General features: G+C 42.1%; 2 protein-coding genes and 2 long non-coding RNA genes across 10 annotated transcripts; 2 read left to right on the forward strand and 2 right to left on the reverse strand.

Annotated features, from left to right (window-relative positions):
- Nucleotides 1–5,564: 5,564 nt before the first annotated feature.
- On the forward strand, nucleotides 5,565–78,057 carry AFTPH (aftiphilin). 7 transcript variants are annotated; one of them, XM_055540462.1, is made up of 11 exons: nucleotides 5,573–5,628; nucleotides 5,733–5,824; nucleotides 37,448–39,401; nucleotides 52,103–52,254; nucleotides 54,104–54,230; nucleotides 54,645–54,701; nucleotides 58,353–58,475; nucleotides 63,755–63,815; nucleotides 65,339–65,422; nucleotides 69,397–69,520; nucleotides 76,913–78,057. In XM_055540462.1, exons 3-11 carry the CDS (start codon nucleotides 37,479–37,481, stop codon nucleotides 77,058–77,060), a joined length of 2,799 nt encoding a protein of 932 aa, XP_055396437.1. In that variant the 5' UTR covers nucleotides 5,573–5,628; nucleotides 5,733–5,824; nucleotides 37,448–37,478; the 3' UTR covers nucleotides 77,061–78,057. The 7 variants fall into 7 exon arrangements, 6 of the variants coding, with proteins under 6 accessions (XP_055396441.1, XP_055396436.1, XP_055396440.1 ...); XM_055540461.1 differs by having other exon boundaries at nucleotides 5,568–5,824; XM_055540463.1 differs by lacking the exons at nucleotides 5,573–5,628; nucleotides 5,733–5,824 and adding an exon at nucleotides 6,330–6,490.
- Nucleotides 78,058–78,528: 471 nt separating this feature from the next.
- Nucleotides 78,529–84,866, reverse strand: LOC129622468 (uncharacterized). The gene is made up of 3 exons (XR_008699996.1): nucleotides 84,818–84,866; nucleotides 84,195–84,323; nucleotides 78,529–79,565 (listed from the first exon to the last, which is right to left on the reverse strand). It is a non-coding gene; the product is annotated as an uncharacterized LOC129622468 (long non-coding RNA).
- Nucleotides 84,867–96,180: 11,314 nt separating this feature from the next.
- On the forward strand, nucleotides 96,181–101,798 carry LOC129622469 (uncharacterized). The gene is made up of 2 exons (XR_008699997.1): nucleotides 96,181–96,274; nucleotides 101,055–101,798. It is a non-coding gene; the product is annotated as an uncharacterized LOC129622469 (long non-coding RNA).
- Nucleotides 101,799–115,204: 13,406 nt separating this feature from the next.
- SERTAD2 (SERTA domain containing 2) lies at nucleotides 115,205–138,795 on the reverse strand. Its single transcript, XM_055540467.1, has 2 exons — nucleotides 138,492–138,795; nucleotides 115,205–120,445 (listed from the first exon to the last, which is right to left on the reverse strand). The coding sequence occupies exon 2, from the start codon at nucleotides 120,439–120,441 to the stop codon at nucleotides 119,494–119,496; it is 948 nt and encodes a 315-aa protein (XP_055396442.1). The 5' UTR covers nucleotides 120,442–120,445; nucleotides 138,492–138,795; the 3' UTR covers nucleotides 115,205–119,493.
- Nucleotides 138,796–144,179: the final 5,384 nt, after the last annotated feature.

Genomic DNA, 144,179 nt, shown 5'->3' on the forward strand with positions numbered 1-144,179 from the left:
AAAAGAGAAGATAATAACAAACAAGAAATAATGTGGAGAATAAATGGAGGTTACTGGATTAGGAATCTGGCTTTTAGTTTCTAATACCTAGTTCTTTACAAATCAGTGGGATGACTGAGGACATTGCTGTCATTTATCTCTTAGGACATTATTGATCTAACCTATAAAACTGGAAGGGTAGGTAGGAATGAGACTACTTTTGAACTAGATGATCTCTCAAATTCCTGAAACTTTTTCAGGAAAGTTTTCAATGGCCCAAATTCTATAAACACAATATTTTAGATTATAATGAAGTCATGTTCCGTTTACTAACCAACACTTTTTGTGCGAAGAAAAACTCCATTTGAAAGCAATTCAAACATGAGGAAAATGGGGACAAGGCTTCAAATGATGAAAATGTCTTTACTATGAGGAAACTGAGGAAGTAGTCTTGTATAAAGTGAAAAAGCCAGAGAGTTTCAGGGGAAAGAATTGTGAATCAGGAAATCACGATTCTAGTCTGAAATCCAGCCCTAACTTTTTTAATTTTGTAAAATCCTTAAATCTGTGATCACATGTTCTATAAAATGAGATTAATTGGCTCTAAGGGTGTCTATGTGAGAGTCAGAAGAGCTAATATATTTAAAAGCACTTTGAAAAGTTGCACAAAGTTAAGATATTAGCATTAGCATAGTACCTTAGGAATTATCTCTAGGATACTGTTCACAATTCATGGTTTTAAACTAACTGGTTCTGGAAGAGTTATTTTTAACCATAAAAAAATGAATGTAGAATATGTCAGAGAATTATGTAACAAACACTCATGTAATCCCTACCTGGAATTTAATGTAAATAGTTTGATTAAAACATCAGGTTGCACACCTTAAATCCATATAATTTTTTGTAATTATATCTCAATAAAACTGGAAACAAAAACGTACATGGTTTTTCACATTTGCTTCAAAATTTTTTGATATAAAACTTTGAAATAACATATAAAATCCCCTTTAGTGCTTTCTGACCTGCTCTATGTGAAAAAAAGGGAAAGTGTTAGTCGTTCAGTTGTGTCTGACTCTTTGGGACCCCCATGGACTGTAGCCCGCCAGGCTTTTCTGTCCATGGGATTCTCCAGGCAAGAATACTGGAGTGAGTTGCCATTCCCTTCTCCAGGGGATCTTCCCGACCCAGGTATCAAAGCCGGGTCCCTGTATTACAGGCAGTTTCTTTACCATCTGAGCAATTCCATCCTAGCCCCTAATGAATGTTGTGTATATCATCCCAGTCCATATTTTTATACTTTATTATGAAAATGTATATTGGGTCATTTGTAGAGATGGACCTGGAGTCTGTCATACAGAGTAAGTCAGAAAGAAAAGTAAAGTAAGTCAGAAAGAGAAAATAAATATTGTGCCATATAATAACATATATATGTGAAATCCAGAAAAATGGTACACGTGAACCTATTTGCAGGGCAGAAATAGAGATGCAGACGTAGAGAACGGATGTGATTCTTTACCACTAGTGCCACTAGTGCCACCTGGGAAGCCCGTAATGCAACTACATTCCAATTTAAAATATGTAAAATAGAAAAACAGTACATCTGTAAATAATAAGGTATTGGTTTAAGTCACATGTATTGTAAAATTCATATATTGTACTCAGTTTGAACTTCATTCACTTTTGTTTTCATAATCTAATCATACTCATAGTTCTAGTTTGAGTGCTGGTAATGGTAATCCACTTATGAATGTATCACAATTTGTTTATCTACTAAAAATATTTTTTAGACAGCATTCACTGGATTATAAAATAAAATCATAGGAACTGTTTAGGTATGGAAAGGACCTTGGAGATCATCTTGTACAGGGTTTCTTAAACTGAGTTCATAGAATCTCTTCTATGATTGAGATTTACAAGATCTAAGAAATTTGAGCAGTAGTGGAATGAGCATTTTCTGCAGAAAGAACCAAACCTTTGACCATATTCTCAAAGGGATAAATGAGCTAAATAGTTATGTCTTGCTGCTGCTAAGTCGCTTCAGTTGTGTCCGACTCTGTGCGACCCCATAGACAGTAGCCCACCAGGCTCCCCCGTCCCTGGGATTCTCCAGGCAAGAACACTGGAGTGGGTTGCCATTTCCTTCTCCAATGCATGAAAGTGAAAAGTGAAAGTGAAGTCGCTCAGTCGTGTCCGACTCCTAGAGACCCCATGGACTGCAGCCTACCAGGCTCCTCCGTCCATGGGATTTTCCAGGCAAGAATGCTGGAGTGGGGTGCCATTGCCTTCTCCGTAGTTATGTCTTAGTTATGTCCTAAGAGAGATGAGAACACGTGGTCTAGTTCCATTCTCTTATTTGACATATGCTACTGCTGCTGCTGCTAAGTCGCTTTAGTCGTGTCCGACTCTGTGCGACCCCATAGACGGCAGCCCACCAGGCTCCCCCGTCCCTGGGATTCTCCAGGCAAGAACACTGGAGTGGGTTGTCATTTCCCTCTCCAATGCATGAAAGTAAAAAGTCAAAGTGAAGTCGCTCAGTCGTGTCCGACTCTTCGCGACCCCATGGACTGCAGCCTACCAGGCTCCTCCGTCCATGGGATTTTCCAGGCAAGAATGCTGGAGTGGGGTGCCATTGCCTTCTCCGTATTTAACATATAAGAAGACACAAAATCACACAAAATCAAAGTGACAAAAGAGCCTGTTGGTATACTCAGGTCTACCTATTGCTTTTGCAATACATCACATTGGTGGGGTTTTGTGCTTGCTTGTTTCTTGATTTCTCACACAATATAATATGAATTAAATTTCTTTCAATTGTTAGTCTACAAAGTAAAATTCAATCTTTTTTCTCTTTTAATTATTATTATTATTCACTGCTGGTAAGAAGGTAGTAAAATTGGTATACTCCTGTATTACTGGTGGTGTTGTAAATCAACGTAGTCTTTTGGTAAATAATATGAAATGATGAAGTGCCAATAAAACATTTAGCCTTTTGGCTTGTTTTCATATTGAGAAAAAAATTCCTAAAACTGGACAAAGCCACAAGCACAAGAGCAACACAGTATCATTTGTAATAGTGGAAAATATCCACAAACAGGATAATGGATAACTCATGGTATGTCCACTCCATTTAATACTATGTAGGCAATTAAAATCAAAGTTTTATAAAATGTTAAGTAACAGGATGAAATACTTACAACATAATATTGAGAAAAGGGATACAAAATTGGTTTACACGATGATGACAATTTTGTAAAGAGCACAAGAGAAAAAATTAGAAGTAACTACAACAAATGGTAATTAGTCATTCAATGTTTCTTGATGCAAAATCTTAAGTAATTATGGCCATAACTTTTAAAAAGTAAATAAAAACGATCACTGGATCCAAATGCAATGGTTTTTAATAATTCTTCCTTCTCCATTCATCTTAAAAATATTCAGAGATATTTTCTTTTTGCAATACAATTTCATAAGCATTGGAATGCTGCCTCCAAAATTATGTGTAACATTACCAATTACAAGTTGGTTGATTGCTCTCAAGTCAGCTGGCCAAACAGGGACTCAACAGCTCTACACAATGTTGGACACTGATTTCTCTATTGTTGTCCTTAAGTGAATAGAACTGGCTTCTGCAGTTACCTCACAAAAATCATTCTGTAATACTTTATGTATGAAATTAGGAAGATTTTTCTGAAAGCAGAGTTTTCTTTTTAAAGTTTTGATGTTTGAATTTATTATTTCGTTTTAAACATTTTCTTGATGATGGGTCTGCTTTTTGTCATATGTTCTTCTTCTGCTATTTCTGTTTAGTTGAGCTATCAAACTGCAACAGCTATGAATACATCTAAAATCAATTCATTTCCAGTCTCTGAACACATACATACAAATGCAAATAGTTTTGTTTCTTTCCTTCCCAGTCAATAAACATTTATAGTGATATACATATACATATACGTATACATATACATATACATACAAGGTTTCCCTGGCGGCTCAGTGGTAAAGAACCCGCCTGCCAGTGCAAGAGACACTGGTTCAATCCCTGGATAGGGAAGATCCCCTGGAGAAGCAAATGTTAACCTGCTCCAGTATTCTTGCCTGGGAAATCCCATGGACAGAGGAGTCGGGTGGGCTATATAGTACATGGGGTTGCAAAGAGTCGGACTCTGCTGAGAGATTGAGCACGAACAACAAGCTCCCATACCAGCAGGGGGCGAAATACAATACGGATAAATTTGACACGCTGTATAGAAAAATCTATACAGCTTTAGTGACTGAGCAATAACAAAAATCCAGCACCACCACCGCAAAACAATTGATACTCCAATTTAAAGTGATGCAGTCTCCGTATATCTTACAGTCATTGAGTTGTAAAGAGACAAATGAGGGTCTATTTTAGCGCTCCAAGTTAAGTCGTCTAGAACATTGCAGAGGCGGGATAAACCGTGATGAACTGCTTTTGTCCTTATCTTCCCCCTGATTTGTGTAATTCCTCCACTCAAAAGGGTGGACACTTCTCTGTGGCTGAGGAAGGTGTTTTCCATCCTTGTTTCTTTGCGTAGCTGCTGAGCTTTGCTGTTTTGGAACTATTTTAAATTATTCAAATTGCCTGTTCAGGTTTGGCGAAAGTAAGAAGGAGCAGCCGGTAGCGCTCACGATTGCCGGATAGGATCCCAGGCTCATCATCCCAGACGATAACAATAATCCCCGCAGTCCTGCAGTCTGGTTTTTACAGTGGCTGGTGTTCTAACAGATATTCATTACAAAGGAAGGGGAAAGGTTATAAAAACGCAAACGATCAAGACTGACGATAGAAAAATGTTATGACCGCTGTTATAGAAACGCGGAAGTTAATTTTCTTTTACTTTAATCGAATAGTCTTATGCAGCATATATGAATAAACGACCACCGTCTCAATCTGTTAGCAGAATCCCCAAAATTTTTGTTGTTGTTGGTCTCAAAGACGGTTTTCAGTTCGGCGGGTGTTTTCCCTCTTGCTTCCCATTTTAAATTTGATTTAACTCTTCTTATATATCAACTTCCTCTTCTGTCAGTGTAAATTAAAAAACAGGAAGGGACTTAGACTGTGAACGAAAAAGTCGTTTTTCGTGGCGAAAAGGGCAAGCTAATAAGTGCTCTCCAGTAGGTTTCTGGTGAAGATACAGTTCCGTACCTCAAAACCTTTGCAAATTTTACTTGGAGAGCAAGAGAGTTAAGACGGTCCCGAGCTGAACGTTAATCTTACTGGGCTGAGGAGCACCTGCCCCTTGCTCGGAGCGCTGCCTCAGGAACGGCGGAATGCAGGAGGACCTCTTTCCCCCCACCCCACAGCTCGGTGACTCGCTAGGAAGTCAGGAAAGGGCAGCTTGCCCGCACCCAAAATGGCTGCCGGCGCTCTGCACGATGGCGCCTGCGCAGGGGTAAGCATTCTGTGACACTGATTCCCCCTGTGTGTCCTCCCACCCCCCACCCCTTCTGCACCCACCAAGCGCCGGGCCCCGACCTAGCCACCTGCGCCCGGAAGTGACGTTTCAGCGGCAGCGGTTCCCCCGCTGCATGATGGGAGAGTGTGTGGAGTGGGCGGGGGGTCTCCGCGGAGGAGGAGGTGGAGGCGGTGGCGGCGACGGCGGCGGCGGCGGAAGAGGGCGGAGGGTAATGGGATGGGGGTCTCGCGGCAGCACTGAAACTCCGGGTGGGCGTCCATGGCGCTGCTTCGCTGACAGGGCTGTGAACAGCCTGCCTTCCTCTCTCACCAGCGCCGCGTCCGAATAGCCGGTCCTTCCCCGGGGAGCCAGTTCCTCCCCGGGCCCCTGAGCCATGTCCATCGCGGCCGCCCCGGACGAACCAGGTAAGCTTCACCAGCTTTCCCAGCCGCGCGGGGGAAAGAGGTTAGGGGACTTGGCCCGGCCCACCGGCCGGATCCTCGCCTGGGCCGGGGACACCTGCCCGCTGCGGAGCCGGGGGCTGCGGGGACATTGCCGGCTCTGCGGGCCTGCGGGCTCCCGGCTCTGTCCTCTTCTACAGCGGGTGCGGGGACGCCGGCGGCCGCGGCGCCTGAGGCGCACGGCCCCTCCTCGCCCTCCCGGGCACCGGCCGGCGAAGTGAGAGCTTTTCCCACGTCCCTGGCCGCCGCTGGCTCCCCCTGCCCCTCCGCTTCCACCTGCCCTCGGCTCCGCACCGGCCGCTCCCTCCCGGGAGCTTGTTGAGAAGTTTGGGGCTTTGCTCCGGCTTCCTCTTTCTCCCTCCCCCTCCCTCGTGACAGGTGTAAACACTGCCTGCTTCGCCCAGGCCCCAGGCCAGTGGCGACCAGAGTGTGCTGCTTCCTAGGGTCTCTGAAGCAAACAGCTTTCGAATCCTCCAGCAGGCAGAGGAGACGGCACCAAAGCTCATTCATCCCTTCATGAGAGGACCTTTTCTACTCCCTTCTTGCACTGCCTAAGAAATCGCCTGAGTCCCCTTCCCAGACTGCGTTCGAAAAGTTGGACCATTATTCTTGAAGCGCCCAGTTTAGCAGGTGCTACATCTTGCTTGGGCAGGGGACATAGTATAAGGTAAATGGTGATAGGATCCTTTCCCCAGTGGGAAAGTACTGAGAATGTTTAGGTTTTACTTTTCTGGTTAGTTCACGTTGATTTCCCACTGAATCTTCCGTTGGGGCCAAGGGAAGGACTAACCCAGACATGGAAATATTTTACTGGGGGGCAAATGAAACAAAATCGGTAGTTCCGTTTCAAAGTTCTCGCTTTAGGAGAAGTAAAACTCTTGAACTTTAATCTTCCCTTTCACCAGCTACGTTTTAGTCTTTTTGGTAGAATGGGAGGCGGAGATAGTTTAATCATTGAGGTTGCATTTAACTATTGCTTTCCGCTAACCTTTTAGACGTGAGTATATGCCAAAACTCTAAGGGAAACAGCTGTTTGAACGCTATTGTGTTGATAGAATCTACACAGTTACTCTACATTTTATGTGCTTTGCCGACTTCGTCATTATTGGCCTTTGTAGTAGTCATTTTTAATTCTTTGCAGAAATATTTAAAGAATTTATAGTAGTCTTCAAAATTTTGTTCATGAAGGTATCTCACATGGATTAAAAAACAGATCCTGTGTAAAACATCTAGACCAGTAAATGTTAACCTTTATTAAGTGCTCATTAGATCGAATTCTTCCATTTATGTATCTTTAGATATATTAATCTTCAAGGCATAGCTATCTTTTTATAGATATCTATTAAAAACATAGATAAATCTTTTTAAAGTGCTTGAAAGAAATTCACTAGAATTCACATAGTATGTAGGACATTTAGGCTTTGATATTTTCTGATCTTTTGCCCTAGAGACTATCATAAAAGTAATCTTGTACTCAAAGAAAATACATCCACAATTGCATGATAAATTTTACAGAATCCAGTTGCCTATGAAAATCTTGTAATCTAGGTGAATCCTATTTTAAAATAGATCATTTTAAAATTTAATTTCTTCCTACTTAGAGAAAAACTGGTTCAGAGAAATAGTGAAATTTATCAAATAATGTTTTATTTTGTGTGAAATTCTAAAGTGACTCCCTTAACAGTCTAATAAATCTTTGATTAGAGTCTCATTGAGGGATTACCCCTTCTCTCCCTACCTACCCCCAAAAACTCATAAAAGGAGGACATTAAATTTTTAGGTATTTTTAAACGATCACATTATTTAAATCAAATGTTTATATTCTTGTTTAATTTTATCTAGAATTTGTGAGTTAAAAAATACCCTTTTCTCTCTGTGCTTAGTACTTTCAATTCCTCTTTAAGTAGGCTGGCCTGAAATTGTTAAGTATTCCCAGCCTGAAATTCATAAGTATTTCTAGTTTTTACACCATTTTGAAAATATATGGTGTTATATGGATTATATTGGAGAAGGCAATGGCACCCCACTCCAGTACTCTTGCCTGGAGAATCCCATGAACGGAGGAGCCTGGTAGGCTGCAGTCCATGGGGTCGCTAAGAGTCAGACAGGACTGAGCGACTTCACTTTCACTTTTCACTTTGATGCATTGGAGAAGGAAATGGCAACCCACTCCAGTGTTCTTGCCTGGAGAATCCCAGGGACGGGGGAGCCTGGTGGGCTGCCGTCTATGGGGTCGCACAGAGTCGGACACGACTTAAGTGACTTAGCAGCAGCAGCAGCAGCATGGATTATATATACATATCACTTTGATAATTAATCTTTTCTCAATCAGTGTATATGCACACATATACATGACATGCACAGTCACAGATTCCTTTGCAACTTTATATGATGTTACTAAACAAATACACACTACTTCCTATGAGCAAGATATTTATTTTTAGCCCTTGTAGCTTGCTGGATCTTAGTTCCCCCACCAAGGATTGAACCCATGCCCTTGGCAGTGAAAGTGGGGAGTCTTAATTACTGGTTTTTCAAGGAACTCCCAGCAAGATTCTTTTCTTAGTGATTTATATACATTCATTTAACTCACTTAATACAACAGCCCTGTAAACTAGGAGATGGTATTATCCCCACTTTTCAGAAAGGAAACTTAGGCACAAAAATGTTAAGTAACTTGCCTGAGGTCAAGCAACTGATGACAGAGCCAGGATTTAATAGGTCTATTCATCATATTTATATAGTTTTTAAAGCATGCCAATACAGTATATTGTATAGGAATCATACAGCATCACCAACTCAATGGACATGAATTTGAGGAAACTCCGGGAGATGGTGAAGGACAGGGGAGCCTGACATGCTGCAGTCTACGGGGTTGCAAAAAGTCAAACACGACTTTTAATGACTGAATGACAACAACAAATAATATGTGACAGAAGTATGAAAACTTGCATTGCAATGATAAACTCCAAATCAAAGTAAAAGTTACCTCTGGAGAACTGGAGAGGAATAAAGGATCTAGGAAGAGCCCATGGCTTTTCAACTGTAACTTTTAAATCTGAGGCAGATTTGGTAAAGATTAAGATTTAACACAGCCAGGTGGTGTGTACTTGATCTTTCATCCTATGTATTTTTCTAAACTTGGTTGTACCCTTGAAATCATAGTAAAATACAAAGTTCAGGTTTTTCCTTTAAAAACAAAGTATTACTCTGTCTTTCAACAGTGTATATTTAAAAAGAGGATAGAAAGGAGTTAGTGTTATTTTGTGTTGATTTCCTTTTAAAATATAAAAAGTTTTAGTTTAAAAATACTTGAATGAAGAATTGTTGGCCTCTTGAGCTTCCTCTGCAGTTACTTCCCTTGCTTAGGCTCTCCTTTACCAGCTGCCAGCCATCTCAACAGCCCTGTATCACACTTCCAGTTTCTATTTCTGGCCTCAGCCTAGGGTAGGGCTTAGGGGTCTGGATTAGACCTATTCCCTGGGAAAGGGAAAGGTCTGAAACTATATGGAGGAGAAGAGGGAAGCAGGGAAGTAAGGAGTTTGGGAAAAGTGAAAAAAGAGGAAAAATAGGAAATTTAAGGCTCCATCCTGTTGTTTTTCAGTCACCACCACTCCTGTTCCAAATAACTAACTTAGATAAACCTTGTGAAGATAAATTGCTAATAAATTAAAGGTTGTCTCTATGCTTAGAACTTAATTTACAAGCACTATTTTGGTGAGTAGTTCCCAGAGGAAAATTAAGTTGTAAATTAGAATAAATTCACTGCGTGTTCTATTTATATAAATATTTATAGCATGCCACAAACCTTTCCAACTAAATATCTACTGACATCATGGTATTCTGTTCCTTCCATTCATATAGCAAATACCTATTGAGCATTCACTATATGTCAGGCCTTGTTCTAGGTGCTGAAAACACTGAAATTATCAAATTTAAACAAAAATAGTAGCCATCATAGAGCTTCAGTGTCTTGGCATTTTTGTATATGTGTGTGCGCACATGAACGTTTGTGTTTGTGTATGGGACTCAGTGATTTAGAGGGTGAGAGGACAGTGCTCTATCTAGGGCTTTGTGGAAATTCTCATGACTTTGGTTTTCTGCTGTGTGAGATGGGAAGCTATTGCAGGGTTTTGAGTAGCGATGTGACAATCTATCTTTTAAAAGGATCTGTCGGGCTGCTGTAGAGAAAGTAGATTATAGGAGTACCAGAGTGGCAGCCAGAAGATTTCATTAGACATTGTTGACTGATACAGCTAAACATCATCATTATGATCATTTCATAAGGAATACATTTGTCGGCTCTATATGTAGTACACCTGTATACTATTGCAGAAATTAAAAATGAATAGATGATAGTAGTGGCTTGAACCAAGATGGTAGCAAGATGGAACCAAGATGACGAGAAGTGGTAGGACAGTTTCTTGATTGGAACCTCAACAAATTTGCCCATTGCCAAACTCAAAAAACTTAGAGGTACTTGATCCCTTCTGAGAAGTCAAGGCCCTCACAGCCTGCTTTCCCAGTACACTTCCTGCTCCCTTCATATATCCTGCATTTCAGCCAAACTCTATAATGTGACTTCCTGCTCTGACAGTTGCTCCATGCTTTATCTTTTGTGCCTGCCATTTCCTCTGTCAGTTAAAATCCTTATTTCAAATTGTCTTTCATGAAGTTTTTCCTTATTTTCATTCACTACTCTTCCCAATCAAGTGAGGTCTTTTTCTTAGACTCATAAGCACATTTTACTTTATTTGATGTTTATATTCTGCCTTGCATTAATTACTTGTACTGTTTTCTTATATGCTCCTCCTAATTAAAGTTTCTTTAAACTTGTGACTCCATTTACTCAATTCTACCCCTTATAGAACCTAGCAGTATTGTATGTAGTAGATGCTCAATAAGGTGTATATATAGTTTAATTTTCTAAAGTCTTATTATAGAAGCATATAAAAGCATTGTAGAAAATAATAAAACAATTTATATTCACATTACCCAGAAATCCCACTGTTAACAGTTTAGTGCCTATTATTCCATACATATATATGTATACTTCTTACCAGAATGAAATCTTATCATACAGACTGTTTTGTAGGTTGTTTAGTTTTATTCAGTTAGACTCCTATACCACTTCAAAAAATTTAATATTCAAAGCCGTATTCAATTTCTCCCCCCTTTGACCCAAAAATGTTCCTTTATAGCTGACTTGCCCAAAACAGCATCCACCTGGGACAGAGTAGCACTCATTATATATATTTAAACGAATTATAGTAAAAATAATTACTAGTCATCACACCACAAAAAAAGAACTGTAAGCATTTCAGTGTTTTACACTTGGTTTTATTTTTTTCCCTATGAACATATGAGTGTCATACACACTATGTGTATGTATGAGTCATATTGTATCTCAGTGAACAGTTTTTAGGTAAATCTTTGTCTCTGGTTATTCCCATATGACTAAGTCTTAGAAGTGGAGTTATTAAATCAAAGGGAAAGCCAATGGCTTTCCAAGAGGTTGTGATAAAGTCACTCCTACCAGCAGTGGTTGAGAGCACTGCTCTTCCTGCAGTCTGCTCAAATGGTCAATAAATATGCAGTTTTAAAACTGTTTACCTGAATTTTTATTTTGAATTTAGGCTTTTCAGCAGCATAGGATGTTTGCATAATTTAAAATTTTTTGAAGGATTTAAATGTGAGACATATCCTTGTTGATAGAGGTTAACTGTTTAATGTCATGCTCTTTTAAAAATAACTCTGATTCTGTTAGCATGCTATTTGGGCTTCCCTGATAGCTCAGTTGGTAAAGAATCCACCTGCAATGCGGAAGACCCTGGTTTGATTCCTGGGTCAGGAATATCACCTGGAGAAGGGATAGGCTACCCACTCCAGTATTTTTGCCTGGAGAAGGCCATGAATAGAGGAGCCTGGCAGGCTACAGTCTATGGGGTGGCAAGAGTCGGACACGACTAAGCGACTAAGCACACAGCACCCACTCCAGTATTCTTGGGCTTCCCTTGTGGCTCAGCTGGTAAAGAATCCACCTGCAAAGCGGGAGACCTGAGTTCGATCCCTGGGTTGGGAAGATCCCCTGGAGAAAGGAAAAGCTACCCACTCCAGTATTCTGGCCTGGAGAATTCCATGGACTTTATAGCCCATGGGGTCGCAAAGAGTCAGATACCACTGAGCAACTTTCGCTTTCACTTTAATTATAAGAAATAGAATATTATCTTCTAGGACTATGTTGAGAAGAGGAGAAGCCAATAGCCACATGTGGCACTTGAAATAAAGCTAGTCCAAAGTAAAGATGTGTTTTACCAAGTGTAAAGTGCACACCAGATTTCAAAAACTAATGTAAAATATAGATTTACATTCAGTTCAGTTCAGTCACTCAGCCGTGTCCGAATCCTTGTGACCCCATGAATCACAGCATGCCAGGCCTCCCTGTCCATCAACAACTCCCAGAGTTCACTCAAATTCATATCCATCGAGTCGGTGATGCCATCCAGCCATCTCATCCTCTGTCATCCCCTTCTCCTCCTGCCCCCAACCCCTCCCAGCATCAGGGTCTTTTCCAATGAGTCAGCTCTTCACATGAGGTGGCCAAAGTACTGGAGTTTCAGCTTCAGCATCAGTCCTTCCAATGAACACCCAGGACTGATCTCCTTTAGGATGGACTGGTTGGATCTCCTTGCAGTCCAAGGGACTCAAGAGTCTTCTCCAACACCACAGTTCAAAAGCATCAGTTCTTCTGCGCTCAGCTTTCTTCACAGTCCAACTCTCACATCCATACATTATTATGTATTAAAATAATATTTGGATACTTGGGTTAAGTAAAATATATTAAATTTCACCTGTTTCTTTTTTAATCAACTGCGGAATATTTTAAATTTTATATGTGGCTTTATTGTATTTCTGTTGGATAGTGCTGCTCTAGAGCATGACATTTTTATCTGTGGAAGGGAAATACAAGGTAACTTTATTGTTTTAGAAAGTATTTAATAGGTTTCTTAAAATTACCTTCTACACTTAAGCCTATCTGTGTGTTTTCCCTAGTATACTCAGTTTGCACAGTGATTTTTGAAATTATGTTTCTTTTTACAAACTATAACTTATTGCACTTCTTATGTTCTGAAAGAAATATGTGTAGTAGGAGTTGGGGGAGGGTGTCAGGACACTTACTTGAGAAATTGGTTACTCTTTTAAGAATTTAAGCATTTGTGGGCATGTTTTGTGCAATAGACAGCAGATGCAAAAGCCCTTGGCACAAAAGAATGTTATTGTTTGACTTTCAAAAATTGAAAGCAGGCCTTGTTGTCGTTGTTCAGTCACTGAGTTGTATCCAACTCTTAGTGACCCCGTGGACTGCAGCATGCCAGGCTTCCCTGTTCTTCACTATCTCCAGGAGTTTGCTCAAACTCATGTCCATTGAGCCAGTCGGTGATGCCATCCAACCAGCTCATCCTCTGTTACCCCTTTCTTCTCTGCCCTCAATCTTTTCCAGCATCAGGATCTTTTCCAGTGAGTAAGCCAAAGTATTGAAGCTTCAGCATCAGACCTTCCAACGAATATTCAGGACTGATTTCCTTTCGGATGGACTGGTTGGATCTCCTTGTTGTTCAAAGAACACTCAAGGCTTTCCAGCACCACTGTTCGAAAGCATAGTTTATAACATTGAAAATCTCGGGGGAAGGGAGAGGGAATCTGTGACTGGAGAGCTCTCAGCCTGGAATAGCTTCAGTTCAGTTCAGTTCAGTTCAGTCGCTCAGTCGTGTCCAACTCTCACATCCATACATCACCACTGGAAAAACCATAGTCTTGACTAGATGGACCTTTGTCCGCAAAGTAATGTCTCTGCTTTTGAATATGCTATCTAGGTTGGTCATAACTTTCCTTCCAAGGAGTAAGCGTCTTTTAATTTCATGGCTGCAATCACCATCTGCAGTGATTTTGGAGCCCAAAAAAATAAAGTCTGACACTTTTTTCACTGTTTCCCCATCTATTTCCCATGAAGTGATGGGACCAGATGCCATGATCTTTGTTTTCTGAATGTGGAGCTTTAAGTCAACTTTTTCACTCTCCTCTTTCACTTTCATCAAGAGGCTCTTTAGTTCCTCTTCACTTTCTGCCGTAAGGGTGGTGTCATCTGCATATCTGAAGTTACTGATATTTCTCCTGGCAATCTTGATTCCAGCTTGTGCTTCTTCCAGCCCAGCATTTCTCATGATGTACTCTGCATGGAAGTGAAATAAGCAGGGTGACAATATACGGCCTTGACGTACTCCTTTTCCTATTTGGAACCAGTCTGTTATTCCATGTCCAGTTCTAACTGTTGCTTCCTGACCTGCATATAGGTTTCTCAAGAGGGAGGTCAGGTGGTCTGGTATTCCCATCTCTTTCAGAATTCTCCACAGTTTTTTGTAATCCACACAGTCAAAGGCTTTGGCATAGTCAATAATGCAGAAATAGATGTTTTTCTGGAACTCTCTTGCTTTTTTGATGATCCAGCAGATGTTGGATCTTCAAATTTGATCTGTGGTTCCTCTGCCTTTCCTAAAACTAGCTTGAGCATCTGGAAGTTCACGGTTCACATATTGCTGAAGCCTGGCTTGGAGAATTTTGAGCATTACTTTCCTAGCCTGTGAGATGAGTGCAGTTGTGCGGTAGTTTGAGCATTCTTTGGCATTGCCTTTCTTTGGGATTGGAATGAAAACTGACCTTTTCCAGTCCTGTGGCCACTGCTGAGTTTTCCAAATTTGCTGGTATATTGAGTGCAGCACTTTCACAGCATTATCTTTTAGGATTTGAACTTGCTCAACTGGAATTCCATCACCTCCACTAGCTTTGTTCGTAGTGATGCTTTCTAAGGCCCGCTTGACTTCACATTCCAGGATGTCTGGGTGAGTGATCACACCATCGTGATTATCTGGGTCCTGAAGATCTTTTTTGTACAGTTCTTCTGTGTATTCTTGCCACCTCTTCTTAATATCTTCTGCTTCTGTTAGGAATGGCTTAAACTGTATTAACTGCTGCTAAGTCGCTTCAGTCGTGTCTGACTCTGTGTGACCCCATGGATGGCAGCCCACCAGGCTCCGCTGTCCCTGGGATTCTCCAGGCAAGAACACTGGAGTGGGTTGCCATTTTCTTCTCCAGTGCATGAAAGTGAAAAGTGAAAGTGAAGTCGCTCAGTCGTGTCCGACTCTTAGCGACCCCATGGACTGCAGCCTACCAGGCTCCTCCGTTCATGGGATTCTCCAGGCAAGAGTACTGGAGTGGGGTGCCATCGCCTTCTCCGTAAACTGTATTAAAGACCTTTTAAAAGTCTTTATAAGAAGCAGGGGATTGATGTGATCAGGTTAACTTTTTAAAAGGTTACCTGGGGGACCTTCGTGGAAGTCCAGTTAAGACTCCAGGCTTCCACTGCAGGGGACCTGGGTTTGATTCCTGATCAGTTCAGTCAGTTCATTCGCTCAGTCATGTCTGACTCTTTGCAGCCCCATGGATTGCAGCACACCAGGCTTCCCTGTCCTTCACCAACTCCCGGAGCTTGCTCAGACTCATGTCCATGGAATCGGTGATGCCATCAAACCATCTCATCCTCTGTGGTCCCCTTCTCCTCCTGCCCTCAATCTTTCCCAGCATCAGAGTCTTTTCCAATGAGTCAGTTCTTAGCATCTCTAATCAGGGATACCATCCCTAATCCTGCATACCACAGCCTGGGGTGGGGGTGGGAATCAAAGAAATAAATAAGTAAAAGATTACTTGGGTTGGGCATGATTAAGTACTAATGGGGGAAATTAGATAATGACAGCTTACATCAGAATGGAGTCAGGGGAATTGGAAAGAGGTATAACCCACTCTAATATTCTTGCCTGGAAAATCCCATGGATGGTGGAACCTGGTAGGCTACAGTCTATGGGGTCGCAAAGAGTCAGACACGACTGAGCAACTTCACTCACAGGTATATGAGGGATTCATGAGATAAAAACTATTCCTTAGAGATAGCAAAGGGAGGGGAGCTTTGTCAAGAAAGGCTCTGGATTTTCTGACTTAGAACTGGGTGGGTGGTGGGGCCATCTGCTTGGGGTGAAAGAGCTGTGAATGAGGACCGAGTTTGAGAAAGAAAAACTTGGGTTCTGTTCTTATTGAGTTCTAGTCTTTGAGGAGCTCAAATGGAGAGGACTGAGAAGTGATTTGTCTGGACTAGAGTTCAGGTTTGAGAGCTGGGCTGCAGGGGAAACTCAGGAGTCCTGGAATGTACTAATTAAGGCTTAGGTGGATGAGATTGATTGAGGGAGAGTTGAGTAAGAATAGACTGTGGATGAAACCTGGAGGAACTTCTGCTACTAATTTGAGTATGTTCAGTACTTACAAGAAAATATTAGTTTGTTTTGAAGCCTACTCATAAATGTGAAAGTAAGGAGTAAGTTGGATCAAATAAGTTCAGTTCAGTCGCTCAGTCGTGTCCAACTCTTTGCGACCCCATGAACTGTAGCACTCCAGGCCTCTGTCCATCACCAACTCCCGGAGTTTACTCACTCTCATGTCCATTGAGTCGGTGATGCCATCCAACCGTCTCATCCTCTGTTGTCCCCTTCTCTGCCTTCAAACTTTCCCAGCATCAGGGTCTTTTCAAATGAGTCAGCTCTTCGCATGAGGTGGCCAAACTATTGGAGTTTCAGCTTCAGCATCAGTCCTTCCAATGAATATGCAGGACTAATTTCCTTTAGGATGGACTGGTTGGATCTCCTTGCTGTCCAAGGGACTCTCAAGAGTCTTCTCCAACACCACAGTTCAAAAGCATCAATTCTTCGGCACACAACTTTCTTTATAGTCTAACTTTCACAACCATAGCCTTGACTAGGTGGACCTTTGTTGGCAAAGTGATGTCTCTGCTTTTTAATATGCTATCTAGGTTGGTCATAACTTTTTTTCCAAGGAGCAAGCATCTTTTAATTTCATGGCTGCAGTCACCATCTGCAGTGATTTCGGAGCTCCCAAAAATAAAGTCTGTCACTGTTTCTACTGTTAGAATGTTGAGCTTTAAGCCAGCTTTTTCACTCTCCTCTTTCACTTTCATCAAGAGGCTTTTTAGTTCCTCTTCACTTTCTGCCATAAGGGTGTTGTCATCTGCATATCTGAGGTTATTGATACTTCTGACAATCTTGATTCCAGCTTGTGCTTCATCCAGCCCAGCTTTTCTCATGATGTACTCTGCATATAAGTTAAATAAGCACGGTGACAATATACAGCCTTGATGGACTCCTTTCCCTATTTGAAACCAGTCTGTTGTTCCATGTCCAGTTCTAACTCTTGCTTCTTGACCTACATACAGTTTTCTCAAGAGGCAGGTGAGGTGGTCTGGTATTCCCATCTCTTTCAGAGTTTTCCACAGTTTGTTGTGATTCACAGTCAAAGGCTTTGCAGTCAAAGCCTTCACAGTCAAAGGCTTTGGCATAGTCAATAAAGCAGAAGTAGATGTTTTTCTGGAACTCTCTTGCTTTTTTCCATGATCCAGCGGATGTTGGCAATTTGATCTCTGGTTCCTCTGCCTTTCCTAAACCCAGCTTGAACATCTGGAAGTTCACGGTTCACATATTGCTGAAGCCTGGCTTGGAGAATTTTGAGCATTACTTTGCTAGCCTGTGAGATGAGTGCAATTGTGTGGTAGTTTGAGCATTCTTTGGCATTGCCTTTCTTTGGGATTGGAATGAAAACTGACCTTTTCCAGTCCTGTGGTCACTGCTGAGTTTTCCAGATGTGCTGGCATATTTTCTGCAGCACTTTCACAGCATCATCTTTTAGGATTTGAAATAGTTCAAGTGGAATTCTGTCACTTCCGCTAGCTTTGTTCGTAGTAATGCTTTCTAAGGCCCACTTGACTTCATGCTCCAGGATGTCTGGCTCTAGGTGAGTGGTCATAGCATCGTGATTATCTGGGTCGTGAAGATCTTTTCTGTATAGTTCTGTGTATTCTTGTCACCTCTTCTTAATATCTTCTGTTTCTGTTGGGTCCATACCATATCAAATAAGTTAAATATTTCTTTTTGACTTATGTTTATTTGAGTAGATAATCTAACACCTTTCTTATTTGATTATTTGGAAACATACCTTTTTCCTGCAATAGAAAACAAACTGGGCTTCCCTAATAGCAAACAGGCTGAGAATATTTATGAGTATGTATTGGTGTTTTTGCTACGTTAGTAGATCTGAGGAAAAATTGTGTAGTTATCTCCATAAGTACTGAAAAGACATTTTTAAAAAGCCATTTTATGATTTTTTAAAACAAAACAACTTTAAGAATTATTAGAAAATTCTGTAATATGATCAAGCATATTTACTTCAGACCAAAAACCAGTGTCTTAATTAAGGGGAAATACTAGATGCCGACTCTCACCACTATTATTAGATCTCATATTGGAGGCAGTAGCCATGACAATCAATGAGGAAAAACAAGAGAGGTGAGAATTGGAAAGGAAAAGGCAAACTACCCCTATTTGTTTATGATGTGATGGTACACGATTTGGTTTTATAAACAGTACTCAGCAGTTAGAAAAAAAGATAGATGTGTTGTTGTTGCTTCTGGTAGGAAGCTGCCAGAGCTTCCCTGGGAGCTCAGACGGTAAAGCGTCTGCCTGCAATGCGGGAGACCCGGGTTCGATCCCTGGGTTGGTAAGATCCCCTGGAGAAGGAAATGGCAACCCACTCCAGTACTCTTGCCTGGAGAATCCCATGGATGGAGGAGCCTGGTAGGCTACGGTCCACGGTATTTATTATCTAAACACAGTCCACGGTGTTTAGATAATAGAAGTAGATAATTCTGAGTCATATGTTCTTATTCTTTAAATGCTTCCTTTAAACGATACTTTTCAAAACAAAACTTCTAGGAGTAGGATCTTTAATCCTACATTAAGGTCTTACATCTTAGTGTGACCACAGTTTTTTGAATGGATGCAGTGAATAACATTTCTGCCTCACCCAACCTCCCAAGTGGGCATTTTGTTGTTGTTGTCTTCTTGATCATTGCTTGTGTTTTGTAGTATTTTTTGTTTTGCTGCAGTTTATCATGTTACATGTTGTTGTTTAGTTGCTAAGTTGTGTCCATTTCTCTGCAGCCCCAGAGACTGTAGCATGCCAGGCTTCCCTGTCCTTCACTGTTTCCGAGTTTGCTCGAACTCATGTCCATTGAGTCAGTGATTTTATCTAACCATCTCATCCTCTGCCGCCCCTTTCTCCTCTTGCCCTCCATCTTTCCCGGCATCAGGGTCTTTTCCAAAGAGCCAGCTTTTGGCATCATGTGGCCAAAGTATTGGAGCTTCAGCATCAGTAATTGTTTATTGTATGCATGCAGAAACGTTAACATGGAGTATTTGCAGATAAACACTTCTGCTACAGGGGCACTCAAAATCTGAAGCAATGATTAATTTTCTTAAGGCTTTTGTTTTTAGTAGCTATTTTTAAACAATAATGAGCCTATTATTAGGAAATAATTTAACTCTTTCTCTCTTTTTTTTTCGCTGTGCTGCACAGCTTGCAGAATCTCAGTTCCCTGACTAGGGTGGAACCTGGGCAGTGGAAGTGAATGCATGAAATCCTAACCACTAGGCCACCAGGGAGCTCCCTAACTTTTTACACTGGATACTTTTAGTAGCACCTTTGTTCCTTAAAAAAAAACTATATAAGATACATATATATATACATACACACACACACACATATATATATATATGTGTGTGTATATATATATATATGTATGTGTATATATATATATATATGTATATGTATATATATATATATATGTATATATATATATATGGTACCAAATTCAAATTTTCTCTTAGCTGAAGCCAAAACAGAATGTTTGATTATTCATTACTTTTTACTTGTACTTAAATCACCATGTCTTCTTACTTCTTTCCGTATTTAGGACTTAGTCCTCTGTATCATAATGAGCCAGTAGATGACAGCTTTCTGTCCCATTAGGTTTCAGAAGTTTACTTGAAGCACAGTGCAAGTGTTACACCTGAATAAAAAATACAGATTTTAATCAGATTACCAGTGACCTTGGTTTCTGGAAGTGAAGAAAAGTTTCTGTCACTGCTATTCACATATTTATTTCTTAGTGTTCAACTGCAAGTGAAATTGTGATTAATTTTAAAAAATGTGGGGTTTTTTCCAAGAATTCTATAAGATTTGAATTATATACATAATTATAACTGTTTCAAGGATTAGTATAGTAATTTAAGTTTGATCGTTAAAGGAAAATTTTTGATTTTAATTCTTAAGAAAAGTATTGAAGATTTATCCTAAACTTCTTGTTTTTGAAATCTTAAGAGAGTTAAATTTAATAGTGATTTTCTTATTATGTATACTGACAGAACTTTAAGAAATATTTGTATAATCAAATCATTTGTAAGTAAGGGAAAATGTTTTTTAAGAAAAAGTACTATTTCATTGATTTACCTATATTACTGAGTTCAACAGTAGAGTTTAGAGATGTTTATGGTATCCCCAAGAGTAATAAACTCCAGTAATATTTATATTCTCTGGAAACTTAACACAGTGGTTCTTAACCTTCACTTGCCATCAGAATTACTTTTGAAACTTTTTTTTTAATGCAGATATTCAGGCCATATTCTGTTAAAAGATACTTTATTAAAAGTTAAGCTTGAGAAGCATTGGTTTATTGCCTACTAGAGAAAAAAACATGGAAATAAATTTGATTCAGTTTGTTAAATGAAATAGATATAAAGAATTATTTCAGACAAGCAACCTGACATAATGAAAAGAACACTGATTTTTTTTAACGTTAGAGCCCTGTTTTCCAAACATAACTCTTTATAGGACCTTGAGCAGATTTTCTTGACCTCTCTGAGCCTATTCCTTCTTTTAAAAATGGATGGTTGAGATTAAGTTGGATAATGTATGAATAAGTACCTTGCCCAGTTCCTATCACATAATAACTTGATAAATATTGGTGATACCGCTTCACAGAAAAACACTGTGCCTGAATAGGCTTTTGGAAGCTTAGCAAATGAGTTCTGTGTAACTATAAGAATAGTAAATTGGTAGAAGTGGCATATAGGACAATTTAGACGTAATGTTGGGAGAAGGCAATGGCACCCCACTCCAGTACTCTTGCCTGGAACATCCCATGGACGGAGGAGCCTGGTGGGCTGCAGTCCATGGGGTCGCTAGGAGTCGGACACGACTGAGCAACTTCCCTTTCACTTTTCACTTTCACGCATTGGAGAAGGAAATGGCAACCCACTCCAGTGTTCTTGCCTGGAGAATCCCAGGGACGGGGGAGCCTGGTGGGCTGCCGTCTATGGGGCACGACTGAGTCGGACACGACTGAAGTGACTTAGCAGTAGTAGCAGACGTAATATGGAGCCAGTAGAGGAACCAGAAGGTAGTTTTGTCTGCCTGGAGGAAAGAAGGAGTATCTTAGCCATACTGGGTAAGGTAAGGAATTTCAAGTGACTACAGGAATCTTGGCTGAAAATAATGAGGCCCTGAAATCCGATACTGGTTGTGTGATGTTAAATACAGTAAGAAATGTTAAGGAGTTAGTTTGTGTTTGATTTAATTTGAGGGAGGAAGATGGAAGAAGATGGCAGAGGGAACAGACAGAAGTAACTCAGATTTCTGGATTTAGAATTTAGAATATTGTATAAGAACAAGTGGTTTCTGTTCTTTGAGTAGAGGTTGACTTTAGTTTTGAAATTGGAGATTATGCAATCTATGTGGGAAATCCATGTAGAGAGATTCAGAAAGGTAGATGGGTATACAGAGGTTGGGCAGCCACAGATAGAGGTTTGGGCATTGTGGGCATATACTGTCAAACAAAATGGGGAAGAGATCTCTCAGGGATAAGAATATAAGGAAGCCAAAGCCTGGGGAACATGGACGTTTATGAGGCAAGCAGAAGAAGCAGATCCACTAGAGGAGGAGAAAGAAAGGATATGATAGATAGAATCAAGAGAGGATGCCTCTTCAGTAAGGCTTTTTCACTTAAAAATGTGTTTTAAACACCTTTGCCTTTGAGCAATATGGCTTTGTCTTTAAAAAAAAAAAAAGGCTACAGTTTCTATTTACCCTTTAAGTTTTCAGTTGCTTCTATAAAAATAAACAATGCAGGAATTAACATTTTGTGGAAATATCTTTGCATACTTATATGACTGCATCTGTGGAATACACTCTTGCAGATAAAATTAATTAATCAGAAGAATATGCCTTATAAAATTTCTGATATATTACTGATTTGCCTGGAATATGTGAACCGAAATATACCCCCACTGATGGTATCTTTAATTTTATCTTTAAAGTGGCTTGCTTCCTAGACTGAGGGTAGTATGAACTTGAAAAATGAATAATATTTTTTATTTATTACTTTTATGCAAAATTCTATAAAGAGAAAGGGAACACTTTATCAGATTACTTGTTTCATTCAAATAATATTATTTAAGAATGCATTTTGTCCTTGTAAGTACCAGATCAAGGAGTTCTTTGTTTTAAAAGAAGCTCTTTTTCCTCTTCTTATAGGTTGGAGGCAATAATTGGATTTAGAGGAAGTGGGTCAGAAGGAAGGAGATGATAATATTATTGTGAGGTGAATTAAACTTGAACAGAATTAATGGATGCAGTTGGAGACATAATGACATAAACAACACAAATTCTGTGCTAAGATTGTGTACAGAGATATTTTTATTTTATTTTTTTTTTCACTTCTTATATAAACTTTCAGCCATGGCCCAAGACTGTAAAATGAGTTATTCTTAGAAAGCTGATCATAGGAGAGAGTCAGTGCTTTTTGGGTTATGACTTGTTTCTGCTTTGTAAAATCAGTTATAGGGGATCATGACCAGATTTTAAGAAAAAATGTTTAAAAATTAAAAATATCAAAAGTACACAGAGAATAAGACTAAATACCATTTGGTGAAATTTGTATACATTTCTTCTGTAAATTACAGAGGGGAAATTTTTGAAAAATTTGGCTTTATCCAATAGGCTAATTCTCAAGTCATTTCTAATCAAAAGTATAATAGTACATTGCAAATAATAAATGTTGTCTGGGTTTGTTTGTTTTTCCTTTTTACCCTTTTTAGTCTTTCTACCTCTCAGAAGAAAGTAAAACTTTAAACCATAACAACATTAAAAGGTCGGCTAGCTAGAAATTTGTTTGTCATGGGAATTCCTTCTGTAGTTTCCATGAAAGTTATCAGTGCAGGTAGATCCGCCTATGGTTATTACCTATATTACCTGTATACACACACGGTCATGAGCACTGTTTTGGAATGTGTTTACATTTGATTTTTTCAGATATACTAAACTTTTGTTCTGTGATAATCTACCCCAAGAGAGCCATTATGTGTTATTGTCTTTGGATAATTTATGGCTGTTTCTAAGCCTGGTTCATTGTCTGGTTTCCTTCTGTTACCTCACATGTCTCTAGGTCATCTTCTCAATTGATGGGTGGTCAGGGAACAAATTAAAACTAATAGTACTCGGGAAAGACATCATTTGTGAGGTAAATCTTCTGTTCCATAGGTCATATTTTAAGGCCAAATGTGTGAGTTTTAGATTATCTTGGACATTGCTTTCTTTCTCATTAGTTCAGATAATTGAATTTTAACTGCATTTGGTTGCAGTTTTATAACTTTTGCTAGATGTTTTTTCCTCCAAAAGATGAGTTGCTTTCATAGCAGGTATTCATGATATAGAGAGTAACAACACTGTTAGGGAAAGGACAGCTGCCAAGAGCTTTACAAGGTGTACATATTTTAGTTACAGACTAAAAGGGGGTCTTTCGTTTTGAAAGCCGACGAAGTACAGTTTTGGGATTTGTTTGTTTGTTTTTCCCATAATACCCTGGTCTCTGGAGGTTGAACTCTTGCTAGTCTTGACCAGAATGCTAATTTAAAACTTAACAGTGAGGAATTTCTTTCAACGCGTGTCAGTTATTCTTGTCAGCTGATGGCAAAATCTGGGGAAAATTTACATGAAGTACTAAAGAAAGTTGCTGGGAGCAGAGAACAGGAGCAAAGGAAATTAGCTGACTGCCCAGAGTAGTTTCAGTCAGCTAATTTCCCTTGCTCCTGCTCTCTGCTCCCAGCAGCTTTCTGCCCTGAGTGGTATCAGACTTCCCAGGTGGCTCAGCAGTAAAGAATCCGCCTGCCAAGTAGGAGACCTGGGTTCAGTCCCTGGGTTGGGAAGATCCCCTGGAGAAGGAAGTGGCAACCCACTCCAGTATTCTTGCCGGGAGAATTCCATGGACAGAGGAGCCTGACGGGTTATAGTCCATGGGGTCACAAAGAGCCAGACATGACTCAGCAACTAAACAGCAACAGCCAGAGTAGTATCACGCTCTGGTGATACTCCGGCTGACACCTCCCCTTATGCTGAGACACAAATCCCCAAACCATACTTTGTGGGTTTTCAAAACAAAAGAGAGGTCAGTGACCACGTGCCCCAGAAGGAAACCGAAGTAGTGGGAGCCAGGCCCTGAGGATGCAGTGGTCAGAAACATAGGCCTGTGCCTGCACTGTCTTGTTAGTCTTTTGCACTCAAATAAAGTGACTCTTGAAAGAGCAGTTTCAGTGGAGTGATAGGGTGGAAGCCAGATTGTGCTGGGTTGAGGAGTGAGTGGGAGGTTAGGAAGTAGAGATAGTGAATAGACAGGGCCCTTTCAAGCAGCTTGGTGGTGAGGAGGAGGAGGAGAGCTAAAAGGGCACAGAAGGGAGGGGTTTGTTTTGTTTCGCTCTGATTTGTTTGAGGATGGAAGATTCTGGAACATTTACTGGCTGAAAGCATCAGTATTCATGGAGAATTTAAAAAGAGCCCCCTGAGCAAGCAGCTGAGAAAGAAAACAGAAGGTCCAGGGTTTATCTGTACACAATACTGTGAATGTAAGCAAGATTTTAGTGAAGGGACATGAAATTGAAATAGTTTCTGTTTTTAGACTCTACTTTCAGTGTAACATCTCAGGGATATTAAGGTGGAAAATTAGAGTGCTTAATTTATTCTGCAACTACATAAGAGCAGAAGGTACTAGGGAAAAAGTGGCTTTCTGAGGGCTAATGCATCTGCCTGCACTGCTGCTTCTCTTCCATTGCCTTTGTTATCAGCAGTTATCCAGTGTCATTTATTCAATTTTAAGTTGAAGTACCTTCTGAGAAATTAAAAGACACTTGCTCCTTGGAAGAAAAGTTATGACCAACCTAGACAGCATATTAAAAAGCATAAGACGTTACTTTGCCAACAAATGTCCATCTAGTCAAAGCTATGGTTTTTCCAGTAGTCATGTATGAATGTGAAAGTTGGACTATAAAGAAAGCTGAGCACCAAAGAATTGATGCTTTTGAACTGTGGTTTTGGAAAAGACTCTTGAGAGTCCCTTGGACAGCAAGGAGATCCAACCAGTCCATTCTAAAGGAGATCAGTCCTGCATATTCATTGGAAGGACTGATGCTGAAGCTGAAACTCCAATACTTTGACCACCTGATGCGAAGAACTGACTCATTTGAAAAGACCCTGATGCTGGGAAAGAGTGAAGGCGGGAGGAGAAGGGGACGACAGAGGATGAGATGGTTGGATGGCATCACTGACTCAATGGACATGAGTTTGAGTAGGCTCTGGGAGTTGGTGATGGATAGGGAAGCCTGGCGTGTGCAGTCTATGGGGTCACAAAGAGTTGGACATGACTGAGCAACTGAACTGAACCTTCTGGGGAAAATGGCTAGTAAACTCTTAAATATGGTCTGTTGATATAACAAGTTAAAGAGAAAACAGTTTCTAATATTTTTATTTATCTTGTTTTAATTTTTGCTGTAAAACCATACAAATAGTACAGTACTTATGGATTTGCATAGAAGGTTAAAGTATACAATGAAAGAAAAGCTCTTAGGAATTTTTGAAAACTAGCTTCCATAATAACTCTTACTGCTGTTTAGCCACCTTCATTGAAGAGTAAATGTGTTTTGTTGCTCTGGGTGTCATTTATCTTACGTATAGGATATTTGTACTTTTGTGACTTGTCCTTATGTCAAAACCAGGAAGACAGATAATTCAGTTGTCGCTTTTGGCAGTCTTGTCTTTTGAAAAATCTGCCTGCCAGTGCTGGAGACATGGGGCACTTGGGTTTGATCCCTGGGTCAGGAAGATCCCCCAGAGTAGGAAATGGTAACCCACTCCAGTATTCTTGCCTGGAAAATTCTGTGGACAGAGAAGCCTGGCAGGCTAAGGTCCATGGTGTCACAAAGAGTCAGACGTAACTGAGCACACATGCACAACTTAGATATAAAGATATTTTGCTGCTTATTTTCATTATTTGCCACATTTTTGCCACTATGTACATTAATATTGAAATAAGAGATTCACTTCTTGGCATTTCTGTTGGTTATACTTTCTTCATCTTACCTTATAAGCACCTTTTTTTCTCCTTCCAAATTGTTGGTGGATGTTTCAGGAAACTTATCTGTAAAATGAATATAATCATTCATATCTCATACCATAGTGTGAGGACTGAATGAGATAATTCACAAGTGCTTCTCACATAAGTATTGATACATAGTGCCAAAGTAATATTAATATTGATGGAAGCAGGAAATGAAAGTATGTAGAATATACTCTGTATTTGACAGATATTTTAAATAATATTGTGTATTATTGATACAGTTGATGCCAGTAGTGTCTTGGATTTTTGTTTTTAAAATGGCAAGTTCAGAGAAATTCTGAGGTCTCTGAAAAATACTCAGCTTTGGAATTGTGGGAGTTTTAAAGTTTGCACCCTATGTTGAAGGGAGGATGATAATCCTAAAATGAAACAAACACCATCACCTTTCTCAGGTCTTTACTAAAAAGATTTTATTTTTAGGGGCTCTCTTTGGTTTGTTAGCCACCATTGAACACCATGTTTTGCTAGCCACCGTTGAGCACCATGACATCACTAACTCAATGGACATGAGTTTGAGCAATCTCTCAGAGATAGTGAAAGACAGGGAAGCCTGGCTGTCTATGGGATTGCAAAGAGTCAGACACCACTTAGTGACTCAACAATTTAATACGCTGAGAATAAACCACTCAAAAAGAGAAAAGAAAATTATCATTTTATAGATTTAAAATTTTAGAAGCATGAAAACTTTTGTGACATCATGGTCCAGGCATCTCTAGATGTATTGAAAACAAAGAGTTAACTAAATTTAAATCTTCATATGGCTCAGAAGAAAAGCTTTTTCTTTTGGTTTTTATGACAAGATGACTTCTAAGCAGGAATGTAGGCTGGGAGGATTCATTGACAGTGCATTTTAATAGTGATAGTATCTGAAAACTCCCATGAGGATATTACAGTAAAGATTTAAATAATTTGGACTACTGAAATAACAGGCAACATTTGTAATGCAAATCGATGTTAATTGTTCACATAGTATTTTCTTTCATTTTTCTGAAAAAAAAAAAAGATTTTTTTTTAAACAAGTGATTAATTATAAACCTCAAACATTTTGTGGTAAAAAGGTAGTGAGTGTGTGTGTGTGTGTTCCATTAAATAAGGCTTGCTAGTCCACTCCAGTACTCTTGCCTGGGAAATCCCATGGACGGAGGAGCCTGGTAGGCTACAGTCCATGGGGTCACGAAGAGTCGGACACAACTGAGTGGCTTCACTTTCACTTTTCACTTTCATGCACTGGAGAAGGAAATGGCAACCCACTCCAGTATTCTTGCCTGGAGAGTCCCAGGGACGGGAGCCTGCTGGGCTGCCGTCTATGGGGTCGCACAGAGTCTGACATGACTGACGTGACTTAGCAGTAGCAGTGTCGTTTATACTATTTAAGTCAGTAGCATAAGTTCAGATACAGTTGTCTTTTCCCTTTTCTTACCACTAACCTTTCTGCTTGTGTTCTTCACCACAACCATCCACTTCCAACTCAGTCCCTATAAAAATGTGTTTGGGGTGAAGGGTCCTTGGTAAAGCTGGATTACATCATCTGAAAGTGCTGTCTGGCTTTGAAAGTTGATGTATACATTGATTAAGCTGGGCTGGTGTCCTATAAAACAGGGATCCCCAATCCCCAGACCTTGGACCTTTCCCTAACCAATATCAGTCCTTGCCTGCTGGGAACTGGGCTACACAGCAGGAGGTGAGCAACAGGTGAGTGGAAGCTTCATCTGCCGCTCTCCATCTCTCTCACATTACCTCCTGCACTATCCCCTTCCCCCACTGTGGAAAAACTGTCTTCCATGAAACCGATCCCGCTGCCAGAAAGTTTGGGGACCACTGTTGTAAAAGATGGGGATTTCTCTTTGGTGAGTTTTTAGCTTGTCCAGAAGGAACTCTCAATGGATGATTCTGGGATTCCCTAGAGGGCCTCTTAGAGACCCCACCATTACCACCAAATGTGTGCTCAAGGTTCTTTGGGGTAGGGGATACTTTGTGTGGATGATGAAGGACAGAGGTTTGGTCAAGGATTCTCTCTCTCTCAGAGAAGTATGCAGAATCATTCTAAGCACCTGCTTAGAAGCTTTTCCTCTTGTGGTCTTTCTCTAACTTGGAAGTATCTACAGCCAGTATCCTTCAAGGTACTACTGGTGAGAACTTTTGGGTTACACTGTCCTGTTCTATTTCAAAGCCTCTATCTTTTAACAAACTACTACTGGTCCTTTGAATTAGTTCAGAGGTTATGGTCTCAGTCCTTTAACCTTGGGCATTGTTTCATATTTTCTTGGGATTGGTTATACCTTTAGGACTACCATGACTACTCCGTCATGAGAGCCTTGTGTAAACTGTTGACTTCAGTCTTTCCTAGATATCCCTGTTACTTGTTTACTGTCCTCTAACAGATCTTGGAATCAGCAGACAAGAAAAAGGCAAGTTGAGCATACCCCCCTTCCCTGCAAAACACATATGCACACACCCACAAGTGCTTGTTCAGATTGTAAAGAAATTGGATAATGGACTCCTTGTGTGTGAAGTAAGTAGTTCATTAAGGATGAAGAAATATTTATTGAGGTGGTTGTGTGCCAGGCATAGTATTAATGTCAGCTCATCTGTGCTTCTGTTCGGTAGAAAGAACTACTTAAAAATCCATATTTTCCTGTGGTTAAAAAAAAAAAGTAGATTTGTTTAAGTCAGACTTAATATTTAAATTCATTACACTTCAGCTAAAATGAACAAATATACTTCAGTTCACAAATTTTACTGAATTGGCCTGGGCACAGAAGAATTTTCTGGAAAATTTCAGGCCTCCTCCACACTGACTGGTTGGCATTCTTAGCTGAGACCCAGGAGCAGTGGCACTCTCAGGTTTCTGAAGGGTGAGGTGGACCAGAGCCAAGACCTGCTGACGTGAACGTGCAACCCGTGTTCTTCTCATCAATAGGTGACACGGTTTTGAGGAATGTGGAAACGTTTATAGTCCGGGGGTCTCATAAAGCCTGTCGCACCTAAGGAGGAGAGAGAGAATACCTTGCTAAAGTGGGACAAGAAGAAAAACTACTTTCTGTTGTTGGTTACAAAGTTCCTGATTCAGATCTTTGTATTTGCCTTAACATCCCAGTTTGAAGTAAGCCTGAAAACAATAAAATGTTTCATTTTTCAAACAACAGAAAAGGCAGTAGATTAACCATGAACAGATTCTACTTAAACATCACAGATGGTCCTTTACAAATAAAATGTTATAAGAATGTAAAATGGTACAGCACTCTGAAAAATAGTTTGGCAGTTTTTTACCAATAACATGCGCTAACATAAGATCCAGTGATCCTGTGCTTGCTCAGTTATCCCAGAGAAATAAGAACCTGTGTTCACACAGAAACCTATATGTAAATGTCTTTAGCATCTTTATTATAAATACTATTTAAATACACTAATAGTGTATGTATTATTAATGAGTTGGTGATGGACAGGGAAGCCTGGCATGCTGCAGTCCATGTGGTCGCAAAGAGTCGGACATGACTGAGCGACTGAACTGAACCCACTCCAGTATGCATCTGCTCAGGCAGTCCTTACCACAACCCCAAGGGACTCTCAAGAGTCTTCAACACCGCAGTTCAAGAGCATCAATTCTTTGGCGCTCAGCTTTCTTCACAGTCCAACTCTCACATCCATACATTACCACTGGAAAAACCAAAGCTTTGACTAGACGGACCTTTGTCGGCAAAGTAATGTCTCTGCTTTTTAATATGCTGACTAGCTTGGTCATAACTTTTCTTCCAAGGAGTAAGTGTCTTTTTAATTTCATGGCTGTCATCACCATCTGCAGTGATTTTTGGAGCCCAAGAAAATAAAGTCTGTCACTGTTTCCATTGCTTCCCCATCTATTTGCCATGAAGTGAAGGGACCGGATGCCATGATTTTAGTTTTCTGAATGTTGAGTTTTAAGCCAGCTTTTTCACTCTCCTCTTTCACTTTCATCAAGAGGCTGTTTAGCTCTTCTTCACTTTTCTGCCATAAGGGTGGTGTCATCCGCATATCTAAGGTTATTGATATTTCTCCCGGCAGTCTTGATTCCAGATTGTGTTTCATCCAGCCCCAGACCTTAAGTGCATTATACTGAATGAAAAAAGTCAACCACAAAAGGTTACATGCTGTATGATTATATTTACATAATACTTTTCATAAAATTAAAGGAGATGTAGAATAGCTTAGTGGTTGCCCAGGGACAGTGTATTAATAAGCAGAGACATCACTTTGCCATCAAAGGTCCATATATCAAAGCTATGGTTTTTCCAGTAGTCATGTATGAATGTGAGAGTTGGACCATAAAGAAGGCTGAGTGACAAAAAATTGATGCTTTTGAACTGTGGTGCTGGAGAAGACTCTTTAGACTCCCTTGGACAGCAAGGAGATCAAACCAGTCAATCCTAAAGGAAAGCAGCCCAGAATATTCATTGGAAGGACTGATGCTGAAGCTGAACTTCCAACACTATGGCCACCTGGTGCAAAGAGCCAACTCATTGGAAGAGATCCTGATGGTGAGAAAAATTGAGGACAGGAGGAAAAGGGGGATGAGATGGTTGGATGACATCACTGACTCAATGGACATGAGTTTGAACAAACTCCAGGATATAGTGAAGGACAGGGAAGCTTGGCATGCTGCAGTCCATGGGGTCGCAAAGAGCTGGACACAACTGAGCAACTGAACAACCTCAACAGGGACAGGAATGGGTTGGAAGAGTGGGGGCAGGTCTGTATCTTGATACTGGTGGTTACATAGATCTGTACATGGCATAAAATTGAACTGTCAGATCAGATCATTTACTCAGTTGTGTCCGACTCTTTGCGACCCCATGAATCGCAGCACGCCAGGCCTCCCTGTCCATCACCAACTCCCGGAGTTCACTGAGACTCACGTCCATCGAGTCAGTGATGCCATCCAGCCATCTCATCCTCTGTCGTCCCCTTCTCCTCTTGCCCCCAATCCCTCCCAGCATCAGAGTCTTTTCCAGTGAGTCAGCTTTTCACATGAGGTGGCCAAAGTACTGGAGTTTCAGCTTTAGCATCATTCCTTCCAAAGAAACCCCAGGCCTGATCTCCTCAGAATGGACTGGTTGGATCTCCTTGCAGTCCAAGGGACTCTCAAGAGTCTTCTCCAACACCACAGTTCAAAAGCATCAATTCTTCAGCGCTCAGCCTTCTTCACAGTCACAAACACAAAAGAATGCAAGTGTTTTTTTTTGGTTTTTTTTTTTAATGGTGAAAACAGAATAAAGGTCTGTAGTTCAGTTGATGGTAGTACCAGTGTTTCCAGTTTTGCTATTATGCTAGAACTATCTGAGATGTCACCATTAGAAGGAGCTGGGTGAAGGGTGCACAGGACTTTACCGTTTTTGCAACTTCGTTCATCTATTATTCTTTCAAAGTAAAACGTTTTAAAAAATAAGGTATGTTATACACTCACATTCATGGAAGCATGATTCACAGTAGCCAAAATGTGGAACCAACCCATCTGTTCATCAGCAGATGATAGTATCACATACAATAGGATCGTATTCAACCTTAAAAAGAATGCAATTCTGACACATGCTGCAATATGTATAAACCTTGAGGACATCATGGAAAGTGAAGTAAACCAGTTACAGAAGAACAAATACTGCATGATTCTTCTTACAGGAGGCACCTAGAGTAGTCAAAATTCCTAGAGACAGACAGTGGAATGGTGGCTGCAGGAGCTAGGGGGTGGGGATGGAGAATGGGGAGTTGTCATTTAGTAAGTACAAAGGCACTTTGATGTTTTGGAGGATAAAAAAGTTCCAGAGATTGATGCTGGTGATGGTTGTACAACAGTGTCAATACACTTAAAGCCACTGAACCGTACACTTAAAAGTGGTTTAAATTTGGTAAATTTTATGCATATCTGCTGTAATTTTTAATAAAGCATTATTATTGTGTAAGTAACACATTTTATTATAAAATAGGCATATTTAAATGCAAGCATAAATCTCCTGGGATGCTTTTAACTTTTTTTATTTTTCATCTTGCAGTAATCAGAAACTTACAAAAAGTTGCAGGTTTAGTACAAATAAGATTTTTTTTTTCCCAGAACAGTTTGAGACTGTTGCCCCATCTCTTCCAAATATTTCAGTGTGTATACTGAGGACTTCTCTTACATAACCACAACACTACCATCAAAATCAAGAAAGCATCAGTGCATTGCTGCTACTCCTTGGGCTCTATTCAAGTCTCACAGTCATCCAATAATGACCTGTATAGAAAGGGGAGCCAGTTTAGAATCAAGTGTAGTATTTACTTGCCACAGCTCTTTTAGTCAACTTCAGTCTGGAACAGTTTTCCAATTTTTCTGTTATTTTCATGGCATTGATACTTTTGAAGATTATTATAGACCAGTTGTTTTATAGATTATCTATTTATTTGAATTTTTCTGAAGTTTCCTCATGAATCGAGTCAGACTGTGTATTTTTGGCAGGGATTCCAGAAAGGAGTCTGTGTCCTCATTGCATCTTATCAGGTGATAGATGCATGATTTCTGTATTTCTGCTTCTAATGATACTGACTTTGATCACTTAATCTAAGTGTCAGTCTTCACCAGGGGAAAGTTACCCTTGTTCCCTTTGTAATTAAGTAGGTTGTGGGGAGGTATTTTGAAGCTGTGCAATATCTTGTTCCTAATCTAACTTTCAGTTTATTTATTTACATGTTTATATCCATGAGAGCTGATAGTTTATTATTTTATTCAGTGAATTATAATCCATCATCATCTTTATTTTGATCCTGAAGTTGTCACTGATTTAAACAGTAGTAACCCCTTCAAGCTGGTTTTTGTGTCCTTTTGACATGTCTGCATCATTATGATTGCTTTTAAATTTAAAAAAGGAATTATATTAAAAAGATTCAGAAGGATCCTATTGTAATGATATGGCATAATTTGCTTAAGTAATCCCTCTGGAGCGTTTTGTTTAACGAAAAAAAAAAAAAAAAAGAGTTCATATAGTATAGCCAAATTGCCTTCTGTATGTGTGTGCAAGTGTCCCTTTCTCCACACTTTGGTTAACAATTGAAGAATAATTTTAAACACTAGGAACTTCATAATTATAGGGAAACTGTTAGAGGCCAAATGACCTTGTACACCCAGCATTAGAAGGAGTTATTAGGAAGCTCAACAAGGGAAGAAAATAGAATTTATGTGTATCTTTTACTGTGTGTATGATTTTCTCTTTAAATCAGCAGGGAAAAAAAGTATCTTGGAACTAAAGCAGTTATTTCCTTCTTTATAATGCTGATTTTGTAAGGTAAACAATTTAAAGTAGATACATTACAATGGGATCTTTTTTCTTCTGACTTGCTTATTTCTTTCAGCACTGACCAGTCATTAACCTAAAGATCTTTTTGTATTCTGAAGCCATTTTCTGCTAACCAGCTATATAACTCAGTAAAGTTGCTCATCAGTGAGCCTCATTTTCCTCCTCTCTGAATTAAATTATGTGGTTTATAAGGCACCTTCTCTCTAAAACTGGAAGATCTTAAGAAATTTTATCCTGAGAGTTGAAAGAATTTATTGTTGTTATCTTGCAAAACTGGTTAAATTTTGTAGTAAACAATTTCCTCTTGTGTCTAACTTGACAACTGTGAGGATCAATTTATTGTTTATGGGCTGTTTTATTCTAGGACTTTGATATTAATCTTCCCTTTCCTTTTACTGATAAGTCTGTCTTGTGACACTTTTGACTGTTTAGTACAGAGGAAAATAATAACTCATACACAGATTCCATATAAGAATTGAATGTGTAAAAAAAAAAAAGGAAATATCATAAACTAACAGGCCTGGGAAGAATTATTCAAGAAATGTGACTGTGATAATTGCTAGTTACAAAAAAATTCACTTAGACCTTTGCTTTAGACTGTATGCCAAAATAAATTGTAAATTTATTAAATGTAAAAAAAAAACCCTGTAAAATAGAAGAAAATAAAAGTGAATATTTATTAAATTTAAAATTTAAGCCTTTATGACAGCAAAATAATGAAGAAAACTACTAATGGAAAATCAATTTGACCCCTTAAAAGTTAACTTGGGAAGACAGTTTGGCTTATAATATTAATTACACACTTACCATGTGACCCAGCCTTTGCACTCCTGAGTATTCATCTTAAAGAAATGAGAACTCATGTTCACATAACAGTCTGTTCACAAATGTTCATAGCAGCTTTACTTGTAGTTGTAAAAATACTGAAAATAACCTAGATGTCTTACATGGAGTAAATGGAAAAACAAACTGTGGTGACATCTCTATAGTGGAATCAGTTCATTTCAGTTGCTCAGTTGCGTCCAACTCTTTGTGACTCCATGAATTGCAGCACGCCAGGCCTCACTGTCCATCACCAACTCCCGGAGTTTACTCAAACTCAGGTCCATCGAGTTGGTGATGCCATCCAGCCATCTCATCCTCTGTCGTCCCCTTCTCCTCCTGCCCCCAATCCCTTGCAGCATCAGGGTATTTTCCAGTGAGTCAACTCTTCGCATGAGGTGGCCAAAGTATTGAAGTTTCAGCTTTAGCATCATTCCTTCCAATGAACACCCAGGGCTGACCTCCTTTAGAATGGACTGGTTGGATCTCCTTGCAGTCCAAGGGATTCTCAAGAGTCTTCTCCAACACCACAGTTCAAAAGCATCAATTCTTTGGCACTCAGCTTTCTTCACAGTCCAACTCTCACATCCATACATGACCACTGGAAAAACCATAGCCTTGACTAGACGGACCTTTGTTGACAAAGGAATGTCTCTGCTTTTGAATATGCTGTCTAGGTTGGTCATAACTTTCCTTCCAAGGAGTAAGTGTCTTTTAATTTCATGGCTGCAGTCACCGTCTGCAGTGATTTTGGAGCCCCAAAAAATTAAGTCAGACTGTTTCCACTGTTTCCCCATCTATTTGCCATGAAGTGATGGGACCAGATGCCATGATCTTAGTTTTCTGAATGTTGAGCTTTAAGCCAACTTTTTCACTCTCCTCTTTCACTTTCATCAAGAGGCTTTTTTTTAGTTCCTCTTCACTTTCTGCCATAAGGGTGGTGTCATCTGCATATCTGAGGTTATTGATATTTCTCCTGGCAATCTTGATTCCAGCTTGTGCTTCTTCCAGCCCAGCGTTTCTCATGGTGTACTCTGCATTTAAGTTAAATAGTGGAATACTGCTGCTGCTATGTCACTTCAGTCGTGTCCGACTCTGTGTGACCCCATGGACAGCAGCCCAACAGGCTCCCCCGTCCCTGGGGTTCTCCAGGCAAGAACACTGGAGTGGGTTGCCATTTCCTTCTCCAATACATGAAAGTGAAAAGTGAAAGTGAAGTCGCTCAGTTGTGTCCGACCGTCAGTGACCCCATGGACTGCAGCCTTCCAGGCTCCTCTGTCCATGGGATTTTCCAGGCAAGAGTACTGGAGTGGGGTGCCATTGCCTTCTCCGAGTGGAATACTACTTAGCAATAAAAAGGAATGAACTGTGGACACATACAACAACATGGATGGATCTTGAGGGCATTAAGGGGAGTGAAAAAGCCAACTTCACAGGGTTACATATTACATAATTCCATTTAGATAACACTCTTGACATAGCAAAATTAGAATGATGGAGAATAGATTATTAGTTTCCAACAGTTTGGGTTTATGGAAGGGCATGACTAGGGATTACACAAAGGACTTTATACTGATATTATTGAACTATTTTTGCAACAGTTCTAACCCCAGTTATAGTGACAGTGAAATCTAATCTGCACGTATAATCAGTTTCATAAAACTGTGCAGACACCCTAAGAAAGGAAAAGTGATGAAATCTAAACAAGGTCTGTAGCTGATTTAATAGGTTATACGGATGTCGGTTTCAGGGTTTGATCATGTACTGTTGTTGTTTACTGTATTCTTACTGAGGGAAACTGGGTGAGAGCATATGTGAGAACTCTGTACTATTTTTACAACTTCTTGTGAGTCCTAAGCAATTTCAAAATGGAAAGTTATAAAAAATTTAACTGTGGTATATTCAGGTAATGGAATATTATTCAATAGTTTAAGAAAATAAATTTTTCAAGCCATGAAAAGACATGGAGGAAGAACCTTCAATACATATTACTAGGTGAAAGAAGCCAATCATACAGTATATACAAGCTACATACTCTGTAAGTCTAATTAAATAACATTCTAGAAAAAGCAGAACTATGGAGACAATAAGAAAATCAGTGGTTGCCAGGGTAGAGGAGAGGGACAGATGAATAGAGGAGGTGGAACACAGGATTTGAGGGACAGTGAAACTATTCTGTGTAATACTGTACTGGTGGATGCATGTCTTTATGTATTTGTCCAAACTCAGAATGTATAGCACCAAGAATGAACCCTAATATGAACTATGGACTTTGGGTAATAATGATGTGTCAGTGTAGGTTCATCAGTTGTAACAAATTTACCACTTTGGTAGAAGATGTTCATAACAGAGGAAACTGTGCAAATTAATTGGGATAGGATCCATATGGGAAGTTTCTATATCTTCTGCTCAATTCTGTTGTGAACCTGAAGCTTCTCTGAAAAAATAAAGTCTTTAAAATCAGAAAAAATTAACTTGAGTCAGAAATAAACATTGAAAAGCAAATTGAGGAAAATATTTGCAGCCATTATTAGAGACAGAATTTTCATTTTATTTATAAAGAATTCCTACAAATCCACAAGGCAAGCCCTGAGTCCCCAGTGAACTAGAAGGAGAGTCTAAGAGAACAAGCAAGTGCCCCAAGAGAGACTCTTATAGATGTACTTTTGTAAGTGTTTATATGAAATTTTCTGGAATCCTCAGATTCAGTAATGTGCTACCAATGCCCTTGGAAACATACAGTGTAAAAGGTGTTTTGTTTTGTTTTGTTTTGCCATTATATTATACCTGTGTAATCTTACCTAAGATAAAAATAGTTGGTTTTTTTAGGTTTTTTTTAAATTTTATTTAATTTTTAATTGAAGGATAATTGCTTTACAGAAAAATAGTTTAAAAAATAAAAAGCAGAGCACTGTAAATTTACACTGTTTTGAAGTTTCTTTGAAAGAATTCTGAATGACTTTGTTGTATGTAATCTGTTCCCTAAAAGAAATCTTTTTTTTTTCCCCCCAGGTGTAAATTAAGTATTGAAAGCAATTGAACGATGGAGCCAGACATCATTCGAATGTACTCTTCATCCCCACCACCACTAGACAACGGAGCTGAGGATGATGATGACGATGAATTTGGGGAATTTGGTGGGTTTTCTGAAGTTAGCCCTTCTGGTGTAGGGTTTGTTGATTTTGATACACCAGATTACACTCGTCCCAAGGAAGAGTTTGTACCTTCAAACCATTTTATGCCAATTCATGATTTCTCAGAAAGTGTAGATGGCCTTACAAGCTTTAAGTCCATTAAAAATAGTAACGATAAAGACATCACTGCTGAACTTTCTTCTCCTGTGAAAGGACAGTCTGATGTTTTACTTTCTACCACCAGCAAAGAAATAATTTCATCTAAAACTTTAGATACTTCCATTGATGGCATAGAAAGTCCACGAGATAAAGAAGTGGAGCAGAGACAGAATGTTGGAACACCTGAAAGTTTCTCTCCAGGGGATTTTAGAACTGACCTGAATGTTGTTCATCAGAACAAACAGTTAGAGAGCTGCAATGGTGAAAAGCCGCCTTGTCTGGAGATTCTAACAAATGGGTTTGCAGTGTTGGAAACTGTAAATCCTCAGGGAACAGATGATCTGGATGCTGCAGCTGATTCAAAAGGACGAAAGCCTCTTAGCACTCATAGTACTGAGTATAATTTAGACTATGCACCTAGTCCTGCTGAGGAATTTGCAGATTTTGCCACATTTTCCAGAAAAGAAAGGATACAACTAGAAGAAATAGGATGTACAGTTTTAAATGATGAAGCACTAACCATTCAGGAAAACAAAATTAATAGAGTCAATGAACTGAATTCTATAAAAGAAGTGTCTATGGATAGAAGCTTTGATGATAAAGGAGACACTGCTAGAAAGGATCAGGTTTGTGTTTTAGAAATAAGCATAGCGAGTGACAGGGGTTTCAGCAGGGGAAAGCAAGGCCTTCCCACATTGCAACAAGATGAATTTTTCAATTCAAGTGTTCAGTCAGAGGCTTGGAGTTTGGCAGACCCAGCTGAAAATTCAGAAGCCAGTAGGAGAGAACAATGTAAAATTGAGGAAAATCTTGATTTTTTCACTTCTAAATGTGCTGATCCGTGCATGGTTTCTACTAAAACTTTGGATGCAGACGATGAAGTTGGTTCTTCCAAAGAAGAAATTAGAGGGTTTACTGACTCCCAGAGCCTCAGCTTTGATCCTACAGAAGAAAGTGTTTTAGATGATTCTGTGAGTGTAAAAAATGGTGATAGTAGTAATGACTTTGTGACTTGCAACGATACCATTGAGGATGATTTTGGTGACTTTGGCACAGCCAGTGGCACAACTCCACCTTTTGTTACTGCTGGTACACAAGATTCAATGAGTGATGTCACTTTTGAAGAGTCCTCAGAGCACTTTCAACATTTGAGTGAACCAGGTGATGACTTTGGAGAATTCGGGGAATCAAATAGTGTCTCTTGCCAAGAGGAAATGATATTTACTGAGTCAGACCTAAAACAGTCTTCTGATAGTTTATCAGAGGGATGCAGTTTGGCAAGAAAACCTACTGGGACAGGCACTGAACCTATTTCAAAACTGGAAATTGGGCAAGAAGGTGAGTTTGGAGACTTTGATTCTGTGCCAAATATTCAAGATGACTGCAGTGCTTTTCAAGACTCAGATGATTTTGCGGACTTCAGTTCAGCTGGTCCTAGCCAGGTTGTAGATTGGAATGCTTTTGAGGATGGACAGAAAGATAGCTGTTCCTGGGCTGCTTTTGGAGACCAGCAAGCCACTGAATCTCATCATCGAAAGGAAGCCTGGCAGTCACATAGGACAGATGAAAAGATTGATACTCCGGGAACCCCCAAAGTGCACAGTGTCTCCTTAGCAGCTTCCAAAGGAGCAGTTGCTGGTGGTCATTTACATGAAACAACCACTTCAGTTCAGGTATTTACTGATTTTTCTCTATTTTGTATAACAATGCTGTGGAGGTCTCTAATTCAGCTTTTCAAAGAGCATTTTGTAATTGGGTACCTGTTAAAGGAGTCTCTTTATGATACATAATGTTTGCCAGATTTGTAGATTAGTTACATGTTTCACAATCACTTGATTAAAGAGACATTCCTATAATAATGCTTGGTAAGGTTTTTCTTTATATGTTTCTTTAATATTTATAGAAATTCATCAACTTAGTTTTTTGGTAGATATAAATACCACTTATGTAAAAATTCATTAGTTAGCTAATGAACTATTCCACCAAATCCTTCGGTTTCTACCTTAAGAGTGATTTTACAATGTTAAACTAAGATTTAAGCCTCAGAAAATAATCTCTTAATTTTGTCTAGGACAAATTTTGATTGTAGACAAGAGCAAGCAGAATTTGAAACCTCAGTCTGTGCTGAAGGCTATAGGGACTTGAAGGTTAGAAAAAGGATTTGAAAAAAGCAGATTTGGGCCTCAGAGTTTAATAGCTAATAAAAGACCTGGGATGAGGCTGTGAGATAGATTAAGGGTTAGACCTAGAACAAGAGGGCTTCCCTGGTTGCTCAGATGGTAAAGAATCTATCTGCAATGCAGGAGACCGGTCTTGGATCCCTGGGTTGGGAAGATTCCCTGGAGAAGGGAATGGCAACCCACTCCAGTATTCTTGCCTGGGAAAATCCCATGGACAGAGGTGCCTAGTGGGCTATAGTCTATGGGGTTGCAAAGAGTAGGACACAACTGAGGGTTAGACCTAGGACAAGAAACAGCCATACCTTGACTTAATGTGACTATTTATTTGCTTATAATTTCTTGCAAATGTGTGTTAATGTTTACTTTTCTTAGGAATTAGCCTTGTCAGGGAGAATATTTGTACCCCTTAGCCCTTGTCCTTTATCTTTTTCTGGTCCAGAATTTCAGAGAAGATTCATTAAGGTTTATTTTGACCTAAAGTAGCCCCTAAAGTAGAGGTGCAGTATGTTATTCAGATTGTTCCGCAGTCCTGAGTTGTACCCTGTGCTACATTTAACCTTTCCTCAACCCTAGGAGTGTAGGAGAGAGCATTTCCTTGAAAATCACTGCTTTTTATTGATACATGTATTATTACCAAGTATTAACTTGGTCCACAGGCCTATTTTAAAGATACTGAGAATCAGAATCAACAAACTCTGATTCTTCAGTTATCTTTTGCTAAGCAAACCATTTTCAATTGAAAATATTTCTGAAGTCTGGTTAATTGAAATGGTTATACATCATTGCTTTGATATCTCTAATACGTTAAGATTTTATAGAAATTATGGTACCACCCATTGGAGTACACAACGGATCGCTTTTCATTTGACATTGAGTGTCTGAATAGCTTAATTTGCTAAATCTGTTATTACATGGTTTGGCTAATATGTATTATTCTTGTTGATTAATTCATTATTGAATTCATTATTGAGGCAGAAGCTTACAATTTTAAACAAAGAGTGAATTAATTATATAACGCAAAGCAAAGACTATTGGTTTTTGACCTAATCCTTTCCCTGTTTACTTTCATCTTACTAGAGTATAGGGTGACACTGGTATTGGATGGTCTTTAATTTATAACCTTAGAACTTTAAACATCATCATTATATAATGAATTTTTAAAGTATAACCACCTAAAAAAGGATTTTTTTTTTGCAACCTATGAACTGATTAGTTATTTATGTATAATTTGATAACTAGATATACTAGAAGGAAATAAAGTACATGGGCTTTATGGAATCTTACAGATCTGAGTTCGAATCTTGACTCAGTGTCGTATAGCATTATGATTTTGGACAAACTACGTCTGAACTCAGTTGTCTGTAAAAAGTAGATATTATCTATTGCAGCAGACTTTTGAAAAGATAAAAGGACAGTAAATCTTTTAATGAGTGAAAAAAATACACTGAAAAATAAGAATCTTGTAGTATGATTCTGTTTTGTAAAAATAAAACACAAATGGTATAGATATAGCAGGATGCATTGACTTCCTGAGATTTGTCTGGTTCCATCCTCAAGCTTTTTTTTTTGCTGAATGGGTTATGCAAAATGAGCAAAACTTGGAGATGGATGTTGGAAAGGAGAAACTGCTGGAAGTGGGGCTAGAAGAGGAATTTGGAAAGGAATTGAGTTGGGGAGATGGAAAGTGACTTTCATCCTTATCCTGCTATTGTGAAGGAGGCCTGTGACCTGTAATTTCTTCCTTTTTCAGAATCTGCTGAAATGCACATTAATCTAGTTCTCTTAGAGAGGAATAGATTTACTAATATTTATCCTAAAATCTTTATCCTAGCTGCTACCATGTAATGGGGGACAGCACAGAAATCCTCACATATTAATGTAAACATTGGGTGTTTTTTTTTTTATTGTAAGTTGTAAAACTTTGATTGTAGATTGAATCTTACCAAGATACAGCAATTCTGTCCTGAACAGATCAGATCAGATCAGATCAGTCGCTCAGTCCTGAACAGAGTGCCATCAAATTGTACTTTGACAGAATGTTGTGAGAGTCTTTTAGAATTCAGAGCTCAGTTAATGCAGTTAAGCAAACACAGGCAACAGTTCATTGTTTGTGAAGTCAGACAAATGGTATAGTTGTTATTTCAAATTTCTTTGACTTTTCACTATGTATGTGACATTGTCCAGGTCCCTATTTTTAGTACTTTCCTTTTTTCAGTCTACCAAAGGGATATCTTAACATTTTAATAAAACATATCTTTCCTAGATTGAGACAATTATTGCAACCTTATTGCAATAATTTGTTACTTAGGGAAGAGTCTAGAAAAAACGCTTTCAAATTTCTAAAATGTTCCTAGTCAACCCAGTTCTCAAATGTGATTCCAGCAAGCCTCAGAGGGTTCAGATCTTGATGTAAAAACCATAATGACCATTTATTGAGAAATATTCTTCCCCCTCAGTGAATATTGTTTTTTCTGAGAGCCTGGAGTTCAGTTTATTTCATTTTCCTGTTAACATTCTTATAAATTGTAGAGAAAAGCAAATTAGTGCTGTCTCTAGTGTACAAATTGGAAAAAGGTCAAAACTATTTTTCACTTTTGGGGCTAAGATTTGAACAAAATAAAATGACAATAATAAAAATCTCCTTACTTTGAAAGCAGTGTTTTTTCAAAAGACCATTATGTGTATTGTTCTAACAGTTTAATTTTTTTTAATCTGTTAATGTTCTAGAAAGGGACCTTGATTGAAATAGTCAAGATGCTTTTTCCTAGGTATATGGTAAAGGCAATAATGTCATGAACACTGCATTAAACTCTGAGCTTTTGTAAAAAATTTTAAAATGTTTCTCTGGGTGTTATTTGAGAATTTAGGTAATTGGGGTAAGTAATCTCTTTATATTAATTGACTATAGAAAAGGAAGCTATGAATCATTTTCTTTTATTAGCCATCTAATTGATAACACTACTGGGAAAATGTTATTAGAAGAAGATTTATCTTGAGAGCTTTAAAAATTGAATGTCCCAAAAAGGAAAAAGAAGAGAATCACTAATACTTTGGCTTATATTATTTTGAGATTCAGTTATTGGTTTGCTTAGCAGAGTCAGCATTCTCATACTGAGTGTAATGACATATTCACCTTCGTTTATTTAATCACCTGCCTGAGATTTGTGCAGGTTTTCCTTTCTGTAGGTGAACACTTGAACTTATGACTGAAAACATAAGTAAGCAACAAAATAAAGAAATTAAGTAGTCAAAAGGTACAACCTTCCAGTTACAAAATAAATCAGTCCTAGAGATATAATGTACAGCATGGTGATCAGTTAGTAATACTGCGTTTTGTTTTGAAAGTTGCTAAGAGAGTAGTTCTTAAAAGTTCTCATCACAAGAAAAGAAAAATATGTGACTATGGTGATCATTTTGTAGTATATACACATATTGAACTATTCATATGAAACATAGTAAGTCAATAACATCTCAGTTTGAAAAGAAAGAAAGAAATGGAGATTTTAGGCCTTATAGCTCTGTTTGCTTGAAGTATTTGGACAGCAATTACTTTTGTTTTATTTCCTTCAGAAAATTTGAAATTCTGGTCTTTAATTCCAAAATAGAAATACTTTATTAGATTTATCCAGAAATTGTGCAAAAGCAGCAAACCATCTTTTTAGAGCATAGGGAATTGGTTACTCTTCTTATATAGCTTGAAATTAGGGATTGATAAGTATACAATTGTAGATTGTACTTGATATCTTACTTAATATTTAATGATGGTAAGGCATAAGATAGCCTCTTAAATGGAAGATTAAATTGCCCAGTGGATTTTATGTTTCTTCTAAACTTCCACTTAAGAACAAGACGTAATGCTATCAATATTAAAACTGTTGACACGATTGACTACTGTTTGTAAGGAAGAAAGGAAAACTAACTAGAAATATGTTGAAGGAATTTTAGAAATTACCTTAAAAAATCAAGGTGCTTTAAAGGAGGTGTGCCTTTTTCTGGCCTAAGAGCCAGATTCTAGGATCTTTGGTGCTGGCATTATATACTCCTTTGGAACTTTGAATGAGAGTTTCAATACACAGGCTCTTTATACCCCAGTGTAGTCATTTATATAAAACAGAGGTGTATTAGTCAAAGGTTCTCCAGAGAAATAGAACCAGGAAGTTGGATGCATGCATGCATGCATGGAGAGACAGACTGACCAGTTTTTTATAAGGAATTGGCTCATGCAGTTATGGAGGTGATCATGGACATCCTAAGATCTACAGTCCGCAAACTGTCTTCAATTGATTGAAGGCCATCCATATTAAGGAAGACAATCTGCTTTACTTAGTCTACCAATTCAGATGTTAATCTCATTCAGCAACACCCTCACAGATATATCTAGAAAAATGTTTGACCAAATGTCTGGGCACCTCTTGGCCCTGTCAAATTGATGCATAAAATTAGCCATCACAAGAGGGAATAATACCATATGTCCATATATAGCTTTCAGTATTTTTGGAAGACCTGTAAACCTGTTTGTAACTGAGCCATATCAGCTGAGAAGCCCTATATTAGATAGTATGACTTACTTGCGTCAGTGAATAAAATGAAATGATTGCTTGTATATCCGAGGGCTTTCTTCCTCCAAGCCCAGACATGGAGATAGGACAGAACTGGGAGTGAGTATAATTCAGGCTTAGTGGTTTGCCCTCATTGATGAATTAAAACATTTGGTAGTCATTTATTTGGTAATCATTTTTGCTTTCCCAGAAATCCTGTATGGGTTGAAGAAAATAAAATATAGAGACATCCAAGGTAATAAAGACCCTAATACGTCTTTCCTAATAGGAAAACAAATATATGAGAAATGAGAAAATTGGGAAAGATAGAGAAATCCTATAAAAGCCAGTGAACCTTTGGAAGGTAGTATAGCCATGACCACATATGATTTTGGGCTTCCCTGGTAGCTCAGAGGTTAAAGCATCTGCCTGGAATGCGGGAGACCCAGGTTCGATCCCTGGGTCTGGAAGATCCCCTGGAGAAGGAAATGGCAACCCACTCCAGTACTCTTGCCTGGAGAATCCCATGGACGGAGGAGCCTGGTAGGCTACAGTCCATGGGGTCGCGAAGAGTCGGACACGACTGAGCAACTTGACTTTCATGTATGATTTTTGTGAGCCCCTTCCCCATTAATTCTGTTTTATAACTTGGTATAAAAATGAGTATGCTGATATTAACTATTAAAATGTTCTCATGAACCCTTAAAATTATTGTGGACCCCAGGCCCTGTGCCTACTGCAGAAGTTGGTCCTGGTTACAATACAGTTCAGTTCTGTCGCTCAGTCACGTCTGACTCTTTGTGACCCCGTGGACTGCAGCATGCCAGGCTTCCCTGTCCATCACCACTTCCCGGAGCTTCCTCAAACTCATGTTCATCGAATCAGTGATGCCATCCAACCGTGTCATCTTCTGTCGTCCCCTTCTCCTCCTGCCTTCAGTCTTTCCCGGCATCAAGGTCTTTTCCAATGAGTCAGTTCTTCGCATCAGGAGTTTCAGCTTCACCATCAGTCCTTCCAATGAATATTCAGGACTCGTTTCTTTTAGGATTGACTGGTTTGATCTCCTTGCGGTCCAAGGGACTCTCAAGACTTCTCCAACACTACATTTCAAAAGCATCAATTCTTCAGCACTCAGCTTTCTTTATAGTCCCAACTCTCACATATGTGACTACTGGAAATACCATAGCTTTGACTATACAAATTTGTCGGTAAAGTAATGTCTGTGCTTTTTAATATGCTGTCTAGGTCAGTCATAGCTTTTCTTCCAGGGAGCAAGTGTTAATTTCATGGCTGCAGTCACCATCTGCAGTGATTTTGGAGCCCAAGAAAATAAAATCTGACACTGTTTCCCTATCTATTTGCCATGATGTGAAATTATTGATACCTAAAAATCAAGGCTCTGGAGTCACCCTCCTAGATTCAGATCCAGGTTCAGCACTGACTTGCATTAGCTACTTCCCTGAACCTGAGATGTAGAGAACAGTAATAGGACTTACTTCAAAACTCTCATTATAAAGATAAAATGAAATTGTACATGTGAAGGTGCTTAGCACAGTGTCTTACACATAACAAGTGTTTAATAAATGTTAGCTGTTCGTGAATAATCTCAGAAATGCATTTCTTTGAACAGGCTTTTAAAGGTGCAAGAAACAGTGTTGCCAGCTGTTTTGGTGAATAGCAAAATGTAATAGGCAAATGATAATTTATGTAGGATACCCCTAGTTGGCCTGTATACTCATCTGTCAGACTATCTTGAGAGTGAAACTGCTGCTTCTGGCTAGTTTCCATTCTCAGAATAGTTTTGACAAGTAGGAATTCTTTTGAGCACAAGTGCACTTCTCTGTAAATAGCAGACTTTCTTCTCCCTTGGCTTCCTAGCACTGGACACAACAGAGAAAATAAAAGGGAGCCTGGTACTTGCCTGGAAGGACAAGTACCCCACATTTGTCAGAGCCCAAGTTTCTTTAAAGGTTTAATGGCCAGATGCGCTGCTGTTTGCAGGCTGGAATTTGATATGTCAAACATGACAAACATGGCTCAGTCACCAGTTTTCTAATTCTAAATTCAAGAGAGAACTGATGGTTATTTTTCCTCTTTGAAGTTGAAGGCATTTGAAATTCAAGTAACTGGAGTGGGTAGTTTTTTATTTAGTTACTATTTAGTTACTGTTACAACCTCAGCTAAATATTTGGTATGCTAAATGTGTGTGTACTTTTTTTTGTTACCATCACATTGATTAGGAGTGCAACACTGACTCTTTAGTAAAAATTTACAGTTTACTTTGTTAGAAACTAAATTGTAGTGTTACATGAATAATTTGCTCATGTATAGTAGACTAAATCAAAGTTTAAAAAATATTTCACTTTATTGACTTTAAGGCTGTTGCACATATTAAATTTCCTTGGCTGGCAGTGTTGAGGGAAAAATTGCATGACAAAAACCTGAAACCTTTAGCAGTATCAGTCTTACTCAAAATAGCAGTGAGTTTTTTAAAATTTAGTGTCTGATTACAGTGTTTTAGAAAATCCGTTTTTGTTTTTGTTTTTGTTTTTTTTTAAGAAGTTTCTCTACCTGATCACAGGAGAAGCTATTCTTGTGGTAGGTTAGTTTCTCTTCTTCTGGCATTAATGTTATGTTCTTATACCTCTTTTGCTTACTAAGTTATTTGGACTATGTTCCACCACATCTTTGAACTTTATTGTGCTTCTTGGGAAGTAAAGCACTTAATACCCCTAACGTGTGGTTTATACTCTTTGTATTTCATAATATGATCAAGATTTAAGTCACAAATGCCAACTATCCACCAAAATGATCACCAGTTTTCAAAATTTAAAATCCCCAAGAAGTAGCAATAACAGGTTCTGTTTATATAAGCAGCTCTTAATGACAGATATTTTTACTTAGGTACTTGTCTCCTAACTTGATAGGAAGAACTTAGGGAGCACACAAAATATTTTGTTTATTTAATTTCTTATTATAATATGGTAGAAATGGATATAAATTGCGACAAGTATTTTAATCATGATATAGAATGTTAAATAGTGGTAGAGAAATAGCCTTAGTGAGATTTGAACCTAGTTTTGACATTTATTTTATTCCTTGGCATGCCATTTTGTCTGTATGTGTCATCTGTATAACAACAGTAGTCGTAAAAGCTATCACTTCTTGAGCACACACGGAGTGTCAAACATTCACTCCTCTAATTTATTATTCACCCTGTGAGGTAGGCCCTGATAACTTCCGTTTATAAACTCTGAAACTGAGTCTCAGTCCCTTGGGTCCACAGTCCTCTACTGAAGTATTATAATTACATCAGCCATTTACTTACTGGAATTAACTAGTAGTAAATGAAATTTGGCAATGTTTATTACTATGAACAAGATATAGCCCTTTTAGCATCAAACTGGTCTTGTGGATAGTTAAAACAATATACTTTAAAAAATAATGATATTATTTATATGTGGAATCTAGAATATGATACAAAGGAACCTATCTACAAAACAGAAACAGACTCATAGAGAACAGACTTCGGGCTGCCGAGAGGGAGGGAGGGAGAGGGATGGACTGTGAGTTTGGGGTTGACGGATGCAAACTGTTTACATTTAAAATGGATAAACAACAAGGTCCTAATGTATAGTACAGGGAACTATACTCAACATCCTGTGATAAACCATAATGGAAAAGAATATTTTTTAAAAATGCATATATGTGTATACCTGTCACTTTGTTGTAAGTCAGATTGGCACAACATTGTAAATAAACTATAATATACAGTTTAATTTTTAAAAATAAAATGTTAGGAAGTTTAGTTTTAATCAGAATCTTTGTTAATTCTATTAGCTGCTTTCTTATTGAACTGTTAAAGTGTTCCTCCTTATGGTGGGTGGTACCGTTCAGTTAGTGGATTCTGGTTATTTGAATCTTCATTTAAAATTTTTGGCTCTACCTCAGGGATCAGCATGGAGAAGGAAATGGCAACCCACTCCAGTGTTCTTGCCTGGAGAATCCCAGGGATGGGGGGAGGCTGGTGGGCTGCCATCTATGGAATCACAGAGTCGGACACGACTGAAGTGACTTAGCAGCAGCAGCAGCAGCAGCAGGGATCAACAAACTATGGCCTAGAAAACAAATCTGTCCTGCTGCCTGTTTTAGTAAATAAAGTTTCATTGCAACACACCCACACTTATTTGTTTATGGATGGCCTGCAAAACAAAATATATTCACTTATCTGGCTTTACAGAGAAAAAAATCTGCCAACTCCTGCTCTACCTCATTCAACAAAAAGATTTGAAGCAATTGACTTGTCATATCTAATCCTAAAGTCATATGGAACTTTCCTTTAAAATTTCCATGTAATTTTATTCTTTATGAAAAAAGGTTGGGGAAGAAGTTTAAAGCAAAGTTTGAAAGTGGTTAGGTTTAAATAACATTCTATTTCTTCAATACATTCCACTGATGTGAGGATTTGCTCACTAGTATACCTAAGACCCTGGTGACTCAGACCCTGGTAAAGGATCTGCCTCCAGTGCAGGAGACCCGGCTTTGATCCCTGGGTCAGCAAGATCCCCTGGAGGAGGGAATGGCTACCCACTCCAGTATTCTTACCTGGTTATGTCCATGGACAGTCCATGGGATCATAAAGAGTCAGACACGACTGAACGACTAACACTTTGATATGTAAGACCTGGTAGTTAAATTTAATGATTGATCAAAATGATTAAATATGCTTTGAAATCCTTTCTTTCATCCCTAGAGAGATATATTTTTTTTCTATCCCATTAAACGGATAACAAAGAGGATACAAGAAGATTCTGTTTTAATTTACAGAGAATTAAAATTTGGTCATGTGTGAGTTTTTGTTTACCTTCCCTGCCCAGGAGGAGCAAGTGCTTATTATGTTTCCAATTAGATGGTTATCTGATCCCTTTAAAAGTAATGTCTGTCCATTCCCTCTGTTGAAGTGAGTAAGTGTGGGTCCCCTTGACGCACTCAAATTTCACAAGCCTTGGGATCTTGACGCTACTCTTTACTGTAGGTTTCATAATTGATACTGAGAACCTTTTCCCATATCACACACATGAATATAATGAAGATGTTAGACTAACTTTTGTAGAGATAGCAAAAAAGTACCCTGAGACTAATTACGCAGCATTAAGTTTTTTGCTCTGATAACAGTTTTCAAAAGAGATTTTGCTTTGGAAAACAGGTGTATGAAAGTTTTTCCTTTTGTTTTTCATCTTCCTGTTTGCTGACTACACTAAACAACAGAAATCAAGCATTCACTTGTTTTTGTTACTTGGCAGAAAGTACCATCATTTTGTGGCATTTTTCTTGTACAGTGAGTGGCATTTCAGTGGTGCATTTAATCTTGCAGTAAGCTTTAACCTAACATTTTGTATTCCTGGTTGGTGTTTTAAGTAGTAAGGTGAGCTAAGTTGAAAATATTTTACATGTATCTGAAATAAAGTTAGGAAAGTGGGAATAAATGTTCTTGTAGGTTGCACATGTAGACGAAACGAAACCTACTAGTACCCCCAAAATCTAAGTTAGTCTAAATACAACAAGTTTCAATCAGTAAAAATAGTCCAAAATGCCAGTGTTCTCAGAGAAAATACTCTAGGGAGTATGCAAGCTTTGCTTGGAGGAAAGGTGGTGTACTACTCAAAACCCCAAATATACACACCATAGAAGAGTAGAGAAATGGAATATCTAAAAGATAACACAGATAATCAGAATGACAAATGAGCTGTTAAATTTCTTAGTCATAATGGACATTCTTTCCCCCTCTGTTTGTTCTCTTAGCAGCAGAGATATTTCTGAAAAGTTTTCACAACAAGGTCATACTATATAGCACTGGGGACTACATTCAATATTCTGTGACAAACCATAATAGAAAAGAATATGGAAAAGAATATATGTATGTGTGTGTGTGTGTGTATATATATAATACATATGTATAACTGAGTCACTTTCCTGTACAGAAGAAATTAACATAACATATAAATCAACTAGCACAAGCTGGAATCAAGATTGCCGGGAGAAATATCAATAACCTCAGATATGCCGATGACACCACCACCTTTATGGCAGAAAGTGAAGAAGAACTAAAGAACCTCTTGATGAATGTGAAAGAGGAGAGTGAAAAAGTTGGCTTAAAGCTTATAAAACTAAGATTATGGCATCTGATCCCATCACTTCATGGCAAATAGATGGGGAAACAGTGGAAACAGTGTCAGACTTTATTTTTCTGGGCTCCAAAATCACTGCAGATGGTGATTGCAGTCATGAAATTAAAAGAAACTTACTCTTGGAAGGAAAGGTATGACCAACCTAGACAGCGTATTAAAAAGGAGAGACATTACTTTGCCAACAAAGATCTGTCTAGTCAAGGCTCTGGTTTTTCCAGTGGTCATGTATGGATGTGAGAGTTGGACTGTAAAGAAAGCTGAGCACCAAAGAATTGATGCTTTTGAACTGTGGTGTTGGAGAAGACTCTTGAGAGTCCTTTGGACTGCAAGGAGATCCAACCAGTCCATCCTAAAGATCAGTCTTGGTTGTTCATTGGAAGGACTGTTGTTGATGCTGAATCTCCAATACTTTGGCCACCTGATGTGAAGAGCTGACTCATTTGAAAAGACCCTGATGCTGGGAAAGATTGAAGGCAGGAGGAGCAAGGGACAACAGAGGATGAGACAGTTGGATGGCATCACTGACTCGATGGACATGGGTTTGGCTAGACTCTGGGAGTTGGTGATAGACAGGGAGGCCTAGCATGCTGCAGTTCATGGGGTCACAAAGAGTCGGACATGACTGAGCGACTAAACTGAACTGAACTGATAAATCAACTATATTTCAGTAAAAAAATTTTTATTTTAAAAATTAAAAATATTTTCAAAATTCAAGTGTTCATATTTAGGTTCTGTTCAACTATTATATAATAGCATAACACTTCTTGCCAGCATCCAGTCTTATCTTTCTAAATAGAGAGTATGTGAGTAGTAGTAAGAAACACCCCAGTGTAGTGAAAAGAATATGAATATTGTCTGGGTTTTTTTGTTTTGTTTTTGCTTTGGGAAGATAATTCAAACTTTGATTGCTTTCTCACTGTATAATGGGGTAATAATTTCTTCTTTGTAGAATTTTGTGGTCAATTAAGTAAGGTAATGTTTGTAAAGTGACAGGCATAATGCTTGATGTGTAACTACATTTATTTGTCATCATTGTATCACCACAATTATTTTAAAATGTTCTATGAGTAGTTATCTTCCCTGGTGGCTCAGACAGTAAAGCATCTGCCTACAATGCAGGTAGACCCGGGTTCAATCCCTGGGTCGGGAAGATCCCCTGGAGAAGGAAATGGAAACCCACTCCAGTACTCTTGCCTGGAAAATCCCATGGATGGAGGAGCCTGGCAGGCTTCAGTCCATGGGGTCGCAAAGAGTCTGACACGACTGAGCGACTCCACTTTCTTTATTTATGAGTAGTTACACTTCTTCCACTTAGTGCTTCCTGTATCTGTCTAGTAGTTCCTCCACCCCTTAGCAGTGGACAGAATATCGGTCTGTGGGAGTGAGTGTGTCTATGTTAATGATAAAGCTGTGACACTGCTAAAATTATGAAAGTGAAAATAAACTTTTGGGGGGTGTTTTGATGCAGACAGCTTTACTAAACCGCCTGGAGCGAATTTTCGAAGCATGTTTTCCTTCCATATTTGTCCCTGATACTAAAGAAGAAGTTACTTCCCTGAAGCACTTGCTGGAAACAAGCACCTTGCCAATAAAAACAAGAGAGGCCTTAGCTGAAAGTGGGTAAGTAGTAGACACTTTTTAGGTCTACTTGTATATTTGTTAATTTGACTGTTCTCATTTATAAGGTTATCTAAGGTTATTTTAAACTGTTAAGGTTCTAAAACATTAACTTGTTTAAGTTTAAAAAACCATATTGTGCCTAAAGATGTAATTAAAAAATCTCTCTACCTCTCCACTTTTGAGCTGTTTTTTAAAAAAAATTTCTAAAGCACTATTCTATTCAGTCAAATTTTTGTGTATTATTTTTTGATTTCCTAGTATGATAGATGAGAATTTAGATCTTACATCTGCTGTTTTCCTCCCTTCATCTTCCCAGTACACTTATGTCATAGTTTTTGGTTAAATTGTTATTTGGTACGTTCATTATTATGATCATGTAAATAATGTTCAAAGCTAAGCCACTGTTTCTTTTATAGTACACTTTTTTTCCTGGATTTAATGATTTCCTCTTTTTTTTTTTTAAACTTACTAAGTCTGTCCCTACCCTGGAATAGCCTGTTAATACAATCTTACTTGTGATAGACCTATCAAACTGGCCAATCCATTTTTAACCTGGAGTCTTCCATCTTCCAGTTCCTTCCAGTCTGGAATAGATCGGTCTAGGCGTCCTATCACATGTTGTCTTGGGACTTCCCTTCAGTTAAATCCCATATTGGTGAAGCACGTCCTCTAATAGCCTCCTTGCGGGGTAGGTGGCGGGGCGGGGGAAGAAAAGGTTCCCGGGAAGTAAAATATTACTTTATTCTACCCGCACTTCACATTTATAATTTAGAGTCTTTCATTGCTGGTGTTTTGATGTTTTACAGTGAAGTATCTTGGTGTGGGTCTTTTTTCATTTTCTGACCGAGTACTAGGCACAGCCTTTCAATCAGGAAGCTTCTGTTCTTCAGCATTGAGCAGTTGTCTTACAATGCTAGCTGCCTTCCCTCCAGTGCTTCTGTTTTCTTTCTGAAACTGCTATTAATTTTTAGATGTTAGAGGGTCTAGATTGACTTTCTAATTTTAATTTCAAAGTTATTCCTAGATGCTTCTCTTATATTTCATTACTCACCACCTCTGGAAGCAGTATTTCTTAATTTCATTTAAGATGAATATTATTTTTGCTTCTTGACTTTTGTTTTGGGGTGGTTTCTGAGAATAAAAGGAGATAAAAAGATTGATGTTTTGCCATCTTGAAACCATTTAGATATGTTTTTTAAAAATATGCTAGCTGTACAGACCGTTCATACTCTTAGACCCATGAGATTCATTCTAAGGAAATAACAGAATTCTACAGTAACACACTGTAAAGCACAGGAAGATATTCTTGCCTTACTAGCAATTGGAGCCAACAGTAAAAACAACTTAATTAAAACTGTAGGATTGTGGCTAAATAAATGATGATGCATCTGTCTAATAGGACATAATAAACCTTTGAAAAGGGTACATATGTAGATAAGGAAATGCTTAAAGTCTGAAAAAAGAATACAGAATTTTTTGTATACTGTAATTGCAACTGTCCGTGTGGGGGTCAAGACTCAAGGAGAAAACATTAAATAGCTCTAGTAAGATGGTGAAGCGCTCAGTGATTTCTATCCTCCTTTTAAATGCTTTTGTTTTAAAATTAAATAAGAATAACATACAGGCTAAATTTTTGCTTGATTGTTTCAGATGAGTTTAATTTACTTTCCTCATGACTAAATGTTGGCTCTTGATTTCATTCAGGTAATAGGTATATATAAATACTCATGTTAGACACAAGATTAATTGGAATGTATAATATTTTATAGTCACTTTAAAAGTAGAATTCATGGTGAAAGCTACTGAGTAACCCATTGTTGGTGGCTTCATTGTGTTGTGACCTTTGCAGGGAACTGCTGGATGTGTGGACCGAGCTACAGGACGTCCATGATGCACATGGCTTGAGATATCAGTGGGGTGGCTCCCATAGCAACAAGAAACTTTTATGCTCCCTGGGCATAGACACCCGAAACATTGTAAGTTTATTAGTACCTTAGAAAATCCTTTAATCAACTTATGGATGTTTTCAAATTCTTTCACACCTCTGTACAAATTATGATAAACTAGTTTCTCAGAAAAATAGATACTAATTTGTTTAAATGTTCATTTATTTTAAATATGCCAACGTCTAAGTGTAAATCTATCTAGGTTTTTCTCTGAAATTTCTTATCTTAAGAAAAAGATGTTTTTGTGTTTTTGCTTAACTGTGAGATGAAGGAATTGGGCTAGGAGATCAAAACTGTAACCCCATAAGGGCAATTTAACAATTTCTTCAATTTCTCACTCACAGTGTATATAATAAAGCATTACTGAGTATTTTGGAAACTGTTTCATTGTATGACAGATCATTCTCTAAATACATATTCTTTCTCTCTAACATACATATGTAGCTCTTCACGGGCAATAAGAAGCAACCTGTTATAGTGCCCATGTATGCAGCAGGATTGGTAAGTACAATGATGCTTTTGCATGTATTTATTATTGTTGCTTTCCTGCATTGGAGAAGGAAATGGCAACCCGCTCCAATGTTCTTGCCTGGAGAATCCCAGGGACAGGGGAGCCTGGTGGGCTGCCATCTATGGGGTCACACAGAGTTGGACACGACTGAAGTGACTTAGCATAGCATAGCATAGCATAGCATTATTGTTGCATTTATTCTGTAAAATCAACTTACATAGCATAACATGGAAAGTTTATTTTAAGGTATGGTAATGGCAACCCACTCCAGTGTTCTTGCCTGGAGAATCCCAGGGATGGGAAGCCTGGTGCGCTGCTGTCTATGGGTCGCACAGAGTTGGACACAACTGAAGCGACTTAGCAACAGCAGCAACATGGGACCATTAAGAGAATAAATACAATAATATCCTTTTTTGAGCTCATAAATCCCTTCAAGTCTTGATCTGAGGACATTTTTCTGTATTTTATGTATTATAGACACTTTTAGTACTACTAGTGTTTATAATAGTAGTATAATGGAGAAGGCAATGGCACCCCACTCCAGTACTCTTGCCTGGAAAATCCCATGGACAGAGGAGCCTGGTAGGCTGCAGTCCATGGGGTCACTGAGTCAGACACGACTGAGCGACTTCACTTTCACTTTTCACTTTCATGCACTGGAGAAGGAAATGGCAACCCACTCCAGTGTTCTTGCCTGGAGAATCCCAGGGACGGGGGAGCCTGGTGGGCTGCCATCTATGGGGTCGCACAGTCAGACACAACTGAAGCGACTTAGCAGCAGCAGTGTTTATAACTTTTGTAAAATTCACCTTTGGAAGTCTCTTTTAATTTGCTTTTAAAAAGAAGAAACTGAAGTATCTGAAGCCTTAGATATCATTTGTTTAAATGCATTTCTGATTATTTTTAAATAATGCAATGTTGAATCCATGGATATATACAAAAGGTTGTAGATAGCAAATTATAACAAATGAAAATGAGCCAGGACCCATAATTGGTCCTTAGTTTTTCCATTAATGTTTTAAACATGTTAAATTTTGTTTTTTCAGATATGCCAGGTAGTCCTGGAAAATGAGGAATTTTCATTCTGTACCTTATCAAGACTCAGTCACATTTTAAAGTTTGATGTGTTTGTGGTTTTGGGCATGTCTTTGAGTTATTGGTGGATAAAAATGTCCTGTCTATTAAACTAAAAATATTTTAAAATTTTTTCACCAATAACTTGAAAATAAGGAGAAAAATACTGTGTTTAAGAAAGAAAAAAAAAAACAAAACTAAGGAACACTTGGTATGGAATTTAAATTTAAAAACCTTTATGTGCATGTGAAAATGAATTTGCTGTGGAACCTGACCTTATTTTAATCTGCAAACTTCTCATGAATAAGCTCTAATTATTGTTACTGAACTGAAATTTTGCTTTGTTTTGTTTTTGTTGGTTTGTTTTGTGAGATTGGACAAAAGCTTCTTTGAGCTTTTTTAAAAAAAAAAAGCTGTTCCTTTGTGAATGGTTATCTTGTATTTTCAAAACACCTTGATCATCCTTACTTTCTTTTATGTTGTAGGTAAATGTAGTCCATAATGTTTCTAACTTTTAGGTTATTTGGATCTCTTTTCTCAAGAAGTAGCTTTCTAGAGATTGGTTGTGGTATTGTCACATTCTGAGTAGGAAGTAGAAATTTAATTTGTGGGCACTTTCATTCTGCATGTTGGGGACAGTAACCTATTTAATGCTTCTGTGTTAGACTCAGCACATTAGGCAATTTTTTAAGTTTTATGAAGAGTTAAAGACTCATATCTATGCTTTTTTCCCCTCTCTTAATTACAACCTTTTATTAGTAATGTAGTTTTACCATTTTTGTAAGCTTTTAATACCAAAGTTGTTTTAGTGGTTATATCCTCTCCTCCTCCCTCTTTTTGATGCCTTACATTTAGAAGCATTCTTTTTCATATCTGGGTTATCTGATTTCAAATTTTAATGATACCTGAATTTTTTCCATAGTACTTTACACACATGAGATGTTCAATATCTTTTGATCTCATCTGTAGGAATAGTACCTGAAGTAGTCATTCAAGTCACTGGTTCTGAGACTTTGATGTGCATTAGAATTGCTTGGAAGACTTGTTTCAAACACAGAATGCTAGTCACCACCCCCATAGTTTCTTATTCAGTAGGTCTGGGGTAGGAGAAGTTCCCAGATGATAGAGGAGCTACTGATGGGGACCACTTTGAGAACCACTTGGCTTTAGGGAGAGTTCACATTAGAAAAGTTGGCTAAGACTAATAATGGTTTACCAAACACATGGAGTCTTTCTAGAAGGGCACACACCTTTATAATGTATATGACATTGAATTAGACCATGAATTTATTTTCATTTTTCTAGATGCTAGATTAAAGCCTTTCACGTGTACTGTTGTTAAGAACTATTGATATATATATAAATTATTTATTTTAGCTTATGCTCAATTTTATGAAAGTAGGGGGATTCTCCTGAAAGATTTGTTTTAAGAAATGTATAGATTCTAACTATAAGATTGTTAGACTTAGCAGCTTCTCTGCCCCCCCGCACCCCCCGCCCCCATAAAAGGAGACTTTTATCTGGTTGATAACTATTCAAGAGCTTGTCAAGTTATTCTGAAATTCGTAAAAGCTTGGGCCTTCTTTCATGCTAGTAACTTGGCAATGGCACCCCACTCCAGTACTTTTGCCTGGAAAGTCCCATGGACGGAGGAGCCTGGTGGGCTGCAGTCCATGGGGTGGCTAAGAGTCGGACACGACTGAGCGACTTCACTTTCACTTTTCACTTTTATGCATTGGAGAAGGAAATGGCAACCCACTCCAGTGTTCTTGCCTGGAGAATCCCAGGGATGGGAAGCCCGGTGGGCTGCCGTCTATGGGGTCGCACAGAGTTGGACACGACTAAAGCGACGTAGCAGCAGCAGCAGAACACAGATACAAAGTGCTGATTTTTTTTTTCTTCTTTGTTTCTACACCCATCTTGAATGTCTCTCTTACTGAAAGAGTGTGTTAAATTCATAACATGCCTAGCAGAACATATAAGATGTTTTCCCCTCTGAAATGACTGTGCCTCTGCTTTGCCAGTCCAAAGAACTAAGGCTCCCATCCTGTAGTAAGCAAGGATCAGGCACTAAATTCACGTTGTAGCATATGGATGTCATCACACTATATGGTGTGTGTTAGAATCCACTCCCACCTCTCTAAGTACCACCATGGTGTAACGTGTATGAAGAGTGCCCTTTCCTGCAGTTTTACGTCTGAACATCAGAACAGTATTGCATTCTCAGCACATGGATGTAATATACTGTTTTGCTCACCACTTCCCCTCCCCCACCATTCCATGTGTTCGTGCATTTGTGTGACAGTGATAGCCAGGCACTCTAAAGCAAATCCGGTTTAAATTACAAGGTCTTGTTTCAAAAAGTTTGGATCACAAAGGTATTATTATGAAATATTTCCCATTAGAGTGCTGTAAGATTTTCACTAAAACAAATTTAAGACTAGTTCCTTTTTGTCTTCAGTACTTTCCAAATGACCTGTGTTCTTTCTACTTTCTGCTAGTTAACTTTCTTGTGAAGTTTATGGGCCAATCCTTCCCCCAACTAATAGCTAATATACCTTTTTCAGGGTATGTTAGAGCCCACCAAGGAACCACTGAAACCACTATCTGCTGCAGAAAAAATCGCTTCCATCGGTCAGACCACCACTATGTCACCAGAAATGAACACATGTACATCTGACCAATTCCAGGTAAAAATATCTGGATGTATATAGATACATTTATGCATGTATGTACACATACGTCCACACACATTGTTGTTTCCCTTAATATATAACTTTTCATTTTTAAAATATTTTTAAAATTTAGTTTCATGATAAATGTGATTTCACTTCTTATTAACATCCTTTGAAATACAGTGAGAAAATTCTCTTTAATTTAAAAAAAATAGAAAAGACAGTTTGAGAACTGGCTGGTTATGGGTAAGTCCTTTAAACCTATCTGGGCCTTAGTCTTTTTACCTGTAAAATAAGAACTTTGAAGCAAGCAAAAAATCACTTACAGCTGGTACATTGTATGATCTATTACTGACACATAAATCTGGTAAGTGCTGGATTTTCAAAAAAAAAAGAAAACATTGCATTTATACCAGCTCTTCAAGTCTGCCATTATGTGTTTTTCCTGAAGCTTGCAAAAATTTTATAAAGTTATAAAATTTAGGTGTGTTATTATATAAATAACTGTTGTTTTAAGAGTTTGAATAAAGCTGTTAAGTTGAAAATGATACAGCCTTTAACAAAATATTGTATAGATTAAGGAAAAAAGAAGGCTCTCTTACCCTTTACTTCTTTGGCACATTTAAGCACAAATCATATTTCAGTCAAATATATTTAATATTAAAAATATATGTAATATTAAAGCCCTTCCTCTCACTTTTTTCCTCGGAGAACATAGCTTACTTGGTTTGCTTACTTTTTTGACATCAAGTTAGCAACTGACTCAGTGCAGATTAAAATTGGTTTTTTTTAAATATTAATATTCTTAATGAATATTACCATTTCTAAAATATATTCTTGCTGTGTTTGTCATTTCTTAACCTTAAATATCATTACTAATTATGTCTAACAAAAAATGCATGTTTGGACACCCTTTCCCAAGATGTGTTCCACTGAACACTAATCCCCAGAATTGATTCACTAAAGAAGGGTTTCATAGTGAAGTGAGATCAGGAAATATTTCATATCAAACCCTAAACAAGACTTGGAGGTTCATAACACATATATTAAGGACTCTGAAAAATCCTGCAGTGAATAACGCTATTTAATTTTATTTCATTTCTCAAATTTACTTGGCCATAGAACCCTTTTCTGTAGGGATCAAGGAAGAAGAGTTTATAACACCTGTAGAACTAGTGTTTTGAAGAACATACTTTGGCAAATGATTTTGTAAAGCAGGGTCCTGCCTTTTCAGGTGTGTTTCAAGAAACATGTAATATTACTGCTGTGTACCACTGTGGTTTATACTTGAGCTTAGCTTCAACGTCCCTCTGAAACCAGTTTATTACTGTCATTGAATTCATGGTCATGGAGACCTAATGCATAAAATGCCTGGCCTTATTGATTGGGCAACAGGCAAAGAGCCTTGGGCAAAATGTCTCAGTAGGCTGATTCTGTCCTTAGCTCTCTTCCTTTCATTGGCTATATATTGCCCTCTGGCTATCAGCTATTCTCGCAGGCCTGCCATGTCTGTGCAGATTCCAGAATTACAGCACATTCTCACTTCTGCCTCAGTCAGCATTCTTATTCCTACAGTGCTAGGTGTTAGGAAAGTAATTTGACTAACTGCCTGGTATGTTTTCTGGAAATGGAGCAGTTTTTAATTTGAGCCACTTGTTATTTTTCCTTGCGTCCTTCTCCTCTTCTCCTCCATCCAGCCATTTCTATGTATTACAACCCCATAAGCTATTGCTTATTTTATTAGTTAGCTGTCACCTGTCACTTTTGCCTAGTCATACCTCGATATAATTTAATTATAGACTTGATTAAAAGCCTAGATAACCTAATAAAAAGCATGTGTGTTAATTTAATGGAAGATTTTTAGTAGAAATCAGCATGTATTAATTTGATGGCGGTTAGTTGCAGCTCCACAAGGATTCAGCTGCTGCCATCTCTGTATATACATATAGACCCCTATGTACTTGTAATCAAAGGACTGTCTCCCTAGTTATAGGCAAGTATGGGAATTTTCAGTGACATTGAAGCATATCTAACTTTTTTGCTGGAATATAGAACTCGTTCTCTTGCTATTTACATTTTTTAAAAGCTCTTTTTAATCAAGTACTTACTTTTATTCTGTTTCATGTACACATTTCTCTATTTTAAAAATACACATCAATATTGAATTAACAAGTTTATTCTATACTTTTTATGGTATTTTGTGATCCTCATTGGCTTTAGTTTTTAGGCTTTGGAAAACCAATGAAAACAGTATTTCCCAATGGAAGTTCAAAGTTATTTCTGAATTGAGTTGAGCCTATGTAGGTCTGCTGTCTAACATTCAAACTGAAGATTTCAGCATGCATATCAGAATTTTGTGCTGAGATGCCTGACCTCCATCACTAAATTGCATTATCTTTGCTTGGCTCCATACTTTTGATTAAGGTTAAAATACTCAGCAAACATCTGAAATACATTCTAAAGGTTCTCCATATAAAGTGTATTTCTTACCACTCTTCCTTGGCATACAGTGTGTTTATTATTTTTTCACATAACATTTTGGCTATTCATTCTTCCTCCTAATGATAATTTTCAGGTGAAACAACCATAAACATTAGTGCTAGAAGCTTAGCAAAATGTGTCAGCAAAGACCTGTTCAATACCTGAATTTTTTTCCCCAAAAAAGCATGTGGCAAACCTTCCTTTTATGTTTTGGCATACTTGAACATCCTTGAACTTAGCATAGTGGCATAATTCTCATTATGTCTGCATGCTTTTTGATCTGTCTTTTCTATTTCAGTTCGGTACCTGCTAAAATTTCTATCTTTTCTTTCAAATGAGTTTGTACTCATCAGTCTTTTTGCCATTACATCTCTTGTTTAGAAATTCAGTATTTTACTGACATCTGTTAATGTGGGGTTTTTAAAAAAAGATAATTTTACCTGGAAAAAAAAACAGTTTACAGATAAAAAGCATGTAGTGATACTTGTTGTTGTTGTTGACATCTTTTTTCACTGAATTTCAAGGTCACACCAATCACAGCGCCATACTGATTCCCCCTTAGTAAGGTTAGGATGTTAACCATGCTTTATTCACTGCCGAGTGGAGTCAGTGCTCTGGCTAGCAGTTACCTGGCTGGTTACCACCAGCAGATTTCCTCTCTTAGGCTGCTTTATGTTGCTGTTTCCGTTGTGAATCAGAATTTGAGAGTTAGAAGAAAGAAAAAAATGACAGTCTAGCTCTGTACTCTCGTTTTACAATTAGAAAACATATTTGGAAAGACTAAGTAATTTACCTAAAAATCACATGTCAGTGCTGTGCTTAGGACTAGAACCAAAGTCTCCTGTCTCTAGCCTTTTCTTCCCCTTCTTTTTATTATGAACTTGTCTCCTTTCGTCTCCGCAGTAATCATTCATGCCACATAAAGTTGTTTTTAAATGTTTCATTCCAGTGCTTTCTCTTTGAGTTGCCTGCTTGTCAGTGCCATTAGTTAACCTGTAATTATTTAGGTATCTGTTTTTCATCTGTCTCAATTCCACTAAATTTTGATTCATGATTTAGTACCTCATTATTATAATATTGGTTGTGTCTTAAAAATGCCATACATGTCTGTGAAAAGTAAAATTCCAGAAAATCATTGAAATATTTCAAAACATGCAGGTTCTTGACATCGTTTAGATAAAACATGTTAATGAAAGAGCTTTGCTTCGCTTTACCCAGAAATTTTGTTATTACATAAATCTGAGTTCTGTCCATCTAGTCAGTATTGAATAGTTCTAAAGGTTTTTTTCCTTATTGAGAAGTAGAACAAGTTGAATCTGTTGGACTACCTAGAGCTTTTTGTTTGTTTTTGAGCTCAGCTAAAGAAGATCTTTTATAAATGTTATTTATCAGTCTTGCAGGTAGGTTATGAACTAGATTTTCACCAGGATTTTTAAAATTTTATTTGAAACAATTATAGATTTACAGGAAGTTGCAAAGATCATACAGAAGAGGTGCCTTGTATCTTCACCAGTTTTCCCCACAATCACATTTTACATAATTATAGAATATCAAAACCAAGAATATGACATTTGCTCAATATGTGTGTATAGTTCTATGCTATTTTTTCATGTGACCACCACCAGTCAAGATACAGCATTCTTCCGTCTCCCTCACCAACCCCCCATTCCACCTCTCTCTAATCCTGGCTGCCACTATCACCAGTATTTTATTTTGTTTGTATCTCCAGGCCTGACTTGTTAGGGGGGAGACCAAATGCTTATACTAACATGCCCATCATTGGTTATTAAAGCAATTGTATTATAATACCATGGGGTTAGACTTTCAAAATTAGCCAATTCACGTTCCTTTCCTACAGGGAACAGTGTCTTTGTCTACAGAGAAAAAATGATTATAAAGTTTTAATAAGTGCCTACCTTACAATGAGCAAAACAGAAAAAAAAGATGATACCATGTTGATAGTAAGAGTCTAGTAAAAGGTTATTTCAATAAGTGTTGCCAACACCACCCCCAAAATAAAAGAGGAAAATGCATTTTTTTTTCCCTGTCAGGAATATTCTTAAAGCATGAATCATTTTTTTAATGTTTTGTACTACCTTCCATCTTATATTTATCATTTGCTTATTTTATCTTTATGTGTTTGGCAGTTAACAGAGTTTTTAAACGTAGAATATTCAAATGAGTTCTGAGTATACTTTTCAGTACATTATTTTAAAAATTAAATTCTAATACTGATTATAAGTAATTTCTAAATTAGAGGTTATAAGTTTTTTTTTAATTTGTATATATATAAGGAAACCAAATAAATTAACATCCATGTTTATACGGCTAGTTACTTAGTCCTTAATAACCCAGCTTGCCTCCAATTCAGTATGCTACCTTCTCTGTTGCCTTGGATTATCTATTAAGAAATTGTAAGTGGCTAATTATTTAAAATAAAATAGATCACTCTTTAGTGAAAAAAAGATCAGTGAGGTTTTCAAGCCAGTAGTTTAAATTATGATTGGAGAATAGATTGAAATCTTGATAGAGAATCAGTCTATAAACTTCTGTTTGAAAATGTAAGATAATTCCATTTCTCAGATACACCATTTTTAATGTCAACAAGCTGTACTGCTTATAAATTTTGCAATTTCAGTTTGTGTTACTATTTGTAGATAACCTTCTGAAATTGTAAATTATCCCAACTTTGTCTTTAGGTATTTTATTGCCTAATGATCTTGCGATAATAGTGTTTTGTTCTGTTTTTAAGGATTCTTTATGTTGCTACAACCTACACTGATTAATTTTGATTTTTTGGTTTTCAACTCTAGGAGTCTCTACCACCCGTCCAGTTTGACTGGAGTAGCAGTGGCCTTACTAACCCTTTAGATGGTACGTCTCTCCGTAGAGCCTCTAGCGCCAGAGCTAGAGTTAAGAAAGCTACAAAGTTCAGACAGACTTCTCTCTGCTGATTTCCATTTTTGTTTGAACATAACTTCTTATCTTTGGAAATTCAGGCTTTCTTTCTGAATAGTGATTGCTCAAGAAACCAGCCGTTACTATTATTAACATTATTAATGTCCACATATAAGTAGTAGTAACCAGATAAAATTTTAGTTTCTTTTTATGTTAAGTCAAAGAAAAGCTTCTTTATTTCTCACAAATATCTAGGTAGTTTAAATAACATTTTAGGTAGACCAATTTATTTGAAATTTTTTTCTGTAGTTTTAGTTTATAGAATTTTCTTGGATGCCAAGTCTTGTGTCTAGAGGCTGCTTTAAAGCACAAAGCACAATTATTTAACCAAAAACAATGTGCAAATAGATCCATATTTATTGACTCAAAGTAGTTTTCAGACTTAATAATATTTTATAGAGCACTTGTATGCAAATGAAAAATGAATGATTTTCATGCTCCTTTTCTAAAACTTAGCTCAAAATACTAGTAGGTAGTTCCAGAAATAATTGGTTTCTCCTATAGCTTTAAAGGAAAATCCTGAGGAAGGATTAACTTATTCTAATAAGGTGGGGTCTTTTAATAACACAAAATCCTAGGTTTCCTGTGTGTTGATATCACAAGTTTTAATCGGACTCTAAAGTACAATTATTCTTAGTCCTTATACTTCATAAGTTGTTTGAGCCATGGTCTGAAACACCTGTTACTCTTATCAGCTCTGCCTTAGAGTAGGGGATCCTAGGGTATCTGGAAAGCATCCAATTGAATAACAGTGCTGAAGGAAAGCCTGGATGCACCTTTTGCTGTTGTCTGGTGTCCTATTCAGTCAAATCATCGTGCTTTTTATTAACAACTTCTTTAAAAATGTATACTATTTCTGATTACTGTTTCAGAGTTAAAGGGGAACAGTACAGCTTGAGGTTGCACATCAGGGTAGGGCAGTTATGACATTTCTATTACCTTATTTTATTTTAAACTAAGTTAATGTATTGGTGCGTGTCCTGAAACCGACAACTTTGTCACTTTTAAAATCATTCATTAGAAACCAACACTACTAACATAAAAGATTGATTTGGGCATGTACAGTGATTTAATGTTGGGTTGAGATTAAAGTATTGTTTCCCTTTAACGGGTACACTTTCCCCCTTGGTCTTTCTGGTCTGGCTTCAAGTTTCAATTGAAAGAACTGAACTCCTAACTAAAACCTTACTAAGTGTTAAATTCTTTACATTGTACATGAGAAAATGTACATTGAATTAAACTGTTACTTTAGAAATGTCCTTAGCAATGAAAAACTAATACTGTACACATTGTTTTAATGTTGATTTTAAAATGTGTAATGACTACTAATTATAACCTGCATGTTCAAGTGTGTGTCTTACCCCTTTTTACACATAACCCCTCCTCCCTTGGCTTACCTTCTGTGTGGCTGCCTACCAACACGGTCACTGAATTTCAAGCTAGTGGAGGTTCCACTCTTCTGAACCTTGATTTCTTTGGGCCCGTGGATGACAGTAGCTCTAGCAGCAGCACCACAATCCCAGGTCAGCAGAGTGTTAAAACCACAGTTCTAGTATACTTACTGAAAGCATGACCACATCACTTGACTTTCCTATAAACAAGGAAACAAATAGATTGTATTCTCTGTAATGTCTTTCTAATACTTTTCTTTCATCTATTCTACTGTTATTTTCTAGTATCTGACTATAACAAGTGACTTATATGAAAAATGTATTTTAAGGAAAGGTTTGTCAGAGTGTAATAGTCAGAGCTGAAAGTAGTTTCTAGATATAAAACAGCCCTAATGTCCTTTACACAGTTAAAGGCAGGGTGGTTTTTTTCCCCTGTAAATAGAAAATGTGATCTTTTATATGCTTCTTTTTTAAAGCATATTCTACAAAGCCATTTGAAAAAATACAAATTTAGATATATAAGAATATTTTAGTACACAGTGACATTATAGTGTCTATGATAATAGAACCTTTACAGATTCTAGCATTCAATTAGTTATTTATTAGCACTGCTAAATGTATAATTAGGTTCCAAAATGTTGGAGTCTAGCACTTAGTTATATAGTCCCACATAGAATTATTACTGTTTTTATGTAGCTCTTGAATAGAAAGCTTACTGTTAGTTTTCCATGGAGGGAAAAAAAAATGTTAAAGGTGATAGTAGAAAATAATTGCTGTGAGATATTAAAAGCTAGAAATTAAAACTTATTGGAGTGCCTGTTAATGTTCAGCCTGGCAGAAGTTCAGTTCATTGACCCAAGGACTAATGTACTTTGTCATTTTCTAACTGAATAAAAAATTAAAGTATAATGGCATTTTTATGTTTATATTTTATTTAATATGATTTTAATGACTCTCTGTCATCCCTACTTGTGCTCTGGTAATCACGCCTTTTGATCACCAGACGGCTGTTACAGTGCCCTGTAGATGCTGATGCCCAGAATGCATAGTGAGGGTCCCTCTCAGTCCCCGCTAGGATCAGGTAGATAGCCAGCCTGGTTCCTGAGAATTTGCTGGTTTTGTTCTATTCAACTAGATAACCCTGCCACCCACTTCTAGCAAGCAGTTCAGGAGCTATAATGGAAAATGGGGGAGGCTAAGAGAATAGTCAGCTAAGGGTGAGGCTGGGACCCAGGATACCCATCTCCAAGCCTGGTTATGGAAATATGATTGTATTATAACGATGTTCCAAGGCCATTCTGTAGAATGACTGAATTCCTCAAATCTAATCCCCTGGTTATCATTTTCATTGTTTCCAAGATTTTACAAGCATATAAGAAACTAATCTGTGTCTGGTTTTAACTTCAATATGGTATTTCACTGTTTAAATTACTTCTAAATACATGTGAGCTGTGGAATGACCTGAGTAGTTTTTAATACTTAATGGCGGGTGGGGGAACCAAAACACTTGTGTATCAGTTTCCTTATTACTATAATCCCAAGAATGAAGTCAGTTCAGTTCAGTCGCTCAGTCGTGTCCGACTCTTTGCGACCCCATGAACCGCAGCACACCAGGCCTCCCTGTCCATCACCAACCAAGCTCCTATTTTTAATTTGCTCTCAGCTTTGTTTTGTCGTGAACTGTATGATAACTTAAATGAGGTCACTATTTTTGGATGCCTAAAAACCTGGTTTAAATTTAACTTTTGGTTACATTTCAAACTCAGTTAAAAATCATCCATAAGAGCACAAATAATCTGACCAAATAAAGAAGTACAGAAATGACTTGATAACCAGGTTCAGTATACATACACAGCTTAGAGAAGAGCAAGCAGTTTCCGAGCTTTAGAGCTGTAATGGAAGTGAAATTAGCATGGTCGATTGCGATCCTTACTTCAGAACCTCTTAAATACTTTTGTTCCATTTTTTCATCAATATGCTCTAGCCTCTTTGTAAACCTGATTACTATAAATATGCTTTGACTTGTTTTATTGCTACTGGGTTTTGTTAAAACTTCCATCAAGCTGTAGGTGTAAACACTTTCCTGAGTATTCCATTTCACCACTTGCTTGCACTTTTTCTGACTTGTTTCTGGGAAAGTCATTTTGTCTTAGCTTGCAGTTATTTATTTTGTGTTTGAGACTTAGGAGGTTGGCATAGAACTTGGTTGGCTAGCTTTATTTCTGTAACTGAACTATGCCTCATTAAGGTTCTGTTAAAAAAAAAAAAAGAATCTTTTTCCATTAAAAAAATTTACTCTCCAGTTTTTTGTGTAGTTATCTTGTTTTTGAAAAATAGAGCCATAGTACTTTTTTTCGGTGATAATGGTTTTGGAGGGCTGAGGGAAGTTGATTTGGGTTTTGTTTTGTTGTTTTTTTTCAATCTCCCACTTTCCTGTTTGACAGCTAAGTGGCCAGTATTTTACAAACCCAACTAAATTTTCACTAGCACTTTCCTGTTGCCAGTCAGATTGCAGTTGTTTATTCTGCATTATGCATTCACCATCTACCTAAATTTTGTGGTTACTTGGAATAGAACCTTTCACAGTAGAGGAAGGAGGTGCTTTGGGTTCATCTGGTCCTGCTTCACAAGCATCTACAAATTTTTGCATTTTAGCTGCATATTTATGCTTATTATAGAAATACAAAGAAAGGGGCTTTTAAATTACATTTTGAAACTTGTACCTTAATGAACTATTAAGAACTTGGGAGAGTCAACATTTTCTATAGCCTTCCTCCCTTGTTGGACATGGTAACTGTGAAAGCCGCTTTTGCTGGTATAATTTCTGTAAACATCTGAGATCTGTGTTTATATCTGCTAGTCAGCTACAAATTTGGTTCATAGAAAGCAGTTCCTGATTTTCTTCTTAACCTTGAAATACCCTAAAAGGAGAAAACTTGTGAGCATCAATATATGACTCTTTTATATATAATTTTATCTGCTGATCTTAAAACTTTTTAAAGAAATAATAAGTAGAGATTGATGAAACTATAAGACATTTGTACTTAAAATCTGCTTTTCTATTCAAAACTACTGAATTTGCTGAAACCAAAGAAAGGGTAGAATTAAAAAATTTTTGTCTGATTGTCTTTATTTTCCTAAGCTTAGCATGAGTTGAAAATACTTTTTACTTGTTTTTTTGTAGTCATCATATCTTATATAAATTAATATTCAAGGAAGTTTTAAAATATGTATGTGTATTTTAAGGAAGTCAGACGGGAAGGATTTTACTAGACTTTTACAATAAACCTAATCCTAATGAACTCAGCTTCATTTTGAATTTTTCCAAGAAGATATTTGAACTGTTAGCCACTAGATTCAGCTGTGAAACTTTAGGACTATAATTAACCCTTGAGATGATTTTCATTTTGTTCAAAAGTAGCGGTTTTATTCACTTTTTCTGAAAACATTTTACCTCCCCTCTTCTTACCTAAAGAAGAACATTGTGGTATATAACTTTTCTTTAGTAATAATTTAATTCTTTGGATAATATTTCATGTCCTCAGATAGTCAGAATGTATTTAAATTAACCAAATAATTTAGTGTATGTGAGACTTTACATTAACTTCCAAATTTGGGGGTATGAGTGAAAATACGGAGGAAAAATGGTCATGGAGATAAGGGAAAATGGAAGTTCAAAAACTGAGGTTTAATCAGTCCATTTAAAAACTGAGGTGTCATATTGTGCAACAAATCATTGTGCATTCTATTTGTAAAAGATTGTTAACTTTCATATCACAGACTAATCCAGTGCTTAGGGAGTTTCCTGTAGCAGACAATTTTTTTTTAGAAGTGTTTGAATGATATCTGCTACATAAATGTTAGATTAATTAAGGCTATATTTATACCAAAGTGGAATTTTAAAAGTATTTTCCTACTTTATAGAAACTCTGAAAAGTGGAATTTATAATTTAAAAAGTAAATACAGTGTTACAGTGTTCTAAAGATGTGTTATACTTATAAAGACTCAGATGTTTACAGAATAATTGCCTTTTGCATCTTGGATTGTGGCTAATTGAGTAAGCCATTGCAGCGCACCATCACTGACTATCATTTTATACTATAAGGTGTGGATCCAGAGTTGTATGAATTAACAACTTCTAAGCTGGAAATCTCCACCTCAAGCCTCAAAGTGACTGATGCATTTGCGAGACTCATGTCCACAGTAGAGAAGACAAGCACATCTACCAGGTAAAAGCTAGTGTTCATTACACCCTAATTTTGAATTCTATGTTTGAACAAAGTAGCCCAGATGGGAAAGCATATAAGTTGGTGGTATTTCAGTATACTGTATTAAAAATTCACTTTACATTTATATAAATGCAATGGATGCCCAATTCTAGAAAATAGTATCAAGTTACATTTAATTATGAATTTACTAGAGGAGAGCTATTTCATGAGAGACTGGAAAGGGCTGACAGATGTGGTCTTTTTCTCTTTCCCTACGCCTATACCTCGGAGAAGGCAATGGCACCCCACTCCAGTACTCTTGCCTGGAAAGTCCCATGGACAGAGGAGCCTGGTAGGCTGCAGTCCATGGGGTTGCTAAGAGTTGAACACGACTGAGCGACTTCACTTTGACTTTTCACTTTCATGCATTGGAGAAGGAAATGGCAACCCACTCCAGTGGCTTGCCTGGAGAATCCCAGGGATGGGGGAGCCTGGTGGGCTGCCGTCTATGGGGTCACACAGAGTCGGACATGACTAAAGTGACTTAGCTTAGCTTATACCTAACTTTGTAACAAAAGAAGAGTCTGATTAAAGAATTGAGATCATAAAACCACTGCATAAATGCTCCCCCTTTTCTTTCTTAACTACTGAGGTGATCATCTTTGGGGTCCCAGTTTGATAATCCCAGAGTCATGTAAGCTAATCCTTTCACCTCCAGGCTAAGAGAGCAGGGCACAGCCACTGTTTTATTTTCTGAATATTTGCTGACGTGTGGCACCTTTGATTTAGGTCCTGAAGCCTTGTTTTTTAAAAAGCCTTCTGGGATCCCCTTAGGTTCATGACCTTTAGAAAAGCAGTTTTCTCAGATACCAGGAATCTCATGTGGGCTTGTGTGTAGGATTCAAAAAACCTTTAGTTTTACATAATTAAGCTCTGGAATAACCCATTGGTTTGACATGTTAGCCATAGAATAAGGCAGTTTCTAATAAGAAGGTAATCATTATAAAGGAATGGTTATGAAGGTAATCTCTACTGCAAGAGCAAATACCAGTGTTGACTGGGATACCAACTCTGCTGTCCCAAATCTGTGATTCATCAACATTTTAAAATAAAAATATTGGGACCCTTCGTGCAGTCCAGTGGTTAAGACTCCACGCTTCCAAGGTGGGGGTACGGGTTCAGTCCCTGTTTGAGGAGCTAAGATCCCACATGCTGCATGGTGTAGCCAAAAAAAAAAAGTGGAAATATTTACCTTTGCCCAGTTAGGCAGAGATATTATAGCACTGTCTCCTGGGTAAATACATTCCATTCACATGTCAAATTCTGATTTATCTTTTAAATCAATTCTTCTGTAGAAAAACATCCATTTAAAACTAACCCTTTTCTTTGTGAATAATAAATGCTTACCTGTCTTAAAACTTTGGCTTGAATTTTCACATGGCCCTTTAAACTGTATTGTGTGCTGAAGTATCCATTCAATCGCTATTATTATTAATACACTTAATGTTCATAATTAAGAAAATCCATTATTATATGTTTTGTAAGCAAGGCTGCCCTGAACTCTTCCCAGGAATGGCTTTGTAGTCTGCTCATTCTTGCTTAGCCACAGATTCTCTCCCTCGTTCTCGTCGCCCATTTCTTTGTGGTAATATTACCTGGCACAGTTAAGCCTCCTATCAAACTAGTGTGGATTTTTTGCTTGCTTTCTAATTTTTTCTCTTTCCAAATAAATTGTATTTTCAACTTAATGTTCTTATTACACAAATTTCTCATCCATTTTTTCTATATATGTTAGCTAGAGGCTAATGACTTTAAAAACAAGCAAACAAGTGATGCTCTTTTTATCATCTGGGCTTTCTCCTGCTGCTTTGTGTACAGCCTTTTCTAAGGGCAGTCCTAGTGTTTCCTCTGCAGTTTCACTGAGTGAACTGTAGTAACGTTGAAAGTCTCTGTGGTGAGAATTCACTGTTTGTACCATTAGGAGGAGCTCTAAGCCACATAGTTAACCTGCTTGCTTTCCTAACTTTTCAACTCACCCTTAAAACATTCTGTACACTAAGGCACTCTTCCACTCTTCCAACTTAAATAACTTTAAGTTATTTTCATTTTTTTCTCTTATTTTGTACTATTATGGGATGAACTGAAACTATAGTGTGCATCTTGGGGTTAGTGCTGTAATTGAATTGGTCACTAATACCTGTCCAGCTTCACATTTAAAACACAATAAATTGAAAGGAAAACAAGTTGCCACCTTTGAATTTTCTGTTTTGAGGAATTAACTATTTGAAAATGGTGAGAAGTGCAAATATTCACAGGTCTTACTATTAGAAGGTAATACTGTAAAATGTCCCCATGAGTGAATCTCAGTTGTACAGGGAAGAGAGAGGGTGGTGACATAGTTTCAACAGAATTTTTTAAGTGTCTTTGTTATTTTTAGGTTTTGTTTCATTTTTTGTTTTTGATTAAAACAAAATTTGAAGTGTATACCCCAGCAAAATCTTGGCTTTTGTCAGTACACAGAAGACACAGTGAAAAAGCATTGAGGAACTGTAGTGTGAGGAAGGGTTAAGAAACAGTGGTCTAGGTAGAGGGAATTTGCCATATAGCAAACAACATTCCATACTCTTTTCAAATGCCTTTGCATATGTAAGAGAAAATACATGTGCTCTTCTCTTTCTAAACATAGGTTGTGAAAGTGACTTACTTTTTAAAGAAATGCAAGTTCTCAGTTTTAAAATAGTTCCATCTTCTAGCTTACCTTTTCTAATATAGAGAAAAATTACTTCCTAATCTTAATCAGTGTGTAGCAGCTAGTTAATAGCCACAGACTTTTAGCTGAAGCTTATATAAGCCAAAGGACTAGTTGCCAAAAGGCATACATGGTTTTTTTGCTCTTCTTTTTTGACCTTTTAATTGACATATATTCACATACTATGAAATTCACCCTTCTCAAGCATACGATTCAGTAGCTTTTAGTGTATTTGCAAGGTTGTGCGCCATTGTTGTTTTTGAGTCGCTCAGTCGTGTCCAACTCTTTGCAACCGCATGGACTGCACATGCCAGGCTTTCCTGTCCTTCACCATCTCGCAGAGTTTGCTCAAACTCGTGTCCATTGAGACAGTGATGCCATCCAGCCATCTCATCCTCTGTCATCCCCTTCTTCTCCCAACTTCAGTCTTTCCCAGCATCAAGGTCTTTTCCAGTGAGTCGGCTCTTCCACATTAGGTGGCCAAAGTATTGGAGCTTCAGCCTCAGCATCAGTCCCTCCAGTGAATATTCAGGATTGATTTCCTTTAGGATTGACTGGTTTGATCTCCTTGTATGTTGTCCAAGTGCCATAGTTCAAAAGCATCAATTCTTCAGTGCTCAGCCTTCTTTATGGTCCAGCTCTGACATCCATACATGACTCCTGGAAAAACCAAAGCTTTGACTAGACGGAGGGTAAAGACGGTCGGCAAAGTAACATCTCTGGTTTTTAATACGTTGTCTGGGTTTGTCATAGCTTTTCTTCCAAAGAGCAAGCATCTTTTAATTTCATGGCTCCAGTCACCATCTGCAGTGATTTTGGAGCCCAAGAAAATGAAGTCTGTCACTGTGCAACCATTACCACCATCTAATTCCAGAACATTTGTATCATCCCTAAAAGAAACCCCGAACCCATTAGCAGTCACTCCCTATATTCTACTTTTTCTAGCTCCTGGCAGCATTAATCTGCCTTCTATGTCTATGGATTTTCATATTCTGGTTATTTCATACTAATGGAATAATACATCATATAGCCTTTTGTGTCTGACTTCTTTCACTTAGCATAATATTTTCAAGCTAGCCATATTGTTGCATTTTTTGGTACTTTCCATTCCATTTTATGGCTGCCTAGTATTCCATTGTATGGCTGTACCACATTTTGCTTATCCATTAATCAATTAATGTACATTTGAGTTGTGTTCACCTTTTGATTGTTATAAGTAGTGCTGCCATGAACATTCATGTACAAGTTTTTGTGTGGACAAATGCTTTCAGTTTTCTTGCAGGTGGATTTCCACAGGTGGAACTGCTGTGTTACATGGTTATGCTGCACTTAATTTTTTGAAGAACTACCAAACTGTTTTCCAAAGCAGTGGCCCCATTTTACATTCCCACTAATAATGTTTGAGAGTTCCAATGTCTCTACATTCTCACAAGGCTTGTTACTGTCTGACTTTTTGGTTATAACCATCCCAATGGGTATGAAGTGACATCTCATTGGCGTTTTGACTCACATTTCCCTGATGGCCAGTGAAATTGAGCATTTTTTCAGGTGCTTGTTGAACAGTTGTGTCTCTTCTTTAAGGAAATTTTTGTTGTTGTAAGAATTCTTCTGGATACTTGACCTTTATCAGATATGATTTGCAAATGTTTTATCTCATTCTGTAGGCTGTTTTTTCATTTCCTTGGTTAGTGTCCTATGAAACACAAAAGTTTCTTAATTTGATGAAGCCCTGTATATATATTTATATACTTACATGTATACATATATGTGTATTTCATTGCTTGTACCTTAGATGCCATATCTAAGAAACCATTGCCTACTTCAAGGTCAGGAAGTGTTGGCTAACTTTCCTTGTAAGTGTTTCATAATTTCAACTCCTACATTTAGTTCTTTGATCCATTTTGAATTAATTTTTGAATATGACGTAAGGTAGGGATCCAACTTCATTCTTTTGCACATGGATATGCAGTTATACCAGCGATAGTTGTGGAAGACTGTTCTTCCCCAGTTTCTCTCTTGTTGAAAATCAGTTTAACCATAATTGTATGGGTTTATTTCTAGACCCTTAATTGTATTGCATTGGCCAAAAGGATAAATCTTGGGAGAGTATAAATAAAAAATAGGTCATTGCCTCTGCCTCTTGGGGAAAGGCCACGATGTAACATTTTATTTTCAAATTCTCAAGCATTTTCTTCTTTCTTACATTGTAAGAAAACTAGAGCACATCAATTCTTAGTGACTACAGATAAATGCACAAAATATGTAAACTATGTAAACTTTCTCTTATTTTTAAATCCAACTTCAGATAGCCTTCAGGTAGTGCCTCTGAAAGAAGGCAATTGGTAGAAACTCTAGAATAATCTTTACCAACCATTCCTTGGGTGAAAGCTTCTTTGCTCTCCTTCCCCACACCCCAGCTGCACTCTACAAATGAGGAAATGCATTTAAGTGCGATTTTACTTGTTACTGTTTTTAATACCTTTTTATCTTTACAAAAGCAGTAAGAATAGAAAGAAAATACAGACAAAACATTTTTAATTAAAGTATCACATTCTTACCAGTCATATCACTATAACTCCCTAGTTCAGTTCTTTCAGATCTTTATTTTTGCAAATATACACATATAGTTGTTTTAACCAAAAATGAGATTTTATAGTCTATACAAATTGAGCCTACTCCTGTAGTCAGTGGTCTCCATCTGCCGATTTCAGTAAATTTTCATTTCATCTAACACTCAGGCTGTATGTATTCAAATTCCCAACAGTGTCCTTTCTCTCTGCTTTCTCCAGATCAATATCTAGTCTGGGACTTTTGTACTTAACTGTTAGGGCTAGGTCACTTTCAACCTAGTATATCTACCTCCATCCCTCCTGTTGGCTTCTCAGTGTAACCACACTCGCTGGTTGAAAAGGTCAGTCCATGTGTCCTAGAGGATGTCCCAACCTCTGGATTTGTCCATTTGCTTCCTTCAAGTAGTTTTCAAATGTTTCTCCATTTCCCTTATTTCCTGTCAACTGGATATTCTGTCTAAAGGTTTGATGGATTCAGGTAAAACATTTTGGCTGGAAGACATCACAGGTGCTGTGTCACATCAGAAGACACAATGTCATTTTGACCCTATCGTGAGTGATGCTGAGATCGACTACTGGTGAGAGGCTGCCCTTTCCCATGGAGCTTTCCAGCTGTTCACTCTGAGACTAAAAAGTGTACCGGCCTCTCGGGTTTCATTTTGGAATAATGCAGATAGTCAGTTTCCCATCCACTTCATAGTTTTTCTGTGATTTAAATGCCATTAAAAATGTAGATTTTAATCAGAAAGAATTTGGAGTGTTAATTCTATTCTTCTGAGAAACCCTAGAACTGAGGTTGATCTGCTGATGGTTTCAGTGTGCCTGAAGCTGACCTTCATATTGGAAGACCAGTCTTAAAAGTCTGATGTTTGGTTTTTTCAGTTGTTCTGTAAAATATTTTTATTTCAGCCTGAACTCAAATGTGATTACAACAGAAAAGTGCAGGTATTAAAGACCTGCATCTGTCTTTCCTTTCTTGTTTCATCTCCTGACTTCCTTCACCACATCCTAAGGACAAAGAAAAATTTTAGGCGGAAGAAATGACTTGTGTCCCACCTAGTAGAGTACCATAAAGAGAACTGAGCCTTGTAGAGTCAACAGTTTTAAACGAACTTTGATCTAAAATTAATATCATTATGACTGCAACTATTCTTTCAGTGTATTTAACATCCTAGAAAAAATAAAGGTTGAATTACAGTCCTATGCTCAATGTGAGCCACAGTTGAGACTCGGTTGGCATTTTCTGTAGCGCACTGAAGGACCCAGGTCAGCAGGAGCTCTTCCTCTCTGTCCTGGGTCCCACACTGCTCATTTCTTATACATGGGGCATTTCATCTACAGGACCCATCAGGTTTCCAGACTCCCCTCTCCCTGAATCCCTCCTGCCTGGGTGCATTCTCGGCCTCAGCAGCTGGCCCTAGTGCTGCAGGCTTTGGACCGACCATCTGTCTCCCAGTGGAGCAGAGTCTGGGTGTTTTTGAGCTGAGGGCGTTCTGTCTTGGAATTCCCCTTTGGGGTTTCACCTGAGGTGAAAATTACTTAATGAGGGCTTGTGCCAGACATACTTTATGTTGAGATAACTGGTAGTTTCTCAGTGGGGAGGGGGACATCTAATCAGGTGGAGTTTTACTAGGGCTTCAGCATTATATTTCTTCTTGGTAACTGTTTTTTATTTTTGGCTGCGCTGCACAGCATGCGGGATGTTAATTCCCCAGCCAGGGATCAAACCTTTGCCCTCCTGCAGTGGATGCTCAGAGTGCTAACACTGGGCCACCAGGGAAGTCCCTAGTAGCATTTTAAAAGTACGCCTGGGTAGATTCTTCTAACTTTAAGTAGAGCTGTGAGCTGTACACGGGTACAGTTAGGCATGTCTGACTGTAATGAACATACATAAATTCTGTGTGAGTTTTCAGAAGAGATTTCACCTCGGGCACAGAAAGCACTCAACACCAAGGTGTGACGAGGTTCAGGGACTGGCGGAGGAGAAGATACTCAGGTCCCCACAGGTTGCTGTCTGCTTTGAGAGTGGATTTTCTCCCATTTGGCCCATAGCTCGAGTCACTTTAAGACACGTCTTTTTTCATTTGTCAACAGGAAACCGAAAAGAGAAGAGCACCTGAGTGAAGAAGCCATCAAGGTGATCTCCAGCCTTCCTGACCTAACGTTCATGCATGCCAAGGTGTTGATGTTCCCGACCACCTTGACACCTTCTACAAGCTCCCAAGAGAAGGCAGATGGATAACTGATGTGAACTGGACAGTTTCAATTGTTTTTCCTTCCCTCCAGCCCTTCCCTACCATCAAAAGCATACCTGCTCTAATTAAAAAAAAAAAAAAATTAAAAGTTCAGCTGATTTGTTGGTAAGCCGCACTAGAAAGGTATACATAGTAATGTATATTTATTTACATACTGAAGTCATAAATTTATATTAGAAACAAATGTAAATAATCGGGGGTGAACATTTTTGAAGATTTATTCTTTTTGTGTTGCTGGGGTGTGTACATTTACGTCTTTGTGAAATACACTGGTGGTGTCCTTCTTACACAACTTTTGAAATAAAAAATGAAAATTAAAAACCCAAATCTCCACTGTCTATGAAATCCCCTTCAGCCTTTTCAGATTTCATTGAATGTCCCATTAATTTTTCATATTGTATATTGAATTACTTTTGCTATCATAAATAAGCTCCAGGTCCCTGTTTAATTTTTTTTTTTTTTTTTTTAATTTTATGTGTGGTGGGTTTGTTTCAGGTCTGGCTTTTGTTACCATTTTTGTGCTCTTTTTTAATCTTTTCAATCTGGCCTATTGCTGTTTGACCTTTTGCAAGGTACTTGCATTGATTGGTCTTTTGTTATAGGGTATGGATCATTGTCAGAACTTGATTGAAGGGGTTTAAAGAGATTGTGTGTGTTTTAAATCAGTTTGGTTTGGAGAAGGACCAAATTACATGAATGTCTTACAATGAAATTTACTTGTTACTGATTTTTTTTGTTCTATTGTACCACTATTTTTTGAGGATTTTGCACAGTGTAAAATGACATAATCATAGATTGCTATGGTTTAGGCTGTATATACAGTAAAAACTATGGGTTTTAAATGTTTGGGGAAATTCCTATGGAAAAAAGCAAGACATGTAGAAGAACCTCTAACAAGGTTAATGTGCATGCCTAAGGTCTTTTGAGATTTCAGTGTGTAAATTTCCTTTTAGCTTACACAAAAATAAAATAATTTAAAAGAAATTTAGCCTGGTGTCTGTACTTTGGTATCTGAGGGAAAATGTCATGAATTTGGACATTAAGTTTTATTTCATATTAATGTATTTCAATCCAGAGAAAATCATTTGGTAGGGCTTTCACTTTATTAAAACCAAGAAGAATTAGATTCTCACCCATAAGAATTTGAAACAACCCTTTAAATAGCTAAGCTGTTTTTATGTAGAACATGAGATCATACAAGAAATTTCCATGATTCATTATAATGTATCTTTGTCAAAATTGGTGAAGTTAAATAGGGATGTATAGGGAATTTTTTTTCTTCCTAAGAAAATATATGCATGAAACTAAGGTGAGCAGAAAATTTCTTAAAAGCACTTTTTAAATATTGTTACTAGATTAGGTGTTGCTTTAGCAAAGTCACATGACCCATTTCATTAGAAGCAGGCAGTCAGCCCAACAGTAGTCCACCTCATCGGCTACGGGAATGTTCCGTTGGAACTCGTCTGTACCTCTGTCACTGACAGAGATTCCTGTGTGGCCAGGTTATTACACGGGCCACTGCAACAGTTGCTGGAGTGTACTTTAAGTAAGGCCTGAAGCAACGGTGCTTATCCAGTCCATCTCCTGCCATTTCCCCCAACTTTTTTTTTTTTCAGAGAAGGCTTTCCTTCAGAATAATCACAAGTTATCAGTGCCCAGTGGACCTTCTGAATGGAAGGATAAAAGTATTCCTCAGCAGACTTTTACTTGTTTCAGCAAATTGAAGCTGAAGGGCTGCTTATACAGTCCATTACAACTAAAGTATAATGGTAGCTTTCATCAGCCTAAATTCAGAGCCCATTTATTAGCTGTGATACCATGGAAAAGTTAATCAACTTCTCTGAGCCATAGTTCCACTGTCTTTAAAAAGGGGAATGATACCACCTACCTGTGGGGTTGATGTATTAAATAATAAATGTAAAACATTTATCATATGAGGAAACCATCAATAAACAATAGAGCATAGTTCACAAAATCTATAAAGGCCCCTGTGGTCCCAGTAGATTCAAGAAGCAGTCACAGGAAACAGGATCACTTAAGTTACTGTGCTATAATTTAAAAGTGGTCAAGTGGACATTTCTCAAGAAAGTGCCCCTGCTTTAATGACACACAAAGTAAATTGGTCTTAAACTCAACTTTTCAATAAGCCACATTTCCCTTTCGTGTGTCATATTGGCCTTTGATGTTTTAGTCACAACAGGTACATTAACACTTGGTTGTCATAGGTTAAGGTCAGGGGTCTAGTCCTGAGGACCAAAAGTCTTAGCTTTTCAGCTTTCCGTTTTTCAGCTTTTCAGCTCAGCTTTGCACCAGATCAAGGCTTGAATTACACTGGAAAGCAATAACTAGCAGGGCTGGTGCGGGAAAAGCCTTGCACATCTCCGTGGGAATCTCAGCAACGGGAGAGGTTATTGGCTGCAAGTTTGTCTTGATCTTCAGCTGCTTCTCAGAGCAGCTGCCCATTTGTCCTTCTCAAAGTCAGCCAGAGGACCCTGCAGAGGTGGGGAGAAGAAACCAAGGAGTCAGAGACCCCAAAAGCCAAGTCACACACAGTGAAGACTGATTTAGCCTTGGCTCAGACGGTAAAGAATCCGGATGCCTGCAGCGCAGGAGACTTGGCTTCAATCCCTGGATTGGGACTATCCCCTAGAGAAGGGGATAGCATCCCACTCCTGTATTCTTGCCTGGGAAATCCCACAGATAGCTACCAGAGGAGCCTAGTAGGCTACAGATCATGGAGTCACAAAGACTCAGACACGACTGAGCGACTAACACACTTTGCATCTTCCACATCCTAAAACCAGTACACTCATGCCCTAGGGTCTCATCTTACTTGATGGCCAAATCCAAATAGCCATACCTAATCCCCCAGTTAATTCAAGTCAAACGACAAAGTTATAGGAGAAACTTCCCTAAATTGAGTCATGTGTCACTACTATTTTTGTGAGTCATTCTTTTATAGAGAGACTTGCTCTTCCCTCTACATGATTGTCATGCTCTTTATTTAGAACTTGTTGTCTTTTTGCTCCCTCATGTTTCTTGAATCAGGATTAGGCTTGGCTGTGAGTAACAAAAACCAAAAATACTACATATAATAAGACTCATACTTTAGTCACATTTGAACTTCTCTGAAATTGGAGTGTGTCATACAATTGGATGGGGTAGCTGTTTAATTGGCAGCAGTTTCTTTTTCTTAGTGATATATAAAATAATGCTGTCTTACGTTCAATGACAGAGTTGGTGGGAAATGGTAATGGTGGCTTCCACATTAGCAGTCTATTTCTCTTGCCTGTTCAACATCAGAAAACAGTCTGGGGATAGTAAAGAGGCTTCATAAGCTCATCCAAAATGGAAACTCTTAGCATCCTGTCCTGCGATTCTCAACACATGGTCTCTCTTACGGTCCAAGTATTCTCTTTGGGGTTCAGCTGCCAAGTCTGCATTCCAGCCATCATGGGAGAAGGACATACTCCTTTCCGCTAAGGACACTTTCCATAATGTATAGACAGTATTTCTAATTCCAACCTATTGACTAGAACTTAGTTGCAGTGCCATCAGTTGAGTTCAGTTGCTCAGTCGTGTCCGACTCTTTGTGACCGCATGGATTGCAGCACGCCAGGCTTCTCTGTCCATCACCAACTCCCAGAGCTTATTCAGACTCATGTCCATCGAGTCAGTGATGCCATCCAGCCATCCCATCCTCTGTCGTCCCCTTCTCCTCCCACCTTTTATCTTTCCCAGGATCAGGGTCTTTTCAAATGAGTCATTTCTTCACATGGTGGCCAAAGTATTGGAGTTTCAGCTTCAGCATCAGTCCTTCCAATGAATATTCAGGACTGATCTTCTTTAGGATTGACTGGTTGGATCTCCTTGCCGTCCAAGGGACTGTCAAGAGTCTTCAACACCACAGTTCAAAAGCATCAATTCTTCAGCGCTCAGCTTTCTTTATAGTCCAACTCTCACAACCATACATAACTACTGGAAAACAATAGCTTTGACTAGATGGACTTTTGTTGGTAAAGTAATGTCTCTGTTTTTTAATATATTGTCTGGGTTGATCATAGCTTTTCTTTCAAGAAGCAAGCGTCTCTTCATTTCATGGCTGCAGTCACCATCTGCAATGATTTTGGAGCCCCCAAAAATAAAGTCTGTCACTGTTTCCATTATTTCCGCATCTATTTGCCATGAAGTGATGGGACCAGATGTCGTGATCTTAGTTTTCTGAATGATGAGTTTTAAGCCAGCTTTTTCACTCTCCTCTTTCATCAAGAGGCTCTTCACTTCCTCTTCACTTTCTGCCATAAGGGTGGTGTCATCTGCGTATCTGAGGTTATTGATACTTCTCCCAGCAATCTTGATTCTAGCTTGTGCTTCATCCAGCCTGCCATGTCTCATGATGTACTCTGCATACGAGTTAAATAAGTGGGGTGATAATATACAGCCTTGACGTACTCCTTTCCTGATTTGGAATCAGTCTGTTGTTCCTTGTCCAGTTCTAACTGTTGCTTCTTGATCTGCATACAGATTTCTCAGGAGGCAGGTCAGGTAGTCTGGTATTCCCATCTCTTGAAGAATTTTCCACAGTGTTGTGATTCACACAGTGCCATATCTAACTGCAAAAGATGTGCAGTACCATATCTAGCTGCAAAAGAGACTGGGAAATACCTTTATCCTGGGTGGCCAACTTAAAGGGATTCTAGTAGTGAGGAAAGAGAGAACAGATGATGTAGGACAACCAGAAGTCTGAGTCACTCTTGTTTTTCACTTCTCGGTCCTTATAAACAGTATGTCATGGAGCTAAAGTAGTACATAGAGAAATGAATTCTGGGACCATTGTCTCAGGCTGTAGCAATGCCTCAAATGGGATCTGTCACCTTTCTGTTGCTTTTCCAAGGGGGAGAGATCAATAGTGGGTAGCTCAGGTTTACCAGCACCTTTCAGAGGCACAAACACTGAGACAAATCACGGGTGGAAGTAGGGAGCAGTCTGGGGAGGTAGAAGGGACACTGGATTAAACTAGGAGTTGTGTGTTCTAAGTTTAGCTCTGCCACTAATCAGCTGTTAAGATCTTGGATAAATCCCTTTCTAAGTCGCAGGTACTTGATGCATAAAATGAGGGGTCGGAATCTACAGAATCAAAAGCTAAAGTAGGAGGACTTCCCTGGGGTCCAGTGACTAAGGTTCTGCATTCCCAGTGCAAGGGGCCTGGGTTTGATCCCTGGTGGGGAACTAGATCCTGCGTGTGTGTTCAGTCACTAAGTCGTTTCCAACTCTTTGCGACCCCATACACTATAGCCTACCAGGCTTCTCTGTCCATGGGATTCTCCAGGCAAGAATACTGAAGAGGGTTGCCAGTTCCTACTCCAGGGGATCTTCCTCACCCATGGATCAAGCCTGTGTCTTCTGCATTGGCTGGTGGGTTCTTACCACTGAGCCACCAGGGAAGCCCCCTAGATTCTGTATGCCATAACCAAAGCCCCTATATACCACAACAAAGATTGAAGATCCCAAGTGCCAGAACTAAGACCTGAGCGGCCAAATGAAAAAAAACATGGATTTTCAAAAAAACAATTTTAAAAAGCTAATTTGGAGAAACCTTAGAGAATCAGAATTTTAGAACTGAAAGTTCAGCTGGCCCAGTGCTCTGCAAGTCACTCCCAGAAGCAGTGTTGCAGGAGGGCTGGGCCCTGCAGCGATGGGGGTGTCCATAGTGACACACTGGGTTTATATGGGGAGCAGGGAGATTTGCAGACGATTCACTGGAGCAAAGGGTTCCATTGCTAACAAACATTGGGAGCCAATGATGATTACATTCCCAGAGCTGAAGAAATTGAAGCCTGGAAAAGGAAATTGGCATTCACAATGTTACTCATCTATAACCAGGGGCCCTACCTGAATCCAGTTTCCTAATTCTCGGTCTTTTACACTCTCTTGCATCTCCCCTCTGAACAGGCAGCCAGTTTAGCCTTTGCCCGAACAACTGCAGGACCTCATGTGAGCTCAGACTCCCACAGGTTGTTTGACCCCACACACACACACCTGCTTTGCAGGCCAGAACTGACGGTTAGGTAGAAGGGGCACCAGGTTAAGGTTGATTCAAGGGAGAAACCTAATCCCTTTACCATAAATACTGAAGACCAGTGTCATGCTCCCTGTCCCCGCCTTCTACCAGGTCACCCATGATAACATGGCTGCCAGGTCTTTCCTATACATGTCATCCTTCCCTGCATATTATTCCAGTTTACCATAATTCCTCTTACAATGTGCTCTCGAGGGCTCCCCTGGTGGCTCAGTGGTAAAGAATCTGGTTCCAAAGCAGGAGACACAGGTTCGATCCCCAGGTCGGGAAGATTCCACATACCTTGGAGCAACTAAGCCCAGGGGCCACAACTGCTGAATCCCATGTGCCTAGAGCCCCGGCACATCAACAAGAGAAGCCACGCAATGAGAAGTCTGCTTACCACAACTGGAGAGTAGACCCACTCGCCACAGCTAGAGAAGAAGCCTGTACAGCAACGAAGACCCAGCACAGCCCAAAATAAATAATAAATAAATAAATAAAATTAATGTTTTTGAATGTGCTCCTGAAACCGGACTAAATAAAATTAATGGTTTTGAATGTGCTCCTGAAACTGGACCAGATGTTGCTTCATCACTGGCAGAGGGCTCATATTTATTTCATTTCAGACACTTCTTTCAAATGTAGCCTACAATTGCATTATTGTAATGTAATGTTACCATACTGTCTATGGCAACAACATTGTCTCTTTAGATGGTGTAAACAGTCTTTTCCCCGTAATTGCCATCAAGCCAGATTTTTTCTATCATCTACTTGTGTCCTTGAGTTTCTAAGAACCAAAAACAGTTCTTCATTTGTCCTTTTACAACATTACTCTGCTAGTTTTGGATGACTATTTCAGCCTGTCCATCTCATCAAATCTTAATTGTACCATCTAGCATGTAGTCTCCCCCTCCTTCCTCAGCTTTGTCATCCACAAATTGACAAATAACCTGTGTGATCCAATCACCGACCCAGATATTGAGCTGTACAAATCCCCACAACTCCCCTTGCAGAGCACCAGGAAGACTTGGACACATCTTCCCAGCACAGGGACACTCACATTTCTCCATCTTGGCCACGGATCCTAAGAGCAGGCAAAGCTTTGCCAAATCCCTCTCACTCTGCTTCTGGGCAGTGCGTGGACATCCCGAGCATTTCCTTCACTCAGCTTGATGTCGGTGCCCTGGTGCTGCCAAAGTGTAAGGGCGGTAAAACAAGTAAGAGATAAAAGCATCTACTCAGGATGGGAGATTAAATGAGGATAATCCATAGAGTCACTGGCACATAAGAAGCACTCAGTAAATAATTTTGTATTATCATCCTTCGTTCAGGTCAGCACTCCATCACTGATGATACAGAGAAAGGCTGAGGCTGGGAGCAATGGCTGTCCTCCCGACAGTAAGTCAGAAAGGCCGCCTGACATCCACAGTCCCTGGATGCCCTCCGTGTCTCATGCCTCCGTTGTCCATCATGTTACCTCATCTTTTCAACAGGACAATCTCTGAAGCTAGAATTCATATCATTTCATATATTTTATTTTAGATTTACCACTTTCAAGAACTGCTCCCTTCCTTCAGTTTTCCAAAACTAGGATTTAAGGACTAGACAACGGTCCCCTTACCCACCCTGACCAAGAGTGTGAGTGGCGACGTCGGCTCCTTTGGCTTCCGCCTTTCGACTCACCTTTGGACCACGCTCACGCTCCTGTCCCCATGTGGTCATCTCTCTCCTGGGGGTCAGTGACTAGAGCCACAGAAAATCACAAAGGTCAACGGGTGCTGCGTCTGCCTCGGGAAAGGGGCTCCCTGGTTGCCGATGTAGTGTTTCCCAATGGGTCCTCAGCCCAAACAGGTAACACACGGTCTTGATCGAGCTCCTCATCCTTGCCCCTTCCCCAGCCATGCCCCAGGCTTCTGAAACCCGCCACCGCCCCCCACCCCCCAGGATCCCACAGACTTCTGGATCGAAGTATGTGCACCACAAAGCTGCACTCTCCCCTGCCTGCACACCCTCACCCCTGGCCTTGGTGGCCTGTCCCCATTAGCCATCCAAACCCCACCTTTGCTCAGGGCCTGCTCCCCTGCCTCATGCCTAATCCTCTCAGACCTGGAGTTCCTACCAGTGATGCCTCCTACACCCCCATCTCCTCCATCTTCAGGCCCCCAGAGTCTCTTGAGTGGCCACTGTGACAGCCCATGCTGACTCACCCCACCTCGCCTCCCTTCCCATCTAACCTTTGGCCAAGCGCAGAGTGCTCTTCTATCAGAAAGCCTTCCCGGTGCTCCTTTGCCCTCATGACAAAGTCTTAACTCCTCGGTGTGTCACAAAACATCTGGGGCTGCACCCATGTGTAGCAGGCTCTGCCAGGATGGCCAGCTGCTCTCCAGGACCCAAATGCCCCCTCCCAGGGTTGCTCTTCTTTACCACGGGGCCAGCGTCACCCCCGGAAGCCTTTCTGGTTGCCCCTCCCCTGCCCCGTCCATCCCCAACACCAGTTGGTTGGTCTCCTGCCACCCTGGGCGCTTGGCAGGGTTCTCTGATAATAAGAGGTTTACATTATTGTCATCCAACCAGCCTGCATTACTAGCAGTGCCACTGGGTGCCAGGCACGCGCTTTGCACACACACGCCCTCAGAATCCTCCCTGGAACTCTAAGAGGTCCCTGAACACTACTCACCCCAGTTTGCTGGGGATAAAACCATGACTTGGAACACTGTGTAATTTCCCCAAGGTCACTCAGCCAGGAAGCAGAAGAGTCTAGAAGCCAGGTCTATCTGATCCCAGAAGCTTCATGGCGTGATGAGGGCTGTCAAGTCACCTGTGGCCTTGCTCCTCGCTCCCTCAGGCTGGGAGCTCCTCGAGGGCGGGACCCTGTCTGTCTCCGATCGGGCCCACGGTCCCCAGCAGACATTCACCTTGTTCGCTTCTTGAACCAGTTAGTACTGAGCCCCTTGGCGAAATGGAGGGATCCTTCCAGCATCTGTCCTGTGCCTTGGCCTGCAAATATGAGAGCCTTGCCTCATATTCTGTCTGATTTTTCTCCAGATACCCTGTTCCATTGATCACTGACTCGATTCTCCAAGCTCTAACTAACTAACACCAATACCAACCCCATGGGATTTCGGTTTTGCTGAAAGCTATTTGTTTGGGTATGGTTTGGCCTTGATTCCTGCCTTGAACAAGCAGCAAGTAAGGGCTGGACATGGGGAGATCTCAGGTGCTCCTGGGGCATGGCTCCATAGCCCACCCCTTTCCTGTTTGGAAAGCTCATGGCTCTGTAAGGAGATTCCCAAACCCAGAATCCTGACCTCTCCCCAGAGGGGCCCTCAGTGGGTGGTGATGGGCAGTAAGTTCCTGAGTAAGGCCTGGGTGTGCTCAGACTTGGGGGTTCTCAGACAGGGCTTGATATCCCTGAATGACAGGGTCACACGGACAGTCACTGAACTCAGGGACACAACAGGGAAAACTGAAGGCATGCCCATGTTGAAACTTGCCCAGCCAACTGTCTGCTTCCAATATCCACCCCTCCTTTTCTCTTCTGTTCTCCAAAGCAGCACTTCTGAGTTAGGGCTGGAGGTGGTGTGGTCATGGCAGAGGGAGTTGCTCCTGACTTTTCTGTTCTGAGGCAGGCTCCCCAGTACAGCCCCAGCACCCCAAATCCACAGGATGACTGCCAGAGACGACTATGCCAGAGGCCCTCCTCCCATCAATAAATCCAAGCTTTAGCTGAATGGAGACATTTGACTGAAACCAGTATTTTCACTCTGAAGGAGAAGCAAAGTGTGACTCAAGGCTTAATGCCTTGGTCATGGGAAGACCGGTTTGAGTGGGTGAGAATTTGTTTCACTTTATTTTTGCTGAGTTGCCTTGGGAGACTGAACTTTGATCTGGGTGGGAATCACTAATTCATTGGCTCACAGGAAGACATAGACCAGTGTTCCACCTCCTGTCAGAAGAAACCAGTGCCCCTTGGCTCAAGGAAGAAGCCTGAACGCAGTCCCCAGCACCCCGGCCCCTCCCACCCACTCGCCCGCCTGCTTAGTCACCTTTCTTGGCCGCCTGGGTCCCATCAGCGCCACACCAGCCACAACCAGAGAGCTGGGCGGCTTGGTTTCCCTTCAGTTACTATCTTGTAACTCCCTCTTAATTTACAATCTGTTTGCTCTCTCAGATGTTTGGAAAGAAAACTCCTTAGTCAGCAGCCCTGGAAAGCTTCATTTTCAGTGAAAACTGGATCCTTCTTTCCCAGGTTTTTTTGGGGCTTGTGGCTGGAACCTAACATCTGTGAGGCAGGCAGGGCCTCATTGGCCCTATGTCACCAGATACCTACTGAAGGGATGCATTTGGGGTAGAATACGTGGGCAGAGCCCACCAGTGACAGCTGGTCTTTATCTAATATCAACTTCTGCCGACTGGAAGATGGGTGAGCTATCGGCCCTGAAAGAGGAACAAAGATGAGAAACATCCAGCCTAGCTCAGATGCTAGTGGGGACCCACCAGGAAGCCCTTTCACTAAGGGCTGACAAGAAAGCCACACAACCTGAACATCTTCCTGACTGCAGGGGAGTGTTCGCCACCAGGTTACTTAGCTCCGCGGGCTGGCCTCTCGGACAGGGTCCTCCCAGGCACTTCCATCAAAGGTGACGCATCAGCCTGCTCGACTTTGAACCGTCCTGTGGTGTGCTTCTGAAGATTGTGAAAGAAGGGGCAGGAGCTATTACTAAGGATGATCATTTCAACACAGGACTTGGTAGGGAACGAAGTACACCACTGGCTGTTGGGCCCTGGCTGTTCCAGGACTTCTCAGCTGTCCTCAAGCGTTCACGGCTAAGGAACCCTGAAATGCGGCCTGAACGTTGCTCCTGGGAAAGAAGCAGGAATGAGGCAACTGGAGTTTGAACCCTGGTGTGCCACTTCTTAACTGTGAAACTAGGAATCAGCCTGCCAAATGGGGATCAGCATTAAAGTAAAAAAAAATCAACAAAAACAGTCCTCTTAGGATAATTAAAGAAAGAACTTTTGTTAAACAAATTTGCACAAACTTGGAAACAATAAATACTGAGTGATGTAACATATTATTATTTCATTAATCATTATCGTTGTTATTATTGTTTAGGACCCCAGGTTCTTAGTGGGTACCCACAATGTGTCTCACCTGACTTGGGAGCCTTACAGGGAACGGGACTGCTTCTGACGCTACACCTGATTCAATAAAATGAATAAGGACCAGCAGGCCAGCTGTTCAGGACAGAAGGATTATGAGCAATTGACTCTTGATCTGAATGGCGGGGCTGCAGAAGTAGCTGAGCTCCACGAGGGGGCTCAGGAGATGCTGAAGAGGCTTAGAGAGAGGCCATGGCGGTGGTGCCTGGTATCATCCGGTGAGACCTCAGAGAACCCTCCCTGGCACTTCCCTCAAAGGTGACCCTTGACGTCCTGCCAGTGTTTTTAACTGTCTTGTGATGAGCTTGGAAGATAGGTGGAATGTAAACAGGGTTGTTCAGCCAGAACCCATCCTAGAAGGTGAATCCCACAAAGACTGTCCATTCTTTCACTCATTGAAGTTTGGTTAAGCACCTACTATGTGCCAGGTGCTGCTGCACATTTCCCTCCAAACACACAGAAAGTGCACACCCCTGGGTTTGGCAAGCAGTGCGGGCCCAGCCAAGCCCAGGAAGGTGAGCTCTGTCCCCTGGGGCATCTCATTCTCCTCCCTTGAGCCACCCTGAAACTTAAAATGCTTAGATTTTATTTACGTATTTACCGTGTGAAGAATTTCAGAATAAATCATGGACATCGTCCCCTGTCATCTCCACACGCCAACAGCATGTCCAATATAAAGGAATATTCTCCTAACTGCAAATACCATTATCACACCTAAGAAAATTAGTAATAATTTCTGAATACCCACCTGAAGCCCAGTCTATTAAAATTCCCCCGAAAGTCTGTAAAGTATCTTTTGTAGCTCATCTGTTCAGGTCAGTGTCTGCTCATGGAGTACACATTCACTTGACTGTATGTTCCTTTTGACCTAGAACAGTTCTCCCATCCTTTTATTTTCATTGCATTGATTTTTTTTTTTTTTGAGAGACCAGGCCAGTTGTAGAATGTTCCACATTCTGGATTTATCTGATTATTTCCTCCTGGTGTCATTTAGCTTTGTCCCTCTACCCGCTATATTTCTTCTAATAGAGTCTTTGTCCCTTCAGATTGCTTTAATGAAAATACAGTAGATTGAAAGTGAAAGTCACTCAGTTGTGTTGGACTCTTTGCAACCCCGTGGACTATACAGTCCAAGGAATTCTTCAGGCCAGAATACTGGAGTGGGTAGCCTTTTCCTTCTCCAGGAGATCTTCCCATCCCTTCTCCAGTAGATCTTCCTGACCCAGGAATCGAACTTGCTTGTAGGCGGATTCTTTACAAACTGAGCAATTGGAGAGATACAATAGATTGAGTGACTTACAAATAACAGAAATTTATTTCTCATATTTCTGGAGACCCAGAAGAAAGAGATCAAAGCTCCAGCTTGGCTAGGTTTTGGTGAGAGCCTGCTTGCTGGTTCACAGACAACACACATGGCAGAAGAGAAGGGAGCTCTCTGTGTCTCTTCTAACAGCACTAATCCCATTCATTAGGGTTCTACCCTCATGATCTATTCACTTACCAAAGGCCCCACCTCCTAATACCATCACACTGGGTGTTAAGATTTCAACATATGAATTTAGGGGAACACAAACATTTCATCTATCGCAATAGTCTTCCTAAAGGTCAATATCTTGAAATATCGCCAACTTCATCCAGCTTTCAGCAGAAGTTTTTGGGCTCTGCAAGGTAGTAGCGAGGGGTAAAGGTGCGAAAGAAACAGCCCTGGAGGTGCTCTTGCCATGGCAGGGAGGCCCAAAACAAGGGCAGGAAGGACCTATGTGCCCTAGGAAAGGTTCCCGCAGACAGCAGGGGGGCGTTCAGCAAATTTTTTCATCCAGAAACCCCCAGCTGTGCACTGCACAACTCAGGGGGTGCCTTCACAGAGGCACAAGTGGTACCGGTGGAGCTGCGTATCTGGAATCTCTCCATGAGCCCTATGATATAGGCACTATTCTCATCCCATCTTACACATACCATGATAAAACCTAGGCCCAGAGAGGTTAAACAAGTTGCCCCAAAGCATACAGCAAACCAGATTTACACCCGGAGGATTTGGCAGCCCGTCCATGCATCCATGCATTGCCTCCAAGCTCTGCCATCATCTTGGAGCCTCCCAATCAGCCCCTGAAGGATCTCCTGTGCTCTCACTATTCCACAGGTGACGACACTGAGGTTGGGCAAGTGGGAGCCAAGGAAGAGCCAGAGGAATTGAGAGGGGTAAGAAATCACCCTGGGCCGAGGCAGTGGCAATCCAGAAGGCTGCACAGCTCAGAAGCGTGTTCCTGAGATTCAGCTCCTGGGGGCCAACAGGCCAGGTCCCGGCCCAGCCCCCCATCGGTCTGCCTCCCTCTAGAGCCCCAGCCGGGAAAGATGGATTCTGGAGGAGGGGATGGTCTCAAGGTTAATATTCACCCTCATTTTCCACTCAGCATCAGAGTCACAGGGGCCCTCTGAGGAATGCGCTCTGTGGGTAGAGAGAGATTAATGAAGCAACCTGGCCAGCCCTCCCATACCCCAGCCACCTCCTTGGATCTTGACCAGATGCCTGTTTGCAGTTCTGCAACACAGCACCCCACTTCATGGGGAGCCTGCATGGTGCCAGAGCTCAGGCCACATGGAGACCGAGCTCATTAAGGCCACACACAGGGCAACTACAAGAGAGGACAGGCCCACTGCTCCCCCCTCCCCCTGCCAACTCCCCAGCACAGACAACACCTAAGTGCCCACAACCAACCTACAAAGAGGCGGAGATGGCAGCATGAGGAGTCCCATTTCACAGATGAGGAAAGCAAGGCTTGGAGGCTCTACTATTGACTGCCAGCCCCCTCAAAAGAGATGTCTCCCCCAAATCTGTGACTATGATTTTATTTGGAAAAAATAGTCTTTACAGATGTAATTAAGAATCTCAGAACGAAACATTCTGGATCAGGGCAGGTTCTAAGTCTAACGACAAGTACCTTTGTGAAAGAGGGATGGGTTTGAAAGTACTTAATGCTGTTGAACCATATACTTAAAAATGGTTAAAATGGTCAATTTTATGTTACACGTATTTTACCACAATAAAATTTAAATTTAACTCATTTTTTTTTTTTTAAGAGGGTGAAGAGGATGGGAAAAGAGACACAGAGGAGAAGGTGATGGGAAGATGGAGACAGAGATCGCAGTGATGTGTCTTCAAGCCAAAGAACTTGGGATCACCAGCAGAGGCCAGGAGATGGGCACAGGACAGGTTCTCCCAGAGACTCTAGAAGGAACCAACCTTCCTGCCTCCCTGATTTGGACTCCTGAGCTCCAGAACTGTAAGGGGAGCTCAGGAGTTTGTGGTAATTTGTTCCTCAGTCCTAGGAAACTACTACATAGAATGACCCTTGACCAAGGTCACGTGGCTCTTCTGTCACAGCGGCCTGGGGCTTCTAACTACAAATCTGTGCTTGGTACACTCTTGGGATGTTCCCTGACACTGCAAGGCAGGCCCCCGTGGTTCACAGGGCAGGCGGAGCTCAAAGGAAGGCTTCCATCTGTGTTTACCACCATGGCCAGTGCACCCCACCTTGAGAATGCAGTGTGACCCCCCCAGAGGAATCAAGTCATCATACCACTGCCTGGCATCTCTTTACGAGGCCATGTGCGCACAGATACCTCAGGAAGCTCTGTTGCTAATCTCTTTCTAAAGATTACCCGGTTAGTTCTAATGAGGTGGATGAAACTGGAGCCTATTATACAAGCGAAGTAAGCCAGAAAGAAAAACACCAATACAGTATGCTGCTGCTAAATCACGTCAGTCGTGTCCAACTCTGTGTGACCCCATAGATGGCAGCCCACCAGGCTCCCCCGTCCCTGGGATTCTCCAGGCAAGAACACTGGAGTGGGTTGCCATTTCCTTCTCCAATGCAGGAAAGTGAAAAGTGAAAGTGAAGTTGCTCAGTCGTGTCTGACTTTTAGTGACCCCATGGACTGCAGCCTACCAGGTTCCTCCATCCATGGGATTTTCCAGGCAAGAGTACTGGAGTGGGGTGCCATTGCCTTCTCTGCCAATACAGTATACTAATGCATATATATGGAATTTAGAAAGGTGGTAACGATAACCCTGTATGTGAGACACCAAAAGAGACACAGATGTATAGAACAGTCTTTTGGACTCTGTGGGAGAGGGTGAGGGTGGGATGATTTGGGAGAATAGCATTGAAACATGTATAATATCATATGTGAAACGAATCGCCAGTCCAGGTTCGATGCGTGATACGGGATGCTCGGGGCTGGTGCACTGGGATGACCCAGAGGGATGGTATGGGGAGGGAGGGGGGTTCAGGGTGGGGAACACGTGTACACCCGTGGCCGATTCATGTTGATGTATGGCAAAACCAATACAATACTGTAAAGTAATTAGCCTCCAATTAAAATAAGTAAGTTTATATTAAAAAAAAAAAAAAAGAAAAAAAAGACTATCTGGTTGTCCTGAATGACAGGAATGCTTCCAGGACCACATGCACTGTGCACTGCACAACTCCAGGGGGCGCCTTCACAGAGTCAACAGCACCTCTGGGGCTGTGGTGCACAACCCTCACCACTGCACAGGGTAATTGTGACCGCTTCCGCTGAGCAGGTCAAATTCCCAGGTTGCCAGCCCTTCGGGGAGATTGGCCCCACCCCACTGGTCCCAGATTTCTGGCAGAACTGTCTGGTGGGTCTCAGCCTGAGAATCATGTGGGCTTCATCAGTCCTGGGCAGTGGGAGTCTTTGTATGCTGGAGCCATTACCAGGAAATAAGACTTCCCAAGTCCTGCACAGACTCAGATCCAAAGGAGCCTCTCTCAGACCCAGATACTGGTGAAGCAGTCTGGGCCTGCAGCAGACCCTTCTCAAATAGGTTTGCTAAGGATTCCCTTGCTTCCCAGGTGACACTAGTGGTAAAGACCCCACCTGCCAATGCAGCTAGACCTACGAGATGTAGGTTTGATCCCTGGGTTGGGAAGATCCGCCGGAGGAAGGCACCCACTGCAGTACTCTTGCCTGGAGAATCCCATGGACAGAGGAGCCTGGAGTCCATGGGATTGCAAAGAGTCAGACATGACTGAAGCGACTTAGCACGCTTAGATTTTTGAAGACAAGTCAAGCTGAGACTTTAAATTATTAAGCTTGGAAGTGGTCATGAGAGAGTCCTATCACTTTGGGGGCCCAACAACATCCTTGTCCTTCCTATTAGTTTTTAACCTTTAGTTAGATTCTGTAAGCCAAATATTTAGACGCAGCAGCAGCAGCCTAAAGGAAGTCAGTCCTGAATATTCGTTGGAAGGACTGATGCTGAAGCTGAAACTCCAATACTTTGGCCACCTGATGTGAAGAAATGACTCATTGGAAAAGACACTGATCTGGGAAAGACTGAAGGCAGGAGGAGAAGGGGACGACAGAGGATGGGATGGTTGGATAGCATCACTGAATTGATGGACATGAGTTTGAGCAAGCTTCGGGAATTGGTGATGGACAAGGAAGCCTGACATGTTACAGTCCATGGGGGTCGCAAAGAGTTGGACAAGACTGAGTGACCGAACTGAACTAAAGAAAAATATGCAGATGAAATACTGTCTAGATGTATATATTTCATAGGTACATACATCTTTAAGAGGCATTTCTGCCACTGCAACCAGACTGTCTTATATACTGCTCTGAACCATCTGGACATTTTGTGGGAGCTTTCCTTCCTGCAGAGGGGAGCAGGAGTGGGTTGGGGAGGATGTGAAGGCCTTGAGGTTAACATGCTGGAAGCTGCCTCCAAGCTTATAAATTAAGAACTAGCATCTTTGAACTCACTGAGTAAATCTACAGGAAGATAGATTTAAGCTGAAAATAATGTCATTTCTACACAGTCTTAGGAGCATATATGTGCAGCCTCAAAGCTACTAGACTTTTTGCTCTGGAGCTCTCAGCCTGGTGAGAGCGGTGTGCCCAGCCTGGGGCTCCCCAGGGTCCAGCAGGGCAGGTGCAGGGGACATGGCCAAGCAAAGCTCCAGCCTCAGGTGTGAGGTACAGTAAGGACTGCCTCTGGCCCAGCTGGCTTTTCCAGTTCAGCCTGCACGTTCCTTCCTGTTCCTTCCCTCATCCTCTGGCAAACAGTGGCTGCAAACCAGCACCCAGAGAGCCAGGGGATTCCCACGGGGGGCCTTCCCTTGGGTAGGGGCTCTGCCAGCCTACTCTTGGAGGCCAGGAAGAGTGGGGGGAGGGTGGGCAAGCCGGGAAAGGTACCTAGGAGGCCCCCTTGGGCCTCCTGTCCTCCACCATCTCCCAGCTCCCCAGGGCCTCAACCTTCTTCTCCCTACACCCACCCCACCCCACCACCTGCCACTCACAGGTCGAGGTGGACGAGGTAGCTCTCTAGAGGGGGAAGGAAGTTCAGAAACTGCCCCTTCCAACCCAGTTGCTTTACACAAGGAGAAAGTGGGACCAGGGAAGTGAAGTGGGCTGTTAAAGGCCGCATGGCTATGAGAAGGCGCTCCGGAGATAGAACCTGGGGCTCTAGACGGTGGCTCTGGGTGCGGGGGCGGGGGAGAGGGGCCATGGGGGCTGGACGTGGAGCGGTCTCTCTTTCCCTCCTCTGTGAGCTGGAGGGGAGCCCAGCACTAGTGACAGGCAGCCACGGAGGTGGACGGGTTTGAGAGGCAGGGGCCCAGGCAGTCTGGACAGTCAGGAGAGACGCTCCAGTTCCGTCCCCCGTGGCGCCTTTGTCTTCCTGCGGCGCGGTGGGCGCGGAGGCCGGGGAAGCCGCGCGGGGCGCCCCGGAGCTGCCCCGGGGCCCGGGGAGGGAGGCCCGGCCGCCGCGCCCTGGGTGGCCGGAGGGGCCTCCCGCCGCCGAGGCGCCCGCCGCCCCCGTGTCACCCGGCCCAAGTCGCCGCGCCGCCGCCCGCGGTTCCGGCCTCCTCCGCCGCTTCCCTTCCCAGGGGCCCTGGGGTGTGAGCCTGGCCCGCCTCCCTGGGGCGCGCCCCTGGGTCCCTCCCTCCGAGCGCCCGGGCGGCCGCCCTCTTAAGTGTGGCCCCGGGACCAGCAGCAGCGGCTTCCCCCATCTTCGGAGCTTGCACTTGCAAAGGCAGCCTCCCGGGCCAGCATTGGTCTCTGGACCCCGCGCGCTGTGTTCACGGGCCCTGCCGGAGACCCACACGATCGCGAAGTCTGAGACCCGGGGCTATGGAGCAGCGACACCGCCCGGTCCAGCTCGGAGGGAGGGCAGACCCTCCCTCCTTGAGGGAGCGATCCTGTCTCCCTGTCCAGGAGCCCTCAGGTAGCCGGCTGTTTCTCGCAGCCATCGGCCTCTGCTGAGTAGTGACTGGTGAGGGAGAGGGAAGACCTGTTCCCATAGGCAGGCCGGGATTTCCGTACTAAAAATTGTCTTTCCTGGATGATGACCCGGAGTGACTTGGAAATTGACACAAATTGCTTCAAAGAATTGATCCCCTTAGCGTCTTTTTAGATTAAATCCCAAATTGTTTACAATGGAGGTGGGAAAAGCACTCTGGCTGTATTGTCCATGGCCTCTGAGACGCTCACATCCCCTGGAGGCTCATATATCCAGCCCTGTGCTAGAGAACCAGGACAATTGCTTTATGGATGTCATTTATAAACTGAATGAAAACCCATCCAACTAACTGTGGAACACTTTTGAAGATACTGATCTAAAGGCTCGCTAAAGATTATTCTCATTTTATAAAGAAAGACTACTTTCCTGACCTTGAAAACTGTGGAAAAAGGAAAAAGCTGTAGCCATATTTTGTCTGTTTCCCCCAGAATATTCTTTAATATGTTTACATAATGTCTTCAATAAAATTAAAAACATGCATACCTTTGGGCCCAACCCCTGAGGCCCAAGTCTCAGCTGTTAATCTAGTGACAAAGAAGTTTAGCCTAGTGGCCATGGCTTAGTGGGGCTGTCTCCAACTACACATCCATTTGCAGTCATTGACTTTTGAGTCCTTAACCCAAAGGAGTAATTCTGATGCTGGAGTTCAGGTGAGAATGGGGGGAAACTTGGGCATAGGTTGGCCAGTTCTCTCAGGTCCCATCTCGCAGGACCCTCCTCCCTGCTTCTGACCATTTGAAAAAGCAAGGAGAGTTGAAATTAAGAAGGTGGACCCTGGGGGACTGGGCCCTCCAGCTGGTAGTTAAGTAAATCTGGGTGGGTGGGGTTGGGAGAGGGTTTGATAGACAAGGGTTTGTTCAGAGCTAACTGTGATGTGTCAGGAGCCTTGGAAATATCCTTTCTCTTTGTCCCAACAATTCCATTTCAGGCATTTCTCCTATAGGAATAATCAAACAGGCTGTAAATGAATTACAACAATATGGGAGTGGTTTAAACAGGAAGGGCACAATCACATGAGAGAACAATCTACAGCCGTCAAAAATGCTATTTTCAAAGAATTTCTAATATCATGGGAATTGTTTATAAGGTAAAAAAAAGCATCATAGAAAATGGTATTGTAAGATGTCCACTTCATGCAAAATGTGTATTATTTGTCTGAGTAAAAATATGAAAGTGAAGGTGTTAGTTGCTTAGCTGTGTCCGACTCTTTGCAACCCCACAGACTGTAGCCCGCCAGGTTCCTCTTGTCTCCAGGCAAGGATACTGGAGTAGTAGATTGCCATGCCCTTCTCCAGGGGATCTTCCCTACCCAGGGATCGACCCTGGGTCTCCTGCATTGCAGTCAGATTCTTTACCATCTGAGCCACCAGAGAAGCCCAAGTTAAAATGTGTGTGTGTGTGTGTGTGTGTGTGTGTGTTTAGTTACTTAGTCGCATCCGAATTTTTGCGACCCATTATGGCCTGCCAGGTTCCTCTGTCCATGGAATTTTCCAGGCAAGAATACTGGAGTGGTTTGCCATTTCCTTCTCCAGGAATATATATAATATAATATATACACAATATATATAATATAAAAACTATATATCTACAAATCCTATATATATGTAGAGAGAGAGATTGGAAAGAAATTTGCCTAGATATTAGCAATGGTTTTCTCTGGGTAGTGGGATTATAGGTAATATTTGTTTTCTGCTTACCTTTTGTGTTTTCCTTTTTTTTTTTTTCTACAATGAACACATTACTTTAGAATTAGAAACATAATTTAAGAACCTACCATTCTCTAAGCTTCCTGCCAGACTCAAAGATGAAGATACAAAGACACATTTTCTGCCCTAAGGTCAAAGGAAATGAGAGGTACCCAGAGAATGCCAATGCTGGGCAGGGTGGGATCAATGGTGAAGAGCGAGCTGAACAAGATGTAATGGGAGCCCAGGGGAGGGAGAGAGAACTCCTACTGGAATTTTAGCTCCTTGCGACAGGCACAGGGCTTTCCAGGTGGTGCTAATGGTAAAGAACCCACTTGCCAATGCAGGGGTGAAGTGAAGTTGCTCAGTCGTATCCGACTCTTTGTGACCCCATGGACTGTAGACCACCAGGCTCCTCCATCCATGGAATTTTCTAGGCAAGAATACTAGAGTAGGTTGCCATTTCTCTCCAGGGGATCTTCCCGACCCAGGGATCGAACCCGGGTCTACCGCATGGCGGGCAGACGCTTTACTGTCTGAGCCACCAGGGAATCCCGCCAATGCAGAAGACACAGGTTCCATCTTTGGGTCAGGAAGGTCCCCGGGTGGGGGGCATGACAACCCATTCTTGTCTGGAGAACCCTATGGACAGAGGAGTCTGGCAGGCTGCAGTTTATAGGGTTGCAAAGTGTCAGACACGACTGAAACAATTTAACACACACACGTGGGGCAAGCACACAGGCAGTCAGTATATATGATACAAAACATAGAGCATGGTAGTATGAGAATCCACTTCTGTTCCTTAATGCCCTGTGGGTTTAGGCAAGTTATGAAGAACTAGTCTGACTTTCCTCATCTGTAAGATGGGGTAACAAAAATCTTCCTGTAAACAATAAGGTATTGGAAATGAAGCTTGGTCCCTGGGGCAAAGTGCTCGATAAAAATCAGGTTTACAGTATAAACACATGGTTTAGTTTAGTCTGAGTGGGAAAGTGCAAAGGCTGTTGGGTTTGAGAGGAGAGGGTAGGAGAGAAGGCAGGGAGGTTGCATGCAGGGACACAGCTTTGGAGGCCCAGTTCCACTTAGCACTGGGGGCCTGGAGACCACGTGGGCAGGGCTGCCTCCTCTGTCCTGAGAAATGGAATAAGTGGGGGCCATGGGGATGGAAAGGGGGCTGGAGATTCCCAGGCTGGACTCAGATTGCCCTCAGCTCTGACAGGTGAGGGTAGGGAAAGGGCGTGGAGAGACAGGCACAGAGCGCCCCAGGCATTTTCTGGGGATCTACAGTGTGCATACACTGCTTTTCTTAAAGTCTTCTCAACAGCCCGAACATCAGCATTTCATACATGAAGAAACTGAGGTTCGGGTTCACACACTCGCACCAAGTGGGCCAGGGTTCAAGCTGATGAACCTGTTCTACCATGTTTGGCCGTCCTGCATGTGCCTGACCTGGAGAGGCACCGAGCCAGCCTGGGGCTTTCCAGGGACCTTCCTGCCTGGATCACCAGAAAGACCCTTTCATCCCATCCTGTCCCCCAGGTGGGACCGGCATGACCTGCGCTCTCGTAGGGGAAAAGGATGGAGCCTTTGAGTTTTAACGGTACTCAACTTTGTTTGGAGCCTGCCATAAACCCTTCAGGAGGATTAGAGGTGATGCCAGCAGCCCCAGGGAGGTGCTCCAGAGAGCCCTCCCATGCCCAGGGCAGGCCTGGAAGCCAGGGGGTTGGTACTGACACCTTGGCTATACCCCTCCTGTCTCATGCTGACCTCTGAAAGGAGAGGAAATGTCTCAGATAAGACTTCAACTCTAAACCTCGAAGTCCCAGAAAGGGCAAGATTGCTGTGCATCTGAAGGTGGGTGCAGTAGAGAGGCAAAATTTCGGAAAAACCCCAGCCTCGTCCCCTCCTCTTAGAGTTCAGGCTGTCTTCAGGGAAAGTCTAATTGCCTGAGTGAGCATTTTTAATTTTTTCCAATCCACCTGGCAGAGAGCCTGACCACAGCGTCTGCCTCACCCTCTTTCCTGAAACTCCAGCCTCCTCAATGGGATTATAGAATTTGGGAGGAGGGTGCTGTGTTGCTTCCCAGTTCTGCTGCCCATTTTTCACCAGAGAAAACTGAGTGTCAAAGAAATGAAAATAGATTCAGTGATGAAAGCATCTGGAGCCAGACAGTGGGAGAAACCTAATTTATAACAAGGATTCTCAGCCATGACTACAAATTAGAAGCACGAGGACACTTTAAAAAATATTGAAACGCAGGCGCCACCAAATATTTACTCTGGGATGAAGCCTTTCTGCTTTCTTCCTTCCTTCCCTTGTCATTCTTCCTTCCCCCCTCTTCCCTCCCTCACTTTTATTCTTTCTTTGTTTAAAAAGTCTTCCAGGTGATTCTAACATGCCAGGGTTGAGAACTACTCACCTAAAGAAGATAACTGTGTTAGAAAGATTATCCGATAGAAAAATAGACAAAGGACATGAACGGTCAATTGAGAGAGGAAATAAAAATGGCTAATAGGCACATGAAAAACTGTTGACCCCAATTAATAATGAAAGAAATGCTAAATAAAACAATAATGAGATAGTGTTTCATGTATCAAATTATCAACCTTTTTTTTTAAATGAAAGAATATTCTAGGAATAGCAATAGTGTGTGTGTGTGTGTGTGTGTGTGTGTGTGTGTGTGTGTGACTGGAGCAGGAGTCTCTGTTTATGAGGATACCTGCCTACAATCTTTCCTGAGGGCTACCTGACAACACGCTCACACCTTTTGATTCCTTAGTTTTACTTCAAGATTCTAGACAAGGATGCACGGAGATTTTAACTACAGTTGCTGATCACAGGAGGAACAAAAAGTAGAAATTCCTAATTACTTAACATTAGGAGATTAGTTCAATGAATCATTATGGTACAGCCATAAAACAGAATACCATACAGCTGTTGAATATATTAGGGTAGGTGAATAAATATGTCCCTACTTGAAAAGATGTTTAGATAAATTATTGAGTTAAAGAAAATGCAGTTTCCAAATAATAATAATAAAATTTTTGCTCTGTTAGGAAAATAGAATCTGAAAAGGGGTATGTGTATGTATGTATCTGCACTTGCTGCTGCTGCTGCTAAGTCGCTTCAGTCGTGTCCGACTCTGTGCGACCCCATAGACGGCAGCCCAACGGGCTCCCCTGTCCCTGGGATTCTCCAGGCAAGAACACTGGAGTGGGTTGCCATTTCCTTCTCCAATGCATGAAAGTGAAAAGTGAAAGTGAAGTCGTTCAGTCGAGTCCGACTCTTAGCGACCCCATGGACTGCAGCCTACCAGGCTCCTCCATCCATGGGATTTTCCAGGCAAGAGTACTGGAGTGGGGTGCCATTGCCTTCTCTGGTATCTGCACTTAGAAAGTGCATATTGACAAAAATATCTGCAAGGTTTTAGCAGTCATCACCTCTGGGTAACACAAAGGGACTATTTTACATTTTTTTTTTTTTTTGGTCTCTTATTTTTCTAGTTTTGCCATAGAAAGGGCGTACTTGTTTTTGTCAAAAGGAAAAAAACCTCATTTTTACTTTAAAATTTTACTTTCTAGAGCAAAATTTGCTAATCTGTTTTCTTCTGAGAGGGGAAAGGTCAACATCATGGGGCAATAAAACCTCCAGGTAATCTCCTGACCACTCATCTTCTTCATTGCGTCTCACCTTTGACCAAGAAGACAAACTAGTGGCTCAAATTGGATTTTTCCTTGTCTTCCAGGAGTTTTCCACATTGCTAGACTGAGAAATGGCTGAGAGAGGTGGCCCTGGGGAAGAAGAAGAAGATCCGGAGGTCTGAGGGATCCCCAGCAGAGTAGAGAAGAGTCCAGGTTTTGAAGTCCTGCCTCATCTCCATTTAGCCATGTTACCTGGCATCAGGCCCTTAACTTCTCTGAGTCTCAGTGTACACAGCTATAAAATGGGAATAATAGTAGTGCTGATCTCATGGATGGTTACAAGTCTTCACTGAGTTGATGCCATGTAAGGAGCTTAGCATGTCACCTGGCACATGGCACTCAATAAATGGCACTTCTGATTGTTTCTGATTTAGGAAGCTAGACCCTTCCTGCGCCAGGGCTGGGCAGACACACACAGGGAGTCTCTGATGGTTGTGACCCTCACTGAAGTCCTCTGACCATCTTGGGAGGGAAACTGGAGAAAGAGAAGCCTAGCCCCAGAGCCATAGACGGCAGAAGGGTCTGCATAGCTTCTGCTCATGGACTGATTCCCCAGGAGCCACACTTGATGAGGGGTATGGACCCCCGGCCTTTCTCCACACCCTGGCACTGCATCCTGAGAAGCCTGTGGACTGCTGTCCGTCTTGACTCTCCTTCCCTCCATGATAACTCCATTTACTGCAGCTCATGGGCAGATGTGTCAGAGGTCCCCAAGACCTATGGATTCATCTCACCCTTCCCCCAACCCTTATGAAGTAGGACAAAGGAATTAAAAGCTCACCATCCTCTTAACCCTCATGACTATCTCTGTGCCTGCAAGCCCCTCACTGTCAACCCAGCGGGGAGCTCCTATCGACACGCCCTAATGCAGAGCGAGGTGTCCCCAGGCATGGGGTTCCCCAGTCAGTGGAGTGGCTGAGGTCTCTCTCCCAGGCTCAGGGAGGCCCTCAACAACTGGTGCAGGTGCCGTCTGACAAAATGGGCTTTATGCCCTTGGGAATAAAGTGGCTTTATGGTTTCCAGAAGGTTCCATCTGAGAGTTACAGGGGTTGTGCATCCTCCTTGACCCAGAGGAAGCCATCATCATGGAGGCAGCCCCCCCTATTCTTCACCTGCCTCCAGGGCAGTTGGAGTTGTGGGCTGTCAGAGACCAGGTCCAGGGAAACAATGCTGGGAGGAGAGAGCCTTTATAGCACCCGTGCATTCCTGTTCCACAAAGAGCAGGAAAGTGTTGGGAGAACATTTCAGGTTTTTAGTACAGAGGACCTGGTGGGCCTGAATGAGTGAAGGGATGAATGAATGAATGAATGATTCAAGCTTACTTTTTTATTTCTAGAGTTAATTGTGCCATGCTTCCGGAGAAGGCAATGGCACCCCACTCCAGTACTCTTGCCTAGAAAATCCCATGGACGGAGGAGCCTGGTGGGCTGCAGTCCATGGGGTCGCTAGGAGTCGGACACAACTGAGCGACTTCACTTTCACTTTTCACTTTCATGCATTGGAGAAGGAAATGGCAACCCACTCCAGTGTTCTTGCCTGGAGAATCCCAGGGACGGGGGAGCCTGGTGGGCTGCCGTCTATGGGGTCGCACAGAGTCGGACATGACTGAAGCGACTTAGCAGCAGCAGCAGCAAGGAGCTTCAGTCATATCTGACTCTTTTGCGACCCTATGTACTATAGCCAGCCCAATCCCTGTCCATGGGATTCTCCAGGCAAGAATACTAGAGTGGGTTGCCATGACCTCCTCTAGAGGATCTTCCCAACCCAAGGACTGAACCCACGTCTCTTGTATCTCCTGCACTGGCAGGTGGGGCTTTTTGTTTGTTTGTTTGTTTGTTTTACCACTAGCGCCACCTAGGAAGCCCTAGAATTAATTAAGGTAGAATAAAACATCTGAGGACATACTAACAGCCACTAGAAAACAGTTCATTAAGCCCGGAAGCGTAGTTGTAGCAGGCAGCCACATTGTGCGTTTCCTGCCCAACAGCTAAAAGCAGAACTTGGGCTGCAGAGCAATATTTCGGTCAGCTATTGAATGAATGAATAAATATTACCAGACGTCTCAGCTAAGGTAGAAAAACTGGGAGGAAGCTCTGGGTCTGTCTCCGCACCACATAGAGTTAAAACCACTTGTACTTCACTGTGTGACCTGACAGCTCGGCCAGCTTTGGGAGTCAAACAGCCACAGATGGGAAATGCATTTAAAAAGTGAAATTAACAAAGCAGGAGGGGCAGGGGCAGATCAGGGGGTTTCAGTTCACACCTCAGGCCGCTTATTAATCTAGTAATGAGAGCAGAGCTTCTGCTACACAAACTAGTCAAATAACACCTGCCTGGGGCGGCAGGTCCTCCCCCCTCAGAATTACCCAACATTCTTAGATACACACACACACATACGCACACCGGGACTGTGTCCTGGGCTATTCTAATGTCTCAGCTGAGTTAGGGTAGGTGGGGACTGGATTTCCTGGAGGTGGAACTTCTGGCCGGGACCAGGTGCTCAATGACTTCTCAGGAGGGGTGGGTCGAGGCCATGGGGCAGCCCACTGCTCAGGCCTTCTGCCCTCATGGCTGTGCTGGGGACTCCTGGTGCCTTGAAGGCTCTCCCTGACCTGGGCTTGGTCCCTGGGGTAAGGGGCTGCCCTGGTTTGAAAGGGACAGGGGCAGTGGCCAGGCCCTGTCAGGCAGTATCTGGAGCAGACAGCAGGCCGGTGAAGCTGGGGTTTTTCTTCTGGGGCGTGGCCTCTTTTTGTGACTCAAACCCGGGGAATTTGGGAGCCCCGTTAGGCTGCTAGGCTCTGGCCGAAGTTGAGCTCCCAGGAGCCCTCACCAGGCTCAGAGTGAATGCACTTGGGTTTCTTAGCCCCCCTGGTCCCCTCCCATTCCCCTCAGTGGGTTCCTTTTGTTGTCATTAAATCCCCTCCAATCTCCCCTTCCAAAAGCTGGCAGATCCAAGTGGAATTCAACACCCAAACACTCACACAAAAGCTAGGATTAATAGCTGGCTTTGTCTGGGCACAGATGTGCAGCAGCTTGGAAGGGTGGGGGGAGCATTTTTCCTGCCACTTGAGTCAACTCGCCTGGCTCCGCACGGGGGGAAGGAGACGGAGGGGAGGAGGGTCGGCTGCACGGACCCCTCTCCACGGCGCTGGGCCCCACCTCTCTGAGCTGGTGCGCTCTTAGGGATCTTAGCCCCACCAAGGTGGCTCGGTCTCCCCTCCTACCCCTTCCAACAAATCACACTCCACAGCCAGCTGGCGCTCACAGGCCCTGGACTCGGTCCCTGTTCCTCTGGAGTCCGAGCTCTGAAACAGGCCCCAGCAATCCTCCAAAACCCCGCGAGCTGAGCAAACTAACTGGGGCGGGGGCTGACGGGAGGCCCACAGGAGCCTGTGAGCGCAGGCAGTCAGGGAAGTTTCCCAGAGGAGGTGAGCGGTGAGCGGAGCTCCAGAGGGTGGGCGGGGCCTGGTGGGGGCTGGGAAGAGGGCGTCCTGGGAAGAGTCAGTGGGATGGGAGAAAACAGGGCTGCAAAGCCTGAAAAGGGTTTTTTTTTTTGTTTGTTTTTTTAACATATTTCCTCATGGCAATAGGGAGCCACTAAAGGCTGTGCAGCAGAGTAGGAGCTGAGGGAAAACGGTGAGTGTAAGGAAAGCTGTTCTATTGTTGAGGGGGGCCAGGTTGGAGGAGCTGGTAAACTGAGGCAAAGCCGGTTCCCACCCAGTTTTCTCTGCCTCCGATAGAATCCCTGTTCTGACAACCCATGCTGCTGTTCCATGCCACCTGGGAGGCTGTGAACTTGGCCCTCAGCACACAGGGGAAAATATCATATTTCTCTATTGTCTGTGAGGTCAATCAGGTCCTGTCCCCATCCAGGGAGCTACTTGAAAACATGACATCAGTCAAGTTTCAGGGGCTGCTGGTTAGCATCCCCCTCCCCAGTGTGGTATAAGTATCTGGGGTTGCTGGAACATCTGGTGTCTGAGGAGTTTATTGACCAAGACAGGTCCCTATTGTCAGGAGGTTTGTATGTTATAGGAGAGAAAAAGAAGAAGGAAGAAGAGGAGAAGATGAAAGCAAACATAACTTCACATGATAATAAAAAGCTATGAAGAAAATTAAACAGAGTGATATGTTGCCAATGCAGAAGACATAAGAGACGTGGGTTTAATCTCTGGGTTGGGAAGATCCCCCCAAGGAGGGCATGGCAACTCACTCCAGTATTCTTGTCTGGAGAATCCCCATAGACAGAGAAGCCTGGTGGGTTACAGTCCATGGGGTTGCAAAGAGACAGGCTCGACGGAAGCAACTTAGCACGCATGCACGTTCATTCGCTAAGTCGTTTCCAACTCTTAGCAACCTCACAGACTGCAGCACGCCAGTCTCCTCTGTCTTTCCCTATATCCCAGAGTTTGCTGAAATTCACGTCCATTGAGTCGGTGATTCCACATGATCCAGCAATCATGCTCAACGTTTATCCAAACAAGTTCAAATATTATGCCACACACAAATATTTACAGTAGCTTTATTCATAACCACCAGAAACCGGAAGCAATCAAGATGTCCTTCAATAGGTGAATGGATACACAAAACATCATATATTGATGCCCAAAGTTCAGCCTCTCTATAACTCAGTGCTGAATCAAATCTCAGAGACAGAATTTTGGGTGAAGCAGAAAAGACAGCCTTATGGCTTTGCCAGGCAGAGGGGAACACAGCAGGCTTCTGCCTGGAGAAACTATGTGTGCCAACCTGGGAGGATATGTTGAGGAATTTTTATAGCAAATAGTTATATTTGTGTGGGGTGTGGGGCTGCTGACAAGATTAGGGCATGTGCAGGGTCTCAGGTGGTCTCCTAGTCTTGATGAGCTCTCTGGTCCCTGTAATCTTGTCTCAGGTGGCTTCTTGGCTGCTCCTCCCTTGATTAGCTGTTCAGATTAACTGTTCAGATCTGCCCTTTGGAATTCAGGGAAGGTCATGGAGGTTGGAGTCATGCCTACAAAAAACACCATATTGTCCATGAAATTCTCGAGGCCAGAATCCTGGAGTGGGTAGCTGTTCCTTTCTCTATAGGATCTTCCCAACCCAGGGATTGAACCCAGGTCTCCCACATTGCAGGTGGATTCTTTACCATCTGAGCCACCAGGGAAGACCCAACAAGAAACAGGGGACAAAAAAATGGCTTCTGTGCCTAGGAGCCCCAGAGGGTACTCCTGGGTTTCAATATCCAAACAGCAGAATATTCTTCCACAATAAAATGAAATGGGCTAACCAGCCATGAAAAGACATGGAGGAAACTTAACTGTGTATTACTAATAAGAAGCCAGTCTGAAAAGGCTACATATTGTATGATCCCAATTATATGACCTTCTGGGAAAGGTAAAATTATGGAGTTATTAGAAATATCAGGGATTGCCAAGAGGAGAGGGTAGGGATGAACAGGTGGAACACCGGGTATTTTTAGGGCAGTGAAAGTGTTCTGTATGACACATAATGTTGTACACATGACATTTGTCAAAGCCCATGGAAGGGTACAACACGAAGGGTGAACCCTATCATCAATGGTGGACTTTAGGTAATAATAATGTATCAATATTGGCTAATCAATTGCAACAAAGATAACACATGAATGCAAAATGTTACTAACAGGTGAGAAATGGAGTATTTCCTGCTGTCAGTGAACAAGGATGTTACAGTCATCAGCAATTCCAGCCCTCCAGGGCAACCAGGAAGAACAATACCCGCAATCCTGCAGCCAACAGGCTGCAACCACTCTTATGGTGAGCACTGAGGAAAAACTTGGGATACTGGCCCCAGATAGCTGAGATGCCTATGAAGGGAATGATTTCAGTGCGCCCAGGCTCTTGCATCTTCCAGTGCATAGAAAAAAACCGCTAAAGTTCTTAACTTGAGATAGATGGTTTTCTTTAATTCACAAAAATACTTTTGATGTTCAGACTACCTGCCCTTTGTTACAAACTTCTATATAACCTGACAACTCTCCTTCGCCCATTGCCCCCTGCCTCCTCAGATCAGTTCTCTCAGGGTCACTTGAGATGCTGTCTCCTGGGCTTGAAGTCCTAAATATGCCTACTGAATAAAACAGAATTCTCAACTTTTAGGTTGTGAGCTATATTTTAAGTCAACACAGGGGAAACTTGATGGAGCAGGATAAGAGACTATAAGGGAACTTGGCTTTCTTGCACAATTTTCCTATAAACCTAAAAATGCTCTGGAAAAAAAAAAGCCTATTAATTTAAAAATAATTTTAAAGAGATTTCTGCTCCCTTTAGGTGATGGGGGCAGGGAGGTGCAGACTAGGAACACACAACTCCACCAGTTGGAAATGGCAAGTACCTCTTACCTGGCAGCAAGACCAACACACACCTCATTATCTCAATCAATTATCTGGCTTTAGACAATGCCCTGGGGGCTCTTCCCTATAGACTGGAGCTAGCATGCCCTCACCTTCCCTCTTCTCACCCCTCCCAGACCTCAGTGTTGGGGAGCGAGGAGTGTGGATGGTTCACATGCCCAGGGCCTGGGTGTGGCCCCCAGCCTAAGCACACAGGGCATGGCAGCTGACCTCTTCTCCAAGTCCCACAGGTCACCCCAGGTTTGGTCCTGAGAGAGGAAGGGGTGAGGCACTCAGATCACTGGCCCAGGGGATAGCAAGTGGAGCCCTAAAGAGCAGCAGGCAGAAGCTCACCCTCTGATGAGAAGCAGGTGGTCATGGCAGCACCTGCCTTGCTGAGCTGTTAGTGAGACAGTGGGTGGGAAACAGCCCTGGTCAGACATAAGAAGAAGTCAGGAATATTGACCATGCCTGATGGGTTTCTTGGTTCATCCCAGCTTTCTTCTGGGGAAACAAGGCTGTGGGTTGCAGAAGGGCGGGTGCCAGTTTGTTTCGCTCAGTCCTCGAGCCCCGACATCCAGAAGAATCTAGTCTGTCTATTCCTTCATCAAGTAGCTACCCAGGAGGGTCAGTCCCTGTATCAGGCGCTGGGGATATGGCCTCAAAAACACACAAATTCCAGCCCAGATACGAGCACCCAATCAGCACAGGGAGCCACCCTCTAAGGAAGCAGTGCATGCTGTAGGAGCAAAAGGCCGTGGGCCGTGGGAGCAAAGTGAACAGAGAGAGGAGAGAACAGAGAGAGGAGAGATGTAAGGTTGGAAAAGTAGCAGGGGCTGCAAAAGTCATGATGAGAACTTTGGATTTTATTCTAAGAAAGTCGACGGAGCACAAGAGTGACATAATCGCACACTTGGCTACTCGACGTGTGGTCCATGAACCATCATCTCCCGGAAGCTTGTTAGGAATGCAGGCACCATCTGCTGTGATGAGGATACTGAGGGACTAGTGGACAAAGGTGAATTGAATGAAAGTCCAAGGGCTCCCTAGCCTGCAGTTGCCCCAGCTTTGTCTTCCTGCAGCCTCCACCATTAGACAAGCTTGCAGATCACTTCCAGGTGTAAAGAGCTCTCTCCTCTGTTTGCTATGACCCACAGGGAACAATATCAGTGAGCAAGAGCTCTTTTGGCCTCCAAAGGCTCTCTTGCCCATCTGATTCTTCCCTGTAGCCAAACTGAGGGGTCTGGCAGGCTGGGGATGCAGACTGCTAGGATTTAGGGGACAGATCATGCCACTCTGAGCCAGCCCCAAGACAGCTAGACAAGCTTTTTCATGGCACTGTCTCCACCACGGCCCACAGTGTGGCCCAGGCCCCCATCAGCAGTGTGACGTGTCCGTGTCTTGCTGAACAGAGGCCTGTAGGTACATGCAGACCCCAAGTATCATACCAACTATGCTGCCTTGGACAACTTGCTTAACTTTCCTGGGCCTCAGTTTCCCTGCCTGAGTTTGTGAGTGTGTGGCCAAGAGAAGACCTAGTCCAGTGTCCAGCATAGAGAAGGTGTTTTACAGAAGAAAGCAGCCCCACCTCCATCTTCCTGTGGGCACAGGTTTTCCCCCTACCTGTCGGCCCCCGTGCAGGGTCCCAAGCAGCCCCTGCCCACGCTGCACAGTTGATTTGAGGGCCCCTTAGAAAAATGACCCAAGCCTCTTCCACTGCCCACTCCCAGCTGGCACAGCCCCCAACCTCTTCATCACAGCCCCCCTCTGCCAGCTCCCTGCCCCCACACCCTACAAGCTCAGCCAGCCCAGGGAGCCCTTCCTCTCTGCCTAGAGACTCCCTCCACACCCACAGCCCAGCTGGACTCAGGCCAGTCGGAGCTGCTCAGGCCAACCTGGAAAACAGCTGGAAAACTTCTTATCCCCACTGACCCGCAGCTGGGAGTCTGGATGGCCCCAGATGGCGAAGCCAGGTACTCAGGGCCCTGGAGCAGCAGGGGAGCCCTGCTCAGACACTCTGAGGGCCCTTGCCTGGTGACTCAGAGGTCCTGGACTTCAAGAAACCCAAGCCCTGGAGCCTCCTGTCCCGCCAGGCTTGCCTCAAAGCCCAGAAGCTGGAGCCCAGCTCCCTGGACCTAAGAGGAGGGGGAAGACTCCAGGGCAGAAAGGCGGTGTCCTCAGCAGAGTTTGCAGCAGCAAAGATGGCTTCCAAGGAGTAAAGTAGGAGACATACGGAGGCAGGGAGAGACCAAAAGGAGGAGAAGGCAGCAGGGAGAGGCTTCGAGTCAGAGACGGAGGAGTGTGGGAGGGAGTCGGGGGAGTCCCGGGAGGTAGAGAGAGGCCAGCGCAGGGGCAGGACTGCTGCAGAAGGTCGACATCCGCAAGGCCTGTGAACGGCAGTTGGGTTTGGGGCAAGTAGAGGACTCAGTATTTATCCCGAAGCTGGTTGACCTTCCAAGTGAGGGTCTTTTTAGGCTGAGTGTTTGGGCTGGCTCCAGGAGTCACAGTTAGGTAAGCCTCACAGCTGAGAACTGAGGAAGGGCATTGGTGCCCCCTTAGCTAAGCCCCTTCTGCTCCCTCAACATTGGGAGAGTGTGTGCCAGTGGGGGCAAGGGAGAAAGACTCTCAGGGACAGAAGGGACTGAATGGAAGCTCCTAATGGCTGCAGCTCTTAGTGAGTCTGTTACCAAGTTCTAAGAGATTTGTGACTCCAAGCTCCAAGGCAGGCTGTTGACCCTTCTTTTTCATAGTCAACTTTCAGGCCAGTTTCTTTCAACTCAGAAGCACCAGAAGGTAGGAGTTTAGAGCCCAGGCCGGTACCCCTGCCCCTCTGTGTACCTCAGTTTTCCCGAGCAAGCTTAGCCTCCCTCCACTGCCACCCACTCCTGATTTGTCCTGAGAATCAAACAGCACAAATGTATGTGAAATGCTTCCTACACCGCTAAACTGCGCACACACACACACACACACACACACACACACGTCCAGGATGACTGTCGCCTTCCCTGGAACCTCTCCAGGCCCAAGGAGGCAGCATTCCACATGAGCACGTGGATTGGACTGACTTCGAACAACAGCATTTCCAAAGCACTTGGCCACCTGGCACCATTTCCAGCACTCAGCTGGGAGATAAGTGACCATATATCCTCGCATAGAGGCAGCCTGGCTCGGCAACGCTGACACACAGAAACAGCGACACGCACTTCCTCCGGTGATGACATCCCAAGGAGACAAGTGTGAAGAAGTCTGTTGGGTGTGTTTGTGCTCTGGCTTCTCCAGGCAGGCAGGCCAAACCCCGAGAAGACATCTCCCCAGCTTGGTCCACCCCTCCCCCTTATCGTCTCGAGCCTTTCCTGGGGCCTGGGCTCCTGCAGCCATTTCTTGTCACTGCTGAACAATAGGCCTTGCTAGCAGCTGGCAGCTTGGCTTCCCTGCCCAGGGAGCGGGGGAGGAAGATGGGAAGGAGGCAGCAGGCCGGCTGTGGGGCTGGAGCAGCCAGCCTACTACAAGGGGGTTCCCAGCTCCAGGGATGGCGCCAGTGTGTGCGCCTCCCCGGTCGTGGTCATGCACACCCAGCAGCTGGGAAGGCTGGTGCTGGGGGACTGAGCGCAGCGGCTCTCCTCCCACCTGAGTGGTTTTGTAAACTCCCGAGGCCTGGGGCTCTGTGCCCAGGGATGCTGGCGAAGGCCCCCATGATTCCAACTTGCAGCCAGGAAGAAGCACAGCCCGAAGCATGTGGCATGAACGTAGTCCTGCCTCCTTCCTTGGCCACTGAGCCAACCGAGTCCCTGGGAGGGGAAGCAGCCTGTCCAAGGTCACACAGCGTCTTCAGCCCTGTTAAAGCAGTCCCAACTCCTGGTTCACTTCTGGCCCCACTGGGACACGTTCTCTCTTGTCCCTCAAGGTAGCCTCAGTGTGCTGGGAGGGAGCCATACCCCTGTGGAGAAGAGGTGGGGTGAAGCAGCTTGTCCAAAGGTCAGGCAAGTGACAGAGGTGAAGTTCTGATTGGGCCACCATCTCCTGACTCCCTCACTTTGCTCAGCCTCCAGGCGGCACCTGCCTAGCTGGAATGACACCAGCAGTGACGATGGGTGATAGGAGAGTGTGCTGAAGGGGTTATAAGGGTCAGAGAGGCCAGCCTGCAATCCCGGCTCTGCCATGTGCCAGCTGTGTGACCTTCAGAAGGTTGCTTAGCCTCTTTGAGTCCAGACTCCCTCCTCTATAAAGCGGAGGTGGCCAGATACACCTGAAAGGGCTCGGGCAGAGTCCACCAGATCATGCACATGGCGCCCAGTGGTGTCTGGCTTGTGTGAGTGCTCAGCAAGTGGTGATCCCGAACCTCCCAATTCAGCTAAGATTCCTCTCGCAAATGAGCAAATGTACATTAAAAGCAAAGACAGAAGAGACAATAGGGACTCTGGGACCCCCATATTGTCATACAAGCTTGGAGCACAGTGTCCTCAGTAATTACACAACTGAATGCCATGATGACAAGTGTGGTGTTAGGGAGATGGTGGTGCCCCTGTAAATCGTGCTTTCAATGTTAAGAGGCCCCAGGTTTGCTTAAAGGCCTGACCTAAAACCCCACACCGAGCGGAGGCCTGGATTTTAGCCTTGTCACTGACATGTTTGCTACAGATAACATTTGAGGATTTCTTTTTTTTTAATGCCCTAGACCTGTTGTGCTTCACATGTGATCTCTATCATTTCATGAGATGAGCTCACTTATGACCCTCATCTTACAGATGAGAAAGCTGAGGTGTAGGCAGGTTCGAAAACTTGTCCAAGGTCACATATAGGCCATCAATGATGGAGGCAGGACTCAAACTCGGGCAGTCTGATTGCAAAACCGTGAACCCCCACGCTACATTCTCTTGTCATAAACAAGAGTCACTTCCCCTCTCTGGGTTTCAGCTTTCACATCTGTAAAATGGGGCCCTTTGGCCAGAAGGTCCACATCTAAGCCTCCCCAGGTGTTAAGCCCTCAGAAGATTCCATTTTTGTGTAACTTTTCTGACTCCCCTGCCCTCTGTAACCCTCAAACCTCCCCTCCAGCACTGACTCCCAACCCCTGTACTGTGCCAATTTCCAGACCCCTTTCTAGACGTCCCGGTCTAAGACCCTGAATGAAACGGCTATGGCCTGGCCTCAACTATGGTCAGATTCTGTCCTAAGCACTGTGTGGTTTGTAAAGATCAAGGCTTGGTAAACTGTTTCTGTTAAAGGCCAAAGAGCAAATATTTCAGACTTTGAGGGCCATACGGTCTCTGTGACCATTGCACTTGGGCAGCAGTCAGACAATACACACGGACAAATGTGGCCATGTTCCAATAAAACTCACACCAACAGGCAGCGGGCAGGATTTGGCCCAAGGGCTGAAGTTTGCTGGCCTCTGTCAGAGATGAACATCAACAAGGTGACTGCTCTCCCAAACATCAGGGGGTAGCACAGGAAACACAGTTGCACAGTTGTACAGGTAGCAGGGGGTAGCTCAGAAGCTAGCCTGAGACACAGTTGGCCTTGCTAAGTGTCTTTGCAAAGGCAGAGTCCTCCAGAAAAGGAGGAGGCTTCCTGCGCAGGCACTTAAGCTTGGCCTGTGGGTGATGGATGAAACTTCCACAGCAGGTCTGGGGGCACAAGCAAGAGCATGCATGCTGTGCTGGCGACAGGGGCCACCAGAGGGCTGGATGGGAGTGAGTCTGGGACCCAGACAAGGAAGATCAGGCTTTGTGCTTCTCTCCTCTGGAGAGAAGAATCAACTACAGTGTTTGTTTAATATTATTTAGTTATTTGGCTGTGCTGGGTCTTCGATGTGGCATGTAGAATCTTTAGTTGTGGCACGTGGGATCTAGTTCCCTGACCAGGGATCTAACTTGGGTTCCCTGCTTTGGGAGCGTGGAGTCTTAGCCATGGGACCACCAGGGAAGTCCCTGTTTGTTTTTTCAATTCAACACATGTTCTGAGTGCTTACTGCACTTGGTGCAGGTGGAGGCACGAGAGGATGGACAACATCCACAGCTTGCATTTTTCTTGCCCTGTCAACATCTTCCAACAGACTTAGGAGCCATGACTATCTCCTCCTCGGGAGCACAGAAATTGAACGAGTCACCCAAGTCCCATCTCTAATTAGTAGCAGATGCTCATGTTCCAGACGCAATCCTCTCTACTGAGCAGCAGCCTCTTATTTCTAGTGCCCTAATGAGCATCTCCACCGGGCTGTCTGAATTGAGCTAAGTCTGTTCTCCCCACTGTGAGTCTGCTAGGGCTGCCGTAACACAGAGTGGCCTCAACGATAGAAATCATCCTGGAGGCTAGAAGTCAGAGACTGAGGTGTCAGCAGGGTCAGTCCCTTCTGAGAGCCCTGAGGAAGAAATCTGTTCATACCACCCCTGCCCCCTCCAGCTTCTGGTGGTTTGGTGGCCATCTTTGGTGTTCCTTGGTGTGTTGACATGCTACCCCAATCTCCGCCTTCATCTTCACAGGGTGTTCTCTGTGCTTGTGTCAAAATCTCCCCTTTTAAAAATAAGGACACTAGTCATTAGGATTAGGACCCACCCAACTTGACTCATTTAAGTTTGATAAATTTTAAAGTTAAAATAGTAAAATTATTTCCAAATTAAGGTCACTTTCTAAGGTCTTGAGGGTCAGAATTTTTAACAGATGTTTTTTTGAGGACACAGTTCAACCTATACCAGCTCTCAAGTGCTCCCCAATTGCCACCATATTCCATGGCTGATTGACCGAAACCCTCATTTTCCAGCCCCATTCCCTCACCAGCTGGCAAGAGTGACCCCAAACTACCCAGAGCAGATAAGGCTGGCATCCCATGACTCCCTCCAAGATGGCCCAGCTGCCAAGATCGCACTGGGTCTCCCCCACGACCCTATGGAGGATGGGGAGGGGGCCAGAGGGGAGCTGGACTGTATAAATGGGGGGTAGTGCTGCCAGAGGATGTGCAACAAATTTGTGAACCACTTGTGCTTTGGAACGCCAAACCTGGCCACAGGGTGTTAGAGAAATGACCCAATGGCGGTGAAGAGCAGCTAGGAAGCAGGTGGAATAATTGGAGGTGAAGGGGGAAGACGGCTTGAGCTGGGGAAGCAGAAGCTGTAGTAGGTTCAGAAAGGAAGCTGCTGGAATACACCTGGGAGAAGGGTGATGAGGCCAAAGAGAAGCCCAAAGAGGAAGGACCAGCCCTGTTGGGAAAATGAGGCTGTTTTAGATGTACTGAGTATGAGATGGCAAAGCTTGGCTGAAGTCCAGAGCTCAGGAGAGAGGTGAAAAAGTGAAAGTGTTAGTCCTGTCTGATTCTTTTGAGATCCCATGGACTGTAGCCCATCAGGCTCCCCTGTCCACGGAGTTCTCCAGGCAAGAATACTGGAGTGGATAGCTAGTCCCTTTTTCGGGGACTTTCCCAACCAAGGGATTGAACTAGGGTCTCCGGCATTGCAGGCAGATTCTTTACTGTCTGAGCCACCAGGGAAGCTGGGAGAGAGGTAGGAGCTGGAAATAAGTTTTCAGAGTCCTGGATGGATTAGGAACCCTTGGGAAAACAAGCAGAGTAGAGGCTCAGCGAAGAGCTGAGTCACCAACTGAACCCTGGGAAAAACCCAATGTTAGAAAGAGTTGGAGAAGGAGGTTTGAGAAGCACCCAAGAGGCAGCGGGAGAACCAACAGAGAAAAGTGCTTCTGAGACGAGACAGAGGAAGACGGTGATAGCACCAACTTCAGGGGGAAGCAGTGGGGGGTGAGAGGGGCACCGTTCACCGACACAGGCAGACGGTGACATACAAGCTGGCTGTACTCCAGGCAGAAGGAAACTGCAAACACACCTCTCTCATCTTTTAACTGTTTATTGTATAATATAAAACTACAAAAGTAAGACTGCTCATTTCCATGTACATTTAATCTGTCCAATTGTTCAGATTACAGCTCAAACCTACATGTGAATACAACCATCTGGGTTCTGATGTAACGTCTGTAATATTGCATAGAAAAGGCACAGCTCTCAGGTCTGTGGGGGAAAGGTTACACCTCCTTTTTGACAAAAGCCCTCCTCAAAAACCATGCACCAAACATGTTGCTATGTACATCTGTTCCAAATCTTGGTTGTATGGACCACACTTCTCTTCCAAACTTGTTATCCCCAAAAGACATCCACAATTTTTATTGGCTTTGTTTGCAATAGTACTTGATCCTGGCTAATTTTCAAGAACCATTTAGACTCATTCTCAGAAGCCCTGAAAACAATTGTACATAAGCAGGACGCACACACCTCACTGCCACTGGCAGTTACAGGAAGTTAACCATTTACAGCCAGAAAAGGTTAAATATGCTTTTTTCAATTCTTTTCAGAAAGTGTATAAAGGTTCAATTTGTAACAGCAAGATTTTGAAATTAAGACAATTCATATAGAGAATAACAATCGCTGCACAAAGTAGAGTCTCTCTCTCTGGTTGGTTTTCTTTTTTTTTTTTTTTTTAACATCTGTCATCTGAGAAGGCTGCCCTGCAGATTCATAATTCATTATTTACCACCAAGGGTGGTTAATAAATTTAAGCTTTAAAAATGATCCGTAAGTTGACACTTGGCTCTTTGGAGTTTATTTATTTAAGAAATTTTCCTTGATTGATCTCAGGGCAGTTGGGACACTCTGAGGGGCTATGGCAATAAACAGCACAATTGAGAAAGACACTCCTCCAGTGGGAGTGGCTTGGCTAGTTCTCACCCTTTGGTGTGAATGAGGGTGTCAGTGGTGTGGTTGCCCCTTCTGTCATAGAGAGAAAGTGCGACTAAAAAAAGTTTAAAAATATCAACCCTTTGATGCTTGATTTTCTTAAAAATTTGGAGGTATTAAAACATTCCTCATCCATACCTTTTGCATATTTCAAATAGACCCATATTTTAGAGAAGAGAGTAAAAATGAATGTGGACTGTGCATACGATGAGAAGACCCAGGGGTCTGGCTCAGACCCCCTTCTAGTACAGATTGACATTCCTACAGAATACATTCCTACTTACATTCTGCACATGTTACCATCCAGATGTTGTTAGAGCTCCACAGTAAAATAAATATATTTACACAGAAAAAAAAAAAGGAATAAATAACTTATGAAAAAAATCACTTCAAATTCAAAGCTCTTATTATTCTGCTCTCATCTTGTCACTTCATTGCACATCACTGTCAATAATTGTCCTCTCCCAGCCCCACCCAGCATGTCGCTCTCATAAAGGCACCTCACATTGCCTGCCTGACTCTGAAACCCATGTGGTGTCCTTCAGGAGGGGGAAGGCACTGCCGCCGGTGGCATGTGGATGCACGTCCCACGCTCGAACTGGGGCTTGGAGATCACACACAGGCTCACGTTCTTCCCTGTTGGGACATCGCTTTGTCAAAATAAGACACAAAGATAACTGGAACACTTGGTGGTTTTGTTCTTTCGAAAAAGGGCCACTAACTTCCCTTGTTCTTCCTCATTAGACCTTGAATACCAAGAATTCATGGCAAGGGTATCCAGAGTTAAAAAGCACTTGCATGCTGCTGTTGGGGGTTTTTGTTTTGATCCTGAAGCCCAGCCTTATCAATGCGGGACAGTGGGAGAACCACGTGTGGGCAACATTTCGCAGTGCTTATTTGAACTGCTGCCCAACATATGGGACTTGTTTAAAAACACAATTTGCTAATCCAACCAAAGTACAGTTGTTCTAAGTTACTATCAATCAGTTTTTAACAATGGCAAATCAGCTGCCTTACCCTGTTACTGTCCGGGATAATGAACACTATTGAGCACGGACACGGATGTGTCTGTGTGCGGCATGTGCAGGGTTTGCTGGGTCCTCCAGCTAGCAGAAGCGTGGCGTCTGGGCGGTCTTGTTCTCTACAGGAAAAGGAAGCCCTTCAAATGGACAGGCACAGTGACACTGGAAGCATCTACAAAAACCCTCACCTTAACTATGTGGTCCCTGGTCCTATTATAGGGAATGACACATCTGTAGTAGTAAGAGGTGTCTGGTGGAGGGTGCTTACAGGAGAACAGTGCAATTTGATCGATTTCTCACTGCTTAAATGAGTTGATAATTAGCCTTTAAAAACACATTTAGGTGGGGGGGGGGCCTGGGGTAGGGGGGGAGTAAATCAGAATGTAGAAAGATTTAATCATATCATACATGAATCTTTTGCTTAGATGAGCAGTTCCTTCATCACAAATGTATTTGCTTTGCCATGTGCATTATAAAAATAAAACTATCTATGGCTTGTATAAAGTGCCATTTTATAAAGCTGTCTTTTTTTAATTGGCCAGAAAGACTCAATTTTATCCATGGCAAGAAGTGAGCAGAATTGGTGACTGAATATTGACAAATGACCAACAACAAAGACAACAACAACAACACAAATCCCATAATTTAAAAATTCTTAAATAAATATAAAAGTTACTCCTAAAGAAGCCATCTGCGTTTCAACAATATAGGTTGTAACCAGCAGAAGTACCATCGGAAGAAAAGAAAAAACTGAGACAGAAAGGCCATAAACAATTTCGGCAACAAGCATGATACATCGCAAACATTCTAAAATTAAAAGTAGATCACTAGGAATAAAAGGCTAGTTCTCCTGGCAGAGAGAGGATGGCAAAGTAGGGGCAGAGGGGGACATGCATAGAAAGTCCTGTGTATTTGGGTAAAACAGCCTTGTAAAATGAAGTTAAAGCAGTTGATTCGAGAAAGCAACCAGATCAGAGGCCGTGATGTAACGGGGCCAACTCCTGGTTCAAGAGCCATGGGCGTCACACGAGTGCATCCCAGGCTGGGCCGAGGAGAGTCAGGCTCACTGTGGTGATCGTAACGATGCCATTTTCAGCACTTGGCAACAGAGGGAACGAAAGCTCTAGGGAAGGGAAGCCGGAAAAGACAACTGAGCAACATGATGGATGCCTTCCGGGGGAAGAGTTCCTTCTTGGTGAGCCCTAAGCATTGCAATAGGGTTTAGTTCCATGAAGAGGTTGGTCGCTTTTCATAAAATTCTGTTAGTGTGTAAAATCTCAGGTCTTCATAAAAATTATGCCCAAAACGGAAAGATCTGGGGTTTTGTTTAAAAAAAATAAAAACAATTAAAAGCGCAGACTTGGCATAAATAGAATACTTGGTAGCCTTCCCCTTCAGAGAGCGAGCGAAAGAGAACCATCATGTAAACCCGGAGCTCCATGGCTGCCTCCCGCCAACTGCTTAATGCAAGCTTGATGAGCACACGTGGCTCTGGCTTTGGAAGTCACAGTGCTGGCGGGTGTTCATGCCAGGGGGTCAGTGCTCATGAAATATGGGTGTGATATCTCCTGGCCCTTTTTAAAGCGCTGTGTATGTGTGTGTGTGTGTTTGCATCTGGGGACATCAACTGCGGATTGATTTGATCCAATTTTCTCTTTGCACCAAACACATATAAAACATTACAACTCTATAAAAGTACAAGTGCAACTTGTACATCTGAAGTTTGCAGGAACTATGTGAGCAAATCCTATCAAAATAGCTATCTCATATGTATAAACAGCATTTGTTTTTAGAAAAACAATATCATAAACTGCAGAATCTGTACAAAAATATAAAATAAATTTGGGCAGCAGTTTCTAAACAGCCATGTAAATGCAACACTTACGAGGAGTAGTTAATGCCTCTAAAAAGGCTGAATTGCCAAGTCAACCTATACAGGGCGAAAATGCCGGAAAAGGTACTGAGATTATCTAAATAATATATATATATATATTCTTTTTTTTTTTAACTCTTGCAATAAAACTTATAGAAAAAATAGACAAATATGCACATGCAATTTACAGCTTTCCCAACTTATTCCTTGTGCTTCACTTGAACTGTTTTTGTCATTCAACACAGCCACATCGTCTTCAAATGTATTCTTTCTTATTCCCGGGTAGTAGGTCTCTGAGGAACCACTCAAAAAAAGCGTATTAAAAGTGGTCATACTTGGATGAAGGCACTCCAACTCTGCTCAAAGCAAAAACTAGTGTGATCCTTTTGTAGAATGTTCTTCTCAGAAAAAGGCAAGCAAGGGTGCATGCACAGTGCGGAGAGCTGTCGGGGTGCGGGGGGTGGGGTGGGGTGGGGAGCAGGTACGGGGGCCCCGGGGCTCAGGACCCAACCAGCACTTCCATGATGTGGTCCAGCTCGGTGAGGTCCATCTTGAAAGGCTGGCTCGGGGCGACGGGCTGGCTGCTGTAGGGGGCCAGCGTCTTGAGGAGGTCATCGGCCGATACGGGGGACATCTTGGAGGCGGTCCCCGACGCGGACGTGCAGGGGTCGAAGTCGTACATGGACGTGTCAATGTCGGCGAACAGGATGTCGTCCAGGGTCAAGTCTGTGAGGAAGCCCGTGGACGCGGTGATCTCAAAGTTGCCAGGCAGGGAGTCCATCAGTTTCGGGTCCTCGGGCCGGCCGCCCTCCTGCAGCCCCTCGGGTCTCTGAGGCGCGCCAGGCCCCCCGGAGGAGGAGTCCCCTTTCGGGCCGTCGGCCTCCGCGGCCTCCGTGGAGGTAGATGTGGGACAGAGCTCCTCGATCTCGTCCAGGGCGGAGGAGAAGCTGTCCTTTTCCGGCGGGAGGAGGGCGGGAGGCGCGAGTCTGGCGGGGGCAGCCGGCGACGAAGTGCAAAACGTGTCCGGGTCGTCGTCCTCGAGCAGCGAGGCGGGGGTGAGGCAGGCCTCCAGGGCCGCGGCGCCGCCCAGCTCGCAGGGCGCGGGAGCGGGCTGGCTGAAGGCGGGCGGCGCCTCCCGGGAGCTGGAGCCCAGCGGGTCGGCGGCAGCGGCGGGCGGCGCGGAGGCGGGGAACGCGGGCCGCAGGCTGCCCTCCTGCTTAAGCTCCTCCTGGATGCGCCGCAACATGTTGTTGATGAGCACGGTCTTTTGCAGGCTGGGCTCGGTGAGGGGCCTGTGGTTGTAGAGCTTCATAAGGGAAATGTTGAAGATAGTCTGGCGCTGTAAGGTGTAAGACACCTTGGACGGACCGTCTGACGGGGACACGATTTTGCCTTCCAGCCCATCTTCATGCTCGTCAAACTTCCGTTTTCCTCCTTTCCCCAACATATATCTAACAAGGAGAAAGGAAGGAGATGGAATCAATCCTACAGAAACGAATTCCACCCCGCTCCCCTCCCGTTTTCAAAAAAGATGCCGATTTCAGAGGTCAGGACTCAGGACATGAGTTCCCTGCCCAGGGCTAGTTACAACAGAGGAATTCATTGGGAAATCTACCTCTGTGTGGCGGTGGAGCAATTTTTATCACTGGGTAGTCTGTTGAATGTATTTCTTGAGAAATGTGTAGGACACAGACAAGTTAAACATTACCATGGAAACCGTGATTTTGACTTTCTCGCTTGTGTGCCTGTGCCTACCTACCCTGTTACCAAGCAGGTTCAACTTCCCTCCCTCCAACAGATCTATTTTTAAAACCCAAGAAAACACTGACAATGCTATGACCTAAACAGGTAAAGGTGTCACAGGTTACAGCTTGAACACACCTGGAATGATGAAAAGAACGCAGTTGGAAAAAGGGGAACATGTACAGTTTTGGTTGAACTGCATATGCTTTCAAAACACTGCTTTCTTCCCCATCACGCACAGAGCCTGACTGGTGACATGTGGTGAAGGGCTTAGGCTGTATTAAATGACCACAGTGATGGAGCTGCTATTGCTTTTCTATCAAGAATCAAGTGCAGGATTTCCCAACCCAAGTTTTTCCGTGGCTAAGTTTCATCATAGGCTGTCATACCTGAGTGCAACTGGACTAATTTAAAAGAAATTTCCTGCGATTATAAGTACTGCTGTTTGGGTACTGGGTACATTTCTTAAAATACCTACTGTGATTCCTGCAGCGATTTCAAAGAGACAACCACCTCCTATCTCAGACCCTGAGCACTGGGGAATGGGTTTTAACTCCTGCCCACCTTGCCTGATATGGCAGCCTCCTCATGTGCTCTGTCCTGATTGAAGACAGCCCCAAATGCCTGCGCCTTCTGGAGAGCAGCTGGCCCTTCCTCTCAGAACTTCGGCATCTAAACCAAGCAATCACAAGTCCACCGGTCTGTGTCTCACAGACCCCACTTTATAACCATTTAACCAAGAAAGCTGTCCTCGTGTCATCGTTCAGACCCGCAGACGTGCTTCTAATCAAGCTAGGCCCGTGGCTTGTTCCTTCCCCCTCTACAATGCTTACCCAGAGGGGCGTGTTAATGCTCTCCTCAAAGCCACTCACTCTTTTTGATGATGTCACACACAAGAAAGTGCTTTGCAGTTACCCAGCATTTTTTTCTAAAGGTGACTTGTCTTTTACTGAATGACCTCCTTTAATCCTTTAACTCATCCCGCATTTACACTGCCTTGGGCACTCTGCCAGAAAGTGGGTCGTCCCGCACAGGAATAAAGCCTGGTCTTCAAGGAGCTGAACAACTTCTCCTACACCTTATTATCATTTTAAAGTAGGAGTCTCATCCTAAACGGATAAGGCTAACCATAATAAAACTTCCTTCTTTGGCTTTGTGGAAGAAGGCCAGACATGCAGGTGGACACAGAGCCTGGCACACAAGTCCCATTCTGGGTGGCTGCCTTCATGTGGCTCAGTCTCCAGCAGAGAACGAAGACAACTGCAATCCATCAAGTCAGAATCAGCCTGAGACTTTGTCAACGCTCGTAAAGAATGTGGAGTTACTTATAGGAAACACTTCCCCCCACTTCGTAAACATTAAGAAAATGGCTGTCAATCACTAGGACCAAAGACCAGTCCCATAATTAACTGTTCTCTGAGGCAAAGAAGGTGTGTATGATAGTAACAAAGGGCTTATCTAGTGCCTCACATGACAGGAACATTTCCTACTGCTCTGCTCAGTGCTGTCTCATTTGTATATACACACTGCATAGGACATTTCCTATCTAAAGTATCTGTGCCCATTTAAACCTGAGTGAAGCAGAGAGGAGGTGACTTCATTTCACAGTACAAAACACTTTCTACTTTATCTGTCAGAAGTACACCCGGACAGCTGTATTTTGAAACAGATAACTGTATTCAAGTATATACCATTTGTATTTGCTTACAATTTAATGCCATGTCCAGAAAAACTCCACTTTCACCAAAGGAAAAAAAAAGTGAAAGTGAAGCTTGCTCAGTCGTGTCCAACTCTTTGTGACCCCATGCACTATACAGTCCATGGAATTCTCCATGCCAGAATACTAAAGTGGGTAGCGTTTCCCTTCTCCAGGGGATCTTCGCAACCCAGGGATCGAACCCAGGTCTCCCGCTTTGCGGGTGGATTCTTTACCAGTTGAGCCACAAGGGAAGTCCAAGAATACTGGAGTGGGCAGCCTATCCCTTTCCAGCAGATCTTCCTGACCCAGGAATTAAACCGGGGTCTCCTGCATTGCAGGTGGATTCTTTACCAACTGAGCTATCAGGGAAGCCCCACTTTTACCAAAGAGCTCACCATATGCATTTAGCTATCATATAACGTAGTTATATAACCTATGTTATACACTATAATTTGAATGTACCCAATACACCCAAGTGTGTGTGAGAGTACACAAGTGTGTGCGTGTGCACACACACACACACACACACTCTCTCTCTCTTAAAACAGTGTTTCTCAAAGTGTGATCCATAGATGGAACCAGTCTACAAACTGTTACTGGTTCACAATGAGGTAAGTAGAGATTCTGTACTGCTTAGAAATTTTTATGGCAGATTTACAGAGTAATTATATTTTGTAAATAAAACTTTTTAAAATGAGGCTTCTATTTTTACATCCTTGTAACTCATTTCATTTTTCCAGTATTCTGTCAGGTTTTGCTGAAGTATTAGTCCATAAAGGAGGAAAACAAAGAAGATGGTCTTTCATCACAGAAAGTTTGAGAAGCACTGTCCCAAAATGTAAACCAAACACATGCCTCAAAACAAGTACGTAAGCTCACGGCTACTTTAAATGTTTACTGGCTCTCTGAAGGAGAAGTAACACTCAGGAAGGACAATGCAGATGTTTCCTTTCTTTCAGTCATTCACACAGAACTGTCTTTTAAAGACTTGTTACCAGGAAAAAAAACAACAGGACTTTTTCAATAACTCACATTTCTCTAGAAATAATCACCAAGCACACAGAACTTAACTATTTAAAAAGCACGTGGTACTACAGGCATGGTTAGCCAAATTCTCATGGCTGAGGGAGATCTATGGAGATACTTTTCAGAGAGACTTCACTGTGAGAAGCACCTGATTTCCAATTAGAATGATCTAGCTGGTCATTTGGAGAAGGCAATGGCACCCCACTCCAACACTCTTGCCTGGAAAATCCCATGGACGGAGGAGCCTGGTGGGCCACAGTCCATGGGGTCGCTAAGAGTCGGACAAGACTCAGCAACTTCACTTTCACTTTTCACTTTCATGCATTGAAGGAAATGGCAACCCACTCCAGTGTTCTTGCCTGGAGAATCCCAGGGACGGGGGAGCCTCGTGGGCTGCTGTCTATGGGGTTGCATAGGGTCGGACACGACTGAAGCGACTTAGCAGCAGCAGCAGCTGGTCATTATCGACTCAATGGACACGAGTTTGAGCAAACTCTGGGAGACAGTGAAGGACAGGGAGGCCTGGTGTGCTGCAGTCCAGGGGGTCGCAAAGAATTGGACATGACTTAGCGACTAAACAACGACAACAACAAAGCTGGTTACAGCTCTGTGATGTGATATGGATCCGAATGATTTAGAGAAAGCCTGATAAGACATCTGTAATGCTGTCTGGAAGGGGAAGGAGGAGGACCTGGGTACGCCAAATCCATGAGCAGGAACAGACAGACGAACTGAATCTTGGATGCTTCTCAAATGTGTAAATAAGGACCCGTGATAGAGTATCTCTCAAAGCAGGTTTGGCTTCATTTTTCTATTTCGTTTTATGAGGCAAACTGTTCTACACACCCAGTAAGATTCCAAAATGCACACAATCCTGATTTGTAATCTGAACTCTAGCTACATTTTTACAAAAAGGAGTGAAAAATGACATGGTAAAATCTAACCCACATTCTTATGTAGAACATTACAGTTTTTTTTTTTAATTTAAAATTTGTAAAAAAAAAAAAAAAAAAAACCAGTTTTCCCAAAGTTTGCTTAATATGCTGTTGAGAGTTCTGTCTGCCCACTTTCAGAAGAGGCCTCCAACTCCTGGAAGTGGGAGGGAGGTGAGAAGGACCCTTACTCGGAACTGTGTGAACATGGAACAGACACAATTCAAAGACAAGACAAGCCTCTCAAAAACACGAGGGCCAGGCTGCCCAAAGCCTTTCCTCAGGCACTCCAAGACAACAGCAGTAGCTCTTCAGGTCACTGGAGAGGCATGTGACCTTTTAAAAGGCCCCACTTGGCTGCAGAGTGAAGATGGAGCAGTAGCTGGAGGTCATTAAGGGCTTCAGGGTAACAGGGGTGGGGGTGTGGCAGGAGGTGTGTGCTGTTCCTGCACCAGAGGCCCCTTGGAGTGGAACTGGACACCGGATGGTAGCCTGGAGTTCCCTGAAAAGAGGAGCTTGTGACAAATTGGTTTCCAGGCTACCCCGAGGCTCAGCACCTCACTTTGCCTCCTCCCTCGACTTGTGAAGACCCAGGCCCAAAGCCCGTGTCTTCTATCCAGTCTTTCAGTCGAAGGCCTTGAAGCTTCAAGGTGGTTAGAAGGACATGGAGGACTGAGGTGCGTGCTCCCTCCCTTTCCTGCCCACCTAGAGGGGTCTAAAACTAACCACAGTCACTCTTTTGATTGAATATTCACTGGCTCTTAATATACAGTTCAAGATAAAATACCTTCCCTCCCCAATAAACTTGTTAGAAACAAACCCCTAACATTCTGATTTGCTTAACATAAATTTTGGCAAGTATTAACTGCAGCAATCTAAGTTTTGAAAAGAGAGAACAAAAACTCATAGAGAGCAATACAAATGGACACTTCTCTGCGGGAGTTTTCCAGGAAGTTTAATAGTGAATATAACTCTCCGGATACCAAACCTGGCTTTCAGTCAAGCCACCTTCACTAGGAAGGACCCTGCCCTCAAATGCTACAAATCTGCCCAAGGCAGATGGTCAACAGTAACATGTCACTAGGCGATTCCTCAGAAGAGAAAGAACCAGAGAAGCAGGAAAAGATATTATTTGGGGGTTTGCAATTCCAGATTCTAATGACTCCCACAGTCAGGAATCAGAGATCAGTACAGACTGGGTGACCAGGGGGAGACTTCCAGAGATAGGATTTGAGGTTTATATTTAAGGCAGGATTGCCTCTCAGTGTACGTGTCCCACCCCAGACAGTAAGCTGTCTGAGGGTTTTAGACAGTTCTGTTCATCTCTGTATCCTCAGGGTAAGGCAGTCCCTGACACACAGAAGATGCTTCAGAAATAGCGACTGGATGAATAGTAAATGGAAAGAATGAGAAAAGACATTGAGGGACAGCCAGAGACGGACTGTAAAACAAAAACAGAGATGTGTGTCTTTGGCTCTGGGTGTAAACTTGGCGTGAAGGGAGGGTATGATAAAGGGGAAGTCTAAACGAACCTCAGAGGGCACAGCTGTACAGGGCAGGTGTTGGGTAAGATCTGTTGGGACCGGAGGCACTGAGGGTGGGCAAGGACCCTGCATCCAGAAAGCTGTGCGTGCCTCTCTCATTCTTCAGTTCTCAAACTTGAGTGAGCATCAGATTCACAGAGGGGGCTCGGTAAAAGAATGCTCCCCCCGCCCCCCACTATCCTAGATTCTCATTCATTTGGTCTAGTGTGGAGGACCGAGCTCTATATTTTCAGCAAGTTTCCAGGTAATGCTGGTCTAGGGACCTCATTTTGACAACCACGACTTCCTTTTTTCTCCACCCAGCTATTTCATATTTAAGCCTGAGAATACCTTTACTCAATTAAATCTTGAGTTTAAACTGCTTCCCTATTTGTGCCTAAGCAGGTAAGGAAACAAAGAATGAGTAGCTTTGTGATGGCAACTGACATCAAAAAAGAAAGACTACATGCAGAAGTAAGATGTCCTAAGCTCAATTTTAATGATAAATCTCAGTTTCTCAGACTGATACATGTGATACCACCAGCTCACTGGGGCCTAGGTTCTTCTTGCCATGATCACAGAGTGAATGGTAGTGAGGCCCAGTGTCCTGAGAGAAACTGAAATAGTACCCATGTGTTAAAAGGAGCATTTCATAGCTTTTATATTTTTAAAGCACTACAGGAAAAAAAAGACGCAAACATTAAAAAAGAAAGAAAGAAAAAACAAGCAATCAAAAAAGTTCTCTTAAACTCAGGGTTTTTTCAATTATTTTAAATCTATGCCTTGGAAAAACTGTTTAAAACACCATCCTTTAATATTATTTGAACTGTCAAAATAAATGTTACGATTTTCTTTTTCCCCTCCTTTTTTTGGTTATTGTAATAATACAAACACTTCTGTTGAGGGCTGACTTTCAATAGCTCGCAGCGAGAGAACTGCTTTGCTCCATACAAAACCCCAGCCCAAAAGGCTGTCTACGAATGGCTGAGCGCCAGGTTCCCCACGAACTAATTATGATTTTAAAATTAACAATATTAAATCCACTTTTGCAAACCACCACTTGTGTCATCCCCACTAACAACAACAAAACCCATTGCTTTAACCTGCAGCCCGCTGTGGCCACCAGTGCTTCCTAGAGGTCCAGAGCCTGGGGGCGCTGACTTGATAGGTGCACGGAGGGGCTGTGCGTGGCCCCTGAGGGCAGCATCACCGCTGGGGCTTATGAGAGGCCCAAACTGGGAGCCTGCCCTGGACCACCATGGGGGCTGGCTTTCTGGCTCAGTGGGGGGGGTCAAAAATAGATGCAAAAGACTTTAACTCAGTTTATCCCCCCAAACAGTTATCACCCCAAACAGAAGGAAAACCCTCCAGAAGGAAAATCCTACTCAGTAACCAAGGGAACTAATGCTGCAAAAGGTGTTTTAAAAGAAGGTCAGGATTGATAGCTTAGTTCCAATTTCTGAAGGGAGGAAATCACTGGGGAGGGTAAGACTGACCATATGATCAAGAGGCAGCCAGGAGGGGCGGCAAGCGGCCAGCACACCAAGGCAGACGTGGAAACGGCTCTCAGCTCCGCACCACCCGATGCTCACACACACTCACTCGTCCACACACACAGGCGGGGCACACGGGGGAATCCTGAAAGTTATTACTTTAAAACACCTCAAGGCTGGATGGTCTGTACCTTGTGTACATTTTCAAGAGCTTGTTCCAATTTCCTTTTGGACCAGTAAGTGACAAGTAGAAATCCAGGGTTTTCCTTTCTCAGGAGTGTAGCGGGCTTCACGATTAAGTGACATGTTGTCTCAACAGTCGGTTTACAGGGTAGAGCTCAGTCCTGGTGTCTGCCGTCAGGGAAGGGTAGCTCCTAGTGGGGCTCTGGGCTCCCCGGGAGTGGGTCTCACTCTACGTCCTCACCAGGGTGAAGAGGCTGGCGTCTGCTGTTCGATGAGTCACTGGCCTGCACACTCAGGACCTGTGCATGTTTCTGTATGCCCGTGTCACTAGTTAACAGCTCTCAAGTGAAAGGCTCCTAATAAGAGTCCCGGGTCTCCTCAACCACACCGTCCTGTGTGACAACTGGTGTGACTACTGGCTGCTGAAGGGTCCAGAAGTGCCCATGCTGACACTAAAAATTATAAAAACGAGGCATTCACAGTAGCACTAATGACTCAGAATGATGCCTTTTCCTCACAGAGCTACCCAGTTTGAAGGAAAAAGAAGCTATGACGTGTGACGAGTGTCTTCAAGCAGGCTAGCAGAGGCTATTTCCTCACTCAAACATCCTGAGCCGCCAAACCCAAAGTCCTGTAAATTGAAACACACGCATGCTTTCAGTTTCTTTCGGGGGCAGTGGAAGAAGAAAGAAGTTGCCCCTGGCAAAACTACTGAGTGGGTGACAGTCTCTCCAGAGCAGGAGAGAGGCTGGCTACAAATGCCGATGAGACAACTTCTGAAACACAGAATATTCTCATCTCTCCTCTCTGACGCCCGCCTTAGGGTGTGCTTTGGGTCCTGCTCTTGAGCCCCTGCTCCTGAACAGGACACCTGCCACCAGCCTCCGGCGAACTCTGGGAAGAGCTCTTTTGTCAGCTGGTCACACAGCACATCCCGGGCAGGAAGGAAAGGCCCCCTCCTTGTTCCACGGGGGAAGCCAGGTTCCCTTAGACAACTTTCTACACTGTTAAAATATTACACCTTAATCAACATCCAACACTCATGAATCTGATAATGGTTAGGCTTTTGACACCCTTCCTCCCCCAGGTAACAGCAGAAGCCGCGGGGTGGGGGTTGGGGGGCACTACTTAGGACACCCTGAAGGGACATGTGGGGGGGGTGCTGGCAGATCTGGGAGAGAGCTGACAGAAAGTGGGGTGCTCCCAAAGCCAGTGCTCTGGGACAACCCAGAGGGAAAGAGGGGGTAGGGAAGTGGGAGAGGGGGTTCAGGATGGGGGACACACATATGTATACCCGTGGTTGATTCATGTTGATGTATGGCAAAAAGCATCACAATATTGTAATTATCCCCCAATTAAAATTAATTTATTTAAAAAAGAAAGTGGGGTGCCTGCAAGGATCTGCCAGCGGGGGTGTTCCATGCACTGTGACCCGTGCAGTTCCCCCAATTCCTGGTGGTGAGCCTCCGGGAGGCCGTGCGGGGGTCAGCACTCCCCCAGGTTGCCTGCAGACCCCAAAGCGACTGCTTCCGGCCTCCGGGAATGGCAGAAACACGGGCAAAATTCCAACAGGGAGAAAGCCTCTGCGTGTTTACTCCCAGAAGACAAGGGAGGGTAAGTAACTGAACCCCTAAAGCTGCCCCTATCGGGAAGCTTTCTTTTTTTTTTTCTTTTTCTTTTTTTAAGCCCAAGTTCATCCAGGATGAGGTCCCTGCAGTAACATCCATGCTAATTGCTAAGTAAGACAAAGCCTTCCCTAACAAATCAGCAATGTAATTATGAAGCCAGTCACTAGATCAAGCCAGTTAGGCGCGCTCGGCGCGGCTCCGAGGCTGTAACCCGACACCACTGTTTGCGGAGGCGCCTCCCCGGGCTCTCCTGGCGGCGCTCTCTGCCGCGGGTAGCGCGCGGCCGCGCATCCGCGATCAGACTCCAGTCGGACGGGTCCCGCGGCGAACAATCCCCGGGCTTTCTCGACAGCGTCTTAAAGCCTGGAGACAAACCGAAATTCGGCCAGGAAGTCAACCTCGAAGTCAATTAAAACAACAGCTTTTACTGTTTGGGGATGTAAGAAACTCTTGCCTTCCCTCCTAGGACTTTTATCTACTTCTGTGAAACTGCAGACGGTTTCTGACTGGTTTGTCAAACATAACCTTTCCTCTTGGAAAAAGAAAAGGACATTTTCAAATGTGGATAACTGCATTTAGTAAACAAATCGTGAGAGATAATATTTCAAGTGAATATTTCTTAGGAATAAATTATGGCCTTGTTAATAAACATCTGGAAAGAAACAGGTTTTTTAGAATGTAACTGTTAAGTAATAGAAAATATTTCTAATATCCTGTCTTACTGGTTTAGGTTTTAGACCTAACTCTTAGGAAGCTAGGGACATCCGTCACCTTCCAAAGATACTGAGGATGTTTACAGTTCTCTTAGTTTACGTAACAATTTTGACTAAAAGCACTGCACACCTAAAGTAAAAGACTGAGCCTAATTATACAGTTTCTAAATTTAAGATGAGCAAAAAAAAAAAAGATTCTATGCCTGGAATATGCTTCTAAATACTCTAGGAAAAAAAGACCATGAAGATGAAACAAGACCGACAAAATATTGATGACTGTTAAAGCCCGATGATGAGCACAAGGGGATGTACTGTACTCTATTTACTTTTGAGTGTGTTTGGAATTTTCCATGAGAAAAAGGTAAAACATGTACACACACATCAATACATATTTTAAAAATTCTACAAATTAAAAAAAGTCAAACACAATAAACTATTTATACCCTCAGTGAGAACTATGATATTAACTTGATAAGCTATTGTACACAGAAGAAAGCTATAAATGCTCTTTGTAAACAAGCATGCCCACTACAAGTTGGAGCTCCTCTTGAGCTTTGAAAGAGTATCACATCTAACCACAAGGGGGCGCAGGAGAGCAACAGGCACTCCTGAATTCTGATTATTCACCGCAATTTCTATCTACAGATCTCAAAGTATACACATTTCCAAGACTGTTCCCTAATTCAGGTCTCCATAGGACACTGCTTGGCAAGCCAAGAGCCCTGCCAAAACCACACTATATTATGCTATGGTTCAAAATCTGGAAATATTGTATAAAGAAAAGGTTGTTGTCGGTATATAAGTAACACTGATGTTTCAAACCCATGACTAAAATCCCTGGAGGATTCCTGAAGCAAGAACACACATACATACATACATACATACAACCTGAATCATAAGATGTGGACTGGGAGAAGCCAGTAGTTCAGAATTTCCAGTGGGGGTCCTAAAGTGATCTCCAGTCACACAATGAGTCTCAAGGTTAGCAGTAGGAATTTTACTAGGACAGAAAAGCCTTCAACAATCCAATTGCTTTGTATTAACAGGAAATTGCCTCCACACTGAACAGAAATGGCTTCTGGCAGTTTTTTGGGAAAACTTCATAAAGAATATTGGGGAGGAGCCGTTAAATTGTAAAACACTGGTAACCTTAGAGAGATCATGAAGCAAGTTGATTGTATAACTTGCTGGAATTCTCCCTATGCCAATTACAAATTACACCACTGTTTGAGGTATTGAAGTTCTATGATATTGTATGTTCATAAGAGATGACCTATTATCACCAATCTTTCCATAGGAAACTTGGTAAATATGAACCATTATAATATTATTTTTATAAATAATATATTATTATAGACATTAAAATTATGATGCTATTCCACACTAATTTGTTGTCAGGAACTCAGCTTTAGCATGCTGAATCTAAAGCCTCATTAACATTAAGGGAAGGAATTCTTAGATTTGAATTTCTTTCCCTTAAGATTATATGCCAGTAAAGGCCAACCACTCTTGTCCCACCCCCATTCCCGTGCATAATGAAAACATTTTTTTCTCCAGTACTTATAATTGCTTGGATGGGATTCTGGTTTCAACTCTCCTGTACTATCTTTTCCCCAAAGATACCTTGTTTTTCTGCTCACACTAGAGACCCTTAATAAACAATGTCAGAGGGGAAAAGGCTTAGGGTTGAAACCAAATGCTTTGCCAAAAGTATGTGATGGTGGTTTTTTTTTTTTTAAAAAAAGAAGGCCTTCAGATACATAAAACGGTCACACCAAAACAGGTAAACATAATTTGCTAGAACAAATCTGTGAAAATAAAATTTCATCTTAATTAAAACAAAAGATTACTACCTTCTAGGTTTTGTTAGCCAACTAACTTGTCACTGATTAAAACTAACAAAAACTAAGTATGCTACATTAGGGAGTGTTTTTATGAAAGTGTTTTTAAGGGATATTATTAATTTTTAATCTCCTGTTTTAAAATTGGGAATGCTTTACTACTGTGAAAAATCACTTAAAAGAAGACATGCTTTATATTCCTCAAAAATACAGAACTTACTTTATCTTCTGACTTCTACATGCAATCTAAAGAGAAAAACCAGAGAAATATTCTTTACTTATTCACTGAGTAAGTCTAAACATTGTATATAGTCTAAATCTGAATTCCTCAAAAGAAAACTATCCCTAAAAAGAAAACTATCACATTTCTATAATATGACATATGAGTATTAAAATTTAAGTAAGTAAGTAAAGTCACTCAGTTGTGTTCGACTCTTTGCGACCCCATGGACTGTAGCCTACCAGGCTCCTCCCATGGGATTTTCCAGCCAGAGTACTGGAGTGGGTTGCCATTTCCTTCTCCAGAGGATCTACCCAACCCAGGAATCGAACCCGGGTCTCCCGCATTGTAGGCACTAAACCGTCTGAGCCACCAGGGAAGCATATTAAAATTTAAGATACAAGGTAAAAGAAATATACTTCAGAGATGCATGAGAGGGAGGAAGGGCTTCCTTTGTGGTTCAAAGGGTAAAGAATCTGCCTGCAATGCAGGAGACTTGAGTTCAATCCCTGGACTGGGAAGATCCCCTGGAGAAGAGAATGGCTACCCACTCCAGTATTCTTGCCTGGGAAACCCCATGGACAGAGGAGCCTGGTGGGCTACTGTCCATGGGGTTGCAAGGAGTCGGACAAGACTGAAGTGACTAACACACACGAAAGGGAAGAAACAACTATTCTACTATGTAAATATCTATTTCATATAAGTAACATTCATATTCAGAATGTTTAAGTTAATTCTAAAAATTAGGCAGACTCCTGATAAGGTTTTACAAAGACAACTTAAACTTTATTTCATACACCTGAATAATTCACAGAGTAGAAAAAGTTAAGGAGGATACAAATTAAGCTTGAAGGCAGTGAATGATACTTTGTAAATATGACAGCCCTTCTTTAATAAAAAAAAAATAATAATTACTTTGGGGCTATTTTGAGATAAAAAGTATTTCTTCCTAAGGATTTCTGAACATCGATAACTAATGACCCACAGAACTTTACACAAAGTCACTCAGTCAAATATAATAAACGTAATCAGAGTACCACACTGAAAGCAATACATATTTATTTTCTAAGGAAACTACCTCTCAGAACTTCAACCTGTAGGAGCTTCAAGGACCTTTAAGGAGATCTTGCCTCCACCCCACCCCACTGCCACCCCTGAACATTCTGTTCACCCTGCCTATCTTTAGAGGCTTCCAAAGCAAGAAGGCAGGTGCCACTTGAGGAATCCACGTTTTGAATTTGCTAACCAACTACTGCTAGACAGCTAACAACCGTCATCTGGTAAAATCTATTTTATTTTCTATTTCTGGCCATAATAAAAATATTTTAAAAAGTAGTCTGTTAAAAAAAAAAAAAAAAAAAAACTATTTGGAAAAGACCATCACCAGGTTCATGACAAGCACAGAGGCAGTGCAAAAATTTCTTCATCAGCTATAGACCCCGGTGCTCAAATTCCTCTGCCAGACCCATTTTCTGTGACAGCAAGGAAGACACAGAAGTACACACACATGGAGTTTCCCTCCTCAAGAAAAGGGAAGAAATCTGAAAAGCAAATCTGTATCAAGTATTATTTAAAAATGGAATAACTACTAAGACAGGTTCAGATTAAAACAGTTGCCACCTCGTTATCTAATTGGCGTGGCTAGAATTTTATGCAAACCTGTCCTGGTGTAGAGATGACCTTGGGACCTTCAGATTCCCTGAGTTTAACTCAACACTTCTAAACACCAGGGTGGGGTACTCCAGCCGGCCTGCCTGAAGCCGGGGAGCTGTGGCTGGCGTGGAATGATAAGCAGTCAGCCAGAAGAGCAGAGCAAGGGGCTAAAGGTTGATCAGCAGCAAGTAACGCTTCATTATTTAATTTTCTGACCACAGGCACCATCAAGTAATACTTTTTACTTTTGTTGAACAGGTTCACAGAGACAACTGAGTGAGTGAGTGAGTGAGTGAGTGAGGGGGGGAGTGGGGGGGGGGGTTGAGTCCTAAAGAGTCAGAAGCCCTTCCCCTTCACTGTTCTACTTCATGAAACTCCTCAGAAGCACACAAACGCCTGGTTTAGCCTCGTCTTTTCAGTTAACCACCTATGAAGGTTTTTGAAAGAAAAAAAAAAAAAGCTGAGGATTAAAGAGCAACTCTGAGAAGCTACAGGTTTCTGCAAGGGGACAGAGAGATAGTAAGGCCAGACATAAATGAGTGTTCACAACTGAGGTCTGCTGCTTGCTACCCGGAGTTACTAGAGAAACAAAGCTGCCTTTGGGCACCTAAAACTAGTCGGACCTGCTGTAGCAGTTGCGCAGTCGGCCCGGCGCTGTCCCCCGCTCCCCTCCCTCCGGCCCCCGCCCCACGCATCCGCATGGCTCACTCCACTCGGGGCGGCGCCGAGCGGGCACACTCGGCCCTGGCTCTGCTGTCCCTGCTCAGGGGCAGGCCCAGCTCTGGACACACGGGCGTGCAAGTGTGAGAGGAGGCCAGACGAGACAGCAGATGCCGGCTCCATTCCGAACTGAAAGCTGCAGTGGGTGCAGAACACGGCTTCTGTGCTCCTGGGTTGCTAAGGCAGATACACCAAATTATGGGACTGGCTGCTGGGACTCCAGGCAGGGATCCCCGTTTAAGTTCAGAGGAGGTACGGGAGACCTTGAGAGGAGACGAAGGAGGCTTTCTAGCTCCTAGGGCCCTCCGACCACAAAGAGAGCCGAATTCCCTTCCAAAAGGGAGTTTTCATTGTCTGTCTGGGGTGCTTGTTGAAATGACATGCATCTGTTTTGTCCTATGAGCAATCATATGTTTGCAAAGATATTCTGATATTTTTATTTTCGAATTTCTATTTCAAAGAAAATTTTTAGACAGCCAAGCATGTTTTGTTTGTCTCATGATCTTCAAGGAAAAAAAAAACCAACAAGGCGTCCATTTATTACCCAGAATAGGAATGTCGTCTTTTTGGCCTGACATATGCCATTCACAGATTCATACAAAGAATGAACTGCCACACAGTGCTCATAGAGAAAGACACTGCTCCACACAATGAGTGATGGGCACTCTGGGGGACAGTGCTGCTCACAGGACTGTCCAGCATCTGTATAGACGGGCAAAGTTTGCCTTTAACGCCAACTGCACTGGCCATTGGAGACAATCATTTTGTTTAAAAGATATGCCAACTTCGGTGAGCTGCTCTTTCCTTCAAGAATATTAGAACTAACCATATGTAAAGTAGATAACCAGTGGGAATTTGCTGTAAGACACAGGGAACTCAACTGGGGGCTCTGTGACAACCCAGAGGGGTGGGCTGGGGTGGGGGGTAGGAGGGAGGTTCAAGAGGGAGGGGACATATGTGTACCTGCCACAGGCTGATTCATGCCGATGTACGGCAGAAACCAACACCACCATTGTAAAGCAATTATCCTCCAAGTGAAAAAAAAAAAAAAAAAAAAGAATATTAGAATTAAATTAAATATCCACACATTTCTTGAAGCAGGAGTCCTAGCTCGGGGGTTTTTGTCGGCTGTTTAAGGAATAATTATTAACAGTTGGTAGAAAAGACATGATTTGTGCATATGCAGTGGCCACCGCATTTTTAGATGATCCTGTTCTGCTGGTCAGTGCTGATTAATGGAAAGACCGTGAAGGTGGGTGTTACCCTTATTTCAAGGCCATTTTCACTTAAAACTGGAGCTTGGCCTCTGGTGCCTTGAGCATACACCTGATCTTTGCACTCAGTAATCAGAGACACCTCTCTCTCCTCTCTCTTCCCCCACCCCACCCCTGCTTTGCCAAGAAACTACTGCAACTATAACTATCTCCTACAGGATAGGCTGTAACAGAAAATATGAAATTTCTGTAGCAACAAAGTTTTAGAAAATTCTACAAGTGAGTTAGAGTTCATACTCCAAAATATCATATTAACCTACACATTTTTAAAGTCTATGTTACAATACTAACAAAGTTGTCTTGATTTTTTTGATATAAAATAAAACTTCATGCTTTTATTAGTATTTGTTTTTTAACAAGAAATCACAGCAAAAGAAACTTCTAAAAGTTTATGTTGTAGCTTTTATCTTTCTTAATAGCTAAAGTGTAAAATATTTTGACCGTGGGCAAACTTTTAGTATAATTTGTTACTGATAATTTGAAGTATGCTTTTATTTTTATTTTCTTCATCAGTTTAATTTTTGACCGAAAAAATCTTGATTTGTACATATGTACATATGTATCTTCTATGTCCCCTTATATGTTTTTTATCTATTGTGTGTGTGTGCACCTTTCTAAGTACTGTTGCAACTCATTCTGCCATTGGAGCACTGTTTAAAATAGCATATGCCAAAAGCTATCCACTGCTACACAAATTTGAGTTTTAAAATATCAAAATAAATACCATTTAACTATGCTCATTATTAATAATTTAGTGCATGGCAACTGGGTAAAGTTTATATTTCAGCTTCTCAATTAAATAAAAGGCTTTCAAGGGGACAATTCAACAAACAGAAGTCTAAAGGATTTCTAAATGTGAGCTAATATCCCTTTCTTAGTTTTTTAAGGGAAACAGGCCCAGGCAGCTGTTACCTAAGAAGCTGTGACACTCGCTTGACAATAAAACTGTTCACTAGGACATTCATGTCCTACACTTGGTTGGTATTATAAAATTTAAGTCTCCTATCTATTTTAATTACCCAAGGAACAGAGCTGAATGTTAAAAAAAAAAAAAAAAAGGCTGTCCGATCCATTTCATAAGCTTTCTCACCTGAGAGCAACATGGTTATGCACATTTTAATTAGGAGGAGGGTAAAGAAATAAAGTTATTTTAAAGGGTTCCAAACTTGATGAAGAACATAAACAACTTTACATTAACATATAATATCTCTAAGTAAATCAACAAAGTTAAAGGCAAACTTTCTTAACATTTATCTCTTTTTTTTCCACGAAGAAATAGCTGAAATGAACATTAAAGTAGAGATCCAAGAACAAGCTCTTCTTGCTCCTGCCAGAAGCTGAGATCTCAGGATGGGTATTTTCATCCTCAGAGCACACCCTACCACACTCAAATCAGAATAGACTGCTATAAAAAGGGGGAGGAGTGGGAGGAGCTCTAGGGGTGAGTTATGGCTTCTGGGTAGCTGAACAACTCCCCCCCCCCACCCCACCCCCAACAGGCCCCCATCAGCAAAACAACCCAGAGGCTCTCAGGTGGACTTGTCCTCCAGGGGTTGAGTGGAGCCAAGAGCCCACTTCACTCTTGTCAAAGACTCGTCTCTAATTATAAAAGGCTACTTTGAACACTTAAGGCCTCAGAGATCTGATTGGCTAGTACAACTTCTAGGCTCTTTACACACGTTATGGACATTTCTTAACATATATTGAGAAATCACAAAGCATATTTCATGAACAAAGCTTGAAAACATTTATTATCTTCCTTAAGACCAAAGGAGGCTGTCCAGCTTAATTCAAATGAAAACTGGTACAGTCTGAGACTGGACTTCTCACCTTGCTGATCGCCCTTCCCCATTAAGTGCCTGTAAAAACTTACTCTCCACCTCCTGAAACATCCTGAAACTAACCAGCTTGGAAGCAAAAAGTTATTCTAAGACAATGATACCTAATCTTTTTGAGAAATTTAAGGCTAAACACAGAATTCTACTCCCATCTCAATCTATTACTATTATTTCTGCTAAAAGTAAGATAACTCCTGGCCAAGGTAGGGTGGAGGGAATTTATGATTTTCTCTCGATGCAGGGGCGCTCTGAAGGCACCACGTCTTGGTACAAAGTCCAGGGCCTGGGACAGCTGGCTCCCCTCGGCCCCCTCCCTCTCAGTCATAGGCGGTCACCACTAAGATGACTTTTAGATTTCTAACTTAAAAAACTAATGAGACATCAAGTTTAACACACAAATTCAAAATCAATTCACTTGGGCACGGGCGAAAAGAGGGCGGAGAGGGATGTTTCTAAGTTAAAACACAGGGCAACTCACAGAAATACACTAAAGCAAGCTGGATGCAAACCCGGCCACAGGACTGAAAAGTGAAGCAGCCGTCGCGCCAGCAATACGAGTCTTAAAAAAAAAGTCTCGCACGTTCACAACAACACAACCGCCACAACACGCACACAGATCCCAGATGTAAAAGCGACAGCTCCAAGCTCCCTCCGCCCCACCGTTAGGCTCTGGTTAGCTCCCGACCCTCTCCTGACCCCGGTCCGTGACTGCCCGTCCCCTGCTTGGCCCTTCCCCCAGCAGATCTGCCCGAGAACGCTGGGGGTACCCGGCGCCGGCCCCGGGGGTCCAAGGGAGCGGGGACGAGGAGCAGCGGGAGGGAGCGCTCCTCCCGGTACCTGCTCCAGCCCAGATCCCTCTCGCCGAGGCTCCCGCGACCCTCGCGGCCGCCCGGCGCCCCTCCTCCGCCCTCCAGGCTCACCCGGCCCTGGCCAGGTCCCAGCGCTGCCCCCACCCACCCGGAGCCCCGCGCATCCGAGAATCCCCTCCAAGCCGGCGCCGGGAGAACTTACCACATGCAGCTCCACCTGGGAACTAGCACATCGGGAGGGGTTTCTGCCCACTCCTCAAGCTACTCCCGCTCCATGCGGAATCCCCCGCTCCGGGGGCCCAAGGGTGGCGCCGAGGAGCGGGCAGGAGGCGAGACCGAAGCTAAGACTCCGCCGTCCTCTGCCTGCGCGCTGGGAGCATTATACAATGGTGGAGGAGGAGGCGGCGGCGGCGGCGGCGGCAGGCAGCGGAGGAGGAAGCCGGAGGCGGGCGGAGGGGGCGCCCTGACCGAGCGAGCGGCAGCCACTGCTCCAGCACTAGCTGTGCAAGAGTGACGTGCGGCCAGCGAGCCTCCCGCGAGCTCCGGGCCCCGGGCTCAGCAGGCCCCGCCCCTCGCCCCGCCCCGCCCACTCGACCGCCAGGCCCCGCCCCCTCCCCCGGCGGTCCCGGGAGGCGCGATAAATGCCGAGCGGGGCCCGTCCGCCCCAGGAGCAGGAAGGGGCAGGCAGAGCACGCGAGACGCCGGGTGGCAGCGCCGCCCACGGCTCCCTACCCAGCCGGCGCACCCTTGATTTTCTCTTAAGGAAAAGCTTAAGGAGAAGGGGAGAGGAAACGAGACACTCCGGCCAGGGGACCACAACTAACCACCAGTAATCCCCTCAGACCACTCATGCAAATGACGGAGCCGCTAGTGACAAAGGCGGCAACGAGTGCCGCGCGCGCACAGCCCTCTGAGTCGCGCGACCGCAAATATGACAAGCATCTCAGCTATTCTGCAACTTGGGGCCGGTTAGCCGGGCAGGCAGGGTCCCGGGGCGGGGGGTGGGAGGGGGCGGGTGGTGGATGGGGAAAGAGAAAAATCCGACCGCGGGGCGCGGTATCCACGCTGCCCGCGGGGTTTTCGAGACAGACGTCCCGGGAGGGCGGGGGCAGCGCGTCCGCTGCTGAGACGCTCTCCGATGCCTGCGCCTCTGGACATGAGTGGCCCTCAGAGTGTCCAAGAGGTAGGATGAAGGCTCCGGCTGGAGGTGGGGACAAATCCCCCTTGAGTGCGGTGTCCTCAGCCCAACACTTGAAATGGGTCACCAAGTCAAGAGTACTTTATCGGAACAGGAGGGAAACGACTTTGCAGGCTTCGTGGCAGGCTTCGGCCGCGGTGCAAACCCGGCGGAGCCCACGCAGGTAGGGACGCCTGGCTTGAAGACGCAGGGGGCACCTAGGCGCAGTTCCACAGCGATAGCCTTTTCCTTCTCCTTAAGAAGTTCTGCTTTGAACTACTTATATTAGGAAAATTTATACTAGTTTTGGGAGGCTTGTGTGTGTGGTGCAAATTTAAAAGCTCTAGGATAGACCTCCCCTGGAAAATTAATGATTATTTTTAAAATGGCATGCGCATTCAGTTTAAAGATGTTACGAAAAGGAATTCAGGCACCTTAAAATTTTGGCTGCCACCCCAATCAATATTGTCTCAGATCTCTTTGGAATTTAATGGTCCACTATACTAGTTATACTTAAGGATAATAAAGCTTTAAGACCTAACATAAAGGTGATTATAAGTCGTTAACATCAAGACAAGTTGAGACCTATTGGAACTGTTCAGTAATGATTTGTTATCAATCAAATTGACGATATTATTGAAATTAAATCTGGGCTAAAATGTTGGTAGAGGAGAAAATGTTTCTTGTTTTATCTTGAAAGGGAATGAAAAAGATTTTTTACTGGACCCTCGATATAATTAAAAGGTTACACAGATTTTTTTTAAGTATAGCCAGTGCTAAAAGCTAATGATTTGTGTATATCTTTGGAAAATTTCATTACAATGGCATTCCAAATTACTCATCATGGAAGTCGTGCTCCGGCCCTCAGCGCATCCTGCTCAGTTTGTGCCTAAGTGGCACAGTATTCAAACATTTTGCCATGAGGCCAAGATATTTTTCATTTCCAGAATTCTGCCTTTCAGAGAGGACACTACTAACAGTTTCCGAACAACCCACTCACTTTAAAGAGAAGCCATTGAAATAGAAGCTGCAATACTGTGATATCTCTGTAGCAGAGGCCAGAGGTTCTCTTGAATTTAAAATAAATTTAAACTGTTATTCATGAAATGAAGTGAGCACCAAGTTAGACTTGCACAATTTTTGGGACACGTGGATATTTTCTAGCAGATGAATTACTGGAAGAACTAAAGATCAAAGTGACAATTTTTGTGTCTCCAGAGTGGATGCATGATTTTGCTAAAGCACGAATTCTGTGTGTGCTCAGTAAAGGTCTGAGTTCTTAGGAAAGCAATCTGAGTTCTGAGGTAAAATATTTTTCACCTTCCCATACTTTTGAAGGTAAATGACTTATCATTTTATATATGTTATATACAGGTATCTATGTTATATATGTGTCCCACTTTCCCCACTTTGAGATTCTGGCATCTTTTCCATGAAGTCAAAGCATGAAGTGGCCATTTGAACACCTGCTCGTGTGGTCCCTCACCAAGTGGTACACAGTCCCTTCCCCTAGGGCCGAGTCCCCCTCAGCCCAGCACAGCAATTCTTGCCTGGCCCTGGGAATCCAACTCCATGAAGCTAAGGAAAGGCCCTCCCAGAGCTTTTGAAGTCAACTCCCTTTCCCTTTAGTATGCATGATTTTTTTTTTTTTTTAAATATTGTTTATTCCTAGCAAATGAGCAAGAAATGCTTAGTGAACACATAAGTTTGGTTTTCACACTTTCACTCTCTGGGACACTTAAAAGCCCATTTAAAATAATCCTACCCTCAGGATTTAGAGTTTCTCCCTCTCACTTGCACATACAAGAAATTAGGCCAGTCATCCACATTTAACTATCAGGAACATATCTGTTTAGGGAGAAAAGAAACACTGCTCTTGTAAGTATAGGACTGTGATGGTAATTTTTAAAAATACTCACGAGTTTAATTTCAGAGAGGTACTTCTCAACATTGCTTTGTGGTTCTGGGTACTAGTTTGCACTTCACTGCTTCTCTTGAAAGTTTCTGTACCCTCACGTCTTGCAAACAACCAGATGACTGCACTAACTGAAGGCCACTTTTAGCACTTAATTAATATGCACCAAAGAATTGACACAAGGACAAGCTAGCTATATAAACTGAGAAAGACTTCACAACAGTTTGCAAACTTATCCTTTCTCCTTTATTACATTTTATCTTTCAAGTTCCACAAGAAATACCAGTCAATCACCCATCTATATACCTTGGAAATATTCTTATGCCCCCCCCAATAAATGTTTCAGTTATTAAACACAATAATATAGCCAGCTGGGTTAAATCATCTTTTCATGGAAAATACAGAGAGTCTAACTGAATGCAGACTTCCCATTCACTGATCACTGAAATCTATTAATAAATCTTCAAAATAAAGCCTGGAAGTCCCACATTACCTAACTGATCATCAGAGAGTTGACTTAGGATAGGATGACTAGGAAAACTAATGAACACTCTCACAAAGACAGCACGACCAGGCTCAGAACTTTTCAGCCTCTAGCAAGTTAAAACTTGACGGTGCCAAAGGAGCGGGGTAACTCATCTGCCTCTGCAAAGCCTTCTCCACCTCTTTGCCCACCTCCTCACGTCAGGCTTTCTCCTGCCTGTCCTTGCAGCCATGCTTCACAAGAGCAGAGCTTCAACTCCAGTGAAGAGCCACTCTCGCAGTTTCCCTCACTGTTACTAGGCTGCTTTGCAATGATGGCCCCTTGTGTTCTGAGAGAGAGTCATTTTCCTGTTAGTGAACACACCTTTTTCTCTTTTAAAGATCTGACAATATTTAAATCCTAATTTAGAACAAAATCTTAATGATGATATTGGAATAAGACGCTCTTGAAACTCTTTTCTTTTTTTCTGGCATCTTTGATTAGTCCCTTCTATTTCTAGATGAGATGGCTTCTGTTGAGCATGAGTTTCCTCCCTACTTCACTGGCCACTATTTCCTGGTAAAATCCTCTGATAAATGGAGTGGCTCTCCTTAGACACTCTGCTTTCATCTTTTCTCAGCTGGAAAGAGAAAGCCTTCCCTGCTGACAACTCTTCAGTGCTCCCTTCCTGCCAGATGCTGCTCCTCCACAGCTGGTGGGTGCTCCTCAGAAACCTCTCTCCTTGTCCTCAGTTCCCCAGACAGCACTACCTATCTGGCCTCTACATGCTGGCCTATCTGCATGTTGACCTTGGGTTTCCTGTCCATAAACCATGCTCCCTTCTTGAGCAATTCACCTTCTTTTCAAGGTACCCGGCACTTCTGGCTTCCCTAGAAAACTTGTGTGAATGTTAGAAATTGTACAGCCTCCAGACCATCAAGCCTGAGTCTTGGAGTAGGAGTTTGAAGATCTTGTACAAATAAATCACTATGATTGATCACTGACTTTTTAGTTTCTTAATCTGCCGTATCACAGATTTAGGATTAGCACTGGTTCTGGTGAAAAGAGCACATGTGGTTGGTTAGAAGATCTCAAGTGTAGTTCTTCAGCCACAGTCAGCAAGGAAGCTGAATCAGGGCCTTCGCCATCTAGAGGGCTGTGTCTACCTCCCACCAGATGAGGCACTAGGGCCCAAAGGTTCCTGTAGCCCCTTCCCAGAGCTAAGAGTCTACGAAAAGGTGGCTACAATGGGGACTACCTTCACAGAGGAGTTTGGAAGAATATAAAACCAACTTCACATCCTATTTTCTGTGACACACATTCTCATATCTGTTGTAGAAGTGATCTAAGATTGTGTACCTTTAAATCACCTATGAGTAAAAAGGTCATTTAAGAGAACTAGGGTGATTTGGGGAGTGTAAATAACATATTTAAGCCACTTTTTGAAGTCCCAGATATAAAACTTCTACTTTGAGATGTGAAAAAAAGGTCAAAGCTTTAATGTGTATAGATGCCCAGGAAATACCTCTGACTTCAGACTATAAAGTATGATACTGTGAAGTATCATTAAAAATAAACATGTGGGCAGAGAACACAGTTTAAATGGAAACAGTGCATACAACAAAAAAATGAATCAGTACTTTGCCACTGTGAATTTTTATTGGTTTTCTGGAGGAGAGAGAACACTTAAGCAAAACTTTATCTTTTAGTCACCAATGCAGAATTGTTCTTTAAAGACATGTTGCCAGAATAAACAAGACTTTTCCAAAATTATCTAACTATCCAATAATATTTGCTTTAAATTGAAAAAAATATTTTTACATTTAAAATTTCAGAAAGGCAAAGTGAAAGCCGAGTAGGAAGAAACCAAGGTTAACTATTCAGATAAACAGCAATGTTATATTAGATACATTTGTGCAACTCGTCAATGGTTTTCCTAAACATGCTTTAAATATTGAAGATTATCTTTCTTAGTAATATTTATTTCAAAACTGCTGTCTTTAGAGAAGTCTTGTTTGAGGTGTATGAAACTCCTTAAATGGTCAATTATCAGAGAAACTGGCTTTTAAGGAGAAAATAATAGTGTGAATGAGCTATATGCAACTTCCCTTTTTGAAAACAGAAGTTGAATCTGTAACACCAAATTTAGAAAGGAGAGGGGATGGCAGCAAATACCACGAGAATATCATCTATAGCATTGACGCCCACTGCTGTTCTGTTCTGTTACAAATAATGTACACTCCACAAACTTGAGTTTGCTCAAACAATGCGTGTATTTAGTTGTTGCTAAAGATGATACTTTTAAAAGAAAATATACATATGAAAGAGTCATATC

Source organism: Bubalus kerabau, chromosome 11, assembly GCF_029407905.1.
Source record: "Bubalus kerabau isolate K-KA32 ecotype Philippines breed swamp buffalo chromosome 11, PCC_UOA_SB_1v2, whole genome shotgun sequence".
In the NCBI taxonomy this organism is placed as follows: Eukaryota; Metazoa; Chordata; class Mammalia; order Artiodactyla; family Bovidae; genus Bubalus; species Bubalus kerabau.

Bases quoted from the DNA above. Each gene is read 5' to 3' on its own strand.
- AFTPH (XM_055540461.1), top strand. From the start codon at position 37,479: ATGGAGCCAGACATCATTCGAATGTACTCTTCATCCCCACCACCACTA. The intron at 52,255-54,103 runs GTAAGTAGTAGA...TGACCTTTGCAG, and splicing joins GAGGCCTTAGCTGAAAGTGG to GGAACTGCTGGATGTGTGGA. The intron at 54,702-58,352 runs GTAAGTACAATG...TACCTTTTTCAG, and splicing joins CCATGTATGCAGCAGGATTG to GGTATGTTAGAGCCCACCAA.
- SERTAD2 (XM_055540467.1), bottom strand. From the start codon at position 120,441: ATGTTGGGGAAAGGAGGAAAACGGAAGTTTGACGAGCATGAAGATGGG.